At 34.7% G+C, this 120855-nt stretch overlaps 4 protein-coding genes across 5 annotated transcripts in view; 3 read left to right on the top strand and 1 right to left on the bottom strand.

Annotated features, from left to right (window-relative positions):
• The first annotated feature begins 9315 nt into the window (after positions 1 to 9315).
• LOC123534016 (ester hydrolase C11orf54 homolog) lies at positions 9316 to 18708 on the top strand. The gene is made up of 9 exons (XM_045316047.2): positions 9316 to 9470; positions 9826 to 9924; positions 11277 to 11350; positions 12187 to 12288; positions 13250 to 13324; positions 13736 to 13822; positions 16239 to 16388; positions 16760 to 16873; positions 17898 to 18708. The coding sequence occupies exons 1-9, from the start codon at positions 9404 to 9406 to the stop codon at positions 18048 to 18050; spliced, it is 921 nt and encodes a 306-aa protein (XP_045171982.1). The 5' UTR covers positions 9316 to 9403; the 3' UTR covers positions 18051 to 18708.
• Positions 18709 to 22748: 4040 nt separating this feature from the next.
• LOC123533112 (GAS2-like protein pickled eggs) lies at positions 22749 to 102259 on the top strand. 2 transcript variants are annotated; one of them, XM_053519258.1, is made up of 5 exons: positions 22749 to 24441; positions 84786 to 84893; positions 85257 to 85353; positions 87544 to 88195; positions 96328 to 102259. In XM_053519258.1, exons 1-5 carry the CDS (start codon positions 23833 to 23835, stop codon positions 99806 to 99808), a joined length of 4947 nt encoding a protein of 1648 aa, XP_053375233.1. In that variant the 5' UTR covers positions 22749 to 23832; the 3' UTR covers positions 99809 to 102259. The 2 variants fall into 2 exon arrangements, with proteins under 2 accessions (XP_053375233.1, XP_053375234.1); XM_053519259.1 differs by lacking the exon at positions 22749 to 24441 and adding an exon at positions 83418 to 83551.
• LOC128547230 (uncharacterized) lies at positions 39672 to 41748 on the top strand. Its single transcript, XM_053519260.1, has 2 exons — positions 39672 to 40245; positions 40723 to 41748. The coding sequence occupies exons 1-2, from the start codon at positions 39765 to 39767 to the stop codon at positions 41637 to 41639; spliced, it is 1398 nt and encodes a 465-aa protein (XP_053375235.1). The 5' UTR covers positions 39672 to 39764; the 3' UTR covers positions 41640 to 41748.
• Positions 102260 to 110700: 8441 nt separating the features above from the next.
• The window catches only part of LOC128547499 (pentraxin fusion protein-like), an 18543-nt gene continuing 8388 nt past the window's right edge, over positions 110701 to 120855 (bottom strand). The window contains exons 5-7 of the mRNA XM_053520440.1: positions 113314 to 113526; positions 112462 to 112677; positions 110701 to 112060 (exon numbers count right to left, since the gene is read on the bottom strand). Of these exons, the coding sequence (XP_053376415.1) occupies positions 111852 to 112060; positions 112462 to 112677; positions 113314 to 113526 (638 nt within the window). The 3' untranslated portion in view covers positions 110701 to 111851. The remainder of the gene's footprint in view (positions 112061 to 112461; positions 112678 to 113313; positions 113527 to 120855) is intronic.

Below are 120855 nucleotides of genomic sequence, written 5' to 3'. Positions count from 1 at the left end.
GGCCCTTACGTTAATTAATGGGGTCCAAAGCGTAGAACGCCTTTGAAGAAATTTTTAACAAGTGAAGATGTTTAAATTAAAGTGGCTAGGGCCAGCAGTAAAACATGTTATGATGTAAATTAGGAAGAGGCGTAGCTGACCAGAAAATCACCATACGCACATGTGAATTCTTCCCATTTCTAGGGGGTCCTGCATGCTTCTGCAGAAAGATTTTGAATTCTGTATCACATTAGTTGCATTCTGGAGTAGATCTACTTTTTTATTTACCGTTGCTTTTGTGAAACAATTAAGATTAGCTCTGTAGAGCTTTTGAGTGACTATTTTAAGAACAGTTAAAACCAATTATACCTTAGATATACCCCCAGCAATTTGCTGGTACCCATCTACAGCTGGGTCAGCTGAGGCAATCGTGATTAAACTTGTGCCTTGCCGAAGGACACATCGCAATGGGAGTAGCCAGGTTACGAACCAGGGGCCTTCACCTCCATAGAAAGGCGTCTTAACCCTCTCGACCAGTGCATCCACATAATTTTTAAGTACATAATTTGGCAGTGGCTAGGTAGCTGCTTCCGGCTACCTAGACCTTTAGTCTATGTAGCCGATCCTGGCTACCTAGATTAAAGGTCTAGGTAGCTGGCTTTATATATACATATCGTGTATGAACATGTAAGTCAAGTTAGCCGGCTTTAATAAACATTCTGACATGGCTCGATTTGATTTCCAGTAAAACAAAGAAGAAAATCAAGCTCTGTATATTCTGCTGTAAACAATGGTTCTTGTGATTAATTATTTCTGTTTAACCTATTTATATCGCTGTATTTATGCACTCATATCATATTGGCCAATATATTTTGTTATGTTAAACGCTTAAATTGATAATTTTAAGTGATCATCACTTTCGCATCTCTATTTCGAGGGCTGAGCGCGAAACTATTGTATCTTGTTCTTTATTTATATACAGTTACAATAGTTCCGCGCTCAGCCCACGATTTGTGTCTTTGAATAAATTTTATTACCAATTCTCTACCAATTTGGTCAATTCTCTACCAAATTGTTTATTATTCAATAATTACATTGGTTCTGATCATTTGTTTGAACATAATCTTATAGTTGTGTGTTCTCAGGTTTGTTTTTTGGTTGTTTTTATAGACGTTATTCTGCTATATTCCCAGTGCCAAAAAGTATGTAATTTTCCCAAAATGAGTGCAAAAATTCCCAATCTACAGTCTGAAAAAAATTTCCTCAAAATTGCACAAACTTTGACCAATTTATGGACAGTTTTGTAACGGAAGTATGTTAAAGAGGATGCACAATGTGAAACAAGTCTATGAGAAAGTGCTTGAACACATCCTTACTATATCCTGTGGGACTAAATATTTCCCAATTTGGAACATTTACGCATCAAAATTCCCAATTTTGGGGGTAAAGGATATGTTCCCAAATTAGCTAGAAAAAACCCTGGTTCTAAGGCAGTGTATACTGAATGTGATTAAAAAAACCAATTCTGCAGGATCGCCGATAGTTAACATCATCTATCAAAAATGTTTTTTAATTTATAACAAACTACAAAAAATCATTAACTGTGTTTAACCAATTTTACATGCATTATGCCCCATTTTACTGATATTTTAATTTAATTTTGATGCATTTTCACTATATCTCAGTTATTACTTGTCAGTCAGGGGTGTAACTGTTTTAAGTTATGTAACCTATTTCAGTTACTTTTTCAAATATTTTATAACCTGTATTAGTTATAAAATATAGATAACCCAGGTAAGTTATTCAGAAAAAGCCTTTTTGCTGTTCTCACAAAGTGACCTTTAAAGTGTAATTAGTAGCAAACTGTAGTTAATCAAATTCTCTTTTAGTCTAATCATGACCTGATGAGCATAATGGGATGTTAAGAGTTTTATAGCTTAAAAACCATTTGCGTAAGACTTTATCAGCCTTGCATAAAAAAATTTACTGCACAGCTGGAAAGATAAAAGTCCAAGGATTCAGGAAATGATTGCATTAGTCACATTCAAAATGAGGAATTGACACAGGAGGGCTTTGTAATATCTTATGATAACTGAAACAAGTTATGAAAGTAAACGCAGTAACTCAAATGGGTTATAAAATGTGATAACTTGAAACAGTTACACCCCTGACTGCTTGTAGGACATGGAAATTGGTTAAGTTTTCAGACAAGTCAAGGTTTTGTCAAAGCTATTCGGCATGTGGCTTTGAAACTTTTAACAATTGTTTATCATCATGATTCCATTCAGTAGGCAAGAGTACATAACTCTGTCAACTATTTTGGCTAAATTATGGCCCTATATGGACTTTGAAATCAGTTAAGTTTTTGTACCAATCTGTTTGTAATATTGCTTTGAAACTTTGACCACCATAGTCTACTTACCTAGGACAAGGACTTAACCTCAGTTATGGCCTTGTATGGACTTAGAAATTAATAAGGTTTCACACACCATTCAATAGTTTGTCCATTAAATGTTTGAGATATGGCTTTGAAACTTTGAACACTTGCTTACCAACATGGTCACACATTGCCATATAGTGCCCGACTTATCCAAATCCACAAAAGTTAATGCAAGTACATTGTTTGTCTTATCTGTTTGTTTTCTTTTTTGTCTGAAAATCTCTGGTAATATATTGACCTTATACTTCTATAAATGCTCTGAATAGTTCTGCATGTTGTCATCAGACAGCTCTTGTTTACTTTCACAGTGAAAAATGGTTTGGTGTACGTCATGTGGCGTGGAATTGAGGGTTGGTCAGAAGTACTGTGCAGAATGTGGCACGAAAGTGTTATCAGGTTTGTTTGTTTTTTGTAGCTTTCTTTGTACATGTAACAAATGAAAAATGGTCATTGGAGGTTAAACAGACTAGGTTTTCAGGGATAATGCAAGATACAGAAACATCCCATTTCCAGATGTTCGTGTTCTCTTATGTTCCAAAATGTATAGCATCCATGTATGGAACCTTGGTTGTATTTCACTTCTGAAAGACTGTTAGTTCAGGTAGTCAGTCCCAGGAGTCGAACCCACAACCTGGAGATTACAAGTCTTGTGCTCTAACTATTGAGCTAACTGAGCTTACAGGTGTTTTTTTTTTTTCTAATTCTATAAATAGGTGCATTTTTCCAAATACATGAGATACATGTATGAATATCTTCTACTCTTGCTGTAAAGTGGAATAGTCACAGATATTATTATAGCTGAAGAGAGAGAGTAATATCTTTGATTAAACTTTTGGAAAAATTGGAAAGGCTGCTGTTAATGAGAATTATTATAGAAACAATATGGAGAGGGATATATATTGCTGCCTCAGTGCAAAACTAGGCTAAGTCCATTTCTCCAAAATCTTTCAAGATAACTAAATAACTTAATATTTTTCCTTATTGATGATTAAAAATATTTTTTAGCAGGTGAGTTTTTGTGATCACTCTATGTCCGGCGTCTGTATGTCGACATTTAACTTTTGTATGCAATAGAGGCTGTCATAAAACTTTACAGGAATGTTGGTCAGCATGTGTAGTTGTGCACATGGGGTTTAGCGTCCGGATTCATTTAGTCTTGTAGGAGTTATGGCCCCTGACCTAGGAAAAAATTGTCATTTTAATGTTTTGTCGCGCGTAGCTCCGAAAATATTCTACCTACAGTAAAGCATATATGTTTATATGTACATTACTTATGGTTATGTTTTGCTTTTTGTTTAATTAGCAACATACTGTTTTCCCAAAGTTGATCTGTGTCCTTTTTCATGTAGTGGGGGCATCTGTGTCCCATGGATACATTTCTAGTGTATGTTATTTTGCCTTATTTGCTGCTCTTTAGCAAGTCTTTTATCTGACTGCAATAAGACTGCCCCAGCGCAACATGCAAAAACCATATGAAATATAGTCTAAAATAGTGCATGAATAAATTTGAAAACAGTATAATGCTTTACAAGACTAGTAATTAGTGTACATAGTTAAATTTCCATTGAGAAGGAAAAGTCATATTTGCCACATACATGTACACATCCCTGAAACATAACATATTTTATTTCAGATTGTTTTCAATATTGGAGTATGAAGTTTTCAAAATTATTTAAAATCTTCAAAGAAGACAGTACAGATAACAACTATGCTTGTATAGAAGATGTGCACAGTGTTTTATCACAAAGAGAAAAGCTAATTAAATATGATCTAAAACGGTCATTACAACATTTTCAAGGAGGTGCAAAAATAATAGAAGGAAATTAAGGAATGTGCAACCGCAAAATCGCTTCTTAAATATTTGTTCCACCATTCCGGTACCTCTGCAACATGCAACTCGTTTCTAACATAGAAAAAGAGTTGTTGTACAAGGAGGAAAGGAAAATATGTGTACAGTCATCTTTGGAGTTATACAAAACTATTGCAAAGACACAAATAGAAAGACCACAGAGTTTGTTTCACAAGTTTGAAATTACGGACACTATAATTGATCTGACTCTTAAAGATACATTTTTGTGCACTGGATTTTTCGTAAATTGTTCAATTGTCTATTATAAACATATGCTCTACAGACAATATTCTATCCTTCATTAATTTTATCAAGTATTATTATATGTTTTATTATATGACGTTTAATAGTAGATAGTAAATATTTAATTTAAATCTTTTTTTCTTTTTTTCATTTTCCTGATTCATTTTAAAATCTTAAAGCAATTACTGCCCAATATTTTTTATTTCAAGTTACAAATGTTTATTAATTCCCAGAGTAATCCACAGGCAACATCTGGCCTAACATCATAAATAACAAACCGTGAAGGAACTAGGGGTCAAGTCCTGATAAAATGAGATATCATGCGGAGGTGCTAACAGGCTGTACCGTTACCTTCTCCAGCAGAATTTTGGGAAAATCTGTCATAAAAGCAGAGACTGAATACAATACAATACAAATTTTATTTAAAGTTGGTGCATATATACAAACTGGAAAACATTACCTATGATAATGTATATATAGCTATTTATCGACACTTATATCACTTACTTAACAGCAATTTTATGACAAGTAATCATAACATTTAATATCAATTACCTTATACACTGGTAATCAGGGCCATAGGGACAATCTCAGCACTGGGGCGGCAGCGGGGTATGGGTTCTGGAGGAGGTATCCGTCTCGCATCAACGGGGTCCGGGTTGGCCCCAGGAAAATTTTCATAATGTTAGAGTAAATGGTGCAATTTGGTGACTTCTTGGACTGAACATATTTTATTTTCGAGCTTTCATTAATGTGTTTAAACACTGTAATGGCAGTACGATGTTATATACGGGCAATGTCACAAGGCTTGCCAAGGTAGAACCGGTAATATCAGATTAATATCAATATAGTGGATCGAGCACAAGACCCTGACTTTGAGGTGTTATCCAATCCTTAGGGCATTTTAGTCATTAAATATGACATTATAAAGGCATTTTCCTTTTTATGTCACGTGAGAAGCTACCTTTTTCGAGACACAACATTAATTGCAAGTGTCTAGACTATAATCTGTTTGGCAGTAACGTAAGCTACCATTAATTAATGTATTGCCTGTATTCAAAGTCTGGCGGGGTTGGGGGAGGGGTTGGGGGCGTTAATATACAGTGACGTTTGTGGTTGCGATTTATCGATATTGTACAATACCCTGTCACCAAGGTGATCTAGCAAGGTGTCACTGTCAGCGACATGACAAGATTCTGTGTATATATCAGTCGCCGATGCACTTCATGATAAATTGACAATTGGCAAGGGAAGATCACTGAATATGTTCTCAATTATATTTTCTAGCCTTTTCAAAAATTTACCTATTAGGCATTTCGCCGCTCCTCGAAATATTGGGGGCGGGGGTGGCACTTGCCGCCCCAGCTCCTATGCCCTACTGACTGTGGTAATAGAGTAGTTGGGAATTTATACATAACAGTTCATGTGTATTGATTACTGGGCCTCTAGCATAGCACTGTCAGATTATTTTCTGAAACTGAAACTAAAAGTGCACCTTTTCAAGGATTTTGATTTCAATTGTAAATGACAACAGAACAGTTTTTCCTACTGCGGTAATACAACATCTTCTTTACCTGTGTATTCTAAATTTGCACGTGTAATTAATCCCTGATTCACGCAAAATCTCTGAAGGAACAGTTAAATAGTGAACAGCAGTGAGCGTCTGTAAACGTATGCACCGCAAGGACACCTAAATATTCCCGTGTAATTAGTCCCTTCAAATAGTCCCCGTAGTATCGTGAAATCTCCCGACGTATCGTTTATGGTGTTACTTCAGTATAGAAAAAAAGGACGAAGTAGGAGTTGTGATTTACTCCTAAGCTGTACTACTACTCCGAACAAGTAGTACAGTTGTTCTTCGTCTTTTTTACAATCGGTATCGGTAGAGAAGAACACGATATAGTCTTATAGAAAAAATGAATAGTACTCCGGGGGTGAACTACGGCTTTCCTAAATTTTTAATTTAACAACCGACGGAGAAGAATAGTTCGGAGTATCGAGAAAAAACGAGGGAATTGTATAACATGCGGCTGGTTATTCTTCGTTTCCTTACAAAAACTGACAGAGAACATGCTTCGTCGAAAAATCATGGGGAGATGTACAGTACCCGTGTTGGTTGTTCTTCGTCCTTTTTTACAATCGGCGGAGAAGAACACGATTATAGTCTGGATACTCCTTCTCCGGCAATGAATAAGGGAAGTAGAAGAACAGCCATATATGGTTATATAGAAAAAAATGAATAGTACTCCGGGGGTGAACTACGGCTTTCCATACACTTCACAACAAGCTATACGTTATTTATATCGCCTGGTACTACTGTGCCACGTCCTACACATTATTTGTCCCGCCGTACGACGTTTTATACGCTATTTCTATCGCCGTACTACGCTCATCTACACACTAATTGTGCCACCGTACTACACCCTATACACTATAATATCTGAACAGCCATACTACGCCCGACATGCTATTTGTCCCGCTGTAATACGTTCGTCTACACGCACGTTGTGCAAGTGTACTATGTCCTATACGCTATTTGTGTCGCCGTACCATGCCCTTCACACTGTTTGTACAACTGGAATACGCTCCTCTACATGTTATTTGTGCCGCCGCACTACGCCCTACACGCTGTTTGTAGTGCCGTTCCACTCGCTCTACTACGCCCAATACGCTATTTAAACATCTACACATTTAATACCGCGGTACCAAACCCTGTATGCTATTTGTATCACTGTACTACTTGTACCGATGTACCATGCCCTATATTATAATTGTATCGCTTTACTTTGCCCTATGCGCTATCTATAACGTCGTACTATGGCTTAAGGTATTAGAGCACTAATAGTAATGTTTACAAAATGGCCTTTGCTTGGTATATTCTGAAAGGTAACCGTATTTGGCACTATTTTGCAATTTTTAAACAACTTTTACCGTGCCGTTTTTTATAAATTTTGTATAACTTATAGTATCTCCTCAAGCTCAAGTAGAGACAAATTTCAAAGTGATAGCCACTATCCAAAACGTTTGCAGAGAACTCATTTTACCATTAATTTTAATGAAAGAAACATCAAACTATTGGTAAACAATTATAAAACACAAAATAAAAATGTCAATATCATTTTTTCTATGGTGCCTCAAGTAAACGGATTTAATGAGACAGAATTCATACTTCAACATTGAAAAAATAAGGTCGGATGCTGTGTTTCTGTTTTGAATTCTGCTTACTCCATTTAAAAATAACCTTAGGGCAGACGTAAAACCTACCTAAATTTCTTCCACAATATATAATCTAAGAGTGAAAGCAAAATAGAGAACTTTCACCGCGTGTAACTCAATATTTTTAAAGATGTGTAACTCTACCCCTTCTGTTTAATTAGTAAATTCACTTTGAACACCAAGAAATCGCTTATAAGATTCATCTTTTTCCATTTTTGTACAAGAAATCAATAATAACTCTCGAAAGAAGTAAAAACTTACTAGAAAAAAAGGAAAATAAGGAGAAAAAAATTTGGTCCCAGTAGGGCTTGAACCTACACCCCCCTAAGAATTGCAGTAAAAGTAGGATTATGGTAGGAATTGAATACTCTTCAAAAAGGAGGTTCTTTATTAGTGATCTAATACCTTAAACGTTATTCTAGCATAAAACTGCTGTTCTTGTCACTTTTCGGGGGTGTTTTAACAGGAGAGAAAACGTGTGTTAACAGAGAGATTCTCGCGCTCACGTGCTGTTATAACACCTTTTTATACATGCACGTTCCGTGGCAACGCGTAAACGCATTACGGCCCCAAAACGGATAATTCAAAATGAAATTACGTCAACGGGACAAAACAACGTAGACTTTACCGCGCATTTCATGGAAATTCAATGACGTTGAGGGACAATATATTCATTTACCTGTTTTTTACGCGTTTTATGCTAGAATAGCGTTAGCGTATGTTCTTTTCGTGTTATAACATCTTCAGAATCCCTCGGGAATCGTTGGTACCCTCGCCCTAACGAGCTCGGGTACCAACCAATCCCTCGGGATTCTGCAGATATTATAACACGAAAAAACATGCGTTATCCCTACATTTGTACTGTACTACTCCCCTTACGTAGGCCACTTGTGCGTTGAATTCTTGATGTGAAGGCGTACGGAAGGTCGGTGGTTCTATCCAGGTGCCGCCCGTTATGAAATAAAGCATTGAGGGGCAGCTAGGGTCTTCCTCCGCCACCAAAGCCGGAAAGTCGCCATATGACCTATAATTGTGTCGGTGCGACGTTAAACCAACAAAAACAAACAAACTCCCTATACGTTATTATTACATTTACATTTACATTTACATTTACAGTTTTGATGGGAGTTTAAGGTTTAGGCAAAGCCTCTTGTGTCCTATGTCTCTTAGTTACATTCCAGTGGTGGTCTAATCTCTTTTTGAATGTTTCAACTGTCTGAGCACTTACAACCCTTTCCGGCAATCCATTCCATGCATTTACTATTCTGATGGAGAAAAAAAATTTTCGAAGAAGGAGTCCTTTCTTAAGAGTTGGTTTATAAAGCTTGAGTGAATGTCCTCTGGTAGATATATTACCCCCGTATGTTAGCAGATATTAGGCCTAAAGCGTGTAATTGCAATAAATTAAGCATTCGCACATTTTTGACGGTCTGTTAAATATATCTGACTTACGCTTCACTTTAAATAATAATGCAATAGCTTAACAATATAAATTTGAATAAAATGTAGTGCATGTATATATGCTTCCAATGTTTATATATAAGGGCCTCATAAAAATAAGGGAAGCTACTGTTACAAATTGTATTGGTCCCCCGCTCAATATAATGCTGCGATGTAAAGCGTGTAGACATCACGAGTTCAAGCGTATGTAAACAGATTCGCCCTATATTTCCACGATGACAGAAAAAGTTAAGGTTGACAAGATTCCAACGCATGTGCCAAGTTTAGAAGACGTTACAAAAGGTATTTTTACCTATTTGAAAGTAATCACCATGACTGATAAATCTGCACGGTGACCTAACGATTCGATAAAGGAAAATTACATGTATAACTGCATTGGACTTTTCGTACCAATTTGAGGACTTGGCAGGGGTGTATTAATTGTTAGAACTTTTTGTCACTCAGACCTTAATTGTTAGAGCTTTTTGTCGACACAACGTTGAACTAAAACCTTTTTAAAATTGTATTGTGTATGAATGCGTCTAAAACGTAATATTGCATAAAACAGCCTTTAAAAATGCCTGTGATAGTAGGCATGGAGTCATTAGATGAACAGACAATCTGCAGTCGATCTGAAATATCAAATTGTTCATTTCAGTTCTGAAAGAAGGACTTGCGAAGAACTTTACAAATTTAGAGGTGTCAGTTGTTGATTGTCCAAATCTCACAGAACCACCGTTTTATCTGTCGTCAGAAGGTAAAGCTGTTAAAATACTATCTTTAAAGATTTGTCTGACAGAATTTTGAGTTGATCATACACTAAACAAGTCCGAAATTAGTAAATTACTATAGAGCTAATAAACGCATATATCAGTTATTCTGATTTTATTTTACGTGAGTTTTGTGGTTTGGGGTTTGGAGTAGTTCTTAAAAGTTTAATCTCTATAAATACTAAGCAATAAACTAGAGCTTTTATTACAGCTAAGGAAATAAAGAAATTCGACTTAATGAAAGTGACATTATTTTGTATTTATAAGAATCAGCTGTCTCTTCTGATTCCAGTGAAATTTAGGTGTCTAATACAGTGAAATCATTAATATTCGTGGGAATTTATTTTCGTGGATTTCTTGGCTGTGGCAATCCATTGTAAATCACAACGAATCGAACAAATGATATTCCCATTCAATTTATCTTGAAAATTTGCAATCCATGAATTCTTATCCACACGAAATAGTGATTTTATCCAAAATCACGAAATTTCATGCCCACGAAATCAATTAATTTCACAGTAGACCGCATTACTACTACTTATTAATCTGTGTTTGCAACTCAGATTACGGAGCATAGAGGGACAAGGACAATGTACATATCTGTTAGATATAGATAATAGTTTGCAAATTTATCATGTATGCGCATACTTTAATCATATATATCACTTGAGTGTAACTGACTGAATGATGACTAACGCGAATTTTTTATTCACCAGGGACTGCTCTGACAACCCGATACGTTAATAATAAGAGTATTGCACTTTAAATCAACATTCTTAAATCTCGTCTTATTGATCATTAAAGTTATTAAATATAGCCTTAATCATTAGAGGGTCTTATATTTAAAACGTACCAATAGTTTAAAGGAATGGAATTTATATATAAGCTACTAGCTTGTTTTCCAATCCATGTATTTGAACTGTGAAAATTTGTTGTATATGTTATGTGTATGTTGTTTCAAAATAAATATCGTTTACTTAAACTAATATCTTAAAGGACAGTTACCTTATTTGACTATAATTACAGATCAGACTTTAAATATCGTCACAATAAACCGTACTGACCTTGCGGACGGTATAATTCTATGAACCTCTATCGAGATATTGTCGTACGTAGACTCGTAAATGGCAAATGCCAGTGAAACACATCGAATATTGTCCACTTCAAAGATCAAACTTAGAATTAGGTTGTTCAAATATTATTATTTGCTTCTTGTAAATATTTTGTTTAGACAGGGGTTCTAGGGACGATGTTTGAATTTGAAATTTATTTTCCTTGTAGTGTACATGTGTATTATATTTAAAATGTAACTCAGATGTTTATTTTTTTGAAATTACAGGTCTATGTGGCAATGCTAGACTAGCAGATATTGGGGGACCACCATATCTCCTACCCCTGGTACAGAGAGACAAGGTATTTCAACGCGTTTATACATTTCTTTCATGAAGTTTGTTAAAATGTTTTCAAACCTAACAATCACGTTGATTATTGTATTATATAATTAGGTTCAGATATGTCAATAAGTTTTGTATTTGGTAACAGAAGCATACAGTGAAACCTGTGTACATGAACCACATTTGGGAGAACCGAAAATGGTTTTTATTGACAGGTGATCTTTACAAACTGGTTAATATATGATGCTAATGTTTAAAAGGGGAAACATGGCGGTATTTAAAGTCAGTTGGTCTCCGTACAGAGGTGGTCTTTAGAGTCAGTTAGTCTCTGTACAGAGGTGGTCTTTAGAGTCAGTTGGTCTCTGTACAGAGGTGGTCTTTAGAGTCAGTTGGTCTCTGTACAGAGGTGGTCTTAAAGCACAGGTTTGACTGTAGTTTGAATACCTTAAGTTTTACATCGTTTTAGAGGCGAAGGACGTATGATTGTTGTTCGGCAGATTCATTGATTGATCGTAACTTTCCATGCTTGGTTTCCGTGAATCTGATCTACCGCAAGTGTAGTGTACTTTTTCAGTTTTTCTCATAGTGTTAAATAGGATCAGGATACAACTTCTTATGCATACTTGTTAGAATCATTTTTCCTAAATCTGAAGATAAATTAACCTTGAACCTGCTGCCAGCAAGTGATTCTGCCTTTGCGACCAGTACGGACCAAGATCAGCCTGCTGTTCAGTCAGTAAATTTTCAGCGAATGCCCCTTCAAATAACAAATGGTACTGCCCAAATTGAATGATAGACCAGTCCATTTTAAAGATTTAGCAGGGTCAAGATTAATAACATTCCACTTATTTGTAGATATTCAAGTTCAAGGACATTGCTGAATTGTGTGAGCTTCCGAATGCGTTCATGATCGGAGCAGGGGCCGGGCCGGCACATATTGTAGGGATCAACTCGGAGGTAACTGATTTATGATATCCAAAAAATGTTAATTTTCTATGTTGCTTTAGACCAAATTACTTTAAAGGATATTCAACACCTGTAAAGCGGCGCCCGTGGTCGAGTTGTGTAGTAGAATTCTTTCATGTGAGACAGACATTCAGCTGGCTTACGGCAGGCCGGTGATTCTACTCAGGTGCCCGACCGTGATGAATATACGCCTGGAGAGGCATCTTGGGGGCTGCTTCCAACATCAAAAGCTTGAAAGCCGCCATATGACCTGTAGATATTTCCATGTGAAGTAAATACCAAACAAAGCCTCGAAATTTACCTTTAAACAGTAGTTAGGCCTAAAAAAATTCTTTGTTTCCGGTAACATGCTAAAAAATTTAGGGTAGGTAGGTCGGATTGTTTTTTTTTTTTGGATTTTTTTTAAGTGAGACTTTTCGGAATTTTTTTTTTTTGTGTAAAAAAATGAATACAAATAAGAGGGCTATGCCTTAAGAGCATCAGTAAGTTGATTTCTAACATGACTGACCATGTTTAAAGCGTAAAAAGTGCAGTTTTGCAACTTTTTGTTAAAAAGTTGAAAAAATATTCTCCAAGGCCATAAAAAACATTAAGGGTCGGGCCAAAAATTTAGGGTTGGTCGGGATACCGGAAACAAACAATTTTTAAGCCTTATATTGTATGCTGTTTTGTTGTCTAATGTTCGTCAATAACAGAGGTATTTCTTCAAGGAAATTTGTTAAAAAGCTTTAAAAGACCTATTTGTGCCTTTGAAGGTGCGTTTCTTTTGTCATATAAACAAAGGTTTCTAAGATGCACAATTTAATTTTACACAGATAATAACTTAAGTTCAGTAGCGTAATATACAATATACTTCTCAGACCCTGGTAATAAAATAAAACTGTATAATGCAATATATTTCACAATTTACAAACCAATCACTAAGCATACATATCTTTAATCTTAATCCTAGCTGATGAACAACATTAAGTATGCAGCTGACGGCAAAGTAACAAACAACGCCTGGATTTCCAAGTTAAACATGAAGGTACAATACACAACTGCAATATTTAAATAAAAAAGATCATTTTGAATAAAAACATGTACGTATATCACACATGAGTGGATAATGTAATCTTGCGCCTCACTAGAATAGAAAGTGAAAAAGAAAGTAAAGTTGTAGGATGTGAACTACGGTTTAGGATGTTTCATTTGGGTTAAAACCACATATGGAGTTTCACCACATGTTGTTGTTGTTTTTTTTTGCGCAAAGGAATGAATGTTTTTATGCAATCGTTTCTCTACACTTTAAGTACTCCTGATGAGAGTCATTGAAACAATAACTTTCCCTTTCCCTATGAACATATGTGTTATAAGTACTACTTTAATCTTTGTAGAAAAATGTGTATATGAAATGAAAATTTTAGCCTTATTATTTTTTCATATATTTTTCTATTAGACAGGGGAGTGTATTTTGGAGAAACTGAATGCAGAGGAATTTTGTTTGATGGGAAATTTCCTGATATGTGACGGAAAACCTGGAAAAGTAGGTCTTGTAGATTGACATTCTGTTAAAAAAATCGAATTTAAAGGCAATAAAAGTTATCTGACTTCATATGTTTGTAAGCACTTGCGTTATATTCTATAAGAAATATACAACTTCTATACATGAAGCCATACATTATTGATGCACCGAAAATGATAGCCTACTAGAGAAATGTTTTTCGAAATCTAAACCCTAATAGCACCAGTTTTCAAGTAATGGAATTGTCTAACAACATCTTTTATACATTCTCTGAAGTGTTAGTAAGCATTCTTGAGCAGGATATGTTTCAATTGGACTAGGTTATATAGCAGTAATTCGGTCAAAAATGTGCTTCCGTGGCGAAGAAAGTCCCCAATGAATAGATCCTAATTTTTTTCCATTTTTCGCTCAATTTGCGCGTAAACCGGGGGCCAAGTGGGCATTATTTCACTTGTGAAATGTATTTTACATAAGATAAGACACTTTTCATGCTTATATTCGCATGTTTACTAGTTGTTTACTTGAAAACAAAAGTAGGGTGTTTACTCTGCGGACCGCTTTATGAAATTCAGACTTAAGATGACTTGCTATTCAACACCCCTTTTTCTTTTCGTTTTCTTGAAGCAAATGCATGGATATCTTGTTTAAAATAGGTCTACAACGGAGTGAAATCTAGAAAGTGTATCAAAATTGATCTGAAGTAGCTGAATTTTATAAATATGAAACAAAGAACAATTTCCTTCATTGGTATGTAGCCTCTACAAACCTGCCAACTCTGACAGATAGCTTCTGAGAATACATTAAAACGATTTAAATCTCTGCTTCTCAGGCATTAATATATCTGCATTGGCTGATGCGGCCGTGTATTTTTTTTTTAAAGATTCTTCTTGTTACCTGTAGTTTCTAGCTCGACTATACGTAGTATGGAGAGCTGTCCTACTCGACCCGGCGTCGGCGTCTTTCCGCGTCCGCACCTTGGTTAAAGTTTTGATGCACTTTCCCTTTATCTCTGTAATTACTTGATGGATTTGTTTCAAACTTAAAATAATTACTCCTTATCATCACCCACATCATATGGCACGAGGGCCATAACTCTCACACCAGTATATCATGAATTACCTCCCCCCTTTTTACTTAGAATTTCATGTTAAATTTTTGATGCACTTTCACTCTATCTCAGTTATTACTAAATGGATTTGATTCAAACTTAAAATAATTGTTCGACATTATCAACCACATCATTTGACACAAGGCCCATAACTCTGACACCAGTATTTTATGAATTATCCACCCCCCCCCCCTTTTTAATTAGAATTTCAGGTTAAAGTTTTGATGCACTTTCACTCTCTTAGTTATTACTAAACGGATTTGATTCAGACTTAAAAAACATTATCAGCCACATCATATGACACAAGGTCCATAAATCTGGCACCAGTATTTCATGAATTATATCCCCTTTTTACTTAGACGTTAGAATATCAGGTCAAAGTTTTGATGCACTTTCGCTCTGTCTCAGTTATTACTAAATGGATTTGATTCAAACTTAAAATAGTTGTTTCACATTATCAGCCACATCATGTGACACAATGTGCATAACTCTGGCACCAATTTTTCATGAATTATGCACCCACTTTTACTTAGAATGTAAGGTTAAATTTGATGCACTTTCACTCTATCTCTGCTGTTACAAAGAGGATTTGATTCAGACTTAAAATAGTTGTTCCACAACATCACTCACATCATATGACACAAGGACAATAACTCTTGCACCAATATTTCACAAAATATCCACCCCCCCTTTTTACTTAGCATTTCAGGTTAAAGTTTTAGTGCACTTTCACTCTATCTCAGTTATTACTAAATGGATTTGATTCAAACTTGAAATAGTTGTTCCACATTATCAGCCACATCATATGACACAAGGTGCATAACTCTGGCACCAATGTTTCATGAATTATGTCCCCTCTTTTACTTAGAATGTAAGGTTAAATTTGATGCACTTTCACTCTATCTCTGCTGTTACAAAGAGGATTTTAATCAAACTTAAAATAGTTGTTCCACAACGTCACTCACATCATATGACACAAGGACCATCACTCTTGCACCAATATTTCATAAATTATGCCCCCTTTTTGCTACGAATTTATATCTCTTTTATAACTTAATACTTTTGACACAGACTCAAACTATTGTCCAATATCTTCATCCACATTAAACACTCCAGTGACAGCTTCAGCTTCCTCAGATGTGCCCAGTTTCACTATCCAGCATCGAAATAGTCGAGCGCGCTGTTTCCTGTGACAGCTTTTGTTAACTTTGTTTTTGCAAAGTGGAAATTACTAATCTAGGAACTAGTTTATGAAACAATTAAAAGCATCAAATACATTTCAAAAAGTCTTAAAATGACGGAATGTTCACAGCGGCAATTTTCATTCAGGTTATAGAAGTGAAGGCAAGCAAGAGACACGGTCCTGATGACTTTAGTAAGAGTATCAAGATGAGTTTGCGTAATCACTATGGTGACAAGCCTATAGCACTGGGTGGGGTATTCCTTGTAGAAAAAGGAAAGACATACACACATATAATGGTAGGTATTGAAATCATAACTGTATTTTATCCTGACAATGTTTCAATAAAAACACATATTGCAGTTGTATTGGTTTTACAAAAAGCAGACTTTTAAGCATCAGAAGACATTTAAAAATGATCTTAGTAGAAGTCAGAAAAATGTACCTAAGCCGGCAACTAAAAGTTGATGATCTGACCATGTTGTGCAGTGTTGGCTGTTTTAAAATATCAGATCTTTTGTCACAAGTATATGAAATAAAATTAACAAAAAAGCTGTTTTCGATGACATTATCTCAGAATTCAGATAACTAGTTGTAATACCATTTAGGTTTCTGTGGCAACTGTGATGTACCAAATGTAGCAGGGTAACATTATTTTTTTCGTTTTCAGGATGATTTTTCAACCACGCCTTTAACATCCCAGGAAATGGTTGATAACTGGTTGAAATTTTTCACCATGGATCCCACCCTCGTCTGTGTAGGGGAGTTGGTGTCACATGATCCCGTAAGATTTTGCCTTGTACGAAACATAATTTTGATGCGTCTGCAGTATATATTTGAAGTTATATTGTGTAGATATTTCCATGAAAGTGCAGGCAATTATATGTTGCTTTGATTTCCATTACTGTGGTATAATAGACAATCCTCTGTTGAATAGTTATTTCTTATCGAAGTCATGTATTAAAAATATATTTCAAATCGTAATGCATGCCTTAGACTAGCCGCTAGACTGATAATAAAGGTATTTCAACATTTTTCATTTTTTGTTCAAGTCCATTTCATAGTGACAAAAGCCGGTCTATTCTAGAGATTTTCTTACAGGAATGCTGTTAAAATATTATTTTGGACAAAGGATATAGACTGGCTTAGTTCACTACATTGAATCATAAAAAATGTGAAAAAGATATAACATAGTCTAGCATAGTCTAGCAGCTAGTCTATGCATGCCTGTCTAGCATAATTTAGTTTAGACTAGCCACAAGACTGATAATAACTATATTTCTATATTTTTCCCTTTTTTGACAAATTCAATTTCATAGAGACAAAAGCCAGTCTATTTTAGAGATTTTCACACAGGATTGATGTTGAAATTATCATGATATTGGACATGGGATATAGACTGGCTCAGTTCACTACATTCAATCATAAAAATGTAAAAAGATATATCATAGTCTAGGAGCTAGTCTAAATTTAGTTAATCTGACAGATATATAGGAAAAGGGAAGTTACTCCTTGTTCTTTACTGTCACGGTTTTAGTCATGTATGTTATATACCTGTACTATGATTGGGGATTAATAGCATTATGTCTCTCAACTCGACAAAAAATTGTCCTACGAGTCACGTTTTCAATCATGGTGGATGGTATTCCTGCAACATGTTTAATCGATCTTAAATTTTTAAAACAATGAATGAAAATTGATGAAAATTATGAAAATAGTCATGAAACATATGATATTGATTGTACCGAATGTAATCAATGTTAGATGGTAAAAACGCAATGTACATTGTATTTGTTCATCTATTTCAGGGCTATGATTTACGGGACGAACATTTTCACTGCTTTAGTATGCATGGACAAGGCGGCCACTACCACTACGATACAACGCCGGATGAAGTGGAGTACAGGGGTTATTTTATTGTGGCCGATAGTATTTACAGGGTCGATCAACCGCCAAAATAACTATCTGTCTAAATTTAGATTTGTCTCCCTTTAGTCAATGCTCAGCTCTTTGAACAAAGTGAAACTTATCCCTAGTCAGTCGGAGTAAATACTGTTTAGTTTATTCTAATTTTATGATAATATATTTTTGTATTTTTTTAATTCTGTGGGTAATTTGAGCAAATATTTTGTTTTAGAGAGGTTTTGCACGAGATGAAGTTACGTATGGTGTCTTGATTTTATGTCTTCAACTCTTTTTACGTTCTTGGACATTTTATAAAAAGAATTTGTTAATATGTAGCATGGTTTTATAAGCATGGTAATTTTAAATCGGAAAAAGTATAAAAAAAACAAAAAAAACTTTATATATGATAAATTTAGCTAGAAGAACAGGGTGTTTTGTATATTAGGTATTGCACATTTTTGAAATATTTTATTTGTACGATGATATACAGTGTTAAGAGATCATTTTATTGATTTTTAAATATATCATTTTTCTTCGTTTTGTTCATGTTTTAGTTTTACAGCTGTTATGTGATGTAAATATTTTTCAGTGCATTGATGATATTTCATAGCCTTGCGAACAAATATCACAGTATTTTATTGTTTTGTTTAATATCATGCATTGAGGCAATAGACAGATAAATCACAATAAAATAAAAGTATTACTGTCAGTAAACGTACTGTTTTATAATATCTAGAACGAGTGTATAATTTCAATATCTGTCATTGAAACACAGTGCAAAATAGGTTCGCCCGTTTAAACATCCCGAGTGCGTTTAAAACGCACAAAAAAATTTCATGGACCAGATATACCACTATAGTTCCAGATGTGCAGCCAATACCCAAAATAAAAATTCTACTTTGCAGTAAAATAACGCTAAAGAAAAACATATTTCACGTCAAAGCTAAAGCGGAGCGTTTTTAGTGTAATGAGTGAAAGAGAAAGGTTTATATAGCCGAAAATTTATGATCCTTATGCAAAACTATTCTAGTGTTTGAACTGAGAAAGTTGCATATCCACGGTGCCTGTGTCTGTTGCTCTCGTGCTGCATACCTCTCTTGACTGTGTCTTTGTGAACAAAACAAAACAAAAAACGACGACAGCTGGTGTGTACAGAATCAGTCTCAGATCGAATCTCTAGAAAAAAAAAAACCTCCCTTGAGGGTTGAAAATTGCATTTGTTTCCAGTTTTCTCACACAAAGTATAATCTGTACTTAATAACAGCATTTAAATATAAAACACGCAGCTTTTGTTCGCATGTGCATGGCATTTAATTCTCATTTGAAGAATGTCAATTCTTTCAACATTATTTCATTTAGAATGATATGAATCTTGTGTTGGGTGTCTGTATGTCCTATTAAATGTCACAGCGTTCGAATAACTTAGTCTGTATCTAAACTAACATACTGTCGCCGCCGGTTATTGATATGGTCGACTCCTTTATAAGAATTTTGGAGAATAATGCAAAACTACAAGTCACTTTGGTTATCAAGGGTAAAACGGTATTCACGTTACTGGTATCCAAAGAATGTTAAGTCATTTCAGTTGGAAGAGTGGGACTCAAACTCACGGTCCCTGGTTTTCGAAGTCCAGCTTGACTTAACTTCAAAGTATGTCTTATTCATATCAAGCCAACGTTTATGAGTGTAGTAATGCAACTAAGAATGTTTCACCATTCGAGTCTGAAACGCTTTACAAACGTGGTTTCCCGCATTCGTTGTAGCAATCTTATTCCATCCATAAGTGTGAAGTAAGATCATTTTTTTTGTAGTACCGCCAACCAAAATCATAAAATATATCAGTCCCGATAAGGCCATTTCAGACAGTAGACTAATCTTCATACTTTACATAGCAGCGTGTCGATCTTAAAAACATTCTGCCATGGCGTAACTTTTATTGCGGGTTGACAAAAGGCTTCTGGTCGTAAAATACCGACATGTTACCTCAATAAAATGGTATCAGGGCAATAAACCAGGAATTAAAAGCCCTGCTTGTGTTTTCTTCACACTCTATAGTCATACTTGTGCCGATTTGTTGTCTTTGATTTAATGTGAATTTCCCCGTCTACATTTTTACTGATGTAAAATCATATAATTTCGTGGGCACGGAATTCCGTAGTTTTAGCCCGGGATGTTGAATTTACCTTTTCAAGATAACATGTACTGTAGTTTTACTTTTCTTTGGGATTTATTTTCATGGATTGACGCGACCACAAAATCTACGAAAATTTGTCCCAACGGATATTAATGACTTCACAGTATGGTAAAAATGTGATCTTACCATTTACTGTCTACATGTGATACTCATTTCTTAACTTGAGATGTTTGTAAAGCCTGAAAATCAACAGAATGGAATACTTTGGCATCTGCAATTGACATTCCATAATAATTGCCGTTTTTCTAAAATCCAACAACGTTGAACCACGTGATTTTCATGCATTACATAAGGAAATGGCAAAAACATGAAAATCTGAACAGCTCAGGTCATACATTGTGCACGTGTAGGTTAATTCTACCTCTGCATAATTAATTCCCCGTTCCATATTTTTGTTGTAACACCATGTTAACTCAAACATTTAATGCTGCATTTATTAGGTAATCATGAATTTTTGATTATGCGAAAAACGTCAAGTGTCAAATCTCTGTAGAATCAATACATAAATAGTACTTTAGGAAATGCATTGCATGTATGTGAATTCTACCGCTGCATAATTAATTCCCTGCCCCATATTATTTCGTTATAACCCATTTACTAGGTTGTCATGAAGTTTGATATGCAAAAAAGGCCCAAGTGTCAAAATTGAACTCCCTGCAGAATCAATACATAAATAGTAGGCTTACTCAGGACATACATTACACTTATGTTAATTCTACCTTTACATAATTAATTTCTTGCTCCAGTTATTTATTATAACACTATGTTATATGAACCTTTTAATGCTGCATTTACTGGGTTATCATGAATTTTTGATATGTGATGAACGCCAAGTGTCAAATCGTTATAGAATCAAAACATAAATATTGAAAAAAGTACTGTACCATTTACTTGAGGCTTACTGTTAGATCCAGGAAACCTCGTTTACATTGTACGGGTTTGTTTATTTTTGACCTTTTAACTTCAACATAGTCTTAATTTACCCAATTCACTTTCAGTTTGGATTTCTAATTAGAGAGATAGTGCCATTTCCTATACAAATAACACACTTGGAACACAATTATAACGTTATCGGTAGTAAATACAAAAATGTAGTACTAAATGTTAATTGATCAAAAACATGAATTATACAACACATTTCGTTACTTTTATATCTGTGGGTGGAAAACCTTGCATGTACCATGTCAGAGTGCACGTTTTTCTGTTCAAGGGCATATAACTCAGCAATTCTTGGATCCAAACTGAAGAAGATATGTTGTGCACATCTTCATAATTATTGTGATAATGCGTATAAAGTTTCATTTGAATGTGTTTTAAAGTTTGTGTGTGTGTGTGTGTGTGTTCGGGTTTAACGTCTTTTTCAACAATTTTTCAGTCATATAAACGACGGTGTCTACTTGTAGCAGTGAGCACAATGCCCAACTTTATAGTGCTGCAATACCCCACTCATCACATTATACTTAAACGGTGAACCAGTACTAGCACTATCTCTTAATGCTGAGCGCCAGAGCGAGGATATACTGGGTACCATTTTTTAACGTTCTTTTTTACGGTTATGACCGAGCGGATTGAACACCAACACTACTCACCTGGATCAAACGGACTGCTCTACTACTATGCTACGAGGCGGTGTTTTAAAGTTTGTAAACAATGTAGATCGCGTCATGAAGATGTGCAACGAACAGACCAACAAACCGGCTGGCCAAACGACCATCCGATTACTCCAATACACCCCCTCCGCCCAACCCAGCCCCTCTCAACTTCGTATTAGTGGTATAAAAAAACACTACTTTTTGAACGGTAGTGATTACAATGTATAATTATGTAAAAAAAATAATATACATTTTAAAGAAATTATAATCCCACATCAAATGCAGTCATTCGGTACATTTTATTATCCAAATAATACCGCAGTTGGTAAACCGCAGTTACTTTTTGAGCACTTGAAACAACATACTATCTCCCTTATCATGTTGCCATTTTTTTTAATGACATACAAAAATTTAATCATTTTTCACTTTCAAATTGGATAACTGAAAATTGAAATGTATTTTGAAAGTTTCGGATAAAAGTACGAATTTGAAGTGCTTAATTTTTGTGTTGATTAAAACTTATATCAAGTACTTCACTGATAGAAAGTTTAAACTGGCAGTTTATTTGTATACAAAAGTCTTCAGTGACATTGGAAAGTACGCCTCTATGGATAGACTGTCCCAAGTGTTTCAACCTTGGCGTGTACTTGTGTGTTGTCTCCTGGACGTTGCTCGGAGCTTAAGTAGGTAACAAGGAAAGTTAGCTTAATTCGCTGCAATATCGCTGAACAAAAAGCTTGAATACTTAAACAACATCCGCAGTTGGCTCTATGAACTGTAAAGTGCTATCAGCCCATTATAGCAGTTAACAACATAAATATGGGTGGTACTATACTTTAACAACCATTTATTACTTTGAAGTTTTGTAATCAAAAAGTCGCAAAATTGCAGGAATGAATTGTAAGGAAGTTGAGTATATTTATCTATTAAACTGATATTTCAAATGTTCTACGCACACATATATAGTGTAAAAATGCATTTACATAAAATGAAAATACTTAAAATTAAATCGAGATTACGAGTAAATAAAACATGTTTCACGTAAAATCGGTATGTTTATTTTCGATTTTGCATTGGAATGACATGTTTTCATTATATCACCGAGTGTAATTATTCTATACACCGTATTTTGTAGTGTCTGCTTGTGATCCTATAGGAATATCGATTGAAGCATGTACAGCTTGTCTATGAGAATTCGCGAGTTTCACAATTTCTGTTTTCGAAAGTACATGCTTTCTGGAATATATACTGTGCGTGTTTCTCCGATAATGGAATTATTAAACCTTGATATAAGGAGAGGGCGACAATAACAACAATGTGAAGGTCGTGTTTCAGGGGATTTCTTGTTAAATCCCTTTTTGAGAGGATAGCGGAGAAAGTCGTTAAGCTGTCATATATGTCCAATAAAATACATAAAATATATGAAAACTACAGTACACTAAAAACACGACAGATTGAATAAGTTTGTCGCATTTGTCGTTTTATCAATGGACTAATCGGAATTTTCGCTGTTTATGGTTGACGTATTAAGCGTTGAACTGTGGAACTACCTTAACATTTACTTAAAGCCTATAACTACAAAAGGTATATAGTTAAACTACTAGTTTAAAGTAATCACCTTTAATATAAACAGAGAACGCGAGAGTTAAATATGTATAGATCTTTAAGATCAATTTTATCTACATAGAAGTGTTGTGTTTAATTCAGGTCGCTATTTAACACTCGGATCTTAATATGAAGTATTTCAAATAAGAAAGGTAGATTTTTCTGTTCGATTAAAGACATCATTAGCCTCTGTTCTGATTGAAGATTCGAATTTTTTTCTGAAGTCTGGAATTTACATTTCGATTTGTTAAAAGATAAGTAGCACGGTGTTGTGGGTTCGAAATATATATGAAATGCAGGGAATAAAGTTAATTGGAAACATGTGTGTCTTTTGAAATGTTAGTTCGTTTGAGGTGAACAGGGGTGAAGATGCAGCCATGTAGGAATTAGTGGATTTATTGTTTCCAAGGAAACCCCTTCTAAGGGGAAAGAAGAAACGAGGGGGGCATGGAGGGCCAGGAGAATGGGGATAATGTGGGGATGTTGGTTCTCGAAGCCAAATCCCTTCGCCCCTTTAGAACGAAGGATGAGTATCTATACGCCATGAAGGAGGACCTGGCTGAATGGTTCAATTGTCTGTACAAGGAGATTTGTCTAAATGCCGACAACTTCCTCGAAATTCTTGAAACAGGGGTCCTTTTATGTCAGCACGCGAATGAAGTTCGAAAATTCGCGGAGGAGCAAAAACTTAAGGGTACCTTTGAGATTCAATCAAATTTTGTGCGTGATATTCAAATTCCTCAATATGACGTGCAGTTTAGAATAGATGTTAAACCTGGCACGTTTCTTGCACGAGATAATATATCAAATTTTATCACGTGGACCTCGAAAATGGGAATTCCAGAAGTGCTCAGATTCGAAACGGATGATTTAGTGATGAGAAAAAATGAAAGAAGTGTTGTATTGTGTTTGTTAGAGGTAGCACGTGTAGGGGCTAAGTTTGGAATGTTAGCCCCTACTATTGTTCAGATGGAAGAGGAAATTGACAACGAAATACAAACAGGGGAACCTCCACCTCAAATCAAAACATGTGATGTCAAGTCCTTAGATGAAATGGTAAGTCAAATATCACTATATTTCTCTTTAGACGGTACAAGAACACCAAATTATTTCACCCCCTGTGTACCACTTTAAAACCCCCAGACGAAACAGTAGCATTTCTTATCTTGAAGTTTCTACTGTTCTACAAAATTAATGAGCTGTGAGTTTTTAACATGACATATTTCGTTTCTGCAGTCATTCATTTGTTAACCTTGCTGCGTACTGTACATATATTCACCTTTTTTCTGACATACTTCCTTCCTACATGTACTCGTACATTCATTCAATCACTCATTCACTCATTCCTTCCTTCATTTGTTTCTTCATTCAGTCATTCCTTAGGTGTGTACATTCGTAAATCACTCCATGATATGTGTTCTCAGTAAGACATTTAATGAGTGACTATATATAAGAAAAAAGAAGTTTTTGCTTTTTGATTCGTTTTCTTTGTTTAACACATCGTTTTCTTTATTTAAAACTACATGTAGGTCAGACTAAGCCAGATGATACGGCTGTATAAGATATGAAAAGCTTGACAAGCGAAGAAAATTTTAACAGTGATGTTGCAACATTAAGATATATACGTGAGAGTTCTAAATAGCTTAAAGGCAATACATGTCAATTTACATTATCATCTGAATCCCTTAACGTCAACATCTCTGTACGTCTTGATTTAAAGGTCTGATTATACATATAATTATCAGATCGAGTGATTAATAATAAATCATTTCTGATACATACGACTTCGCATTAATTATATAGCAACGTGTTCTTATCCAATTTACTTCCATTTTCTTTTTTATGTAAGTGTTCAGTACTGTATAATCTCTAATTATCAACATTTTAAGTACATGTATGAGCAAGAACGGGTAAGTTATAATACATAACGTCTAGAACACTTATATTACTTAACTTATGTTTATCAGATGATGAGGAATCAACACAATTTTTTATATATTTCATTTAATACCAACCATAAATATCTTAAAGAAACATCCGTATAATAGATTATTTAGTATTGACGTATAATATTGTTCATGATATCGTTTGACAAAAGCTGGTAGATATGAAGAATTATTGAGGCATAATTTTGCCCATGTCAATATTTGTTTTATCGGGAAGGTAGGGTTCCGTATCAGAATATTGGCTTGTTTGCAAACATGAAGTTGTGTATGAATACATGAACTATATGACTCAATGTCTTTATCATTTGCATGTCTGGTGATATTAATACAGTCAATACCGAACGGTAGTAGTGCATTGGCGTATCTGGAAGGGTAGCCCGCTTGAGTATCGTGTATTGTTTGTATAGGTTGTTAAAATAATTAGATATTTTCCGTTATGGACCTATAAATGTCGGGAGATGTGTTTGAGGCGGATGATGTGGGTGGTAGCTAGTTGGTGACATTTTTTTGGGACTGTCTGCTATTTATATTGTATTCAAAACGTTTATCCGTGTAATTATTTCATTTACGTGCTTGTTTTGTACAGCCGCTCAGTTAATGAAAAGCTAGAATACAAAAAATCCGTATGTATGTAATTTCAGTGTATGTATTCGTACGACAAATTTGAATCGTAAGGAGATATATAAAATATACGTGTCATACGGGGGTTATCTAATTTAATGTTTTCAGTCATGCAAACAGACCAAAAGGTTATTGAACCGTAAAACACTGAATTACACCATCTGCATACGCTTGCAGCCTCCGAATTATAATTCAGTAGTGTTATACATTACTTCCTGATTCACGAGTACCATTATTCCAACACTCATTTGTGATAGGCGTTATGACCTCTGACACATCTTAAACTTCCAAGTGGCCATAAGAAGAACAAAAAAATGACATAACCTTACAGAATATGTGACAAAAGGGAACTTGCCTTTAAGTTTGATTAAATTTGTTAATTTTCAAACCAGTGTACGGTATAACCCCATAACTTTTGAATAATTATAAAGCCCTATTTACTTTAATGATATAAATGATATGCATAAACATGAAAAAAACTCTTGTCGAAAAAGTTAGCGCAGAAATTGTGCCAAACATTTCTTTAAAAGTAATCCCCGATTTAATTCCTTTTACAAATTAATAAATACGTACTCGGCAAATATTAAGAAAGCATAAAATCGTTCTTTATACATTCAAACATGTATTTTAAACGCCTTAAACTTTTGACACAAGTTCAAATTTTGCGATATGTTATGAAATCAGTGTAGTGTTATATATTCAATGTGACGGATTAAAGAATAATCTTCAATTTGTATCGTTTGTTATTTCTGTACAGTAATTGTCCAGTTTAGATAGCTTATTTGAATTTAATGTCATTATGTTACATATTTTTAACAAATCACAAGACGTATTTGGAAAAGCGTACTGAATGTAGCTTGTAATTACACATAACTAGCGTATAAACACCATACAATATGACAAATAAAATGAAATTATGTCTAAAAAATGCGATTAAATGCAATTCGTCATTTTTTTCAGGCGTTTCGATTCATTTGGATTATTGGTATGAAATTTCTTTGATATAACTAGACAGTGAGAATATCTGTTGTCCGTGATTACCGCTGTCCGTAATTACTGCTGTACGTAATTACGGCTGTCCGTAATTACTGCTGTCCGTATTTACCGCTGTCCGTATTCACTGGTGTCCTTCATTACTGCTGCTCACATCTAAACATTTTATCTACCACATTTAAAGTCTAATTAATGAACATTAAATGACACTACCGTCAGTTCAGTCGGTGAAATGTTGAAATAATTTTATTTCTGAATTTTTGATTTGTTTGAGGAAACACTTGAATATGCCCTGAATTGAGTAGCCTGAATGTCATTTTAAAAAAATTACTACATGATATTTACATTAATGTTAACTCCGTGTCTGTACATATATTTCGCCTCCTAATTCAACATTTACGTTATTACTGTTTTCTCTGTTAATTGATTGACGTGATCAACAGAAAGCAGACCCAAGTGTGTCATGATCTTACACAGAAAAACTTTTTTCCACTTATTTTTTTCAGTGTGTTAAATGCTCATTTTAGTCAGTAAAGTTATCAAAAAAAGCAAAAAAAAAAAACTATTCCTCTAGAGTCAAGACTTACTTTTGCAGATATCATAAGTAAAAATCAATAAATCGAAGTCTTTTTAATCAAATTAGTGACGGCTTTTCGTTGTATCCATGCAATATTTTAGTGTAATTTATATGTGAATGATTTATTTATGTACCAATGTCCTAATTGTACGTTGTTGCTTCAAATGCGCTATCTGCTTTTGAAATTTGATCTTCCATCTTAATTTGTTACAAGTAGATATTTGCAAACTTAACATTCCACCAATCAATTAGACGTAAAATGACAAAATTACAATGACGTGTATCGATTATATGAGCCGCGCCATGAGAAAACCAACATAGTGCGACCAGCATAGATCCAGACCAGCCGCGCAGTGTAGTCAGGATCCATGCTGTTCGCTAACGGCAATAGTCTTTGAAAGCGACCAGTATGGATCCTGACCAGACTGCGCGGATGCTGGTCTGCATCCATGCTTGTCGCAAAAATGCATTATGTTGGTTTTCTCATGGCGCGGCTCATGTTATTTCTGTTTTCATTTTACTAAACATTTTCAAAGAAAGCAAGATACATACAAAATGTATGACATTTTGTGAGGTCGATTTGCAGAATGCTAAAGTTAGGTGCATTTTCTGTATGAATATAGGTTGACCTCGTTCTGAACTTCTGTACCCCTTTTTACACTGAATAATTATCATTATCGCCCAGTATGAGAAGAAAAATGTGTTTTGGGAGCAAAGTGGTTACTGGTACACCGTTCAGCATTTCACTAACAGCTCTGTTTCTCGCGTTATGGTAAGATCTTGATCGTTGATTGATACAGACACGGGAATCCAACGGGTCATCAGCTACTGGCCAGCATGCATGCTCTCCTATGGTATCTCCGCATATATCATAATTACCGCGATACACTCAATTATTTTCAATTAATTTCGAACGTCTCTAAAGGTCATACGAAGACAATGCCAAATCATTTATTAGGGTTATTGCACGGGTGAAGCGGGATGAGGGCACGAGTTGATATGAACGATGTATAATTATAATAATATTCATATAGCTAGTTTGTACATAATAGATGTTAAACGGAATTATCCGGCGCTTTGACATGCAAGACAATGGACTACATTTTTGTTTTCTAATTATGTGTACGAAAACGATTTACATTAATCGGCATTTTCGTATATATTTGAAAACATCATACACCTATAGGATGTTGCAATCTTCATTCATTATATTACCAATGTGCATGTCACCATGATCCAGTCCCTTGCAAGTCAGTGTCATATTTCTATATATGATACTTGAAACTTTTTGACACGCTTTACATTTCGAAATTCTATAACAGGCTCTATTGTACCAGATTGAAATATTGCTTTGAATTTGAATATTTATTAGGTAATAGTATACTTTATGTTTTGAAGATGTAAGATGTTATCTTATTCCATTTCCGACACATTTTCAAGGTTGGTTATGGGGAGCATTAGACTGGTCCCAGTCCTTACATTTGCCAGTCATAGTCTCTTCTCATATTTTATGTCAGATTACTTCCCTTCATAGTTATAACATGGTTACCTTTTCTTGCTGCCGAAGCCAGATATTCAAAAGGGAGCAGTCTATAAACAGGGAGCTATCTATAAATGAAAGATATCTGACAAGGAAATACATTAGTATATAAAAAAACTTATTATCAGACTAGTAGCTAGTCTACAACCAGATATTCAAAAGGGAGCAGTCTATAAACAGGGAGCTATCTATAAATGAAAGATATCTGACAAGGAAATATATTAGTATATAAAAAAAAACTTATTATCAGACTAGTAGCTAGTCTAGGGGAGCATCAGTAAGATTTTATTATTATAATGCATGTGTGCATGTTTGTGTCACAAGTAATAAATCACTGATGCAGATAACAAACAAACTTTATTTAAACATGCAATCAAAATACAAAAAGCATGTTTATTGTAAGTATAACACACATTAAACCTCAACCGATATGAATAATAGGATGAAACCACAAAGCGCTTTTCTACGAATTTTGTCTGAAATTTAGTTGTTTGCTTTTCCGGTATGTTCGCCCATATTGCCTGCATTGGCCATATGGCAGAACTTGGGCTCATAATTGTATTAGATAATTCTCTTAATGAAATCTTCCCACTTAATTGATTCGAATTGAAAATGTTAGGGTTCTAGAGGGGGGAAATAATAGCCGAAATAATTAACCATTATTAAGAAGATTGCATTTTGATGGATTGATGTATTTTAAGACAAACATCTGCTGAATATTAATAGGAGTTTCTGTTTTGAGTAGGGCACCCTCGTTTGCTATGAACCTTCACTGAAGATTGCCATATCTAATATCCTTTCAGCCCGGTCTTCTCGTGTTTCTGTTGTTCTTGGGCATGTTTGTTTCCTTTTTCCATGCATTACAGTAGCCCTTACTGCTTATCCTCGCATATGGTACCTCTCAAGTTGCCAAGTACTTTTATGAGCTATTTGGCGGGCTGTTGATAAAAATTTACTTGCGCTTTCTAACGATTAGTGTCATTTAAATTCATATCATTTTTCTTATTTCATATAAATATAAAATGGTTATAGCAATTTTACTCTATTTGATTGCCTTTACAATTTAATATAGTCGTTAAAAGACACGCTTCACCATTCACATAAGGTGATGTATGAAATTCGATTTGATTTGCTCCGTAGGATACATGATTCATATAAAATTTATGAAATTGAAATATCTTTTATATACGGTAATAAACGGTATACGACTCAGCATGGTTAACATCTAATAGTCGTTAAAAATGATCCTGTCGCCCATAATATTGAAATGGCACGCTTGAAAAATACCCCAATCAGATATGGTACATTATAATCATTGGCGAAAAATATTGAGGAGAAGCCATAGCTAACAAAGATCTGACAAGCGATAAACCCTTAAATATTTTGCTTACAGATTCAAACCCACGGACACTTATGCTTCTCTAAAATTGAGGGACAGCTATATTTAAAGTACAACTTTAATTGAAGTACATCTATAATAAAATGACAGCTAAAACTATAGACAAGCTATAATAAAAGTACATGCAGCTACAACAAATAAAGTACAGCTATAACTAAAGTACAGCTGTAATTTAAGTACAGGTATAGCTAAACGATAGCTGTAACTAAAGTACGGCTGAATTGAAATATAGCTATAACTAAAGGACAGCTGTAATTGAAGTACAGCTTTAACTAAAGGACAGCTGTAATTGAAGTACAGCTATAACTAAAGGACAGCTGTAATTGAAATACAACTGTAACTAAAGAATAGCTGTACTTGAAGTACAGCTGTAACTAAAGGACAGCTATTACTAAAATACAGCTGTAATTAACAAAGGACAGCTGTAATTGAAGTACAGCTGTAACTAATGCATAGCTGTAATTAAAGTACAGCTGTAACTAAAGGACAGCTATAACTAAAATACAGCTGTAATTGAAGTACAGCTATTAACAAAGGACAGCTGTAATTGAAGTACAGCTATGACTAAAGGACAGTTGTAATTGAAGTTCAGTTATAACTAAAGAACAGCTGTAACTATAGGTCAGTTGTAAACAAAGCACAGCTTTAACTAATATACAGCTATAAATTAAGGACAGCTGTAATTGAAGTACAATAATAACTATAGGACAACTGTAAATAAGATACACCTACATTTGTATATTTCGAGAAAATTATAAGTAAGAGAGACAAAAACATACACCTTATCGAAAATCTATAATGAAAAGAATATGAGTAATCTTACTGATGCATTGCAAATCATAAACATTTATTTGAGCTACTTAGGCAGGAATCTGTATGTAGTATCATAGATTTTTATGACTTGGCAGACGTTGAACGATCTTTCTCTCATTCATCGCTACAATAAAACCTGGCAGACTCATAATACAAACCTCTTACAAACTGCAAGTTATGTAATACTATTATTCATCTCATAGAGTTCTACTGATTCACAGCCTCTGGAGATAATGCCAAGTGCTAGAGAGCAAGGAAAACAGTTATTCATTGATTAAATGATAATACTAATTTCTTTGTTCTTTAATGCCAGAGTCATTAAATCGCTAGCATTGCAGACAAAGGGACATATGACCAAGGCACACTTTGTCGTATTTTCTCTTAGAAACATTTCAAAACGAGTCGAGATCATTTAAGGTACATAAACTTTGAAAGCCTCCAACCATGTAAAATTTTGACCTTACATGGGCCATGGTCATTCTATTTTAATTTGTCTTAGTACCCGCTCCCGTCATCGTATAAAATGTGGCAAACTGGTGTCGTTTTTTTCTTCATCTAATTCACTTTCTGTATATCTCTTCTTCTTTCCATCAAGTCTTTGTTAATCATCGCTGTGCTCATCAGCTGATCTTATAGTAAACAAAGCCTGTTTTTCTCATTATTAATTTATCTGTATCGTACACATGTCAAAATCTTTACAGTTGCAAGAAAACACATCATTTATTTATGATTGCGGGTAGATATGCTTCAAGGTTACACAGACATAGATATACTTCTCGTTCATCTTAAGTATAGATTGAGTCATAGATAGAAATATACTGAAGAATTTTAAATATCCTAGGATTGGAACTGTCTGCAATTTCGCCGAAAACTTTCCGAGAAATCGATGATTGGAGTAAGTACTATAATCGAGTTCATTTATATCGATCACAGGAAGGTCAGAATCAAAAGATAACTTAAAGAGTTGATGAGATCTAAACATTGTTTAAGGGAGCCATTGTCACTGCCTGGCTGTGATTTAGTCAGCAGACAAACATTTTTCTTTGTTCTTGTATTGTATTGTCTGTGTCGTTCAACTCGTAAATTATAATTACTACAAATTATTGCACAATTACTCTTAATTGCATAGTTCGTTTCCTAGTCAGGTTTCCATTTCATTCATGTCTGAAATCCTTGAAAAAGTTGTTTTTCTCTGTATATAAAAAAGCTTAAAAATTATGTTTGTTGTACAAAGAAGGAAATATTTGAATACTACCTAATTTGGATGTATACAAACCATCAAATCTGATTATATTTTAAAAGCAAAAGTACACTCACTGTTTGAACCTATTTGCTACCAGGAGGATTATGTAATAAATCGATCAAGAATTCCCGTCAAGATTTGCGACTCTTTGACAACGACATAGATTAAGATTGAAGAAGGCTTGCCGTTAATCCCAGAGCAAATAGCACAGTATTTCATAAATTCAAACATAGCACAAATGTAAACATAAACCCTGTGTCAGTAAGCCCGATGTATAATCAAGTTAAGACTTAGGTTTTGCTGGTACATACATGAATTTATTACATACTTACAAATTTTCGGTCTGAAAGACAGCCCTGTATTTCACTTATGAAGCCAGTCCCATCAAATATGTAAAATATTCAATGGTAGGACTACTTGCGCTATGCGTCAAAACATCATCTTCAGTCAAGTTTGTCTAAAATTTCAGTCCATTTTGGTTGATATAACAGCATAAGTAGGTATACGTATGTAACAGAAGGGTACCAGCGCCTTGATGTATAATGAGATGCAATCGTCTCTCGTGGATTTTGCCAGACCGGATCATACTTGTGCCTGGTGAAATCCGGGCCTCGAGCCAAATACTGCATTGCATATAATGATCCTGTTATATACAACATATATTATATGAGACATGGTTCTGACACAAATTTCAGCTTTTTTGTATATAATCTTTTGCGTATGATTTATCGACCATTCCCTGATCTGCATCAGTATGAATATATTAGTAGTAAGTGACTGTGCTAGACGGTTGTGAGACATTTCATTGATTTCGTCTCCAGCCATCAATCCAGTGGCGAAGACATGCCTTTATCGTGTTACTGAATTATGTCATTAAATAAATGAACGTAAAATGAATTGAACTGTTTTCATTTATATTTAAATTGCACGATAAAAATGAAATACCTTTTGTTGTTATCAAATATTATTTATATTTAGTTCAATGAAAATGTTCACGAGTACCACCAGATGTATGCGCGATAAACGTTTTTATTAGCTGATTTACAAAAACATATATGTTTTATGTGCTCTTGATTGATTTTTATAAGTTTTAAGTAAATTATGCCTTAAAAGCGGTATTTGGGCACACTTTCTTTGGATCATTTTATTGCTGAAACGTATTGAAGAAGATTTAATTTATAGAAAAAAAAAAACATACATAATTATGTATCCGGCTTTTTGCAAGTGAGATCGAAAGGTTATTTGGTCAATTCAACATGTTCAATGTTGTCTGTTTGTGATTTTCTGAATAATATTCACGGTCACAACTGTGGAATGTAAAATATTAATTTCTAATCATTTTGCTGTGTAAAATTTGTAATAAAATTACAACTGACAAAGAGTGTTAATTCTGTAATATATTTATAAATTTCACAAAACGCTACACACGAATGCATCACAAAAGAAACCTATTTTTCTCTCACATTCGTCGTTTAAATCAATTGTGTATTTTCAATTTCCTTTAACCTCTGTGACACGAAATACATTTGTATTTTACAATGAATGTATAGCGTGAATTGCAAGTATGTGTTATCGTGGTATTATTAAAATTATTATTTTTCGCCAGTTTCATAGATATTTAAAAACAAAACAGAAAAATGCAAATATATTAGCATTATTACAAATCTCATGTCACTTTCACTACAGAACAGAACAGAATAAAACAGAACAGAACAGAACATACCTTTATTAACTCGAAACTTGTACATGATAGTTGTTTGAGTATACAATGCAAGAGATACATTCAATTCAAATCAACATGACATGGTGATATAAGCATGTACGAAGTCTAATAACAATAGTATTATCATGGTTGTTGTTTTGCATATCATACAAATTCACTTTTAAACTTAGAACGCCCTATAAATGCACTTTTAACTTACGCGCCCACTTAAATGAAGTACAACTTACGCTTTTCCAGCAAGATATAAACATTTGTATATATGGAACTTTAAAAGCGCTCTGACGGACTCTTGCAGAGTATCAAAGAAAAAAAAATATGCAAATGTGATGTCGCCCTTGTTTACTAATACAAATATGTACTTGTTTGATCATAATTCACAAACACGTGTAATATTTGGCATGAGTGTTTAAGGTAAATGTTCAGTAAATGTCATACAAGTGTAATATTGATATGCAAGTTTGGGATACATGTTTGGTAAATTGAAATTATAAGGCAAAAGGTTATTTTCAGGTCACAAAACCAAATCTCTTTGTTTAATGCAAATCGTGTTTGACTTTATACGTTGGTCAAATTAAAGGACAGTTGTGCTTTCCGTGTTCAAGATAGATTCATACTTTTTGATATAGCAGGAATTCGAGCTGCACAAAATAGATTAAAGTCCGGTGCAACTCGACGATGCTAACTTTGATTGATCGAAAATATGAATTATTTTACTTTACATAAAACGTTAAAAAGTACCACCATGAAGCATTTACATACATTGTATTTGGGTTTTTTTTATAATTATAATATGGATTTAAGGTATCCGATCCACAAATAGGTAAAATGCGATGCATGGTGACCCTGTGTTTTTCAGTATCTTTTGAAAAAGTTGTGTCTGCTGAACAAGAATAAGTAAATAAGATAACCGTACTAATATGCACGAATCACAACAGTCATGTTTTTTGACTGCGAAATGATCACTCTTACACTGTAATAACTGGATTTCGGTTGAAGAATCATTCAAGAGATAAAAAATCTGTAACATATTTTTATCATGTAATTTTTTTTCACTTTTCAAATGATACCGAAATTATATGAGCTTACCAGGCATCAATATTTGATATATTTTAATAACATTGTTTTATAGAACTTGCTTATTTGTGGATCGGATCCCTTAAGACGCTTTTTTCAAAGAACTGGTAAAAGTGTTTAAGTGTGTATTCAAACAGTAAAGGTTATATGGATCTAAAAGAAATCAGAAATAACCAGATTTTCTATTTTAACATAAGGCCTCACATTTCTTTGTTTGCTAGATTCTATCCATTGCCGAAAACCTTTGCGCCTGTGTTGAAGATATATATCAGTACAGGGGCAAGGTGAATTCCCGTATTGTTTAGACATCATCAGTATGCAGAAATTTCCCTTTTTTACTGAATCAAAGGCAACACAGAGATTATCTTGGATCATTAACACATTCCATTCTTCTATCGAACAGCAGGACAAAAATCCGAAACTGAAACGTGTATTTTACTAAGTCCTGTTCCACGTAACTAATTGGCTAAAGATTAAGTACCGAATTTATGTTTATTCATTAATTAGTGATATCTATAGAAGGAACATGCGCTTTAATTAAAGGTAGGTTTAGGCCTATATATGACAGTCATTCTGAAAAGTCGCTACGTACAAGCACTGGGCACGTGCAATATCAATTAATAGTCATAATTTATGTTCACCTTGCGATATAAATGATAAATATTATGTGCAGTGGATAATCAGTCAATTTGCACCTGTTTGCTCAAAGCATTCCGATGGAAAGAACCTGCTATACAGATCGATCAGAGCGGTACATCTGTGTAATTACGACGTGATTGATTTTTGTATAATTGATCACCGTGATACAAGACAATAAATAGGTCTTTCCAAGAACATTCCTTGACATGGACAGAACAAAACAGAATAAAACAAAACTTATAATAACTTTACATAAAGACATTGCACAATGGCTCGTCGACATAGATTAATTTCACTGCTGCTAGCGACGATAGTCTGAGTTTGAAATGGCATGCATGTAAAAAAAAGGACGAAATATTCTAATATAACATTCTTTGTTCATTGAAATGGCACCCTTAGTGTTACTAGTCTTATGTAAAATCTGCATACTATTCAGTATTGCATTGGACATACCCTAGAAATGTTTATACTTCAATATCTGTTGCAAAGCATGTATCAAACCAAGCAACATGCGAATCTAACAAGCGGTGTCTTTGATCAGTGATGAATAGGAACGTTTCTGTTTGACGCTTCATTTAATATCAAACGAAAACATAACCGTGATTACATTCGGCAATACATCATTTAATTCAATACCTGAGTGCACACAATTGTACAAAATGAGAAAAAAATAATCAAATAAATTTCAATAGTTTTTTTTTTCATTAGTTTTAATTCTTTACCGTGATACAGTAAGGCGGGATAAATAACAAGAACGTATTTAATAGTTGAAACCACGATATATTCTTTACCCTACTAATTATCTAAAATGGACTGGTCCATCAATCAATTTGGGCAGTACCACTTGTTTATCAAAGGGGTGTTCACTGAAAATTTACTGACTGAATAGCGAACAGTGCAGACCATGATCAGCCTACACAGACGTGAGGCTGATCTTGGTCTGCACTGAATCACTTGCCACCAACAGGCTATAATAAAGGTTAAGACACACTTTTCTTTGAGAAGTTTCTTTTCAACAAGTGTTATTACGTTTCTCAGATTTACACGAAATTGTGTTACCAAAACGACCAAATAAGTGTAAGCGCAGCTTTCGCTAAATCACCCGTTTATATCAACATGGGTATAAACAATGATTCCCCAGGCAGATTCCGTAAGTATTTCTAGTCACCATATTTACAGATAACACCATGCCCCACAAGTTGAAAGTGAATTATTGACCTTGTAAGCATTTTGATTGACATCAGAAAATTGATGAGGTATGACAATGTAAAAAGGGGAAATCAATAAATAAAACAGAAAATTCAAATAAGTATACACAATAAAACAATTTATTACAAGTTTATCTAACCCTTACCAAGCTAAACACGAATGGTTCTCCCTTTGCGACCAGTGTAGATCATGATCAGCCTGCACATCCGTGCAGTCTGATCATAATCTACACTGTTCGCTATTCAGTCAGTATATTTTTGATAAGCACCCCTTTTAACAGTTAATGGTACTGTCCAAATTGAATGATGGACCAGTTCATTATAGAAATTTAGCAGGGTAAGGGCTAATATAATGCTTATGAACGAAAATATTCTTACGAGATAATTTTTTTTTCGATGAAAATGACTTCATGCGGTCTGAATGTTGTAACTAATAGGTACAGTAAATAATAAAATCTGTAAAAAAGATCCTTTGGAAGCATAGAATGCAACCAAGCAAAATAATAGCAGACTCGGTTTGATTGAGTCTGTTAATGAGAGGTAATGGAAAGTGCAACGCCTCTCACGCCCCCTAACACCGGCTTAAGCGGAATTCTGTTACCAAGATATTGAATGGACTAGAAAATATAACAAACTCTATGAGGGACATGAGCTATGTTAGACATTTTTGTAGTGTACAAATAAACACCTGTGTGAGTAGTTATAGACTAATTTATCATATACCATTCCCTATTACTGCTAATTAACTGAAATAACTAATTTGTTCGTTTGCGTGTATTTGTTTAGATGATAAAGTATATAATAACAAGTCTCAATGTATCATATATTTGCTTTAAATTAGTTAATTAGTGAAGCCCCCGCACAGTATGCTCACTGGAATGTTAATAGTCCTGGTTTCAGCAAAATATGTAGCAAAAATGAATGTATCAGTACCAAAACATGTATTTATAATACATGTATTTTATGTCAATTCTGACCGCCTGGGTCTGAAAGTCATGGTGAAGTGAAAATTATGAGTTACATACATTTAAAATCATAATATTATATTTTCAAAGTCTGTGACAATCCACGAAATTTCGCAGAATTTAAATTGACAATCAGCAAATTTCGTGTGATTTCACATTCTCTTGTGTCATTTCGACCATTAATGTAAGCACGTATCAGCAATGTTTCCGTAACAACCGAAGAATTCCGCAATTACATTCGGAGAAAACGTTACCGAACGGAAGTTACCGATTGTCGTTACGGATTCAATACATAATCGGTAGGTTGTTTTAAGCTAATCATGTTAATTTGGTTCTGTCCAAAAATGTTGTCTATAGCAGTTTCGCTATCGCATTATTTTGCCTCACTATTCCCACCACCCCACGTGCAAAAATGCGGTTGGAAGAGGAGGAGATGAATTTGAAAATTATATAGACCTGATCTATAAAAAGTTAAAGATGTAACAGATTTAGAATCTAATCATGATGTAGCTGCTGCTGTATGTGCGAACCTGTTTATATCAGGTAATAAATATGAGATGTTGATTAAATCGGTTTTTAATAGTTTGAAATCTAGTTTTTAGACAGTGAGCCATTCAGTAAACAGCTGAAGATCTCTTTTCCATCGATAAAAACCAAATCTCAGTTTCAAGTAGACTATTATCTTTTATAGGTTTAATCTAAAGTTTTAATGGCGAAACTTAATATATTCGCCATGTCATATTTATTGCGTTATTTGTTTATATTTTGTACCGATTTTATCATTGAATAGTAGCTGTTTAGAGGTAACGTCTTGTGTCATATTTCATGTTGATTATACATTTGAACGAATTGACTTCACGACATAAAATGCAGTGTCATAAATCAAACATTGTTGGCCTTTCGTAAGTGTTCACTCGTTCTTGTAATGAGAAAAGTTTGACTTTCATTAAATGTTAACTTATAACCTCATGTCATCTTAAGGCAAATATACTTAAACTGACTCTGCATGTTGTAAAATAGAACCGCAATTGCTCTTGTAATCTGAATTCTGACCCCAACTATAACTCCTGAGGCTGTTCAAATTTTGTATAATCATGCCATTTTCTTCTCAAACATAGGTAACCAGAGTCAAGAGAGAATTGGCTGGGATAGTTAAAGCGAAAAAATAGAAATGTAGGGAATAAAAGAAAATTATAAAAAAATTTATCTAGCCGGTAATAATACTTTTGCTCTTTCATAGAAAAAAAGCCAAACGGTTTTTTTTCCCGTTCTCTCTCAATCCCACAACAAAAACCGTTAAATTAACAATGCAATCTCTGACAACTGGTAATTACAAAATAACATTGCCATTTTCAATTTTGCTGATTCATTGTCTGAGAGGAGTCTGCCGGATGCTTTGTTAATCTGATCGGGGTCATTGAAAAGCTTGTAAACGACTCCGAAATCCTCTGTGAGTCGGCTCTTTCTGATAATTTACGCAGATGCTTTGCCTTTTATGTTTAGCATGTTTACAAGTTCAATAATTCATAATCATATCTTGATTTTCAGAAAGCTTTTGATAGTATATATCATAATGGATTGTGGTTCAAATTATATAAACTAGGAATTGCTGGTAAAACTCTGCGTATTATTCGAGACATGTATTCTAAAGTTAAGTCCTGTATACGGGGGTGTAAGACGTATTCGGATTTTTTTGAATGTTCATTGGGCTTAAAACAAGGGGAAGTAATTTCGCCCGTTCTTTTTTCTCTTTTCCTAGAAGACATAGAGTTATCTTTGATTGACGGTGTCGACAACGGCTTCAATTTAGATGAGTTTACTTTTATTTTATTGTTGTTCGCCGATGACATGGTCATTATTGGTAAGAATCCTGAGGATTTACAAAATCGTTTAAATTTGTTAAAAGAATATTGTGTAAACTGGGGTTTACAAGTTAACCCAGATAAAAGTAAAATAGTTGTTTTTAGAAAGCGTGGGCCAGTTAGACGTAATGAAGTTTGGTATTATGACAATAAGACCCTCGGAGTCGTTGACAGTTATAACTACTTAGGAACAGTGTTTAATTATACTGGTACATTTCTATCAAATCAAGAAACAATTGCTGGAAAGGGTCTTAAAGGTTATAACACACTAAATAGTTGTTGTTCTTTATTCTATATAAAACTGACCTATTTCCAATGACCGCAGCACACATCAGGACCCATTTTAAATTTCTGTAACTTACATTTTCTTGAAGAATATTGTCAGTGCTAACTAAAAATCAAAAGAAAAGTGGGGGTCATGTTTGATGCAAGAAAAATAATTTCAGTCAAACACACAAACTGCAAAATCAGCTAAAAAATGAGACCCCAAATTATACTGGTGGTGTATGATCTAAGTTTCCATGAAAAATTTTGTCATGTTGTTATTTCATTATGAAAATGCTACCTACATGTCAAGCATAGATCTGTCATGTGATTTTAGCAAAAAAAATGCAAAGAAAATAAGGAAAATAGCTCTACAGAGCAAAAAAACTAAGGACTATTTGTGTCCGCCATTATGCGACTACCATATTTTTTCGCGCCATTTTTCTATTTAGTGTCTGTATGCCTATAAGCTATGAACGTTCTGCTAAATAATATTAGTAAATTATCTCTTAAACCTAGTACTATTTTGCAATTATTTGACTCATTTGTTACGTCAACATTATGCTATGCCAGTGAGATATGGGGTTTTGGTAAATCAAAACCAATTGAAAGAATTCATATGAAATTTTGTAAATTGCTTCTTCATGTAAAGACATCTACTTGTAATTATGGTATTTATAGCGAACTAGGCAGATACCCATTATATGTAAACAGATATGTACGTATTATAAAATACTGGTTGAAGGTTGTTAAGTCTGATAATATTTTTATACAAAGTTTATATTATTCTTTAGTAAGTGATATTGAAATGGGTAGAACGAATTGGGCATCTAACGTTAAACATTTATTGGATAGTTACGGGTTTTCGTATGTATGGATTAATCCAGATATTGTGGATCTTAATACGTTCCATATTGTATTCAAGAATAGAGTGATTGAAAACTTTGTACAAAATTGTTACAATGGTATTAACAATAGCAGATGCTTATGTTCATATAAGTTGTTTAAAACTACATTTGGATTTGAAAACTATTTAGATTTCTTATCACCTAAACTTAGAATTGCATTTTCTCGTCTTCGCCGTTCATCGCATCAATTAAGAATCGAATCTGGCCGTTATGGCGCTAACAGGGTTGAACATAACCAAAGATATTGTTTATTGTGTAATAGCGGCGATATAGAAGATGAGTACCATTTTATTATTAAATGTCCAGTATATGACACTATTAGGAAATTGTATATCAAGCCATATTATTATCGTCGACCTAGTGTATACAAGTTTACTCAACTAATGCATAATACTCAACGTTCAGCTTTATTGAAGCTTAGTAAATTTATTTATAACGCTTTCATATTACGAAAAGGTCTTTCTGTAGCTATACAGTAGGAGTTTAATATAATATGCTATTGACATTACCTTCATGTTTACAAACATCATGATCTGCTGATGTATATAGTTTTATTTATATCTGTAGCCGGAGCTATGGTTACTTTGTCATGCAGTCGTACCAGTACTGCATATATCCACTTAAGGTACCTCTCTTTTGTCACTGCGGCATATATTAGCACTTTCTAGTTATTTACACTCTTCGTAACTATTCATGCCTTGTTGTTGTTTTTTTTCTACAAGGCATGTTTAGGCATTATGTATCCGTGCTTGTTCTCCGTTTGTCGCACGCGCCTGGTTATCCTTACATTTTCGTTTCGGTAAGGCCTATCGCATTTCTATATTTTCTTAGTTATTTTATATGTGAGTACCTATTAGTATCGTTAATCATTATTACTCGACATACTACTGCATTTGTATTCTGACACAGTATTATACTCGGCAACTTTATCAGCATAGCACCGCAAATGATAGTCACTTGTTTTGTCTTAATTATTTCACTGGTTACTTATCTAGGTGTATATCAATGCTAGTACTGTACCCATAGCTCCGACGACAACAATGTTCCATTTGCTTTGCATTCATATATTGTATACTGTAAGTAAATATCACATGTTACGGTTGCTATTTTAGTTCACCCTCTATAAGCACATGTATTTATTTCACTATCTGATTTTGTTCACCGTCCTTAGTGACACATAAATATACTCTATACTGATGCTATGTAACGAGAAACATTATATTTGTTTAAGTTACTGGAAATAAAGAATATGTTCTGTTCTGTTCTTAACTCGAGCAAATATATGAGAGGCGAAAATAACTTGCCAGTTGACCCTATATAATGGACGCGTGTTTGCTATGGGGATGACCATCTGATTGGAAATTATAAACAGCCCTAAAAGTCAGTGTCATAAATAGTTAGACTTAGTGAGGTTCGACACCAAACTTCTTACTGCTACAACTGAAAACCTAGTATGAACGATTGTGTCATTCATTATTATTGACCAGACTTGTGCCTATTTTTCTATTATGCTTAAAACATAATTATGCGTGTCACTTTGAACTAAGAAAGAAAGTTGATGCACAGTAACAAAATATTATCTTCTACGAAAAACATTTACAGAAAACGTTACATAATCTCCCACAAAACCATATAATCTTCATAGATCAGAAATAGATTATTAAAACTGAGCATAAAGCTTTATTTAATGGTATTTAAAGATAAGTAACTCAGTAGCTCCAAAGGGAACAGGAAATGTTGTAACGATTGTTATACCTGGCACCACTGATCACATTATTTCCATCAAAGAAACTTCCTGCTTGATTATATTATTTACGGAACAAACTTCATAGATTCAATATTCTACTTGAACAAAGTTCATATTTTCCTTAAATCAAATAATTTCCTGGTTTTTGTCAACGAAATATTTCCTGTATTGTTTTGACTTTTGCTTGAAGCACTTTGAATTTTAAAAGACTGAAATATGCTTTATGGTTCCGTTTGTTGTTATGCTGATCTTTGGAACATCTTACAGAGTTTAGACAGAGTATTACAAACTTACGAAATATGCCGATTTTTCACGATATTGACCGATGTTTCCCCACAACTGCGATATTAGTAGACGAAGAGTAAGTAAATGAAAAAACTTAGAGGCTATTTACGTGTAATATAGTAGTGACTCTCTTTTTTTTTTAATAATTAAGTTCATTGATAAAACGATAGTTACAATAAAGCTACTCTCACACCTTGTGTACGTATGTAATAGTTAATGGCAACCTTCTAAGAAGGTGATTTTTATGTCACAATGTTGTTGGAATGAGAAGTCTGTTAGGCAAACACATTCAAGTTCTGCATTAACAATATGAAACATATGGTAGCTGATTTTTGCCATTTCGGTCTGGCGTGTTGGCATGTTTGAAGGCCGCAAAGCACCTTATTTATGCGCAAGCACCTTATTTATCGTATCGGCGCTCTTATTTGTCGTTCTCTTCAAAGGCGACAACACGCCAGAATGAAATGGCAGAGATCAGCCACCAGATTCTTTTACTTACATATCCGCATATATACTACCATTTTTTTTCTTTCTCTGTCATATGTGTTCATTTAATACGCTAACGTCATTTCCTTCAGTTTAATATTTTCATTTTCTTATAACACAATCTTGGTCCGATTTCAATTCTGAATTAGATTCATTTACTTAATGTTTACTTCTTTGTTAATACCAAAATGTATCAGATGAGCTATTCCGTTCCTGAATAAGCCAAATAACATTGGAGCGTCGGAGATATGAACATTGTCAATGATTTCCGTCGAAAATGATATATACGCAGTCTTTGTTATCAAAGAATATAGATTTTACTTAGTGATCGATACTTTAACGAGTTCAATAATAAAAGGCTAGGAGTTATAAATCAGTTTATTTACAAAAAAAACATACATTTCAATATTCACTTGAACAGTTCATAAAAGAAAATATTTACTCGCATTCTTATATAGCAAACAATACAAGGGAATGACAGTAAAGAGCAGTATTTATACGCTTTTGTATAAAAGGCTTGCTTCTTTTATTCATGGGTTATAAGCTACCAAAATTACGATGAATGAAGCCTTTCTTGTGTCTTTATGAGCTTTTAAACAATCTTAGCCTAGTTTGTTTCAATGGAGTTACTCTTTAACCTGTTGGCTGTGGTGGCAATACGATATAATCAAATAAGAAACGAAATAGTATCAATGTTAAAAGAAAAAAAAGGGAATATTTCGCAAATTAATATCGTTTACCTATAGTATACTCGTTGCTTCTACTCTCTCAGTTCTGTTTCTAAGTTGTTTGTTTAACTGCGAAGGCAAGTTTGATTTCATAGGTTCACAACTGAAACTGCGAACGGCGTTTCTTCTTTGCCTCAGACCGCATTTACAAATTATTTAAGTTATTTATTTATGTATCTCGGTCGCAATGTTCATATTTCTTTTGTAATGTTCGGTTGAACTGTTATTGGTTTATCACGATGAACACTGACTATGTATTTTACATGTTTCAGGCTTTTATGACATTACACTTGACATAATCATAATAGCAAGACTATCTGATAATTTTGATCATCAGTTTGATCTCGGAGGTCAGACCTATCCTGTTACCCCTAGATTGTTTAAAGTAACATGTCGCGTGGCCCTTGACACTGCCGCGATAATGTTATTATTCTTCAAGTATCATTGACTCTTTTCTCAATGAATGACCATATTTTGGGTATCTCAAATATGGCCCATTAGTAAAATGTTTCGAGAAACGAATTTATCTAAATCAAAACGGCTTATCAAACAAATACTTTTAAGCATTTTTGGATATTATAAGTACCTTTCATTAGTGTTGGATTTGGCCACAGTGCCGGACTATGCCAGTCGAAGGTTTCAGTATGCAAATTTAGATATGTTTTCAACCAATTGTGTCCAATGTTTTAATGAAAAATGCAAAATGTTTTAAATATTCGGTCATTGCCATTTGGCGAAATAGCAATCCGGGATTAACGATTTAAACTTAAGCATTTCAAACATTTCTTTTGTCCTTTGAAACAATATACCACATACCTTAATGCGCGCTTTTGCATCGAAATACTGTATGTACGTTACATCAAAATAAAAATAAAAACTACTAATATTAAATGTCAGCATTTAATCTATAGAAAATATGAAAGAATACAATCTACAAACAGAAGGCATTTGATAAGTTCCCTTTCATGTTTGCTTTGGCGTTGTTGCAAGAATTTATAATCAAGAATTTCATTAAAGTAATCCTTAACTTCAGTTTTTGGCACACAAGTGGGTCTTGCGTGGTGAGAGGTCCTATTGACGCTGCCATAAATTATTTTAAAAACTTGATTTCAGTTTTTATATGCCAGGCTATATCGGCTGAAACTTCCAACACATCGTGTTTGTAAGTTTTAAAGAAATAAGAGTACAAATTTATTAGAGCCGTAACCTTGAGAATATTTTAAAAGATTTCTTTGATCGCAGAGAGACCGGCAGAATACAATGCAAATACCCATTGTTATCACATAAAAAGCACCAGAAATTGACAGAAACAACCAAGTATCAGTAGTAGTTCATAACCCTAATGGCGATTCTAGATTGGACGAGTAGTTTCTAGATAGATTAAATATATGCCGAGTTAATGGTAAAGACAAATTTAGGAATCTTTGTTTGCTATTTAAGTCTTTCGCTGACAGGCCAAACATTGTCTACCTGGAGAATCAGATCTTTCAAGTACTTTGATAAGTTTATCAGTGTTTTTGGTAGAACAGATCCATATCTCCAACAATTTGAATCTTAGTTAATACAAGTCCAACGTGATGGGTGCGTATTCAATGGCTGTACGGCCACATGAACACGTCAAATAACATAATAATGACAATTGACATAACGCGAAAAATAAACATGAAACATCACTTTTTCTTTCTCTCTGATACTCAGCTAAACAAATGAAGGCATTATGTGCAGAATTTATACAAAAGTAGTTATTTACTAGAATATAACAAACTCATTTGCAATTGTCTTATTAATGAACTTTAACCCTTTTGAACAAGTAAAGAGAGGAAAAAAAAACGCTTTTGTTGATAGAACAAAGCAGTCACGACTGGAATGCGAATATGGTCACAAGATAAACATGAAAATGTTTCTGGTAATTACCCTACATATAATACTGGAATAATGAGTTATTAATACGAAATTAAGCTATTACCAACACTCCCACATTATGAACTTGTTACTGATGTCGGTGCATTGCACAATATAGAATATTACTAAACGCAAACCACAGTCATTAATAAGTGAACTGGACAGGAAGTTGGCATTATCGTGTCTGAGCCAAGACAACTAGGACTGCACTCCTGAGATTTTTTTATAGAAGACATTTTGGGAACTAGGGACTCGCGTTTCTCAAATTGTTCAATTCTTGAATGTATGTTAAATCCACGTAATAAGTTTAATAACCATTCCATTTTGGTGTTATTTGTTTTGTTCAATTTGTACGGTCATGTGTTTGTAATTTAATTATGCCAGTCATATAATAAAAGGTGATATCTTAATAGATTCACAATTGAAATCTCAAGACACAAAGATACAGTTTAACAACTGAAAAAATAATGTGTGAACCTAGTTTAAGTTTTAAGACTATCTTAAAACATTAAATTCTCATAACATATTTTATATGTTAAGTTTAATATTTTATCGTATTTGTACATTGAGATCTGTCACCTATACCGTACAAAGCTAATAAATAATAGATGTATAATAATTTTATTTAAATTTTCAGTTCAGCTGCTGTCAAGTTTGTTAAAATAACCATGCATATAAATGACGATTTTGTGTACATTGCACTTTATCTAACCGAATAAAACTAAATATTTGTTATATTAGTTCAGCACAATAGCAGTTTTTCAGTACTTGATAACTTATTCTATATATGTATAACTACGGCACAGGCAGCGATACAAATAGAAGTAAACAACATTTACGATAAACCACGATAAACCCGTGCTAGTATTGTTACGACGATTCAGATTCCGGCACAATCTCCCTACTAACAGCTCATGATATATTGGTCAATTTTATTCTGACCGACGGCAGCTCTGGTGACAAACACTCGCCAAGGAATGCTAGAGCATTTTCTGTTGGTAGAAGGATCGGCCTATTTCAGCTGTCGTGTATTCTTGTGCCTGCCTTATTTTTCAATTTGATTTACTACAAGCGACGTATATTTTACGTGACCGCATTCATAAATGAGCCTCGTATATTGTCCAATTTATTTTAGAAGTACTAGAGCAATTCATTAAAGTGTTGTTTTCTTGATTTATTTAATTTGTTGCAGTGTTGCCAAAACGTACGTTAACCATTATGTTCATTCATCAAAATTATTCCAGTAGATCAGGTGATTCGTCACAATTCGTTCCAAAGGTATAATTTACTTGAAGTTTCGTTGTACACTCTGTCTTCACTTGAAAGCGTATATATATAGCGTGGACAGTTTGTATCATGCATTGATACATTAGCTGGTATATCATATTTAATGTTCCCTGGGGTCTGCTCCTTATTTGTAAAAAGGGGACACTTGACATGCATTGTGGCATTGAAAAAAGCACAGACCACACAATGTGAACATCTATCTTGCCATGGAGACATGTAAGAGAGACGGGTTGCGGTATTCTATTTCATAAAGATGTTAATCTTTCGTAGTACAACGCTGTCATCACCAACATAATTGAGCCGTGCCATGGGAAAATCAACATAGTGGCTTTGCGACCAGCATGGATCCAGACCAGCCTGCGCATCCGCGCAGTCTGGTCAGGATCCATGCTGTTCGCTAACAGTTTCACCAATTCCAATAGGCTTTAAAAGCGAACAGCATGGAGCCTGACCAGACTGCGCGGATGCGCAGGCTGGTCTGGATCCATGCTGGTCGCAAACCCACTATGTTGGTTTTCCCATGGCACGGCTCATATTCATCTTCTTAGACGTTTCACAAGTAACCTACACATTTAGTTTGGTTTCGTTCTTAAATATTTTATTACATGTTATAAGGTTCTCATCTCTTTCATCACTCCATATAGATATAACTTGCATTTCATGTTGTTTCAAGTCTTCTTCTACCATCCATTGCATTTAAGGCGACGTAAAAGACTCAGAGAGCTTTTTTCAAGGTGGAACATAATGCAATACGTCTCTCGCTGTTTTGTATCATTTATTCATTTGTTATTGACGTCAAACTGAAAGAAATACTTTATAGAAGTTTCTTAAATAAAGTTGGTTTAAACATTCATGAGCGCATGGGTCATCTTGTTGATGTCGAATCGTTCCAGATAAAAAATGTCAGTTCGTCCAAGTCAAATGCTGCTGAAGAAGGGCACGAATTGATATTGAGCTCGTAAGTGCTTACTTCTTGGTCTTTGGTGCGATTGCTGGGCAGTGTTCGGAAAATTGGAATTTCACTGAAGAGATAACGATTTTATTCTGTGACCACAATGCGAATATAGATAATTTTTAGTTCAAGTTTATCATTAGTATTGCCACCAGACGTTTATTTGTTGAATATTTCATCTTCTGTAGAACAGCAGTTGGAATCTAGAATTTCATTCGTTTACCTCATTTATTGCTGACGAGGTGATACTGGATTTTATCTGATTTCCTCATTACAGAGCTGTGGCGGGATGAAACATATGTCAAAACGTTTTCAGATCTAAGACAAGATAGACCCCATGCATCATAATGATATTTTATGCGAGATACGTATAATGCACTCGAATGCAAACATAACTACCTATCCTCTTTCTCTAACATTCCGTTTATACAATTTTATTAAAAAGGTTTACATTGTCTTTTACATTCTTCATTTGCGTACGCTTAAATATGTCAGAAAAACTTAAAATTTCATACAACTACAAAAGTAGCTGCCCTATGCAGTTAGTGTAAATCTACTTATGAAGTTATGTTACAGTAAGTTATGTCATTAGATCTTCTTAGGGGAGTAAATATTTTAATAATCTACTAATCTAATCTAGTATTAGTACCTTTAAAAATTTCGATACACATGTATTAAAATATACCATTTTACCCTATTGCTTTATGGTTCCATTCAGTTTTCATTCTGAAACATATTGAAATATGAAGTACGTATTCGCTAGGAACCAGTTCTGCTTACATCATTTAGCTTTTTTAATATTGGCCATTTTGATATTTATTTTTGTAAACTCATATACACTGTCGGACCCGAGCAACGAGATATTTCTTCCCAGCTTGACCAGATATCGCCTGGTTAGTTATCGTGTCAAATATCACATTCTACACTCGCCATCTGCCCCACCCCGTTATATTTATGGTGTATTTAGAAAATATATCATCATTATTGCGGTCAGTATGCATATTTGCAACATACCTCAAAATTAGCTGCCGATGGATTCCAGGATATATATGTCTAAGTGCGTGCGGAGATGGTCATGAAAAACAGCTTGATACTAGTAAATAGTTATTTTCTCACTTTGACCTCGCAGTTCACACCAATATTTATATTCAAGTATCGGCATCGCCAAGCATACGTCAAGCAGGGTGCAGTAAATTGGTACATGAAACACTGCAATTCTAAATTGTTATATGTTATCTATGAATACTTTACCGATTTATGCTGTTGGAAAAACTGACAGTTTACTTACAAACTGAAATAAGGGCATTATATTAGACTTCATTTTCCAAGCTAAATGGTGTCAGCTCCACCTGGGGAGGAAACTGGTGACTTGATTTGCGTAGTTTATTTTCATTTTTGTAACTGTGTCTACGTTATGTAAGTAGTAGATTATGGGTTGGTTGTTTCTATGGTACTTTGGTTTCTATTAAAGATAGTTAAACTTATATATATACCGTTTAAATTCGTATAATTGGATGTTTCACGGACTGGATTGTATAGCAACATACTAGGATAATTATATGTTTGGAGCTAAGCCATCACCCATTAAACAGCGAAAGTAGAAATTGAATGCATATAATTTTCACTTTCAAATGATTGTATGTAAGATTAAGTTTTATCGTTTTGTCACCTACGAGTCATTACCTACATAGCTATGCTCAAGGATGACCCAAGTATCAAAACTTAATTCCACAGGCCTCTTAAGTCGCATGCGTCGTTGGTCGTGCACTACTCTGCTTAACTAAGACAAGTTGAATTCTTCATGTGAGGAAGCCATCCAGCTAGCTTACGGAAGGTCGATGATTCTACCCAGGTTTCCGCCTGTGATGAAATAACACACGGAGGGGCACTCGGGGTCTTCCTCCATCATCAAAGCTGGAAAGTCGCCATATGACCTATAATTGCGTCGGTGCGACGTTAAACTCAACAAAAACAAAGAAAATAACTAAGATAAGGAAACACCTCAGGATTGGAACGACTGTTATTAAGCGGAGACGCCTTGCACGCTAGATCAATGAGAAAGTATATAAAGTTGTGCTTTGCCTGTTGAAAACTTAAATGAAATTTCAATTTCTAAAGTAAAAAGTGATAATTCAAGCCTTTTAATTCAAATTAGCATTTCTGTTTAGGTATTTGAATACGGATTTGAAATTAAGATTTGAAAAATTGGCTTAATAAAAATGGTAATCTGTTTCGAATATTTTTCTCTGCAACAAGCATTTGTTCTGTTCGCCTGTCCTTTAAACGTTTATTAAAATGTCAAAATGTATAACTGACCCTTAAATTTTGTACGCAGTAACGTATTACTAACTAGTTCACTTCATAAAACCAGACTCACAAAACATACTTTTTCCTCAAAATCGGTAGAAGGTAATTACTAATTAGAATTGAAAGCTGTTTCCTTCAAACAATGTAGGTTTCTTTTTTGTTTTTGACTGATGTTACATGCAGTGTTAAAATACTAGTAATGAGAAAGCGACATTTTGAAGCCTTCAGTCGCACGTTGTACTGTTTATGATGTTGCACACGGTTTTAGAACAATGAGAAAGCGAACACGAAATGGAAATATATGAACAGCTGTTGTTACTTGTTCTAATTATACTGACAATGGAGAATTACAGAGATGTTTTAAAGCAGAAATGTGATGTATATATTGCTTGATTCTGCATTTTTTTTTGTTGGGTTTAACGTCGCACCGACACAATTATAGGTCATATAGTGACTTTCTAGCTTTGATGGTGGAGAAAAACCTAAGGTGCCAGTCCGTGCATTATTTCATCACGGATGGGTACCTGGGTAGAACCAACGACCTTCATGGCTTCCTCACATGGAGAATTCAACGCCCCGAGTGAGGCTCGAACCCACATCGGTGAGGGACAAGTGATTCGAAGTCAGGGACCTTAACCACTTGAATGGATGCCCCCTCTGTCATTTTAGAATACCGATAAAAAACACGCCCACTTCAGTATGACGTTAAAGTTACTTTCAAATCTTATCTGCAAGAGTCTAAATCTGTAAATTGATTGCATACAGGAAACTCGCGCAAAAATCTTAAAACGAATTTTCGTAATAATCTACATGACATTATACATGACCTGATTCTTTACAAGAACGGGCAGTCGTAGTTTTTTTTATTAATGGTTATTTACGTAGAAGTGAATATTCTGACAGACTTTACACAAAAGGAAATGATCTATTGAATGTCAAGGCTAAAATGAACTCTTATCAAGATCAAAGTCCGAATCACTTTTCAATATAATCAATCACGTTTCTGTGACTTAAGACATTCATTTATTCGTAGAGACACTTTAAGTACAATTTAAATTCCATTAACACATTCCAGGTATCTGCAACAGAATATAATCGAACAGCGGTATCTGTCGAAATCCATATGAATGATGTATGACTAAAGGGATCAAAGGTTTGGGTGTTTACCTGTAAACAAATAACTTAAAACAGCATGTGAATGCTGCATACTGTGAAGTAAGGTGCGCATGTTTATAAAGCAACATAAAATATTATGTTTAAGGTGAATCCTTTATATTGATCTCTATACTTTAATTTCACATATCGTGTCGAATATTACTTTTGAACCATTTTGCCACCTTTCCGGGTTTGCATGAATCCAAGGTGCTATTGATGCCTAGATATGTTTATCTGCGTCGTTAAAAAAAAATAAAAATCACGGTGAGCGCGGATGTCATGCAGATATACCTCAATGCTTCTTACGTTACCAGCAACATCTGCATCTTGATTTGTTAAAACATGCAATATTACTTGTTTTAATGTTCAGATTTAGTGTAAATGAAGGTTCCTGGTTTAAGAACTTCTTAAAACCAGAGCTGTAAGTAAGAGCCGAAACAAGGTCCTTACTATTTACATGAATTAAGTGAACCATTGCTCAGCAGGAAGATTTAGATATTCTACCAGAACTGTAAGACAATGCAGGACACCCGCATCTAAAATGACGATGCCCCAGACTAGAGTCAACTGTTCTATATCATCATTGAAACATATGTTAGAAATCTAGAACTGGCACGAAGCATTGATATAAAGTTGCAACAAGACTTCTCTCTTTTCTCAAAAATATTATAGAAAAGAAATCGTTGATAAAACCTGTAATCTTCGGAGATAAGAAAGAAGTAACAACTAAGCACAACACATCCTTTAATAACGATATTAATAGGTGGATGAAAGAATACAAAGGCGATGGAAGTATCTTTCAGTGAATGTCTGCGGAGTATTTCCTATCCTGGTTTATAATTTTTCTTCGTTGAATAAAATCGACCTGTTTAATGAATTTAATATGAATGGACATTCATGTAATACAGTGTAACTTCCGAAAACCGAACGACCTCCGGACCAGCCTAAAAGTTCGGTTTTGGGAAGTTTCCGGAATTCAGAAGTTTAAAAGTTTGTAAGCAATGTAGACTTGGTGCACAGGAGTTATGTTTTCTTACACATAGGGTGTTGGAGATTATTATCCTTTTCAATTTTACAATTTCATTAAAAGTAAATAATCAGTCAATTAATTAATTAATTAATTAATCAATTTACAAACATTAAGGATAATAAATACATAAATAACAGATGTAAAAAGAAACAACATATCTTATATAATAGCATTTACGCAAATATTTTCCACTTACATTTTACTATCTTTGGAGTTCGGAGTTAGTCAACATTTCATTAATGTTGACACTGCATAGTTTAATCGATGTAACTAAATGAACTAAAACACCTACTTTACTTTCGTTCAAACATTAAAAAAGTTTTTCACACTAAGATATTTAATTTATCACGTTTTCATAAATTGAATACAAATGAAAGTAATCACTGATTACTTCCTTACTTTTGCATCAAATGATCATTGTGATTATCTAGCGTGTCAAAATAAACGTGGGCCGCTGATAGGTAAACAAAAGAACATGTTGACAGCGTTTTCGGATTAACAGGTGACACTTTTAAACCAGCAAAAATTTTATTGCTCGGTTTTCAGAAGTCAATTTTAGTGTTGAAATATATAAATGTCCTTCAAAAAACGTCCGGTTTTCAGAATTCAGAAGTTCCAGTTTTCAGAAGTTAAAAATATATAGAAATAAGAACAGAAAAAATCGGGACCTTGAGGTTCGTGCGGTTTTCAAAGGTATTCGGTATTCAGAAGGTCCGGTTTTCGGAAGTTACACTGTATTGTCAATATATCTCAGTCTTTCTTTTGTTGAATTACTTGTTTTCATGAAGAACACTGTAATTCACATGTTTCAATCTTAAATGAATGACACACTTGACGTTATTCTGTTGGCGAGACAATCTGATAATTTTGATTATAAGTTTGATGTCAGGCCTATCATGTTACCCTTAAATTGTTTAATTTGACATGTCGCGTGTGTGACCCGTCACCCTACTGCGATAACTACCTCATCAAGTAAGGTTTTGGGCGTAAGGGGTGTTGCACTTTCTATTACCTTTCATAAGTCAAACCGAGTTTGCTATTATTTTGCTTGGTTACAATCTGTGCTCCCAAAGGAGCTTCTTATAGATTTTATTGGAGACATTTTGAGTATCTCATATGCTTCCAATATTCCTAGCATAGCCTGAACGTAATCTGTATTATAAATTTTCAAGAGATACATCAGTGAAAAGCCCAACAAAAAGGAACCATTGTGTATAGTAAAGGATTGGAGTATTTATTTCAGTGCTTTGTGACTGTTCTTACCACACTAGCCAAAGGTTTGAATAGGCAAATTCAGTAAAGGTTTTTGTCAGTTATGCCAAGTGTGTTTACGAAAATGCAGAATGATTTACTAGTAGCTATACGGCAATTGCAATACGACAAAATATTGATCATAATTTGTTATTTTAAACAAGGTATATTATGTATAGATGAGGGCTATTAATGCTAAAAACTACACATTCGTCTCATCTTAAACAACTGCTGATGTTAAATGTAATTTTAAGTAAGTCAGTACTTAATAAAATCTGGAAAGTAGATTAATCTAAGTCAATAGAAAAGATTAGAACCTACAATCAGAAATATTTTGATAATTTCTCAACTGTTTGCTTTGGCATTGAGACTTTCGTTTAAATAAACCTTAATTTCAGTTTTGGCACACAAATGGGTCTTGTGTAAGAACATGTGTTGCCGCAGCCATAGAATATTCTCAAAACCTTTATTTCAGTTTCGAGGGCAGTGTGTAATTCTACATCGGGTTATATAGTTTGAAATTTCATACCACGAAGTTAGTATGTTTTGAAAATCAGACAAAGGTGTATTATGAACACAATTGGGTGCGGTGGTCTAATAGTGATTGTGTTGGCCGCTCAACCCTTGGGTCGTGGGTTAGAGCCCCACTGGGGCCACGACCACGTCTTCTCATTAAACACTAGTACTGTTTTTTCCAGGAAGCGGACACGAGAATGGTTTAAATAAGTATGAAGCTTTCATCTCAGTCGTGCTGAAATAAGTTAGTATAAACTGAACTAAGTAGACACTTTTATAGCACACATAAAGAACGCTAGGGCAGTCTTGTTTGAAGAATACTGTTATCGCAGATATACTCATAGAAAACAACAGGAACAATTATAATCCGGAAACAAAAACAACGCCAAAAATCGGTACAAACAACCGTCAAAATACAATCTACTGTACGAAACATTTCATGCCATTGATACTGACAAATAAAATAATCAAGATTCTAGATTTGATGATTCGTTTCCTGATAAATTACCCGATAGATTAAATATGTGTAAACTCAATGCACAAAGATTGCCGGCATCCTGGACCTACTGCGTTAATTGTAAAATCGACCCTTTCGAACCTTGGTGCAATATACCTTAAATAGATAGTCATAAATATATAATTAGGAATTGCCATTGAGAAAATAGGTCTGCTATTCAAGTATTTCGCTGACTGGCCCAATGGGACATTTCAACATTCCTAAACATAGTTTATAGGCTGTGTTGACGTACGTTCAGGGATTTGACCAGAAGCTTTAGAGTACGATAGTTAAATATTCCTTGATAATTAAAAATCACCAGAAAAGAACATCGGTATGTTGCAACCAATATTGGTTTACAATCATCTAATCATCAACGTCATTAGTGTGTATTTTCAAGGACTGTACGACCGCATTACCTGTTTAACCATACCAGATTAACATCGATTAGCTGCCTCATTGATTTAACAACAAAATCAAAGCTATATTACTATCAAATGCATCATTTCTGATACTTAAATAACTATGATGGCGTCATGTGCTGAATTAATCCAGAAATTGATACATGACGAAACAGAATATATATCGTTTGCATTTGTCTTGCTTATGGCATTAACCCTTTTTGCAAAGAAATGAAAGAAAAAAGCTTTTGTCTATAGAACAAAGTAGTCATGACAAATGTAATTTCGATCACGTTTTTTCTGGAATAATACTTATTAGTAAGTTAATTATGTTATTACCAATCCCATAGTAATGTTATAAGTAGCACGAACTTGATCGTATCTTGATGTCACAGTACCATAATTTTCGTACCATAGTGTACAAGTATTAGTTTGCCTCGCCTAGACTGATTTCTAGACTTGTTTATTTGACTGATATATTTGATATATTTGATATATAAAATATTAATATTAAGCAATTTCATATTGTGTAAGTTAAGCCTCGTTTTTGAGCGAAGAAAGTGTTTTGACTTAATACTATTAAATGTGTTTTTATATAGCCACTCATTTCTGAAATGAATAAAGTAAATGTCCCGTACTGTTCGTAATGTAATGTTTATCACATTATGCTAATGAAATCGACATTATGTATATGAGGACTGTACAATATGAGAGTTGACTTGGCAATTTCTAAATTTATAAAATGGACTTCTAACCGTATTTGACACTCATATGGTATTTATATGATATCTCTGTAAGATTCAGAAGGTATTTGGGAATAAAACTGATATTTTTGTATTTCTAACAGTGCGTCACACCGGAGAGGCGTCCTTACTGCACTGCTACGGCGTCGGAAAATTGGCCCAGAGTGTGTTAAAGCCCCGTAAAAAACATAAGCGTGGTGGGAGCGCCGCGAGATCTCCGGTGAACGCCGTTACCAAGCCCATAGATCTCAATAGAAACGCAATAAGCTCGTATTAATCGTGGCGGGTGCGCCGTGAGAACGCGGTATGATCGCATAGGTCGCGGTAAGAGCGCGGCTGTTTTAGAGTTTGTATTTTAGGGGACTTTTTCTCGCCTTTTTCTTCACGTTTGCCTGCGAACTTGTACATTTTCTGGTTGCCGTAAGATCGCGGATTGTCGCAGTCCAGCGTGACGGTACTATAAAGTTGGTCATAAATCTAAGAGTTCAATAAAAAAAAACGTGTTGGTTTTCTTTGTTCTCATCAGTGCACCATTTTAATTTCGTGCTGTTAATTGAATAATGCTATCCATTTAATGAAATTTTATCTTTAGAAAGGGTCATATCAGAAATCTGAAACCTAACAGTATAACAATAGAAATTTTACGATTTGTATATGTATACAACTGGTTTAGTTTCAAAACTGTCTTCTTATCACATTTGCAACATGAGTTATTCATATTTGTAATTTGATCATTTTCGTGCAAGTTTTATAACTAATACATTTTAAATTCCAGTTTGCAATACAAAACGGACGAGGCGACTGTTATCATACCGGCTTAAATTACCATGAATTTCAATTTCCATTATGTAAATCCTAAAATGTATGATAACCTGATAATAAAATAACACATATGATAGATCAGTTAGGTGTTTCACACTAAGGTGGCTGATTTCTGCCATTTCTTGTTGTCGTGTTGGCAGGGCGAAAACACGCAAACACGGCAAATTTTTACGCGGAAACGAGACGTTTAGAGGGCGCAGACACGACAAATTTATCTCAGTGTCGAGTTTTATTGTTGGCGGGTATGAAAAGCCGCCAACACGAAAACTCGACAAATAAATATGTAGTGTCGGCGCCCTCTAGTCGTCGTGTTTTCGTGTAAAATTTTTCGGGTTTTCGTGTTGTAGTGTTTTCGCCTCGTCAGCACGCCAACACGACATGGTAAAAATCAGCCACCGTACGACACAGAAGGAAATATATAACTGTTACCTCAGCATTGTCAGTATTAACATTACTCTTGTAAAAAACATTTTAAAGCGACTGACGAGTGTTTTTCTGGTAGAAAAAACTGCCTATCTATCGACACACAATTCTATCTTTTAATAAGATTAACTACAAATGATCTACATTTTACGTGACCTCATCCATTAATTAGCATGCCATATATCTTGTTTGATTAACTTGAGAGGTTCTCGGTCAATTCACCAATGCTGTTTTCTTGATTTGTATTTGTGTCGTTTCTTTCAATAGTGATGAAACGAACGTAAACAATATGTGTTTATCATAATTATTCCAGTAAGTCAAGTGACTCGCAACGACTCATTTCAAAGACAGTATTTATCAATCCATTTTACTCCTATGCATTAGGTAGCTGAAAATTGACTTACATTGGTACATAAGCTGGTATATACCCTTTAAAGTTTCATAAAGAATACTGCGAAAAGGGACCACTATCACGCCTTGTGTCACAGAATAAAGTGCCGACCACACAAGAAGAACATCTAACTTGTCAAGCAGACGTGTAGGAAAGTCAGGTGTTCAGGTCTGGATGTATTGCTTCTAGAATATGTTTAAAGCAATCTTACAACATCGCTGCAACCATCATACATTCCTTGTCTTCTACACCAGGGGCTTCGGGGTTCATTTCGTAAAGAACTCTCTGTATATCTATATATCAACCTGCATTCAAATTTAGATTTAAGGCGTTTTATGTCGGTTATTGTAGATCTGGCAGCGTTAGATCATAATCTATCTTTTTCACTCATTCTGTCAAGAAGGAACATATGTTAATCGTCTCACGCTGTTTTTGTGTAATTTATTTACTTGTCGTTATCAAAATTGTAGGAAAAGTAGTAAAAGCAAATGGTCTCAACAAGGGTGGGATTGTATTTGAAAGCGCATGCGTCCGTGTGAGTAAAAAAATATTGTCTAAGCAGAAGACGGACACGCACAAATTAAAAATAATAGAGATGATAAGTTTTGCACATTTAACCATACTACGTGTTGGCATCAGCTTAAGAAAAGTTAAAACACAGTTCAATATCGCCGTTTTATTTGACACAGACATGATATAAACTTAGTCAGATGAAATGAAAACTTGAAGTTTAGGTTATTAAAGTTCACATAGACTGAATAATATTTCTTTCTGGCATATGTATACATATATATTTGTTTTTGTTGGGTTTAACATCGCAACCACACAATTATAGGTCATATGGCGACTTTCCAGCTTTGGCGGTGGAGGAAGACCCCAGGTGCATCTTCGTGCATTATGTCATCACAAGCGGGCTATTAGGTAGAATCACCGACCTTACTTAAGCCAGCTGGATGGCTTCCTCGCATAAAGAATCCAACGTCCCGAGTGAGGCTCGAACCCAGCTGCCCGACGAGAGGCAAGTGATTCAATGTCAGCGACCTTAACCACTCGACCATAAATGGATCTTGAGGATACAGTGAATTGATAGAGATAGTGTACATATTTGTGTTCCAGTTTATCAGTTTATTTTTCGTTGCAAGAAATCTTCATCATTTTTTTGTGTGCAATATTGGTCTTTTCTAGAACAGCGGTTGGAAACTACATTTCATTGCTTACGTCATTTATTACTGACTAGGTGATACTGGATTTTATCTTTTCTCATTAGAGAGCTGTCAAAATAAAACATATGTCAAAACAGTCTCAGATATTAGACAAGATAGACCCTCTCTCCATAAGCATCAGGATAATTATTATTTAATGCAAGATGCTACACTACACCTGAGGCAAATTTGAAGAGCTTCAAAATGAAAAGCATAATTCTGCTCCCTCTCTTTCTCTGTCTCATTTACTACTTTTATAATTTAACATTTACGTTTTTGTATCTGTTTTTTATTCTTTAATTGTGCATACTTAAATATGTTACGGGTACGTTTGAAGGCCGTAAGTATCTCCCAATTCTTGAGAGGCTGAATGTATTAATTTAAAATATAAGTATGTTTTATTGTAATTGTTCCTACGTATGTTCCATCTGTATTTTATGAGTATGTGATAATATTAATAGTTCTTTTTCCTTCCTCTTAAGATACGTTAAAACGACCAGTAACTAGAGCATTATGAAAACACCAAGAACAAGTTATGGTGCACTGCATATCTTTCTCTTTTACTTTCTTTAGAGATCATTTATTTTGCCTTATTTCGTCTCATTTCGCTATCTATTTTTTGTACAAATTGGAATGCTCTACAGAATCCAAGAAAATTGGTAACAAAATATTCCCAGCAGACATTGGCTGGCTGAGCTATGGTGCCAACTATCATATTCAATACTCGCTACATGCCCTAGCCAATACATTTATGATATGTTTTGAAAAGTATATCACCACTGGTGCGGGCAGTGTGCATATTTACAACATATCTCAAAATTAGCTGCCGATAGATTCCAGGAAAGATATGTCTGTGTACGTGCTGAGCTGGTTATTAAACAACTATGGGGTGCTAGATAATGGTTTGCTATTCTACATTTTGACCTCATAGTTCTCACCAATATTCCAGTATTCTTACTGTTACACGTTTTATACTCTGGTCTAATGGTGTGCACGAAACTGCTACTGAAATTTGTTAAAGATACACAGCATGCAAATAGATGAACTTGCATTTCATATGAGCACGTGAAATGAGAATGTAAAACGAAAAGCGTTTTGTGGCAGATGTTATGATACAAGAGTAGCAAATCATACCGCATGTTTGAAACTGATTATTTCCCAATAATCATTAGGATTTATTTTTTGTATCTATTTCAGTCATTACGTATTGATGTCATATCTTTATCCGTTTGTCATAGCAAATATAAAACCCGCTCATAGATATACGGGACCACAAAGACAGGGCTCGTGTCATCGTAAAGAACTGGGATAAGTCACATTTTTACAGGAACAACTCAGAATTTTAATTACTATATTTATGCATATACATCTTGCGCGTTTGTCATCGGGAAAAAAATATACAAAGTAGTGTTTTGTATCTTTTTTTATTCTTTAATTTAATTTCGACATATAAAAAGTAACAATTTGAATAGACTTAAAATGAAGTTTTAATCTCGAACGTAAAAAGTGGTAATTCAAAACGTTTTAATTTACTTCTGAATGATTAAATCAACGATTTAAGTGTCACCGACTCGAATACGAACTTTAAATTAAGTTTTCAATTATTTAATCATATCGGAACATCTGTTTCGAATATTTTTCTCACCCTGTATGAAAAACGTAGGGTTTTTGTCCTGTTTATCTAAATTTCTTCAAACTTTCATTAAAAGGTGAGACTGCATAAATGACATTATTTTTATATAGTCACGTACATTACATGGTTTACGTCATAAAAGTTTGTACTCTTTAAATATTAGTCGTTTAGACTGTATACTTCCAACTTCTGCAAAGTTCTTTTACCGATCTTTATTATCTATAACTGATAATAAAACGGTGACAAAAGTTCATCAAGAAACAAGCGTATTTGATTAATGCATCCACCCATATAACACTCCACTTGGAAACAGAGGTACGTGTAAAAAAGTAATAAGCGCTACGACGTAGAAGCCTCGGAGGTCTTTACTTCAACCGCTTATTGCCGCGCCATGTTGCCGCTCTACCGATTAAAAAAAAACACATATTGTTCTCTGTTTCTGTCTTACTCTGTTTTTCTTTTTGTTTTCCTTTGAATGATGTCAAATAATAATAAGCCATCACCTCTATTACGCTGCACACGGTTTAAACGAAAACGTGTTTTATGGAAGTATAATGATGAAAGTTGTTTTCATCTACACAATTATGAAAATGTAACATAGTTTGTAAAAGCCTGTATCTGTAAAATGGTTTTCAGATCGTAATAATATTTTTTACATGATTATCAACATAATTATGTCTCCCACCACACAGAGGTGTGGGAGACATATTGATTTACTCCAGTCTGTCTGTGTGTGTGTCTGTCACAAAGCTTGCCCGCACTCTAAGACGAACATTTCTCATCTGATTTTCACCAAACTTTAACAAAATGTATTTGACCATAAGACCTCGACCAAGTTCGATAAGTAGCCAAATCGGTCCAGGCGTATTGGAGTTATGGCCCTTGAATTGCCAGAAATATGCCTTTTACTCTTTTCCGCACTCTAAGTCGCACATTTCTAATCCCATCTTCACCAAACTTGAACAAAATCATGAGACCTTGGCCAAGTTCGATAAAAAAATATGTTTGACCATGCGACCTTGTCCAAGTTCGATAACTAGCCAAATCGGTACAGGCATTCTGGAGTTACGGTCCTTGAATCACCAAAAATCAGCCTTTTTACTCTTGTCCGCTCTCTAAGTCGAACATTTCTCATTCGATCTTCACCAAACTTGAACAAAATGTGTTTGACTATAAGACCTCAGCCAAGTTCGATAACTAGCCAAATCCGCCCAGGCACTTTTGAAGAATGGCCCTTGAATTTCTGATAGGATCCACTCGTCCAGACCATCTAATTGGATCTACTCATCTAAACCATCTTGAGACACTAGACATTTTTCATAGGGGCAGTTGTGGGAGACATGCGCTTTTCTCAAAAGCATCTTCTAGTTATAGTTGATTTGCTTTTTTCCAAGAACGAGTAATGGCACTTTTTATGGCATGTACGGTAAAAATTCTAACATATAGAGTTCTAATGATTTGCACTGATTAGAAGAAAGTAAGATATTTTACACAAATTAAACGATTTATTGATAAACAAAGTTTGATCAAGGTCAAAGTCCAAATTAGTTTTCAATATTATCGATGTTCAGTTGACAAATAGAGAGTTTTCATTTATCTAACACAACTTAAAAGGATAAGTTCGAACTGCAGCGTGTACTCTCGAAATCCATTTGACTGCAGTAAGTGATTAATTTCTAACTGAATATATCAAAGGCTTCAGGATACACCTGTTATCAAATCATTTAAATCAGCATGTAAATTAGGCATACTAAGAAGTAAACAACGTCTTTAACCCTTAGCCTGCTAAATTTCTAGAATGGACTGGTCCATCATTTAATTTGGGCAATACCATTTATTATTCAAAGGGGTGTTCACTGAAAATTTACTGACTGAATAGCGAACAGTGCAGACCATGATCAGCCTGCACAGACGTGCAGGCTGATCTTGGTCTGCACTGGTCGCAAAGACAGAATCAATTGCCGCCAGCAGGCTAAAGGTTAAAACGGGAGACTTATCTCCGTTCAAATGGTGTTCCTGTATTTATTTACATTAATACCAATTTAATTTTAACACCAATAATTTATGTTTTAAACATTTATTTGCTTACCATACTTATCGCGAGTTTGTGAAAAACAAATGTATAAGCATAACTGGACTATTTCAGCTGGACATATGTTGAACTTAAAAGATGTATCGATTATCATTGATTCATTCATCACTATTTTTTTACCATTGAATGATCATATTTTTAGTATCTCGAATATTTCTCAGAAGTCTAGCGTAATTTACAGAAAGTACAATTTTCCCGATAGGAACGGCCTACAATGTATCAAACTAACGCTTTTGAAAAATAAAAGTACTCTGGAATTTAAGTACATTTTTTGGCGGTTGGGTTTGGTCAAATGCCATATTAACAAAAGATTGGACTATGCAAATTCAGTAATGCGTTTAGCCAATTGTGTCCATTGTCTTTACGAAAATTCAGAATGTTTTGAATACTCGGCTACTGCCATTTGGCTAAATGTCAATACTTGTTCGGTATTTTAAGCTTTAACATTTTAGAGTTTGAATTTAAACCCTATACTGTTGTTATTGTCAACAACATGCATGACATAACCAAGTGCAACAGCACGTCCGTTGCATCCAAATTCAACAACTATTGATATTTGATAAGTCAATTATAAATACGTATCTTTTGTAGATATGAAAGAATAAGTCTCCAAACAGAATTGTTTGCTTTGGCGTTGTTGCAAGAATTTATAATCCAGAACTTTTTTTAAGTAATCCTTTACTTCGGATTTTGGCACACAAAATTAATTTATCTTACTTTGATTTCAGTTTTGAAGACGGTGAATTATTATTATGCGTCGGCTTGCAGCATTCGCAGCTTCGTACTGATCATGTTACTATATATATATGAGCCGTGCCATGAGAAAACCAACATAGTGGGTATGCGACCAGCAAGGATCCAGACCAGCCTGCGCATCCGCGCAGTCTGGTCAGGATCCATGCTGTTCGCTTTCAAAGCCTATTACAATTAGAGAAACCGTTAGCGAACAGCATGGATCCTGACCAGACTGCGCGGATGCGCAGGCTGGTCTGGATCCTTGCTGGTCGCATACCCACTATATTAGTTTTCTCATGGCGCGGCTCATATATAGTATTTTTGAAGTAAGATAAAGTTGTATTTAGTGAAGATTCACCTAGCCTTGAAAATAACCGAAAACAATATTTATCGCAGATATACTCACAGAACACACTGTAAAAGACAAAAATAGTCTCAGAAATCAGCTGAAGCGTCCGTCCAGTGCTAAAAATACTGTATACCCTCTGTTAGTAATGACAAATAAAATATAGCCGATTCTAGATTTAGATGATTAGTTTCCAGATATAGATTTAAGCTGTGTAAAATCGATTCACAAAGACTGCCAGCATCCTAGGCCTGTCGCGTTGATATTTGGTACCAGTTGTGAAATCTGCTTGAAATAGAGAGTAATAAATATTTGATTAGAAAAATATTCCTATTATTCAAGCATTTCGCTGACTGTCCAACACAGTTACCATATATCATGTCCAGAGAGAATAGTATGTAAAATAGCTGGATATGAAAGTGAAAACAGCAAATGGGACAAAGAAGTGACTAGTTACACTCAACTCAAGAAAAACTGTCCAAAGTCTTCGAATCTTATCTTTTAAGTTCTTAGAACATCAGCTCGGTCTTAGTGAAAGAATTACATGGTAAACAAATTCCAAAATAAAGTTTGAGCTATCAGAAAACCCGCTCTCTCTCTCTCTCTCTCTCTCTCTCTCCTTAAATTATTTAATCTCTAACTAAATATGTATCAGTTGCAGTTGTCTTGTATATGAAAGCAGTAACCCTTTTTGAACAAGTAATGTAAAACAAAAAAGTTTTATTTGTTGAACAGAGCAGTAAAGACTGGAACGAACAAAATATGACAGTGTTGCTAATAATTACTTCACATTTCCTTCACATTTCCTGGAATAACAAGTTATAAATACAACCATTAAGCTATTAACTCTCACACAGTAAAGCTGTGTGTAGCAAGACCTTGCTACTGACGTAGGTGCATTATTTTTGCATGTCAACAGTACTGACGTCATTATTCACTTATTGAATGGCTTGGCGGTCAGTATGAAAATAACTAATTGCCCCAGGTCCGAAAACCGAGCGCTAAAAGTCTGTATTACATAACTTCAGGATTTTTTCTCAAAAAGTTTTGAGTAATATACCCCTGAAAATTTCGTTTGAACCATTAAGCAATCTATGGACCGTCGATTTAAGTAAAGACTCTTATTTCATTATCTATACTGTTCAGGGACATTCTGTATTAAAGGCACTGTTAACCGTGTATGAGCCAACAGTAAAATACTAGCAACTAGGACTGCAAATGAATGATGTTACATAATATCCCTGTGAGAATTCAAAAGGCATTTGGGAATAAATAATCAAACTGATTTGTTCCCGTCTCTTAAATTGGGCAATTACTGAATGTTACACCGACATAACAACTTCAAGTTCATATTTAATAACCATTCTGGGTTGGTTTTCTTTGTCTTATTCAGTGCATTTTGGACGATCTCGTATCAAACAATTAAATTATGCCAGTCATTTAATGAAATTTTATCTCATAATAGATTTACATTAGAAATATGAAACTTAAATGTTACATTATAATAACAGAAAGGATATAAATCTGCACACCTGGTTAAGTTTTAAGGCTATCATAAAACATCAAATTATCATAACATATTTTATACTAATATTATTCATTACAGTCGTTCTATCATACAATTCTAAATACATAACACCATTGCAATTAAATTTGCAGTACAAAGTTAACTGTGCAAATGCTGTCATGTTGGGAAAAATTGCCGTGAAATTTCAATGCAGATGTTATGCAAATCGCATTATGTCTAAAATATTTAATAAGCTAATGTGGCAGAACTGCGCAGAAGCCTACTTTACCTTTTTTAATGTACTTTAACACAAATAATAGAACTAGATCACATTTACGGTAAACCTGCAGTATACATTGACCGTTCACTGAGACGGGAACGACAAAAAGCGTAACTTGTTACAAACGGTGGTACAATTTCTCGTGAACGCTCATGTAACGAACACACTTAACTGTATTGCTTGAGAAGAAGTATCTGCATATCATTGTTTGTGAGAACCGAAGTACGTGTTACGTGACCACACTCATTTAATCAACAATTTGTCCCATTTATTTATGAAAAACTGGAGCAATTCAGTAAGTGCTGTTTCCTTGATTTATCTATTTCTCGCAGTGTTGCCAAAACATACGTTAACCATATGTTCATTCAGCAAAATTATTCCAGGATATCGGGTGACTCGTAACAACTTTATTCAAAGTCATAGTTACGTTGTACCTTAAAATGTTTTAACAACTTACTAATCCTCTAATCTTTTTCACGTGGAAGCCGAAACTATAAATGACATGAAGACATTATATTCTACGTTGATATTTCAAATTAATATTACCTAGTATATATTGCCTAAGGGAACTCTTGACATGCCTTGTGTGGCATTCCTTGTGACATGCCAGAAGAATGCATATAATATAACATTTAACTTGCCAAGCATTTACTTGACAAGTAGGTGTTTGATGGAGTCTATATGCATTTGTTAAATGTACTAGTAAATGTTTACAAATCATTCCACGAATAACGATATTGCAATCAACAGTCTTGGCAGTATTGGCATTTGCAGGGTAAAAGCATTAATACATGTAGTTTGTCGGTGACTTTTTAGTATTTTAATTCATAACTATTTTACTGAATATATTTAGGGGTTCATCTCGCAAAGCACATGCACAACTGGCTTTCAAATGCAGATTTCAATCACTTGTGCTGTTTGCTGCAGGCAAGACTTCATGAGATCATTATCAATATTCTTTATTAGAAATAAATTCAGGATGAAACATATGAGCCGCGCCATGAGAAAACCAACATAGTGGCTTTGCGACCAGCATGGATCTAGACCAGCCTGCGCATCCGCGCAGTCTGGTTAGGATCCATGCTGTTCGCTAACAGTTTCTCTAATTCCAATAGGCTTTAAAAGCGAACAGCATGGAGCCTGACCAGACTGCGCGGATGCGCAGGCTGGTCTGGATCCATGCTGGTCGCAAACCCACTATGTTGTTTTTCTCATGGCACGGCTCATATGTTCTTCTTCTCACACTGCTTCGTTTCATTTAATTTTTGTTATCATCATGGTAGAATAAATAGAAATAGGATTATTATCTATGAGCAAGGTTTTGAACAAGGATGGATTGTGTACTAACAGGGTAATATATGTATGTGTGAATGTATATAAATGCCAGTTCGTCCTAGTTGTGCACAGCCGAAGACAGAATAGAATTATTAACAAGTTCCCCATTTGTAATACATTTCATGTGATTAAAATGTACATGTTGATGGATTGCCAAATGAGCTTGTCTGCTATACCTTTGCTCTACAGTTTCTATTTGTGTTTGACCTAGTTGGCAATGTGTAGCTCTGGCTGTTTTTGCTTTCAATGACCTTTTAATTTCAACTAACTACACCCCTTTCCCTGAGTTGACCATCTTAAATATAGTCTGTAAGATCTATATAAGCCTTAGGCTTTCGATCCTATCCTAAGCGTTTTTGTGAATTTTTTTTTTTTTTTTTTTTTGTAAACTATCTCGCTAATAAAATATGTTTAAACCAAATATAATCTATTCGATAACGTATTCGAACCATAAATGAAATTGTTTTCCTTTGAAATATCTTGAATTTTAAGTTCTCCATCAGACATGAATCAATCGTACTCTACCTTCAGTATCTGCTCTTCTTCGGAGAAGCAGCTGGAGTCTACATTCCATTTGTTGGATGTCATTTATTACTGACGAGATGATGCTAGATTTTATCTGTTATACTCATTCGAGAGCTGACTCGGGATGAAATATATGTCAAAGCATTCTCAGATCTAAGACAAGATAGACCTCATGCATCATAATGATATCTCGTGCTAGATATATGCAGTAAATATTTATTACGCCAGACTGGCTGGTATATATGTATTGAAGCACATCATTTTCATATCATTGTTTCTATGTTTCCAGTCCTATACAAAAAAAAAATGTATTATATAAAAATAAGACACAAGTTCAGTTTTCTGTAGATATCAGTAGGCACATGGAAATATGAATCAACTTATGAACCAATTAAGTTTTACTGCATTTTTCTCTCTTTCTCATTAAGATCATTGAGTTTGTTTCATTTTCATATTCATGTTTGTATAGACTGGTTTTCACTGCTGGACCTGGAGTAATTGGCAGCGAGATATTCCCAGTAGATATTGACTGGTCAGTTACGGTGTCTTATATCACATTCAGTACTCGCAGTGTGCCCCAGCCCCTTATATTTATGGTGTATTTTGAAATGTATATCATCATTATCGCGGCCAATAAGCATATTTGCAACATACCTCAAAATTAGCTGCCAGTGGATTCCAGGATATATATGTCTAAGTGTGTGCTGTTTCACATTTTGGCCTCTAAGTTCACACCGATATACATTCTAGTATCATACATCAAGTAGGGGTGTAAATGAACTATAATGTAGTTCCCTGTCTCCATTGTCTTTGAATATGCTGCTGAAATAACAAAGATGCTCAGCTTGCTTTTCTTATGTCGTTGAATGATCTGGTAATTCGTTTATATATGTTAAGTGAAAATGTAAAATATATTGCATTTCTTTGGAGAAAAAGTGGTACAAACTTCGTGTACCCGTCCTTCGACTTTCGTGATAAATTGTCAGAGGAAACTGGTGCTATATTTAGTTCCTTAACAACTTTAGTTATAATTTTTCTGCGGTTAAACCTGAACCAGTGTCACATAGGGGCATTACGTAATCAATAGACTACAGGACAATTTCTACGGCACTTCTGGTTTTCTGCAAAACCACAATTAACCTTTCTACTCATTACCCTCTAGAAATTGATATTATTGCATGTTTCAAGTTGAACGCGGTATAAGTTATGTTTGGTTATGGCCAATCTCCCATTAAACTGCGAAAGTAGAAATTTGAAACATATAATTTTTACTATCAGAAGACTTATCTAAGCTAAAGTTTATCGTTTTGTCAACTTTATATATCTTGTTTAAATATTAAACCTACGTACCGGTGATACATGATATTTTTCGGGCTCAAAGGATTGACTCAAAATCTTTTGACTATTAATAGATGGTACTGTTTTGAAGGGTCTCTTGTCTAACTTTTAACATCATTCTTGGTCACTACAAAAGAGAAAACATTTCCAGGGTCCTTGCCCTCCTTTGGTCACTTGAAAGCAGAATTTTCCAGGGCCCAGTTTTGTAAATGTTTCCCAAGAAACACAGAAATGAACTTGGACACTACCAATTTTAAATTATTAACTCATATGGAATTTCTGCAGATCTATACACTGGATGCATGGGTTTGTTTATTTTGAGATAGCTATGAAGCAGTTAAGAAACTACCTTGTTAAAATCTGGCAAACTTGAGCTTTTCTAAATTTATCTAAATTCAACGACAACCTAGAGAAATGTATCTTCATGCACACTAAATTCAAGGAAGTAAAATCGTTGACGACTTGTCGTTTTGAATACATAAGAATTTATCAATCTCATGTTTACGTTTTAATGTGCCTTTTCATGACATATCGTAACATATATTTCGTATACTTTATTCGTTAAATGATTGCACGACACGCACACACAATTTTGCTTTCTTGTGTTATGTTTCTTTAAACATTTATCAAACACTGAAAACTTCTATGTTAAAAGATGTTAGCATTCACGGGCAAGAAAATATTTTCAATATTGTCAATCATCAACCAGCAAGGTCCTGAGACTTTAGACTCGACTCGAATGTTTTCATCAATTTATGAAGTAAGGACACTTTTATATTCAGTTTTATTTCTGTTGGGACCTTACTGTCATTTTCATTTAAAGATATGTTCGAACAGCAGCTCGTCCTAGCAATATCTATTTGACTGCGAATAAGTGGTTAATTTGTCAAAGAACCTTAGGGTTATAAGTGTAATAAAAATATCCAAAAACATCATGCAAATATGGCGTCATGTGAAGTAAAGTATGCTGCTGACCTGCCTTAACAAACGAACATTCTACCAAATCGACGTCTCATCATCATTGAAAAAGCCTATATTGTATATAATAATAACCTCAAATCCTTAAATATGGATATATAATTAATGTGTGTAATAAAACACCATAGAGCACACATAAGAAAGTTATCCAGTTAATACAGTGATACGTAAAATGCGCTTTTGTTTTCTGTTACTACATGATAATGGCTGCAAAGTAACATTTTAAAAGTTAGCTGCCAAAATATGTTTTAAAATGAGCCGTGCCATGAGAAAACTAACATAGTGGGTTTGCGGCCAGCATGGATCCAGACCAGCCTGCGCATCCGCGCAGTCTGGTCAGGCTCCATGCTGTTCGCTTTTAAAGCCTATTGGAATTAGAGAAACTGTTAGCGAACAGCATGGAGCCTGACCAGACTGCGCGGATGCGCAGGCTGGTCTGGATCCATGCTGGTCGCATACCCATTATGTTGGTTTTCCCATGGCATGGCTCAAATGTCTATTTATTGTAAGATTTGCATAAATATTGCACTGAGTTATTTAAAATCGTACTATTAACTGCTGTTATTGTGCTATGTTTGTCCTAGTCAAAGGAAACTGTCTGGTAAATTATTAATTTTTCAATATTTTAATCCAAAGATATCATACATGGAAGACAAAACGAATTACATACTATATTAAATCAGATGTGCTGTCATTGTATAACATTTTGTCTTTAAATGGACATGAAACAAATCATTGAACAAAATATCGAAATCTTTGAAGAGATGTATAAGAACAGATGGAAGATATCGGCAGTATGTAGATTATAAAGTAGCGTATGAGTCAGATCTTCCTACTACAAGAGACATTAACTGATTATATAAGATAGATAAGATGTAAGACAAGATAATACCTGAGAAATATTATACTTCGTTGTGCTTAAATCAAATAAACATTCTATAGGGAAAAATATTTAATGCATGTACGTTATTGACTTCATGCTTGCAATGCTCTTTTTCTCACACTGTATCACACTTTAGTATAAAGCTATAAAGTCTTGCATATCTCTCTCCTTTACACTTGGTTGGAATGGACTGTTAGCAAAATCTGTTATTAGGCACATTTTTCTGCTCCCCCTCTTCATTATTACTATCATCACCACTATCAGCATGATTATCAACATTGTTACCACAACCATCATCATTGTCGTCACTACCATGGTAATCAGACGGACTTAAAACCTGTAGAAATTATTGAAACGATTAATACTTATATAGTTCATTTTGCACGACGGACTATCATATTGATTTTGTTGCTTGTTCTAATTATAATTATGTTCCAGATTAATAATGTTTTACCTTATAATTTATTAACTAGAATCACGTCGATACGTGATAAATTAGGTCTAGAAATTAATTTGTTGATTGAGTCCTTGATGGTATTTGTAATATATCAGTTATCATTTACAAGACAAAGTGAAAGAATATAGAAACAGCAATATCGGGCCAGTCCAGAGTCCAAGGGCGCTTTCAGCTCGTATTTTAAGATCAGTTTTTAACATGACGTCCAATTCTCCAACGTTAAAACATATTGTACTCTTACAATTATCTTGTTGAGATAATAAGGATTTTTAATGTAACGTTTTAATTTCATTTCTAGTAATTATGCAAATGGAAACAAATTGAAACTAGAGCTTCTTGTCCGCTGGAATTATATAGTGATACGGTTTTCTTTTAAAAGACTAATAATTCCATAAGAATCTAAATGTCTTGATATACCGGATATTCGTTGGTGTCCATTGATTGAGGAAGAATTCTTCATGTCTGGCTCAAATTCTGACGTCTTTCGGCATATGTTTAGATGTTGAGTCATAGCGGTTTGAAAATATTAGTTTTATAAACCATGAATTATTTTCCAATCGATACATTATCTGTTATTGATTTTGAAGTCGATAAGTAAGCCAGAGTACAGAAACAGATAATAAGATATCAAATAGGGGTATGCCATTTAAAAATGATTTTGCATTCATAACCCGGCAATTAGTTAAATAACGTAAACAATTTATACTCATTCATTAGAATTACTGTTTCTTTCCCTAACGGTATTATGGTTCTCACATGATTTAGATTATAAAGTTTGATTTAGATAATAATGATTTAATTTGTTCAAATCGATTGAAAATGTTCTCTTGGTACAAATGAATATTAGTTTTTGAGTTTCAACAATATCCCAAAATTTATTTCATTAATTTGCATTAAAATGTTAAGAAACTCTCTAGTTGTACATATGTATTTAAGTTTGCGTCTCGACTGCTGGAGCGGACGCCGTTCAGAACCAACCTCTTGCATCAAGCAGTTTTAGTCAGGATTTCGTTTTGACAGGCGATTTGCGATTATTGAGCCTATGTTTTTATAAATAAATCTCCTGTATTTTGTAACCTTAAGGCATTAGCTACATTGAAATGAGCCATGCCATGAGAAAACCAGCATAGTGGGTTTGCGACCAGCAAGGATCCAGACCAGCCTGCGCATCCGCGCAGTCTGGTCACGATCCATGCTGTTCGCTTTTAAAGTCTACTGCAATTAGAAAAACCGTTAGCGAACAGCATGGATCCTGACCAGACTGCGCGGATGCGCAGGCTGGTCTGGATCCATGCTGGTCGCAAACCCACTATGTTGGTTTTCCCATGGCACGGCTCAAATATTATGATCTTTATAAAGAAAAATGACTATCCAGAACTTATTACTGGTGTGACAACACCGGTGAAGGTGAATAAGTACAACTTTCCATATAGCATGGCCAGAAAAGTATCCACAATTTTATATCTTCTTGGTATACTGACATGCTCTTGGTATCACCTGATTTGGAATGGTATCTTTGACATTTATTTTTGTTGTTGCTGGTCGGTTAAAAGTTGCAGACTTTAAGTTTCCAAAGGACAAAAGTTCTGGCTCGGTCGGAACCTGGATATAATATCTTAACCCTACCTTCGATAAGGCAGTACATGAAACAAACTCTACGACAGAAAACAGGGTCACATCTTTCTGTATAGGATACACTTTAGTAAGAAGTGACAACTGAAAATATTTTCTGGTTATTATTTGCTTTCGTATTCAGTTAAAATCAATTAAAGAGGACCATGGAAAATAACTGTGTTTGGTAACGACCCAAGTTTTACCAAGGAAAGAAATTGTTTTTTTTTTTATTTTGTTTTTGCCTATTTTCTTCCTCAAAGGAGGGTAAATCAGGGGCCATTGACAGTCCTTTCGTTTCCGAGGACTGTTTCTGACAGGTGTTAATTTCTTTATTTGTAACAGTTAAGGAACGATTCATCTTCTATAAGGAAGGATAGAATAATCGTTTACGAATAAGAATCATGATATTTTGGTAGATTTTAGACGAAATTTATATTAATTGCTGTATTTCCGTTTTAGGTGCCGAGGACTTTGAACTTTGAAAATCTTTAAACTAAATGTATATTACATGTCAAAAATGTCAAAGGCATAGGACCATTTACGTCATCGTTATTGGTATGACAATTACAATCCATGTTTGCTAGCAGAAATATTATGTGAATTTGCTGATCTTCATGTAAATGCAACAGCAGATTATCTTGGAGTATCGTTCAATAAGCATTTGGGACAGGGGCAGGGTATTAGACCTAATTAAATAGGAAATATTTATATTTCCGTTAACACAGGTTTAAGCCAATGACTTATTTGGTACCAACGTGTTTAAGAATGTCTATTAACTAGCCGATGGTTGCTATTGTTGTGGTAATGTCTGCTAATGTGTATCCGTTTGTTGAAAAACTACATAATTGATATAGCTGTTTCTGCTGCCAGGATTAAACCATCTCCCTTTATTGCCTAGATTAAATAGTACGTACCAGGATAATTATATGTTCGGTTCTGACCCATCACCCATTAACCCGCGGAAGTGGAAATTTGACACATATAATTTTCACTATCAAACGATTTCATCTAAGATAAAGTTTATCGTTTTGTCACCTTTCTGTGTCGTACTTGAATCTTACGTAGATTTTTAAGATACTTACTTATTGCGTCGTAACAAACACATACAGCGATCAAGGTTGTTGTATAAATCTACCTTAAGACTCGCTTCAGCTCTTAAGTCTATTTTAATACCAGCTTTTGAGTAAATATACTCTCACTACTTAAAGATGGATATATTTTCTTAGGTCATGCGCCGTAGTATAGACTTTAGTTTCGCGCACTAATACATTGAAACTTTTTCAATTGCCTGCCTTTTTTTAGCTCTGGAGGTCAGGGAGCTTAACATAGAAAGGAGAACCTTTAGACGACGTCTTCTCACGAACCACTTGATGGATCTTTCCCAAACTAAGTATTTAGCATCGTTTGATAGATCTATCTCAAGCTTCGTTTTTTCAGATGGTTGCGCTAGGATTGCAAGAGCTAAATATAGAAAATAACCTTCTCCTCATGACCACGTCAATCATTTTTCTTTAAACTTAATAGGTAACTTCTTGTTTTATGTTCAAATATCCCTGTTGACGTAATAGAAGAATCTTTAAGCGACTTCTTCTCTTGTCTCAATTGATGAATTTTCACCACACCTGGTCTGTAACATCCTAGGATAGCCCGAGCTAAAAGTTATTAAACTAGTTCCTGTTGGCTATTTTTAAGGGAACTAGTGCAAATAATGGATTTGAACTTGGCCTGAAGCATCATTTTGCGGATCTTAATTTTGTTCAAATGGTTGCACTGGTTCCCTTTTATAAGCTACCAGGGTTTCTTCTGATGAAGCAGTTAATTGATCCTCATTAAACAACCATTTTTTTTTTGCATTTAACGTACAGTTAGTTATGACACATATTTCATGTTAATTCAGTTGAACGCCGGTAGGGTCAATATGGCCGTCTTGTGTCTATACTTAAATCTAACAGATGAACTTGCCAAAGCTCAAAGAACCACCTCGATTCTTTTTTGAAACTGAACAGTTTGAGTTTTGCTAAATGCAGCGGCTACTATATAATAAAGCAAGGAAATACATTTTGAAAAATAAAAAGCTAGAGCGATGGTTTATATAGCCGTCTTAACTTTTACTCATTAATGATATCTTGTTCACTACTTGTCAATAAATGCTAGGTAGGGTGAAGTCTTATCCAAATGTTATTAATTCGAATCTTTATGTTTAGGCAATTTCTGTTTTGCCGATTTGAAAAGCAGAAAGCAACATCCGATGCCACTGATTTAAGAATTGGTACGGAAAACAGTTCACTGCACAAACTGTATGTATTTTTTGCTGGAGGCTGCACCTTTTGTTGCTGATGTTACATACAGTTTTAGAACAACATCTTGAAGTATTTCATAGAAGTATATGAACAGCTGTTGTTACGATTTTTTTCTGAAAACTAATTGAAGCATGCAATGTAGAATGTATGCAGTTTAGAATTACAGACATTTATTGAAGCAGATATGTGGTGTTGATACCGCAACACTGGAATATCAGCTGCTGTATATAACACGCTTAGGAAATGTTTTACATTCATATGAGCCGTGCCATGAGAAAACCAACATAGTGGGTTTGCGACCAGCATGGATCCAGACCAGCCTGCGCATCCGCGCAGTCTGGTCAGGCTCCATGCTGTTCGCTTTTAAAGCCTATTTGAATTGGAAAAACTGTTAGCGAACAGCATGGATCCTGACCAGACTGCGCGGATGCGCAGGCTGGTCTGGATCCATGCTGGTCGCAAACCCACTATGTTGGTTTTCTCATGGCACGGCTCAATTATTTTTACAAATGAGGGTAAACTGCTAGCAAACCTCAACTATTTTGTCCCCATCCAAAGTTACAGAAAGTGTAAATAAAAGTAATCCATGCCAGTAGTCAAGTTCTAACACCGGCGTATGCTTTCGACATCTATTTGTCTGCAATAGGGGATTAATTTATGTGTATACCTGTAATCAAACCATCGAAACTCAGCAAGTAAAGCAAATATGGCGTCCTGCGAAGCAAGGTATGCTGCTGGCATTTTCAACAATATGTACATACTAGTAAACCGCCGCCCTAACACCTTTGAAAAAAATAACATAGTTTGAGATAATACCCTTGAATATGATCGTATAAGTTTCTGTGTTTAAAATTAGCGCAGGGCTCACAGACGAAAGTTTCGTCACTATAGCTTCAAGCTGATAAACAAAAACAAATCAAGTGTACAGTGTTAAATGTCCAGAATTCATTGTAACTACTGCGTAAGTTGTTCATACGGTAATCAACGCTCTGTTTTAGTTATTTACGCTATTCTTTTTCTATATTACTAACGTTGGTGCCAGTCAAAAGAACTGTATCAATTCAACAGCAAGACTTTCCTATACAATCAATCACAAACTTTATCTGACAGAAACGTGTTTTATCATTATATCTTTCCTGTAACATTGATATGAAGAATATTATTAGATATTTTAAAATTGTGTTGTAATCTTTGAATTTAACAATATAAAAGATAAAACAGAACATATGGAAGATTTCAGCTGTATGTAGACGATAAAATAGTTTACTAGTCAGAACTTCCCTATTTTGGAGACATTAATTGATTGTGTAAGATAAATTCAATGTTAGATTAAGATCATACCTGGGGAAAACAGTGAGCTTTAAAGCTGGGCTGTTTTTATTAAATTAATATTTATGGTACTTCAGGAAAAAGCCTCGTTCTCTCGTACCCTCGGTTCGAGTGTGTTTATCAGTTGATACCAGTTGAAAAAAGAAATATGTGAATTTGTTTCTCCTCATGCATTATTATAACCGTCACCGTCACAGCCATTATGGACATCGTCATTAATATTGAAGGTCTGTATTCATGCAACATTATGATGTTTCCCAGAAATGTGAATTATGTAAATAACTCCAGTTTATAGCTCGTTTTTCCACGACAGACTAGCATATTGATTTTGCTGCCTGTTTTGATAATTTTCTATTTATGCTTGAACAGATTAATGATGTTTTATCTCGTAATTTATAATCAGCAGTCTCGTTATTACGTGATTAATTATATGTGAAATCAATTAGTTGATTGATTCCTTGATAATACATATACAAAAGTCAAGGTAAACATTTCATAAGACAGGTTGTACACGGCGAGCAGTTGATTCCTGTATAGAAAAAGTAGCCATTAACTGTTAATGGTATGCCGAATTCTTCGATGCATTGGTTCCACGAGCTGACATTTTAAAATTGTAGATTTTTTTCATGTTGTCATATGGTCCATCGCTAAAGCTGGAAAGTCACGGCTAGTATATGCATATAGATATTGACATTTTCCTTACATATATCTTGTTATGTTAAGGATTTATGGCGTAACATGCTGTTTTATTTCTAGCAGTTATGCACACAAAACGAAAAAACAAATTGATATGAAATCGTCTTGTGGTTCGCTAGAAATTCGCTAAAGACTTTTAGAAAATTGAATCTTGGGAACGTCTTTTTACAAGGAATCATCAAAAAATGAAACCTAAAGACGCTTTATATTAGGTACCTGAATAAATCTTGTTGTTTTTAAATATCATATTTCTAATTGTCGGGATTAATTGCATTTCTGTGTGATCCCATAAGACTCATGTTGATATTTTGTTTCATAAGGGTTATCACCTCTGATATAGAGGTGGCGACTACTTTGATGAAATATTCTGTGATAACACCACATATTGTCAGTTACTCGAGGGGCGACTTCCAAAAAGATCTTTAAAATGGAGGAGGCAGCTAATGAATTCCCAAGATTCGTTTAAGACATTGACGAAACTTGGGTATAGCAAATAATGTTTTGCTAAATGGTAATCTTACATGAAACAATTTTATCTCTGCGTGCTCAGGGCGCGGCTGCATGATTGAGGGACGGGTAAATGTCACACGAGTAACATGTTTTAGAAATCATCTGATTAATAATACGTTATTCGAAGTAAAATTTACAATAAATGTAGAATGCTTATAACTCTTATTTGTCACTTCTGCGTCTCCACTATTCATAGGAATAAAGAACTGTAAAGACGTAATTTAGTAATATTTCTGAGCCCCAAAGTTGAAATGAACACAGTGTTATCGGTCACGAAGTTCAAATCAATTTTCAATATAATCAATCATCAACTGGCGAATAACGAGTTTCTGTGACTTAGGACATATAATTATTCAACTATTTCTGAAGTAGTCACACTTCAAATCTAATATTTGATTCCGTCCGATTACCTACAACTGAAGATCTGTTCGAACAGCGGCGTATCCTAGCAAGATCCATTTGACTTCAATAAGTGATTGATTCGGGTGTATACCTGTAATCAAAAACAATCAACACGGAATGTCATTGCGACGTACTGCGAAGAAAGGTATGCTGCCGACCTTTTTGAATCTTGTTTCAACATGACGTACAATTTGCTAAACCAACGGTCTTACGTCATTGAAAACGCTGATATGGTTTTTGGAATAATAGGCACTAATATGGTCATATGCAACAGCACAGAGCACATGTAGAAAAGCCATGCAATTGGTAGGCTGAAATGTAAAATGGCTTCTCCTTATTGTTTCTGCATTTTGATACTGTAAATGTCGGCTGTCAAACTAAATAAAATGTTAATCAAAGGAAATTATAATTTTTGAATTTTTAATTATTGACTTGATCTTCAACTAAATTTTGTTTTCATTCACAGGACATGCTATATCTCAGTCAACTTTGTTTGCCTCTTAATGTTAAATAAAATGAAAGAAAATACAAAAAATAGTTAATTAGTTAGGACTTCCTTCTACAAACAGTTAAACATTAATTTGCATTATGTGGTGATTGACTTTGTAAAAATCATGATTTTCCCTTAAAGTTCAAAGTTCATATCAATCGCAAAAACTAGTTTGAATGTGTCGTGAAGTTATTGGCCTGAGCTGATTGCCGTCTTTTACAATTCCATACAAATCTTGAAGTAAAAAGAAATTGATCAGTATTGTCATACAAAACGGGATAAAGTTGGGTTAATGGTAACAATGGAGTTTGTATTGTTTTTAGTCAGCTTGACAAGAGGTCAGTATTTACGAATATTTTCTCCTCTACCTCAACATTTTGTTTTACTAGCATCATTATCACAACGGTTGGCTTCACTAATGTTGATAGCCTACACAAACGCAACATGTTGTTTTCCAGAAATGATAATTATTTAAATGGCTTCAGTTTATAGCCCGTTTTATGCGACAGACCAGCATATTGATTTCCATCCCGTTCTAATGAAGTTTCAATAATCCCTGAACAGATTCCTGATGTTTTATTTCGTAATTTATTAACTGGAACCACGTCATTACGTGATGAATTTAATGCAGAAATCAATTAGTTGATCGATTCCTTGATAATACATATAACAATGCCAAAGAAAATGCTTCATAAGAGATTTTTTCCTGTATGACATTGGTCGAGAGTTTTTATGCCGTTTGCAGAAATACCGCCAGTGAATATATACAGTTGATGGTTTGAATCCACACCAGCCCAGAGTCAAATTCTTCCACGTCAGGGATCGGAAAGTCCGTAGTTTAACGGTCAATGTTTTATTTCACGACATTAAGACGGGAAAGTCACAGGCTGTTAATTTAAAACTGAAATGAAATTTATATGTATTGGCATTTTTACATGTTTTCTGTTACTACGCATCAATTTTATTTCATTTCTAGTAATCACACAGATATTTACAATTTTAAAACAAAGTTTACGAGGGATTCTGTTTTGTTGGGAAAAACGCTGTAGTTTTTTTTTTATAATATAGTTTTTCTTTATAAGACAAGTCATGTGGATAAAGATCAAACTATCTTAATATTCCAGGTATTTGTTCAAGTATCTATTGATTATGGAAGCATTATTCATGGATGTCTCAATTTGTGGCTATTTGTTTTCAAATGTTGAGTAAGACTGGTTTTATAAACCATGAACTATTTTGCGGTGATACGCAATCAGTTATTGATTATTGATTTTGAATTAGATGATTAAGTTTAAAGTACACAACTAGATAATAAGATATCAACATGTGTATTTTAATCACATTTTGTCATTATAAAATATTTACTTACTCATTCTTTCTCCGGCAGTCTGTTACAACTTACTGTTTTAAGCTGAGTCTTTCGCGAACTTTGGTTCATTATAAGCCCGGCCTTGTAGCTCCTGCTCAAGTATGTTCAAGTCAAATACTTTTATCTCGAAGTGTTTTGTTAGTACAAATGTTAAGTAGTTTTCAAGTTCCAATTATAATTTTAAATGTTTGTCATTTTATAAATCTACTTTTCATATCAATCAAAAATGAAAACAAAAACGCTTATTTTAGGGATTGATTATTTTATGAAAAGACTCCATGTCATTACGGACAAATTGTGTATCTTTCAAAGGTCATCAAAAGTCTGATCTGGTCATTCTTAAATTACAATTTCTCGTGATAGGCGTCGTATGATTATTGACTTTACGTCTGTAATCTTCTGTGATAACTCACTGACTGTTAACCTTTAGGCATTCCTGCCAGACTATTAGCTACACTGAAATATTAGATAGAACAAACATTGATCTTATTGAAGAATAATAACTATCTAGAACTTAATATTGGTGTGACAACGAGAAGAAATTTGAAAGACTTCGTTTATGATGTAGAGCCAACGTTATGCGTGTTGGAATACGAAGTATTTGCATCACTAGAAGACTTAGTAAGCGAAATCTAGAGAATGGTAAAAAGAAAACTGGTTTTAGACGGAACGTTTGATTAGGACTGTGTAGTTTTCTTGTATATTTACTGTAGATCGTTTCTTGTATGGTACCATATCACGGAACTACAACCGCAGTGGACCGTCAAGTATGACAGAAATTATGTTCCTCGCAAAAGAGATTAGTTTTGTTCTACATCCAAATAGGCGACCCGAGTTTAGGACGTCATAACGGGCTTTATTTCCGCCCCGGAAGTTAGCCCTTATCATGCTGGACACGGTTGATTCTGCCTTTGCGACCAGTGTAGATATTGATCAACCTGCACATCCGTGCAGTCTGATCATGATCTGCACTGTTCGCCATTCAGTCAGTATCTTTTTGGTATTCTCCCCTTTTAACAGTTAATGGTACTGTCCAAATTGAAAGATGGACAAGTTCATTATAGAAATTTAGCAGGATAAGGGTTAGTACCAACAGATAGGCTCAGCAATCTGCATCAAAGTCAAAACTTGATTGAATCATGTTAAATTGTTAATTTCTTTCTCTTGTAAAGGAACTACATATCACCCAGAGTTTTAGATAAGACAGACATTTCATGAACATTATTCGTTATATTTTGGCAGATTTACACGAACATTATCTAAAGTGCTATCTTTACGTTTTATGTGCTTAAGATTGATCTACAAAAATTCAAGATAAGCACAACTTCTGATAATCAGTAAAACATCGTATAAATAATAATGATGCTTGAAACAAGAAATTAGAATTTAAGAAAGAGCGTAACTTCTATATTCATGTTAAGAATATATTTAATGTATTCGTGCAGTTGATTGTCACTGGAAATTTTGATTTAGACAAGCATACTCGCTGATAGATATGAATTTAAAACATTTGCTAGTTACTGTAACTAGCCACAGCTTATGTAAGTTGGATGTCCTAGAAGCTAATAGATAGCTAGCCAGGTGAAGCCTTCAATATCATTGTCCTGTACAAAAATAAGAAACCAGAGAATCGGAATGTGCCATTTTTGTGTGTGTGAAAGTTTGTATGTCCAGGCTTATTTGAATAAATTCAAGCTTTTTTATCAATTTATTTAGTTCCGCAATTTATGCATTTCTTTTTCCTTTCAACAGTACATCAAACGCCCAGATGCTTATTAACTGAAATCAAAAGAAAGCGTTTTCAATGTTAAACGAAATCTCGTTTGGTGCCACGATATTTAAGGAAATCTCACAATATGTTTTTATCAGAATTTCATATCTTTTTATTTTATATTATCTTTATGTTGTGTAATCTTGCAATAGTAGTTAGAAAAAGTGAAAACGCTGGTGGTATGTGGCTATGTGGCTATTCTGTTCCTGTCATCAGGCGTTTGTAGGCGTGTGATTTAGTCCCTATACCAGAGTAGGTCAACTGTTAAACATATTTTAATCATTATACTGCCCACAGACTTATGATGTGAATTAACTGACCTTGTGGTAAAATGCTACAGCAGATAATCTCGGATTATCATTCCTTGAAATAATCTTTTAATCCCCTCAGTGACCTGCATGTCGATTCAGTTAAACAAGAGAGATTGATTACATATACACAGTTCGAATTTAGTTCAATGATCTAATCAACTGTTGAAAGAATAGACATGCCACTGAATAAACCGGTCTCATTAAAGGATCTTTTATTTAAAATAGATATGAATTTTATGATACCTTTTAAACCCAGTAACAAATTTCCAGTCTGTTGGGAGATAAACACACTGACGTAGAATTGAAGCTAATTTTTGGATAAAACTGTGCCTTCGGGTTTATATCTGCTCCCAAATAAAATTTAATGTGTTTTAGTTTAAATACACAAGACAGACGAGGTGTCAATTCAAACGATACCATGCAAGCAACCACTAAAACATACAAAAAGTCCACTTCACCTCCCATTGCGAAATTGGTTTAAGTAGCAAAGGTAAAACGAACTTCAGTTATTGATATAAATATATCTATGTATTCAAGGCGACAATTTTTGGGGAAAGTCAAGAGTTTGGGCAAATAAAGGAATGTCTGTATTTTTGGCACTATAACTTTGATATCGTTTTATATGGGACATGTTGATTTAAAGGGAAAGAGGTTATTCAGTGCAGTTTCTTCATTAGCTGAAAGCCAACAGATATTAATCTTTGAAACAGTAAATATTTTAGGGGGTTTCATGAAAATTCATTTAATGTTGCTAAATGGTAGAAGATACAGACAATATTCATTATTTTTGCAATTCTGCATCTATTTTAACTGATTTTGCTTTGATCTGTACTTTGAAGTGTTGCGTGTTCAACCATTTACCACCTCTCATAGTTAAAGTACAAAAAGCCGCCTATTATACCTGTAAATGTAAAATGATAATGATCATTTTTTTGGTTTGTAAACTTTGATCAGATAAACAAAAGAACTGCATGTTTTCATTTTCAAAATAACCACTTATTGATTATAATGTTCTTTTTCAAAATAAACTTTCCTGCAAAGAAAAGAATATATTGGTGATTAGAGACGATTATACAGGCTTTAACAATGTTATCTCGGTGTCCCATCTGTAGGGCCCTAAAGAAACATGTTTGGGCTATGCCCTAAACCCGGAGTATCTTACTGCAGTCATAACTTAAAAGCTGTAATATTGATACACAGGCAAAATTAACATGTTATAACTTTATAGAACTTTTCGAGATATCACAAGGGTTATATCTACTGGAAATATTTGTAAAAAAATCATTGTTATGGGATGTATTAAATAGATATTGAAAATAATGAAGAACAACTATGGTACTTTGAGGACGAAAATGTGGAAATTCAGGTAACTATTCGATAATCAATTTTGCTAATTTTGCAGTTTATGTCACTAACTGACAAATTATCGCGCGGATAACTAATACAATTTAGCCCAAAAATAAAAAGAGAAAGAAAAATGAGGCAGGAAACAGAATCCACATTTTTTGCATTTTATCTTGCTTTATTGAACAGGAAACTGCGGATGAAAGACGTAAAAGAACAATCGTTCGATTGAAATATGTTTTCAGTAACACAAATGCACGCAGCATGACAGCGCCTCGACATGTTAACATTGACTTTTATGAAGAATTTATCCACGTTTTGCAAACTTCGACCTATTAATTAAACGATCAGATTTGTTGTACAAATAATGCACAAAGGCAACCAGAAACATGACTAAAAAGGTTGTGCCGTACACTGCAGATAAAGAGAGATAATTCACTTTCACCGCTATCACAACTATTACAAGTATGAAAGATTTACTTCCCTTCTCTCAATTTATGTAAAATGTTGAAGTGTGTTTGCTTTACTTTGTTTGAAGTTCATATTCCCAGGTAAATAGAAGTTTTCATTAGAAATCAATGCATTCAATTGTTGTACATTTATGAACAATATTTTGTTGACATTTCCTTTGAAGTTTCTGTGAATGACAGAGATAATATTATATTGTTCAGACCATCACGATAAAACAACCTATAATAAAGAATTTATTCAGTATACGAAGCATTTTGATGAGTATGTAAGGCTGTATAGGTGTACCCCAAGGAAATTACACATTATAGTTTTTACTGGAAAATGCACTTGAACAAAATACACATGGACTACGTAAAAACGAAAGTAAATAATTGTGCCTTATTTATTATTTTAGTTATCAGCATTATCTGCAAATCATTCTTCCTTCTTTTTCTCATCATCATCATCATCAATAATCATCATTTTTCATCATTCGTATCTGCATCGCTTGTTCATCATCGCTTTCTCGCTAACATCCATCATCATCATCATCATCACAATCATAATATTCATCATAATCATATTCCTATTCATCATTATCATATTGATAATTATCATCATCATCTTCTTTTTCGTCGTCGCCGTCTTCATCATCACAGTTACCGTTTGTTTCAGTGACTTCTAGATTTCGCTTAACAATATAATTGTTTTAAAAAATTTTTTATAGTTCAGCATTAACATGAAAAATAATAGATTGTAACATATCTAAATAACAGCAATAATGAATCCAACATTTTCTCGTGCAGGTTCGAGAGCTGGTAGGAAGATGCACGTGTCCAGTACAATTTCCAATCATCAAAGTGGGCGAGGGAAAATACAAGATTGGTGACAATCAAACTCTAGTCTTTGTTAGGGTAAGTAGCGTGTTATATTATGTTGACTGTCTCAAACATGTCTCAGTAGCAAAAAAGAAATAGAAGAACTTTCATAAAGTAAAATAAATGGAAGGGAGAAAATGTGCTATTTTCTTTATTCATTTTTAAAGAACAAAGCTTTCATCTTTTCAACAAAAGCAATAAATATTTCTTTATTGATTTATACTGAATATAACATTTGTCTGCTATAGAGGCATCATTTTGGCCAGAATATTCATAATTCATCTTTTATGTACCTCTAGAGAACAATTAAGTTACTCCAATAGAGTTTTTAAAAACAGAACTAATATCATTTTTATATAACAAATTATAAATGAAATTGTGAAACCCCTTTGCTTGCAGATATTGCGTAAACATGTGATGATACGAGTGGGTGGAGGATGGGACACCCTGGAACATTATCTAGACAGGCATGATCCCTGCCGCTGCGGTTTTCAAGGTCAGTTTTAGTCTGGCTACTGGCTAGATAAACCTTTTCAATTATTTAAAATCATTTCTCAATATATACTGACCGACCGATCGTTTTTGCTTTTGAAAAAAAAATGGACACTATCATACAACATTTGAATAGGCTCTGGAGTTAAATCTGTGAACAAAACATAGGGTCTGAACACATGAACACAGACTAGGTAATCTTTAACATTTCTTCTCAAAATTGTAAACAAAACCCCGAACATTAAAGGTGTATAAATTACGACCTTACGATTTCTCTAAATAAGTGTTAACGAGGTCAGGTTGGTTTAAACTCGTCATTTTAAATAAAATGACCACCAGGAGGTGGGGGAATTTTATAACTTTAATAATGGGTTTCGTTCCGTAAAGTTTCGCATCGTCATTTAAATCTCTAACGTTGTAAAGTTTTCATGACACATTAAATGTGCCTTAAAGGTCCATTGTGTCAGCTGTTTAGTGGGAAACCGTTGCAGTTTGGTCTCTACGTGATATATAGTGCAGCAATTATCGCCCAGTTTACGTATATTAGAATAATTGAGCCACGTTGCAAGTTTAGGTACTTTATTTTATATTCTAGAAAAGATGCAGAAACAGCTTCGAAGCTGACGTCAGTTATAAGTGGGATCTTTTACCGTGAAACATTCAAAAGAATGACACAGCATTTTATTTTTTTAGTTATTGTAACATTTTAAGGCTTTGTCATTAAACGTGAAACCTTTCTGTACGATACCGGTAAAATGATATCTAAAAGCCATAAAAAATGTTTGTGCTAAAGAGTTTTGAAAAAAAAAAAATTCAATCAACCGGCGTATAGTTTAACCTGTGGAAATGACTTTCACCTCCACCGGCCACACTGACTGTACCCGTATCCTTGTCCGAAAGCAAACATTTATGCCGTCGACTGGTCTAGTTCAATACAAGTAGACAAAACTTGAAGAAATAAAATCTGTAGAAATGTATTTATGACGTCATGCAATAAAGCATAAAATGAACAAAATGCGGGTTAATAGTCAAAAATGTTTGCCCTTGCTGTTGTGGGCAATAGTTTTGACTATCAATCGGAAAGTCAGTCAGATAAATGTATAACATTGCACGATTTATCTCAATTTCTCGAGATCTATTGAGATAAACGGACATACTTGACTCGAAGTGAAGTCAAACATTCCGATCTCAGCAAGATAGTTTCAAGTTTTCAAGTTTCATTCATTCAATTCCAATAGGCTAAAAACCCAGGAGTAAATTAACATGCAGAATTTATGACGAACGTGCATATAAACATCAATGCAAATAATTTACAATTGGAGTAGGTTACATACCAATAATGGATTGACGCACGCACTTACGCACGCATGCACTTACGCATTTACACACGCACGCAAGCACACACCTAAACAGGAAAATATTCCAGGCTTATGTGTTTAGACATAGTTATAAAGATATATTGTCTTTAAATTTAAATAATTATGTTCATTCTCTGTTTTTACACTAACATTTGCAAAAATATCTTTCTTCAGGATTGAATGCATTGTTTACGTTATTTTATTTGTTGTTACATGTATGAAATACTTTTTATGAGGGTTTTGTGATGTATAATTGAAAAGTTTCATATAATATAATAACCTGATCAGTATTTATTTTACATTAATCATAATCATTGGTCAGTTTAAGTGGTGATGATGGCTATGTTTACCAGTTAAGTAAGCCTTTGTTATAATATCATACAGGGGTTTTGATAAGATTCCATAAATATGAATAAATGGCTAGAATTAGAGGTGTCACACAGATAAAAATTGAATTAATTTTGATAATAAATGTGGCATGTATAGCATATTTTTAATTTCCATATCTTAAGTATATAAATAGTCAAAGATATCTCTTTGAGCTCACATCGATTACCCGGGTATTCAAATCGAAAAGAGATTATCCTGTTCAGTTCAGTTGAATGAGTATGAAAATAATATGTATATAATTTGCAAAGAACGTATGCAGGTATGCATGGGACGGCGTGACCTAAATCATTCATAAAATAAATCAGCGAAATTTCAGTTGCAATTTTATATAAAACTTTGTGAAGTTGTGATGTCATAATTTGATCTCAAGTATACAAAAAATAGTAAATAAAAGCACAGCTAACTGCAGTAGTAGCAAGCTTACTTAGAATGTTTTGATTTTACAGGTCACCGCGGGGGAAGGGGCGCTTCAACTCCTAGAAGAGCGAGTACAACAACTGTCTCAAAATCCTTGCCAGGCACTCCAAAAACCTCGAGAAAGTTATCATTGACAGCTCAAGTTAGTTCAACACATTCCGGAAGCACTCCTCGTCCGGCTTCTCCGAGCATGCGCAGTGCATCACCTGGTCCAACCTCTAGAAAACTTAGTTTAACTGGGAAAGGAACTGTACCTCAGCCCGCACAAAGTGTGACGTCCCCAAATATTGTACAAAAGAAACCAAACTTCTCTAATTCCGGCCAGAATGTCTCTGGAAAAATTCAAACTGTAAATCAAACTGGAACTAGTAGTTCCGGAAGTTTCCCAGTAGGGAGTTTTGTGAAACAGTCTCAAATTAGTCTTTCGCGGCAGTTGTCTTCAGGCTCAACAGGAAGTCAGCCGCCGGCAACACCACGCCGAAGTGCAAGTCCGTCGCCGAGGCCACAGTCGCCGTCACAGAGGAGGAGTGAATCTCCCGCGCCAGTAATTGCCAATCGTCTCAGAAGTCCGTCCCCAGCACCGATGACTCAAAAAGGCTCGAACCAAGTTCGACCACAGTCAGTTCCGGCAACGCAGAGATGTGCTTCGCCGGTAAAACAGATCACCTTGTCAGAACTTAGGTTGGTAAAGTATTTCGATGCTTCTTACATTACCAAATAGGCCTAGTTTATTACTCGTTTATCTAACGTACACTGTCGCAGAATTATATTCATACATTTTCAAATTCGTTAAGCCATATTTGAAAAAGATCGATTGTAATTAAGCAAACTCCCAGGAGCAATTACCTCCCTTGGCGCTACTCTCGGAGTGACCATGAAAATCACATGATTTCTTACTTTCCATTTCATTTTTAGCTCACCTGAGCAATGCTCAGGAGAATTTTTGTGATCGCTCGATGTCCGGCGTCTGTCTGTCTGTCGTCCGTTGTCTGTCGACTGTCAACATTTAGCTTGTGTATGCGGTAGAGGCTGTATTTTTCAACTGATCTTCATGAAATTTGGTCAGAAAGCTAGGCCGAGTTCGAAAATGGGTCATCTTGGATCAAAAGCTAGGTCACTAGGTCAAATCGAACAAAAACCTTGTGTATGCGATAGAGGCTGTATTTTTCAACCGGTCTTCATAAAATTTTGTCAGAAATATAACCCTGATAAAATCTAGGCCAAATTTGAAAATGGGTATTCTGGGGTCAAAAACTAGGTCACTAGGTCAAATCAAACAAAAACCTTGTGTATGCGATAGAGGCTGTAGTTTTCAATTAATCTTTATGAATTTTATTCAGAAAGATTACCTTGATGAAATCTAGAAAGAGTTTGAAAATGGGTCAGCTGGGATCAAAAACTAGGTCACTATGTCAAATCAAAGAAAAACCTTATGTATGCGATAGAGGCTTTATTTTTCAATTAATCTTCATGAATTTTTGTCAGAATGATTACCTTGATAAAACCTAGGCCGAGTTTGAAAAATAGGTCATCTAAGGTGAAAAACTAGGTCACTAGGTCAAATCAAGAAAAACCTCGTGTATGCGATAGAGGCTGTATTTTTCAATCAATCTTCATGAATTTTAGTCAAAATGATAACATTGATAAAATCTAGGCCCAGTTTGAAAATGGGTCATCTGGGGTCAAAAGCTAGGTCACTAGGTCAAATCAAACAAACACTTTGTGTATGCGATAGAGGTTCAGCTGATCTTCATAAAGTTTTGTCAGAATTATAACCCTGATAAAATCTAGGCCAAGTTTGAAAATGGGTCATCTGGGGTCAAAAACTAGGTCACTACGTCAAATCAAAGAAAAATTTTGTGTATGCGATAGAGGCTTTATTTTCATTAATCTTCATGAATTTTGGTCAGAATGATTACCTTGATAAAACCTAGGCCGAGTTTGAAAATAGGTCATCTAAGGTGAAAAACTAGGTCACTAGGTCAAATCAAAGAAAAACCTCGTGTATGCGATAGAGGCTGAATTTTTCAATCAATCTTCATGAATTTTATTCAGAATGATAACATTGATAAAATCTAGGCCCAGTTTGAAAATGGATCATCTGGGGTCAAAAACTAGGTCACTAGGTCAAACCAAGGAAAAACCTTGTGTATGCAACAGGGGCTGCATTTTACAATGGATTTTCATTAAATTTGGTCAGAATGGTTGCCTTGATCAAATCTAGGTCAGTTGCGAATATGAATAGTCTGGGGTCAAAAACTAGGTCACTAGGTCAAATCAAAGAAACACCTTGTGTATGCGATAGACGCTGTATTTTTCAATTGATCTTCATGAAATTTGGTCAGAATGATAGCCTTGATGAAATCTAGGTCAAGTTCGAATTTGGGTCATCTGGGATAAAAAAACCAGGGCACTAGGTCAAATAAAAAAATATACTTGTTTATACTTAAGATTTTTGCTCCAATTTTAATGATAATTGGTCAGAATATTTTTTTCCATGAAATCACTAGGTCAAACATGTTTACACTGTTATGGTGTGTTATGGAGTGTTTCTCAGGTGAGCGACCTAGGGCCATCAAGGCCCTCTCGTTGTTTCATTATGTCGCTGAGATTAGCATTAAATCTCTTAAAATACTACAAAAAAAAAGCAGTTTCAATAATTTCAATCTAATATAAAATGTTGCAATAAACAATTTATCGCTGTGAGGGGAGACCACTGTGTAGGTGAACTGAAAATAATCTCTTAACACCGTGCATCTATGCATGTACTAAGGAAAGTATAGTAACAATACAATTTCTTACATCATTTGTTTATTTAATATTATTATCCAAATATGGAGCAATATTTAATTTGTTTAATCTTAAGTAGATTAATTAGTAAGTGAATTTTTTCCTAATACACAAGACAAATATATCGCTTTTAAAACGGCTTAGATAGCTTTGATATCACAGTGCCATTTATCCGTTTCAGTGTGAGGTATTTAATGTTTGTTCTGATTAATGCCAAAGTTATGAATAACTCCTTAAATCTATGTCTTACACGACTTTCCCACAATATGATTTAAAAATACTGATCTATGTTTGTAGACAGTCATTTAAAACTTGTAATCGACGAGTGTTTCATTTTATGTTAATTTAATTTGGAATATCAAAATAAATGCTGGAAGAAATTTCATGAAGTAGGTAAAGGGATATTATTATTTGATCAGCAACTGTTGTTAAATATTAAATATAATAACAAAGGTTGACCCGAACCAGAATAAGAGAAAGGTAAACTTTTAAATAAATATCCAATTTCAAAATAAATTGTAAACAGGTTAATCGGAACAACTCTATTGTTAATGTAGGTTTGTTTTGAAAAGTTGTCTGAATACCTAAGTATACAATTCATTAAGTCACATTTATATATAACGTATCATTCAGCATTTCTTACTTTCTTTCTTTAAGAATATTCTTTGAAATAACATTAGTTTTAGATAGAGATCTTTCTTTTTAAATACGATTTACTTATGAACTATGACATAGAATTAAATTGAATTTTTACATTTTATATAATGACACATTTCTTGTCATGTCATCTTTTTACGCTGTTATTTATTTAGGTTTACATGCATTTTTATAAACAATACTTTCTATATTTTTTTACTGTTTCACGGCCTGTATGATAATTATAAGCTGTACAGATTGAAAAAAAGTATAGGTTTAAAGTGCTACCGTAAATGCGTTCATTTCATGTATGACTGTCATTTTTTTCTGTAAGAGACGTTTCAGTCCATCCAGAATAAAGATTTCATAAATTCAATGAGAAACATTTATTCCCATGGGAAAATATGTTTATTGGAATCTCGAACTATATGAAAATGAACTTCGAAATTTAAACTTAACGTGAGCATGCTGTAACATTTTTAAGGAAATGCCCTCCAGTTCAAGTTGGCGTTTCTTGCCCACCTTTTGGACTGATTCGCATAATATTGTTTCTTATTAACAGTACTAAAAGCAGCGCTTAAATTCTAAAATGTCATTTCAGAATTAATATTTCATTATCGTTATGCCAATTTTACAATTGTACCTTATGAAAAGAGCCAGCACTGAGATTCCACCGTCCAACAATCGATTTTACCGGTATTCAATAAAAGCAATTTCTGTTTTCAGGAAATAGAATAAATATGGGATAATTTGTTTAGCAATAAACAATTAGACATATTCAGAAATCTCGACTGTTAAAATCACGCCTGAAATTTTGTCAATAAAAATAGCGGTTATTGATTGTATTAAAACCTTCTTTCTTAAGGATAAAAGAACTGGCTACAACAAGACAAATTCAGTATTTTGTCTGTTTAAAATAACTGTTGAAATTTGTAAATAAAAATAGGTTATTTCAATTTAATCATAACAGATCACTTATACTTTCTAAAAGCTGAAAGCTGAAAGAGCCGGCACCGGATTTTAATTACACGGAGACATGTTAAAAAATCTCGTCTAGTATAGTGAAATCGATGGATTTAAATTAGCATATATTCTACAAGAAAGGCCGACAAACATCCAACCCAAACGACCTTCTTCTTGGTATTTACATTTTGATTGTACGCAGACAAATATCTAGTTTTGTTAAAAACTGACAGACAAGTTTAGACAAATAATTCTTCGATTTTCCTATATAACCCCGTCTCAACAGGACAGATAAGGTATACTCTTAACAAACCCAATATAATGTGAAATATTTGAAGCGGTTGAATATAAACTGTGTAAAGGTTGTACGTTTATGGTCTTATCAACTTAAAATGGAATATTAGATCATAGACTATAGCACAAATATTGCTATGTTACAGCATTCTAGATGGACAGAATATCCCTTAATGAGTGACTGTTATTATTTAAAGATAGTGCACATAAGAAAGATTAAAGAGAAAAGATAATATTGTTAAATGAGTAAGGTTGTGATATTCGCGTATATAATTTTTCGTAATGTATACAACCAGTCTGACACTCGAGAATAACAGTGAAACTACCAAAAGAGTTAAAAATGGATTGCATTTTTTCTGCGAAAAGTGAAATAAATGTAGGTATAAATTATTTATTTATTACTTTACTTATGCAGAGATATAACTAAAAGTGTAATAGTTTGTGTAAATGGTTAAAAGATATATAGAACTTCTTTTCTATACATATTTGCTAAATATACGTATCACACAGATATTTAGTAACGCAGATATGTAGATACATAATTGTGCAGATACACAAAAATGTAGATACACAAAAATGTAGATACACAGATATGCAGATTCAAAAATATGTAGAAACACAATTTTATATGTAGATACACAAATATGCAGACGCAACTGAACTGTGAGCTAGTATACACTGACTGAAATGGGTTGTCGGTCAGTAGCAACATCTATTGCTCTAGGTTCGATGGACATGACTGTTGGCCGGTAAATCATTCAGTAAGTGTTTTATTACACGATTCAGAAATAAATTTTCAGACATTGTTATTTGAAGTTTTAACCCGAGCAAAATTATGTGAGCAAAAATGCACAAACTACGAACCGGCTATTTAAAATATTACGAGTAATGTAAATAGTTCTATATATTTACAATATACTGTGCGAATATTAATCTCTTAACACTGTTCGTCTCAGAACTGTGCCTTGGGAAATAAAACTGAACTCATATGCGTTCTTTATACCCTCGGAGTATAACGTTGCATCTCTGAGAAAAAATCCTTCTATAATTGCTGGAAGAGATATATTATTATACTTTGCTTAAGAAGAGATGTTAATTGAACACAACTGATATCGAAAATAAAATGAGCCGTGCCATGAGAAAACCAACATAGAGGGTTTGCGACCAGCATAGATCCGCGCAGTCTGGTCAGGTTCCATGCTGTTCGCTTTCAAAGCCTATTGCAATTAGAGAAACCGTTAGCGAACAGCATGGATCCTGACCAGACTGCGCGGATGCGCAAGCTGGTCTGGATCCATGCTGGTCGCAAAGCCACTATGTTGGTTTTCTCATGGCGCGGCTCAAATAAAGTTTCAAAAATAAAGTGTGTATTAGGAAACTGTGCTAGTGAACTGTTTCAGTAGTCAAGTGGCAGAGCACTCGGCGGCGTGAGGTCGTGAGTTCGCTCCCTGGCCGCGACGTACCGAAGGCGTTAAAATGAGGCCAGTAGCTCCCTTGCGTGACACTTTCATGTCTCCTCTCCTTCCCTACCATTAGGAATGGGTTTAATATCAAACATCCCCCAAAAGAAATGTTAACTGAGCTAAGGAACTAGACTAGTCCTCTTTTTCGAGAATATTCTTTTAAAACCATGTATTCCCACATAACAGATACCGGAAATAACGGCTAAATCAACGCAATAATACGATTCTGTCATAACTGGTAGTCCTCTGTAAGTTTATTTAGAATATCAAAAATATTACAGTATGATGACTCATATTCCGTTTAAGAAAGCAAAACATTTAAATAAATTGCCTCATTTGATCATTTCATGAGCTGAATAGGTAGATATTAAAATGCTATCGTTTTCAAAAGACCTTTGTTGAAGACTGACAAAAATACCACAAAATGACGTATTACGACCATGCCAGATGTCTTTGAATACAGATCTAAATCTGGCATTAATTTGGGGTTATACTATACAAATTAGATGCCAGTTAAATGCCATTCAATTCTAATGACAAGTTTACCCATCTACCGTTATAGGTTCAAATCAATCATATTTAAGGCAAATTAGAAATATAAAAATAGAAATAACCTGTGTAAAATGTTATAAAGGTATATGAGCCGCACCACGAAAAAACCAATATAGTGCATTTGCGACCAGCATGGATCCAAACCAACCTGCGCATCCGCGCAGTCTGGTCAGGATCCTTGCTGTTCGCTAACGGTTTCTCTAATTGCAATAGGCTTTGAAAGCGAACAGCATGGATCCTGACCAGACCGCGCGGATGCGCAGGCTGGTCTGGAGCCATGCTGGTCGCAAATGCACTATGTTGGTTTTCTCATGGTGCGGCTCAATTATGATGTTAAATGCTTAATTAGACAATTTATTGTGACTATATTTCTCCAAGAAACTGAAGGTTTATAACAATAATTTTGTGCTTAATATGAAGTCCGTCTACACGGGAATGTTTTTATTTTCCCTTAACTAAAAACAACGATATCTTTTATATTACCTAATCAATTACTGATATCGGTTTTGGCTACTCGGGTATTTAAATTTTAAATTGAAAATGCACTTCAGTCAGTACATAATAAATTTGGGGAAATTTCAAACCACTTAAATATTCGTGCGAAACAGCAATTTGCTTTATTTGTAAACAAAATGAAATATTGTATAGCAAGTAGGAGGCCTAATTTAAAACGGTATAATCCTTTGTGTGCGTCTTATTTGTATGTATTGAACTTTTTTGTTCAATATTTTCATCAATTTTTTAAACCAGTATAATATATCATCACTTAAGCCAGCGGTCACGGTGACGAACTATGGAACTTTAAAACTATTTCTGACAGAAGTAAACATAATGTAAGTGTTTGTTCACGCGTGCAACATCAGTTTTAGAGTTAACTTAATGAACGAAGTCTATTTTAAGGTTTTGTTTCAATATAGTTTTACTGAATATCTCGGGTTTCTTTCACATGCAGATAGAGTTAACTTTAATTACTTTTGATAACAATCCGATATGTGTGCACATTTTCGCATATATTGTAGATACAGTAAACCCTCAGTAAAACGGTCGTCATGCATGCAATTTGTCATTTTCCTATAAAAAGTATATCCATTTCTACTGACCCACTTTATGAAGACAAAGGCACTCTTCTACATTTTTTTTTCAAAATCTAGACAAAAGTTACACTATAATGACAAAATCCTACGGTACGATGCCGTTTCAGACAATTGTATTTATATATATGCATGTGCATTCATCGCCATAGTTTGTTTTCAGTTACATATAATTTCGGGTATTTGAATAAACCATGTACATTGCAAGCGATTAATAAATACATTATAAATAAATAAGACAAAAGAAGTAATACAAGGGAGACAATGTCATCATGTACGACGAGGTTTCTCATTAAAAGCATTGATAAAAAGAAGAGGAAACAACTTAAAATTTAAAAAAAAGGAAGTCAACAGAAAAATTAGAAATTTAAGGTAGTCGTTGTCATATAAATTGACGTAACATTTGACTGATTCGTTAGCATAGAAAAGCCTTGTTATAAAGGTCTCACTGTATTGATATTGTAAGATCAATGCACAGTTTATAGATTTTTAACATGTATACATGTTGATTATTTGAGCAATCTGATAGCTCTTTTCGGGTGTTCGCCTTATAAAAACTCAATTGAAGGTTTCAGATAGCTACACGATAAATTTTGTGCCTATGGATTGATAATGCAAAATTAATTTAGCTTTGTCCCTTGAAGTTTATTTATTTTGTGGATATAGAAGTCAATAATCAATCTAATTTTGATCAGGCATTGTTAACTCAGGCGGTCAAAATAAACTAAAAGTTTACAAATTCAGGAGTACACAGTGGTCAAAGTTTGTACACCAAATATGTATTTATCTAGACTTAACTTGCATTCAGTCAGTGGCAATGGAATAAATAGGTAAATGAAATGGGATAATAAAAGTAATTTTAGTTTTGCAATAAGTTTGAATATTTTAAAAATACAATTTCATTAAAATCTAGTTATGGTATTTTTAAATATTCGCGGATAGAGGGTATCTGTAAAAGATTTTAAAGGTTTATTATTTGTTATCAAAGGTTGAACATGAATTGATGGATTGTTTCTATTTTCAGATCCTCGCGTGAAGGCAAAGTAAACAGTCAGACGCCTTCACAAACAACACCTAGATCATCACGTGACGGGAAGTTAACGTCACAGGCAACGTCAAGAACGCTGCGACGTCAAGCGTCAACAGATTCAAACAAAAGTCGTGGATCTGAAACCGAAATGATGGCTGAGCCGGGAAGTTCAAATTTCGCGATCGACAAGATCAGTACGATGTCCCTGGGTGAATTCAGGAGCCTTTTGAACAGTGCTTTATCAGTACCGAACGGTAATACTGAATCACAGTGTAGTTCCGACTCCCCAAGGTCACAGGGGAGTGTGGATAGTGGCAGAAATATTTCTAGTAAACCTAAATCCACACCGGCCAAGAGTGCGTACAGTTACAGATCTGTCAGTGCAAGCAGAACTCAATCTGGAAAACCGTCCGTACCTTCAAAATCGGGAATACAATCGACCACAAAGACTAATTTAAGTACACAGAGAACTGCTCAGAATTTACAAAGCAATATATCAAGTTCCGGTAGACCAACTAGTGCTAAGACTAACTACCGTTCAGTGCCGTCTAGTGGATACGGACAGGAGAGACCAAAAACTCCAAATAGTATGCCAAGATCGCGTTCAAATGCCTCATCTGTCAGTGATAATTCATATACATTACAACCAAACAATCGGTCTACGTTTGCAAGCAGATCTAGTTCTCACAGTTCTATTCAGTCCTGTGAGTCAACGGACGATGGCCGTAACAGTTATGGAACGGATTATGGTGATCAAACTTCTAAAGTGTTAAGTCCCTCTAGTGTCGATTCTGATTATTCATTCAGAGGATCTAGTTGTACAAGTTCAGAATATACTCGTTCAAACTCTTATACTCCGTGTTCAGCCGCGGAAGAGAAAATAAGACTTGAAAAATTACAAGCAAGTGCACGTGCTAGTAGTGAACCACGAGAAAACATATCCAGTATTTCAAAGGACATTCAAAATGCCTATGGTGTTCCGGAGTCTAAACCTATAAATGTAGGATATGCCACATTTTCTTATGACAAAGATGATGATTCCAAAGATTTTAATGAACTAGATGAGATTGAAGATGAAATTATTAAATCTAGAGACAAAAGTGAAGATGTGTCTCCAGAGATCACAGAATTGTCAAAAACTGATAATGAAATAAGCTCACAGAGCAATGTCAGGCCTCAAACTCCATCTGGGAGACAGACGCCGTCTTTCATTCCGCGTCCCATAACCCCTAAAGTGTCCCGTAAATTGAGCCTCCCGCAGAATGGTGAAACCGAAGCACTTCAATCGTATGATGAAAAGAAGGCAGCGGCAAGACCTCCAACTCCTAAAAAGTCTACTGTAATTGCTCGTGCGCATGGATCTTCAGGTGTGCGTTCTGCAGACAAAAGTAAAGAGCAGACGTACAGGGAACTGTTTCAAAAACGTTCAGCAACGCCGGGTCCAGGATCGTCGTCTTCAAGCAGCTCTGTGGCTTCTGCCAGAAGGTCTATGACTCCGGGGCCTTATTTAAATAAAACTTCAACATTACGACCTACTTCAGCAACAACAAATCGTGCACGCCTTAATGAAGCAATGGAAGGAAACAAAGGAACATCTTTGTCAGTATTTAGTGATAACAAAGAGAATTCAAACATATCATCTACAAAACGGACACAAATAATTGACAAGAAAATGTTGACTAAACAAAACTCAACTGACCAATCAGAAGCTGTGATAGTGGTAAATGTAGACCGGTCAGAAGGCCGGCATTCTTTATCGGTGCAAGGTGAAAATGAGCCAAGACAAAATGTTAATAAGCCTAAAGTTCTTGCTAGAGCTAGAACGGAAGACAATCGTGCTAGAACTCCTACCAGGTCAACACCTGGTATAACGCGGCAGAGGCCGCAGAGTGTAGAACCGCGACAACTTATTCCGCGGAAACAATCTGGAAAGAACGCGGAAACAGTCTTAACAGTAAAACGTAATGAGAACGGAACACATGGAGTTTATGATAGAACTCAGGAATGGGTACAGACCGCGGTTGAACAGACTAAGGTTGTGCAGAAAACAAAAGTGAATAGAACATTTACGCCTAGAGCTCGTAGGGCAATGACTCCAAATTCGTTTGATATGAGAATAGATCAAGAGAAAGAGGAACCGAGATCGCTCGAAGAAATAAAAGCAGCACTGACTTTACCAATTAATGGATTAAATGATATAAATCCTGATAAAATTGATGCCCCGCCCGAAGATCCGGAAATGTATGCAACAATGGAAAAATTGTTTCATGAACTCAGACAACAAGAGCTGAAGAACTCAGTAAATGAAACACCAGGAAGTAATGTGGCAGGTTCAAAGGTTGCAAAATCAAAATCTTCGAAATCAAACAGTAGTAACAATGACGAAGAAATGTCATTAGATAGCAACAGAAATATAAAAACAAAGACATTGTCCGTTTCCACAAAAAGTTCGTCAAATGTAACATCACCCACAGTGCAGAGGTCGAGCAGAATGAATCAGACCCCGCGCGGACAGTCCATGTCCCGCACGAGCTCAACATCCAGTGCAAGCGCTTCTCAGTTTTCAAATTCACAGGCTGGGAAAGGCGACCAGTACACAAAGAAAGCAAGCACAAGTTCGTCCGCTCAGTCAGGACCCGTATCTACACCAAGAGCATCAAGGCCAAGCTCACCGGGTCCGTCCGCTAGACGACCGCCATCCCCTCGCACCACTACTCATAACACGCCAAGACCAGAATCTCCGAGGATTACTTCACAACCGCCGCGTCCTGCCTCGCCAAGGGTTAATTCGCATCCTCCGAGACCCGCTTCGCCGCGAGTATCTCCACAGACTTCTCGACCAGCCTCTCCATCGTTAAGAACGAATTCAGATTCATCACGTGGTTCAACCCCGAGTCGAACACAACCTCCACGACCAGCGTCCACTCCTCCGCGAGCTTATTCACCTGTCGCTAGACAGAGTTCAAAATCAAGCGAGGATAATGACAACGTTTTTGAAAAAGATAAAAAATCAGATTCAGGTAGTATTATGAAAAAAATTAAAGAAATTATTAAAGTGAACCCTAGAAAAGACAAAACTGAAAGTGGGAAGGGTAAATCTAGAATTCCCGCTCCAAAATCACTGGCAAGCGCTGGTAAATCACGTTCATTCTCAAATTTATCAAACCTCTCACATTCGTTGTCAATGGGTAGTGAGGAGAGCAATGGACACTCATTTGAGGAACATAACATGAACGGTTACGGTGAATATATAAATGGTGGACTTAATGTTACCTTGTCTGGGAGATCCGAAACACCTAAACCAAAACTAAACACTCCATTGACTACCGGAAGATCTTCCTTAATACGGAAGGAGAGTATGGAGAAAAATAAAAGTAACGTTACAAATAGACTAGTGAGGGCCATGTCTGTTGAGAGAAATATGTCGGGGCTGAATAACACTTATCATTTTTGTGACGAAGGGGAGTATGTTTAGCGACAGTGATATAGAATTTTGATGACAAATGTAAAAACATATGTGAATGAGGGAGAAAACATAGACTAAAGATATTTTTAGAACAGATATAAGTACAAATGAGAATATGTGATACTCGAATTAAGTACAGCTGAATACATGGTGTATGACTTTAATGTGTTGTACAGAATTATGGAAACATATGAAATATGGGAAATAATATCATAGATTCCCGTAATATTCTGCCAAATGTTACGAACACAGTCAGAATGTAGTACTTACTTTAAATTCTATGGTTTAAAGAAATGTATTAAATTTACATACTGTTCTAAACATAGTAAGATACAGGTTTGCAGAAGAGTTTTGCGTAAAGCCTATGAAAAAAAAGTCTTTTTTTATAAACTGACAACTATTTTGTCACTGCGGAACGTGATAGTAAAAATGTACTAATCATCTGCTAAAATTGACATTTGTATTCAAAATGTAAACAACAGTTTTTACTGTTTTGCATATGTTTAACATAAACACAGTGGTTCATTTATAAAGAAAGATTAACAAGGTATTGTGGTAATTGGAATCTTTGATCATTAATAATTGAGGAAATCGCGTTTCATGCAAGATTTGAATTTCATAAAAAAATGGAAGTAAAATTCGGAGTTGTTGAAAAGTACTTATGGTGGATATGAATTGAATAAACATTTTCTCCCGCTTATCCTTGCTATTTTAACCTTGAGTGTGAACTTTCGGCTCAATTGTTTAATGATAGCCTTACATTCGTTGATGATTTTGTTGTTATTTTAAAGAAGCATTTTTCTTCAATAAGAAAAAAATCTCCTTTTCAAAATGATCTTGGTCGGCAGCAGAATTCTGCCTTATTTGTATGTATGCGTGTGTATGTTAGCTGGTTGAAAATAAGAGAGAATGGTTGTAAATGTTTTTATTTTATTCACTTGATGATCTTCTATAGCTTTGGTTGTAGGAAAAGCCAGTCTGTGATAGTTTCAGTTTTAGAACACAATTATTGTATAAATATTTTGTTTTCCATATTTATTTTGTTTATTTTCACCTTGACCATTCAGCTTTTAGTCATTCTTGGCTTTATAAATCCATTTCCATAATTTATAATTTCATATTGATATGATATATTTCTTTGTTGTTTTTTTTTTTTAATCTGACTTCATTTTGGTATATGACTCCTTGATATTCTTTTTCATTATACTGTCAACTATCAAACGTTTTCATTTTCCGGTAATGTAAAATGCAATATGGCCTGTAAATTTTTTTAACCTATATTATAATGTGAAATTTACCTGAAAAATATACAGTACAAATTTTGAGGTTGTTAACATATTTAATTTGAAAAATGTCTTTTCATTAAAGTTCATTACGTTATTTACTTTTATCACTTACAAATGAACTGTCAGAAAGGAAAAAAATGATTAAATAAATCAAGAGTGATGTTATTCATACGATTATACTTAATAATATCATAGATTATTACTGAAAAATGATGTCTATAGTATGTACGTAAAATTTCTTTGAAAATAGAAATTGCTGTGATATTAGAACTGAGATAGAACACATAGAGTTATATGAATACAGATATATCTCTCTTTACATCTAATTTTATATTTAAAAATAACATAATTTTTATTGAAAGTTTTAAAAAGAATCTTGTGTAATATATTATTCTACTGAAATAATAGTGACTCTTAGACACTCGTCTAAAATCAAGATGTAAAGACATTTAGAGGGAACTATTTTGGGAGTTTATATACCAGGTCAGGGTGCTCAACGGGTCGGATGATAAATTAGTATGCATATACATTAAAAGAGACTTCACAGGAAGATTTAAGAACGCTATAATTTTTTATTTGCAAAATTAACCATCACTGTCTTTTTAATTTCTGACTTCACATTAAGGTTGTACACATTAAGGTTGAACACATTAAGGTTGTGGACACAAAATGACGATTGTCAATGTCTGTTTGATTACGTAATCTCAAAATACGATTTCAGCACAGAAATCTGCCGAAGAATGCCGAAGTAGGACCGGTGGAATACGTAATCACACGAAACTTTCCGAATGTCTTTACGGGTCCACTAACTTATATCGATTTATATCTTTATCGGATGGCAGTAGCGTTGTTGGTTATAAAGTGCAGATTTTTTTCTTATTTTGCTTGTTCGTACATTCATATATTATTCTTAACAATTTTATCCTTTTTCACACCCGACCACCTCGACCTGGCTTACACATATCGGTAATTGGAATTCGCAATAATGTTATGTAGACATGCGTGTCTTAGATATTATACTAGATGGGAAGATGGATATTATATCAATACAATGTATGAATGTAAAGTAATGTCATCAAATTATTTATTATTTTTAATATTCATTCAGATGTGAAATATCTGAATGTCTTTCTACATTGACCATTAACTTGCAATAAACATGATGAATATCCTTTGTTCTCGTGTGTGTTTCTTTAATTTAACCCTAACCCTGCTAAATTTCTAAAATGGACTGGTCCATCATTCAGTTTGGGCAATACCATTTATTATTCAAAGGGGAGTTCACTGAAAATTTACTGACAGAAAAGCGAACGGTGCAGACCATGATCAGCCTGCACGGATGTACAGGCTGATCTTGGTCTGCACTGGTCGCAAAGGCAGAATCACTTGCCACCAGCAGGCGAAAGGTTAAGAATGGTTAGTTGTCAACTATATTATGATCTTTGTATTCGCGATAAGGAGCAAATTTTATTACCTCCCCTTGTCTTTTTTGTGTCGTATGGCGGCCATAAAGTTCCCTTAACCCCCGCACTTGGATTCATTGTTGTTATATTTATCAACCTTTCGGATCATGGTAGCCATTCAATCTCCCATGAACCGATTCCGCCATTGTTTTGCTTGGTTGTGTTCTTTGCTTCCAAAGTTAACTATTACAACAGAAGTCTTTCAGACAGTCATAAGATCTGTTTTTAATCATGGTGACCAGTATTTCCGAAAAATAGCGTTCTGGCCAGAGGGGTGTTGCACAAGTCCATTCCTTACCCCTCGTGAACAGACATAGTTGAACCGAATCTGCTATTGTTTTACTTTGTAGGTCAATGCGTTTAAAATAATTTCGCCCAGATTGTCTTAATAGATAAAACGTATACCAGAAAAGAAAATCTTTCTGTTAGATCGACTGCCTTGTGTAAATGGAAAGGGGTATAACCGCTCAAGTCATTACTACTTGACTACTACTATGTAGTTTCCCTTGTATTGGGTTTAAGCCATGCAATCTGTGTATAAGTCTTCCTCAGATATAGCCAAACACAGGAAATTTGTAAATACGATAGACACATTAAGAAATGGTTAGGACTTCAGACAGTTTTAATTGTATATTGATGTAGAGGGAGACGGACGAGACCATCTCGTCATTTAACTTGTCAATGCTTTGCACATTTGATGTTTATAGATAACAACCTTACACAAAAAAGGATGATAATCATTTCAGCAGCTTTGACGTTTCTCCCTTGACAACAGTTGTTTGTGTTTGCTTACACGGTTGAATCTGCCCGTATTTTAAAAAAAAAAGAATTCAAAACAAGGGAAGAAACCCAGTAGTAGTCAAGTAGTAATGAATTGAACGATTATATCCCTTCCCATTTTCACGGACTAGTTTTAAGATTCTAAAGGAATTATATTAACCCTAAATATGAAGTCGTACAACCTTACAACACACACACACACGCACGCACGCGCGCACACACACACACACACACACGAAGAATTATTTGTATATTTGGTTGATTGTTTGCACAAGATACTTAACTTGATATGAAAGTCAATGATACATTCGGGTAATGTTTTATAATTCACTATCCTTACCAGGAAGAAATCATGGTTGGAGACTTGGAGTGCAATTGAACTACAGAACTTAAAAGCAGTCTAGAATATTTTTCTTTTAGACGGACTTTGAATTACAACAATCAAATTTACGGTGTCTGCATAAAAATGGGGGTTTTAAAATAGGATTGGAACCCAAACTATTAATCAGACAGGCCATTGTGCGATAGGCAACTGCATTTCCTAAAGTTGCATGACAATGCATGAGTACAAGCAACGTAATTGTTAATATATTCGGAATATCTCTACTTCTGATAAAAGTGAGCATTACATTTGAAGTACATTGCATCCCATTACATATGTGAACAAAAGAAGATATAACACACGTGTTCGAAGTATTTTACTGGAACATTTTAAATTATACTAATTTATGTTAGATCGATATAGATGAAAAACAAATACAAATATCAAACAGGGAATGTCACGTACCAAAAACGCAGTCTCCCCAAAATGAAACCCATAGCACGCAGACATGCACACCACAAACACGCACGCATGCACGACAGAACACAAAGTCATTATCAATCATGGTTAATCATCCGTAGAGATCCCAGTTATTAGTTTATCCCTCAAAGACATGTCTTGCTCCTTGTTTTTATCAACGACCTTGTTGAGGAATTACTTTTAAAGAACCGCCTCTTCGCAGACGAATGCCTCGCTGTCGCCACGACAGACCTGACTGGTTGTGCACCCCCCCCCCCCACCCCCCACATGAGTGGTGGGGGCATATAGATTTGGTCTTGTCCGTGCGTCTGTCCGTGCCCGCGAAATGATGATTAAGTGACTGCATAACGGTACTTTCTCTTTGATGTCATTCATTCCGTTCTGTTTATGTGACTATTTTTCTTTTTATGTGACTGATAGAACAATAGAGAGATCAATGGGGGTGTCACATAAAGACTGTTTCGTGAGAACTTCCGCCCGTCCGTCCGTCCGTCCGAAGTTCGTGACGCGCCTAGCTCAAAAAGTATTTGATATAAATTGATGAAACCTTGCATGAATCTTTATCATGATATGAACTTGGACACCTCCTGTTTTTCGTCTGGCACCGCCCCCTATTTTCAGAGTTATGGCCCCTGAAATAGTCAAAAATGCACATTTTCACCTTGTGACACGCCTAGCTCAAAAAGTATTTGACATAAATTGATGAAACCTTGCATGAGTCTTTATCATGATATGAACTTGCGCACCTCCTATTTTTCGTTTGGCCCCGCCCCCTATTTTCAGAGTTATGGCCCCTGAAATAGTCAAAAATGCACATTTTCACCTTGTGACGCGCCTAGCTCAAAAAGTATTTGATATAAATTGATGAAACCTTGCATGAGTCTTTATCATGATATGAACTTGCGCACCTCCTATTTTTTGTCTGGCTCCGCCCCCTATTTTCAGAGTTATGGCCCCTGAAATAGTCAAAAATGAACATTTTCACCTTGTGTCACGCCTAGCTCAAAAAGTATTTGATATAGATTCATGAAACCTTGCATGAGTCTTAATCATGACATGAACTTGCGCACCTCCTATTTTTTTATTTTGGTCTGCCCCCTATTTTCAGAGTTATGGCCCCTGAAATAGTCAAAAATGCACATTTTCACCTTGTGATGCACCTAGCTCAAAAAGTATTTAATATAAATGGTTGAAAACTTGCATAAGTCTTTATCATGATATAAACTTGCACACCTCTTATTTTTTGGCTGGCTCCACCCCCTATTTTTAAAGTTATGGCCCCTGAAATAGTATAAAAATGCACATTTTAACCTAATTATGTGTATTTGATGTAAATTCATGAAACCTTGCTTGAGTCTTTATCATGATGTGTCCTTGCACACTTGGCATTCTTCCTGAGAATCTTCGCATTTATTACAGAGTTATGGCCCTTGAAATAGCCAAAATAGTGGATTTTTTGTTTGTGATGCTCATAGCTCAAAAAGTATATGGCCTAGAATAATGAATCCTTTTCATAAAATGTTTGTTGAGGCTATACCCCATTAAGACTGCAAACATTTGAATTATTCCCCCTTATTTTTGACAGATGTACCAGTGGGGGGCAAACCATGTGTCCTACAGACACATTCTAGATTAAACATATTTATTGAATGAATAATAACCATCTTGCATGCAATGGATATTGACGAAAGCACATTGTACTTATAAAGTCAGTCTTCTATTATTAAATATACACCAAAAACATGGCTTGAATTTCCAAAAAAAAAAAAATCTTGTGCAATATATCCAATTTTAGAAGAAAATATATGAGAAGAAATGTTTCTGAAAATCGTAGGCACTTAAATTATTATCTTTATTCCTAAAATTTCCAAGAACAAAACAAAATATTAGCAGCCTGTTCGTATATATTTCAGAAGTCACAAATAAGTCAAGTACTAGTAAGAGAAGTAAAGAATTTCAAACAGTGATATAAGAAAATAATATGTAGAGTAGGAAAGGATTCAAGTAATAAATGAAAATAATCCACCTGTTGATGAACTAGTTAAAACGTAGAGGGGTATCAGATGTGATCAAGATATAACAGCACGTGTCACAATGAAAATCAATGTTAATTATTAGTGAACCTTCCGCTGTCAAAAGTATACTTTTGGACAGCTGCAAATATTTCTATGTTATCGTCATCAGATAATGAGTCGTCATCAAAGAGCAGGGTAGTTTCAAAATATTTCTAGTGATAGGGACAAAACTGGCCAGAAGTGAGGTACGGCAGTTGTCATAAGCTCTACATACAAATAAGAATAGACGAGTTTTCTGTGACTGTTTTCTACTTCACCGCACTAATAGAGAGGGGATTCAACAATATTACGTATAAAAAAGTGATAGTTCAAGCTACTGCGCTTCATCCGAAGTCTTGCGTGAAGGACCTGTGCTCTTCTATTGCCAGTGTAATAGAATTTTGGAGTTTTATTGTCACTTTTCATAATGTTCTTGAAGCTAGTCAAAGTTGGCGCGTTTCAGGTTTCAGTGGACAAATTGTTCCAGTCACGTTTGGTAGCAGGTAAGAATGCGCTGAAGTACTGTGAAGTGCGCAGGTATACCGGTCGTATAAAATCGGGATTACGAAGATTGTATTGAGTTGAAGCTCCTGCTGACGGACGAATTAGCTGTTGTAGATACTCCAGGGTCAGTCCATTTTTCATTTTATAAAATAAGATCAATCTGTGGTGTCTTCTCCTGTTTTCAAGTGATTTCCAATAGGTTTCGCGTCTAGTTGCTCCTGTCACAATTCGCGCACATTCATTCTGAAACTTGTCCAACTGATCCTTTTCAATGCTGTGCAGTTATCCCAGATAACGTCGGTATACTCTAAGATAGGGCGCACAAAAGAAGTATATATTGTTTCCAGGGATTTCCTGTCGAGAGTCATTTTCAGATTACGCATGATGTGCACTCGTTTCAAGGCTTTTTCAGTGATGTAGTTGATATGTTCATGCCAAGAACAGTCATTAGTGAGTGTAAGTCCAAGATATTTATGATGTGACACTTCCGGAATCACCTGGCCATACATAGTCAGAGCAGAATGAAGCAGCTGAGTTGTTTTTCTGGATATAAGCAGTGATTCCAACTTTGAAGGATTGAAGTCAACAAGCCATTGATCAGCCCATGACATGATTTTCAGAATGTCCGATTGCAGAAGCTCCGCAGCTGGGACCGGAAAGTCAACAATGATATAAAGTAGGCTAGGGATGGGAACGAATACTGAAATCAATATTCGAATATTCGGTTTGCCATATTCGAATATGTTCGAATATTCGGTTTGTTTTTATGGAAGCTTTAAATTCTTATTAGATGCATGTCAAAAGATGTCCAATTAACAAGAAAATTGCAGTGCATAATTACCTGGGGTCATCGCTACGGATTAACAGTTTGTATTAGGCGTAAATGTGATATCTTTTTATCTTTTGTTCATTTTTATTGGCGCCTGTTTTATGTAACAAATTGTAGATTGTTTTTTTTTTTCGAAAACAATACCAAACTTGTAGATATTGTCGATCTTTTCACAAAATTTTGTACGACGTTTCAGACCATCCGCAGAATCGGTTTTCATCCACCATCGGCCGTATTCGAATTAAATTTTGAAGTACTTTATTTAATAATAAAATCAAGAAATAACATATGATTGATACGTAAGTTCATGTTGAAGGAGGTTTAAGTCTGCCTTACTTGCTTTTTACACGACGATTTTTACACGCCGATTGAAAATTTTCAAAATGGCGGCGGTAATACAACAGCGCGTCACGTGTTTAAATGGGACGACCTGCTATTTTTAGATAAAATTGCGACGGTCTAAATTATAATCGTTTTGATTTTTTGTATCATTTTGAAGCTAAAACACTGAATTAGTTAAATCTGTTCATGATTATACTGATAGAATCGTGAAATAAAACGCTAGGATCGGCGGGTTTTGCTAGGTAGGATCGGGTTACCCGAAACAAACATTTTTTGGCCTTATTACGTACGATGATCCACGCTTTAAACAAACGAATACGTTGACGTATATGCCAAACACTTAATAAGAATTTTCAATACAACAAAGAAGCGAGATAGGGCGGTGATTATTAACGAGGGCTGGATCAATTTTCTTGAAGACAGCACATACATGAGCTTCCTTCCAAGAATCTGGGACTACACATTGCTGGAGAAAGTGGTTAAAGAGAGAATAAAGTGGAAATGAAAGTTCGTGAGACCCTTCACGGAGAATACAATAGCCTACACCGTCGGGACCAGTCGCTTTTGAAACTGCAAAATTTCTAAGAACGTCTTCAACTTCTTTTGGTTGAATAACAATAGATGATAGTTGAACATCTTCAGGCAGAACATTAGGCGCTGGGACAGTTTTGCCATAATCGTTCAGATGAGTCTGTCCCGCAAAGAAATTGTTCAGGAGCTCAGCTTTCTCGAGGGAAGCAAACGTTAAAGTGTTGGTATCGGAATTTTTAAGAGGAGTCAGTGCATTTTGGGAGTCTTTTGAAATGAAAACTTTTAGTGTAGTCCACCAGTCTTTTAGAGATAGCAATCTTGAGTTAAGTTTCCCTGACATGTGTTCATAGACCTGATTCGTAGATGACAGCTACTAAAACAATCTAACCTGATCTTTCTAACCAAATTGGAACAGAAATAGGGAATTGACTTTCACCCTCAAAAAGCAGTGTTCTGTGTGAGACAAGGTTTAGGTCGTCTCTATCAGCAAAAAACATACTGAAATGTAACTAACCGAGGAACAAACATCTAAATACCTGGGAGTGGACCTTCAATCCGACCTAGCTTGGAAATCACACATAAAGAGACGAACAACGTCAATGACATGTGACGCTTTAAACGGCGTAACCTTCAAAATAACAGCAGAGACACGAAGACCAGAGCCTACATCTCCCTGGTTCCTCCACATCTGGTATACTTTCGTACCATCTGAAATTTCCCTCAGATAAATCTCTTGAAGCTCGCCATCAGAAACTTCAAATCATAATGTTATACAAAATCGTCCAACGCTCAGTAAACCTAGTCATAAGCCTACATCAAACTAACATCACACAGTTGCAGATTCTTGCATCTACAGACATGCACAAGTACAGCTTTTTCCCAGTTAGTAAAAGCATTTTGGTAGCATTAAGGTTAAATAGGCTAACTAACTGTTTTGACATAGTCATCTGATGCAATATACGTTCAAGACCAATTTATGTTAGAAAAGGTTTTGTTGTAATACGATTTAGTCCAAAACTCGTAGGACATGTTATGCCCCCCCCCCCCCCACCACCACCCCGATGCATTCAGTAACTGCACAGGAACAGAACTTATTTGGTCACTGTGCACTAGACCAAAGCATTCTCTAGTTATTTAGCCAAAAATGTTCTACTGTTCTGGGTCAATGTGACTTACCGACCTCAAAACCGATAGCGGTCATCTGCTGTTAATGTCCAAACACCATTTCAAGTTTAAGAATCCATGAACAAAGCATTTTTAGTTATCACCTGGAATCTGTTGATATTGCGCAGCGCCAAATGTTGTTTTGGCACCCTGCTGAACGTCTACTTGCCAGACGTCGTTTTGGCACCCTGTCGAACGTCGTCCTTTCGACTTCCAGAATTGTTGCTGACTCACATCACTTGCACCTGACCGATATGGATTCGAGCCTCACTCGGAGCTTTCAGATATTCATGCAAGGAAGCCAGCTGACGTACGGAAAGTCGGTGGTTCTACCCAGGTGCCCGCCCCTGATAAAATAATCCACGGAGGACACCTGGAGTCTTCCTTCACCATCAAAGCTGGAATGTTGCCATATGTCCCCTTTAAGTGTATCGGTGCGACGTTAAACCCTTCAAAACAAACTTCCAGAAAGTTGATTGTACATCAGTAATTTGATAGTACTGGTGTGTCACCACATGGGACTTTTGGTCCTTCCGGCTCTCAATCAATCAATCAATCATGTACAGAGAAAGGCTATGGCGTGAAATGTCAAACCGGTTAGATGCTTGCATCGTTCTTACATCATGAAGTTAATTTAGAAATTAAGGCTTAAATTAACGCCGGGTTGTGTTACATGTACCGTAAAAATAGATTTTATAATGAAAATTGTGTCATATAAATGGTAGTTTTACATGGCATTTTCACTGAGATAAGATATAGAAAGAGGATAACGTTAGTTTGCAGTAAGGCAGCCATTCTTACAGTGGCTGTAGTAAAAAGGGCAAGCATACATGCTGATATGGTAACAGCAAACCAAGATATGCGTTACACTATTTTCAATGTAGCATATAGTTTAGCATCTAACAAGGCAATGTTCATTATTTTCTGACGGACTGCTTAAGACTTAAAGATGCTTTACTAGATCTGTTCATCATTTTCTAACAACTGATCACATGGCCAAATATTTAAAATGTGCAAGATATCTATTGTAAAAAAATATAACGCAAAACTTTGTAGGCTGCATAGATTAAGACTGTCAAACGTTTTTTCTAACACACAGGTTTATTTACAAACATGAAATATACGAAGAATTGATCCATGTATATACACCAGCTTCTTAAACGAATTTTTGACATGCCAAACTTTTAAATTATTTATTATCCTAACCCGATGTTACAATAACCTAAGCACTCAAACCCCTTTCAAAGCTTTCATTCTCCTTAACATTCTAACACCTTTTCTCTAACTAGATCTAGCGTATTCCGTTTCTGTAAAAAATTTCCTTTCCTCATATTTAATCTTCTTGATTCAATTCTTTCTTCTTAGCATTTTTTCTAAGTATGTATACCCTTTTAAAAGACTCGAATCGCAATAACATGTTTACAAGTATTTCAATATATTCACAGCAATTTCTAAAAACGTGTCAATCTAAAAATTCACTATGTAAGCATAGAACCTTTATAAATAAATACAGAAGCAATCACTACTTTTCGCAAATAAATGGCTAGTACTAAGAAAACAAATTGATTAAAGTCCAATATAAAAGAAAAAAACATTCGACTGTAATTCAGTTTGCTAAATGTGTATAAATAACATCAATTTGCTAACCATGTAAACAAGGTAATTAACATTTATATTCAGTTAATGAAAGTTCCATGGAAAGTAAGGTCAACCAAATCCATTTCTGTTGAGAACTAGCAATATCTGACCAGGTATAATAGTAAACAAAGTCATTTAGGCCAAAACTAAATAGATGAAGCATTCCGGGGTTACGAAATTTGCTAGAGTAGTTAATAACAACTATAGTCTAAACATGAAAACACAAATGATTAGTATCTCTAAGAATTTTTTGAATTTTCTACCCAAAACAACAGATAAAAAAACACAATGCTTAATTAGTTGAAAGCTGATCTGTGCGCTATTATTCTGTTACATCAATATGAAAATTGCAACCAAACAAAACATTAACGATATGTTTCGAATATCAAACATAAGTTACACCAGCGCCAGCGTAAAGATTAAGCGATTTCATGATAACACCTCGCAAACACGGACAAGAGGAGCACAAAAGGAAACATGTATCAATGTTCAACAAGCGTGAGTAACGGTTTCTGGTGGGATATATGAATGGGGTTGTATAAGTATAGAATACATTGCTTTAGTTTTTAGCATCAAACATTAAAGAAAACTAGAAGTGACATGACGATATAAATTGGTACAACAAAAAAAGCATATCAGTCAGTTAACGGCGTAACCGTTTATAATGGAATCAACAATGATTGTCCGTCTGCTTCTTCAGCAGAGTTTGACGTCAACAGATCACACATGTGAGTACCGTCATCGTAATTTGCTGCCTCGCATCCGCATGTTTTGTAACATGTGTAGCCACAGTGTTGGATAGTTGTTGTCCTTAGTGAAGCTTGAATGGATATTCCGGCACCCTTCTTGTCTTCATTTATTCTGAAGTCTGCAAAATATGGCAAAAATATTAACCATGTGATGCGAAATTCAAAATGTTTTAGTTTTATAACAAAGCTCGGTGCATCTTATCCTCTACCTGTTAAAAACTTACTTTGCAAGCACCTGACAACTTAGTTAATTAAAGATGAGTTACTGTTAGTTTAAAGCGGACACAAATGTGACATACCAAGCATCTGTTACAAGTGTAACACACCAGTTAACATGTAACATAAAATGAATTATTCAGCAAGCAAGCAATTTGTACGTTTCAAATTAATAAGAGGTGGTACTATACAGGAGATTAGACTTAAAAGACCTTAGAACTTCGGCTCCTTTAATTGGTAGGTTTGAAAGAAAATTTTGATCAGGAGTATTATGATAATCTTTATATACACAGGTTTAACATACACGAGTCAGCTGCATTCCATCCAAAAACTTGCACTTCGCAAAGCGACAAGAAGTCAGCCACAGAAGGGATCCTTGTTATGCGAACCCACTGCCCAACGGCCGGCTGTGTGAGGTTGAACGTATGCCTTGAACCAACGACTCCTCCATAATAACCGTACCGTTTGTAGTTACTTGTTCCACAACCAATGTATAGCTCAACATGTCTCAGTCTGTTAGCTGTAAATTTTATTCAGTATATATGTATATAATTCTTTCTTCTTTACATGTACATATTTATCAAATCAAGTCATGATTTCTTTTACAAAATACAGTTGAACTTCGATATCTTGAACTCGCTGATCTCAAAATTCCGGCTATCTCGAAGATATTTTCGAGTCCTTCCCTAAAACAGAGTCACAAAATATGAGCCGCGCCATGAGAAAATCAACATAGTGGGTTAGCGACCAGCATGGATCCAGACCAGCCTGTGCATCCGCTGGTCACAAAAGCCACTATGTTGGTTTTCTCATGGCGCGGCTCAATTATCATGTTTAGTCGAAATTCGGTTATATCAAAGTAAAACGCTCGATCCCTTGGAAATGGAAATATTGAGTTTCAACTGTTTTTTTTTTAATTAAAGACGACATAACGTTTTGCTGCCATCTTGTATATAGAAGATAATTTAAAAAACAATACATATACATATGTGCTGCCTACCAGTAGTAATGAATTATGACTAAGGGGGACATTTCTCTTGTAATTAAGTGCATACAAGTACCCATCGCTAAAAGTGTAAGAGCCTTGATTATAAAGTATTTAAAAATAGTTGTGAAGCCTAGAACAGACACATAATTATATTATAGCTATATTTACGATCCGGAACATCTCGTCGATTGTATATGGTCACGTGATCAATGAAGAAGTGTTTGCCCAAGTCAACTTCCCAGTAAGAATTTGCGTCATCATTTGTGTGTGTACAGGAACCATCGCTGAACGTTTGTGAAAGTCCTCCATCCACGGCTTTGTCCGCAAATCCTTTATGCAAATCTGACGACTGATATGCCTTCTTGCCAAGTGCAAGATTCTCTGTTTTAATATTAAAATACATTAATCACACGAACTGCAGAGTGTTTTGAGGTTTCTTTGTACTTTGAAAGCAGAAACATTCGTAAACATTTTAACAATAACTCATTTGAATGTACATTAATAACAAGTATAAAACAGCTGATTTTTTTGAAAATACAAATGACGTAGAAAACAAATTTAGCCGTATGATATGGACTGTGACAAAAAACACATCTGGTGCGTCTGTGATATATTACAGACTCCTGTATATACCGGATACTGGCGATTCGAATGTCTAGGATCTTTTAATGTATATATTTTATAATCATAGTAATCCTTACCCTAACTATTTAATGCCTGCGGACATAAAAAATTTGCGTATTTTGACTCAGATGATAATGTTTTTGTGACATGCGCAGTACGATGGTACCAGATCTCTGATGAGAAACATCGTATGATGTGAATCTTGGAAATTATTCACTTGTGTATGATCTTCTTTAGGTTTGATAGTTTTTTCTGTTTTCAATATTTTTGTGAGCCTTTATAGTTACAAAGGGTTAACATTGGTGTTATGGCGGTTTTATAGGTAAATATTACAATTTTTTTATGTCAGTAATATTGATATTTTTTATAATAGTACATGTTTAAGTCTCTTGTAATTATGAAAATTTTGGATATATGTTTTATATTGATGCTGGTAGATGTCTAATATTATAATAAACTATGAAATATATGAATGAATTAATGCATTATTTTATAAAGTCATAGCGTGAGGTCATTTATCTGGATAACATCTGATAATGGCTGGATTTGGCGTACGAAAGAAGGTTATAAAACCACAAATATAACTGGCTTACCATTAGTTATTAATAAATTCGAAATATTCCATATAATAACAAAATACTGATAATTGAATAAAATGTTATAAAATCAACTTTAGATTTTATCCTTGAATATCTTTATTTATTTACAAAATATCTAAAACAGAATTAGCAAACAGACTGTTGCATCTTATCTGACCGTATATGGAAGTTACAACTGTGAAAAATTCGAAAATATTCTGATGTCAATTTTCAAATTGGTCTAGCAAAAACATAGCAAACACACATATCTTTTCATTGAGTTTCTTCGAAAAATCCAGGTAAATCAAATTTTACAACATAAAAGAAAAAATCTGAACATTTAACTTTTCATTAGAACATTCAATTTGAAATATATTTCACCAAAGTACGGAATTAATATTCTTTGACATTTGAGCCGCGCCACGTGAAAACCAACATTGTGTTTGCGACCAGTAAGGATCCAGACCAGCCTGTGCGTCCGCGCAGTCTGGTCAGGATCCATGCTGTTCGCTAACGGTTTCTCTAATTGCAATAGGCTTGCGAACAGCATGGATCCTGACCAGACTGCGTGGATCATGCTGGTCGCAAATGCACTATGTTGGTTTTCTCATGGCGCGGCTCATATAATGACTCCTTTTTTAAGTTACTGCCTCAACAATGATAGTTATTCCCCTCTACAAATGTGGTTTAATTCAAATAAAATGGCAAAACCGTTTGTTGTCCACGTATTTTATGTAACTGGTAGCCGCTGAATAAAGCTGCTAATTAAAATATTAAATTTTCCAAATTTAGATCCATGCTCTGAAATACCTTTGACCGAGGATTACATAAATTATCGACAGTTCAAAAAGGATTCACCTGCCCATAAGATGATGTCAAATTATGTGTCATATATCAGACCATTTTTTTGTCTATAGAAATTATTCACACACATTTAAAATATATTATTATTATCAGGTCTTTTCTCTTTCGGTAAAGTGGCCTTTATGAAGGCGTTGTTATGAAAAAAATTGAAACGCCTAGCCAAACGTCAATGGTGACTTGGCAACTTAAACATCTTGAATCAGTTTTCTTTGAAGTAGTTCTTACATTTGAAGATAAATGAAAATATTCGGCAGACCTTCCCGCGAACTGACGAAAAACTACCTCTGTATGATTTAACTGACTTTTTATTACGAAGTTCGATACATTTAAAATTGTGTAATACTTTCTTTTATTGGGAAAAATTTTACGAAAATGGTTGATTATTCTGTAAACTCAAACATTATTTTTCTACAAAACATACTTACACAGACATATTGTATGAATAAACACTTAAACTAGATACAAGACTAATTTCCAGCAACGTAATATGAGCCGCGCCATCAGAAAACCAGAAAACCAACATAGTGCGTTTGCGACCAGCATGGATACAGACCAGCCTGCGCATCCGCGCAGTCTGGTCAGAATCCATGCTGTTCGCTTTCAAAGCCTATTGCAATTGGAGAAACCGTTAGCAAACAGCATGGATCCTGACCAGACTGCGAGGATGCGCGGACTGGGCTGTATCCATGCTGGTCGCAAACGCACTATGTTGGTTTTTTTCTCATGGTGCGACTCAGTTATCTATTTCAAAACAGTACTCTCATTATGTAGTGTACGATATAAATAATGGCAACTTTGTAAACAATTAAAACATACATTCGATAAAAAAAATGAAGGTGCAGATTTACATAGCTGGCCCCAGACAGAAAAGAGGCTCTGCAAATCAACCGCTAAACAGTTGCCCGAGTTGCCCTTTTCCGTCCGTCTGCCCATGCGTCTGCCCGAGCCCACATTTGCATACTTAAGTGGTTATAGGCACAATAGGTAACTGTACTATTTCTTTGATGTCATTTATTCCGTAAGGCTTTCATGTGGCTATTTTTCTGTTAAGTTGCTAAAAGAACAATAGAGAGAACAAAAGTGTAGCCACATAAATACCCATATGTCGGAACGTCAGTCCGTCCGTCCGCCCGTCTGAATTTATGTCGTACACATCTAAAACGTATTTGACCCAGTGTCATCAAGCCTTACAGCATTGTTATTCAGGCAAGGAAATTGTTCACCTTATGTTTTAATTCGGATCTCTTATAGCGAGACCAGAGTTGTGACCCTGCATAAAATGGCCTTAACTTGTGTCGCATGCATCTCAAAAAGTATTCGACCAAGGAGTATGAAACATTACAAGAGTATTATTCAGCATGTAATGTTGTACACTTGGGATTGTACAAGTCAGAACAGAGTTACGGCCGTTGATTGTCAAAAATATGCCGCGAAGGGCATACAAGTTTCTGTTTCATATATCTCAAGAAGTATTTTATTTAGAGCCATAAAACAATAAGGGATTGTTGTATACGAGGGTTTTCCCAGAAAATCGCGAACTTTTTCATTATTTCAATATATACTCGACAGGACTATAGAGTTTAGAATTAAATATCTGCCATATTATTATTTGATGCGTCACTTATTTTCGAAATAATTAAAAAAAATCACATAAAATTCTTAAAATGTTTTGTAGCGTACATCGTATGAGTCATGAAACCATGTAGGAATATCATCCAGCATGTGAATTTGTAGACCTGTTTCAATTAAATTTCACATTGCAAGACCAGAGTTATGACTCCTGAATTAATAAAAAAAAATGCTCGTGTCCCATGTATATCGAAATGTACTTGGCATTGGGTCATAAAACATCAGAGGATTAATGTATATCATGTCAAATTGTGCACCTGGTATTCTCTTCGGAATATCACTCAGCTAGGAGAGAGTTATGGTCCTTCACTTATAAAGTGCTTAAAGTTTTGTGTTGCATATGTCTTAACCTTTAGCATGCTAGATAAATTGTCGTCTGCTGGAAATGTCGTCTGCTAAAATTGTAAAGTTCATTCAATTTGCTCCAAAATTGGAAGAAATATTGTCAGAGTAGCAAACAGCTTGGAACCTGATCAGACGCCGATTTAATCGGCGTCTGATCTGGTTCCAAGCTGTTTGCAAAGGCTGTTAAATTCGCCTGCAGCAGGCTAAGGGTTAAAAATATTTCACCTAGTGTCATTAAACCATGTACAATCACCGGAATGATGGCATCTTTGTCGCATGGACACAGATCATAGTTTATTTTATTATTGAAATAGATTCGAAATTTTGGAAAATGGCAAATAATCTGCAGACCTTTGAAATAAAGTAAAATATTTTATTCCAGAATAAATGTTGCATTAGCATCTTACCTAATTTATGTAGCTCGGTAGAACCAAACATAAAAAAGAAAATTACAAAAGCCAATTCATTATAACGAAAATTAATGTCCATCATTGCAAATTAATCACTTTAAAATGTTGGCAGATGAACTTGTAATTATAATCCGTTGTCTTGAACAGTCTAGAACGTTCTCTGAAAAGTAGCAGTATTAATTTACGCAGATCAATTAGTGCAAAGCTTAGTAGTAAATCAATATAACAACAACAGCTCTACGAGCAGCGGAACATTTATTACGTCCTGGGGACGGATTCGATCAAAGAGCGTCAGAAGGCCACCGATGTGGAATAATGCGGAATAATAGCATACCGATAGATGTATTTAAGGAATATTTTGCAAATATCAGTAATGATATTTTTAATTGTACAAATGATGATGCTGAAACTTTTTGTAATGAACACAGAATTTTACCCTGAGATATGAACAGAGGGAGTCATTATACCTCTTCACAAAAGGCAGTACAGTACTGGTGACGTCAGTAATTATAGAGGAATGATATTAGTCAGTTGTCTGTCAAAATTATTTACGACTATACTTAATATTCGAATTGAATCATTTTGTGAAAGTAACAATATTGTCTCAGATGCTCAGTTTGGTTTTCGGAAAAGGTGGTCTACAGTAGATGCTATATTTGTGCTTATGTCTTTAATACAAAAGTATCTCAATGAAAATAAACGGTTGTATGTTGTTTTTGTCGATATGATGAAGTGTTTTGATGGCATATATAGAAATGCCTTGTGGTTGAAACTGTACAAAATTGGTATACAAGGAAAATTACTTAGAATTATACGGGATATGTATCAAAAAGTTAAATCATGTGTGAAATCTTGTTCTAGTTATTCTGATTATTTTCACTATGCTGTTGGATTAAGACAAGGGGAGGTAATCTCCCCAATTTTATTCTCTCTCTTCGTAGAGGACTTAGAACTTTATTTACAAAGTAATATGGACTCTGGTCTTTCATTCGATGATATTGTTTTAATTCTGTTGCTTTTTGCTGATGATGTGGCCATTTTAGGCAAGTCTCCTTCTGAACTACATCATCATTTGGATCTTTTACATATATACTGCAACACTTGGGGATTAAAGGTTAATACAACGAAAACAAAAGTAATGGTTTTTCGTAAGCGTGGGCGATTATTACCCGCAGAACACTGGACCTATGATGGCCAGAACCTAGATGTTGTGGACGATTTTAACTACCTTGGTACTGTTTTTAATTATACAGGCAATTTTGCATTAAATCAAGAGTATTTGAAAGGTAAAGCGTTAAAACCAAAGACTTTATGCCAGTTATTCGGTGCTTTTGTCGGCTCTATTTTAGGATACGGATCTGAAATATGGGGTCATACTAAGTCTAAGGAATTGGAAAGAATACATCTGAAATGTTGTAAAAAATTATTAAATGTTAGAATAAATACATGCTCAGCAGCTGTTTACGGTGAGCTTGGTCGATACCCGTTGTATGTATCTCGTTATGTTAGAATTATCAAATATTGGTGTAAAGTGAGAAATTCCAAAAACATTATTTTAGCAACTTTGTATAAAGAATGTTTAAATGATTGTAACAGAGGAAGTAATTACCGGGTATCAAACATCAAAAAGTTGTTAAGTGACTATGGTTTCTCAGATGTTTTAATGAAGATTACTTTGTGGGCCCCAAATTGTTTCCTAATGTTTTAAATGTAGAGTTGTAGATACTTCCAAGCAAGAATGGGCTGGTACATTGGATCGAATTACAGTACTTAGTAACTATAATCATTGTAAATCTGTTGTTTTTTTTTTTGCTATCTTGATATATTACCACGAAATTATAGAGTTTATTTTTGTCGATTGAGAGTCTCTGCGCATCCCCTTAGAATACAAACTGGAAGATATGCAAGTAATAACATTCCACACGAACAGAACAGAGATATTGTCAATGTTGTAACCTTTTAGATTAAGAGGATGAATATCATTTTGTATGAGTATGTCCATGTTTTCAAGATATACCTAAAAATACTTGAAAAAAAATTATTATGTTAAACCGTCTATGTATAAATTTATCGAATTACTTAAGAGTCAAAACAGAACGATCTTGGTAAATATATCCAAATATATTAAAGAAGCTATGTTATTAAGAAACGCAGTTTTAAATTCCCAATAGAGTATTCATAAATAATTGTTCAGTAACAGTTCAATGTGTGTGTTCTTTGTGTTTTGTTGTATATATTCATTTGCCCTGTACATATTCACGTGATTATGATTGCTATTTATATTGTATGTAGACAAGACGATGTACTTATGTATAAGTCTGGAATAAAACATTCTGTTCTGTTCTGTTCTGTTCTGTGGAATGACAGAATAAAGGCAAAAATATATACATACATATATATTGATTAACTTCTAATGCTTATCTTTTTTTCCTAACTGTTACAGCTTTTTATTATCAGATTATATTCAAGTAGCTTTGTATTATCGAGATTGTTGTGAGACGTAGCGGTACCGATATTGTTCATTGCTTTTGAAAATGTTCATGTTTATACATAATGTCAACTTACCAATTTCAGTAAAAATCTTTCTGTATCAAAGTCATTTACCTATCAGCTAAGTGATTTTACCCAACTCTTCCTAAACTATCCATGTTTTGAGATTTATTTAACTGTCCCTGCTTTTGCCTTCTGCAATTGCCATGTTGTATTTTTTTCAAACGAGGCTCGGTTACGGAAGTTCTCGAAGTTTAAGAACCGTTATTCTTTGATTTTTTCCCAATTCTTTTAGCGGAGTAACATTATTATAAAAACAGTGAGTGATTATTGTATTAGTTAAACATTGTAATAGCTTAGATAAATAATGGCCGCCAATTTTAATTTGCCACGGACAATAATTGGCAAAAACGTCAAGTTCTTCTACAAAGGCTTTGAACTTTAAAATGGTACTGAATGATAGCCCATATCTACCATATAGCAACCAACAACTTTCATCATTCTAGTCTTATTATTTGGATAGATATTGCTATTATAATATTCTGTTTCCCATGGGAAATGGCCGATTTCCTATGGGAGACGGTCATTTCCCATGGGAAAATGGTTTTCCTATGGGAACGGTGTTTTCCCATGGGAAACATTTGGGAAATCTTATTTTTTAATTTTTATATAAACTATTAGAAAAACATCATAGCTGTTTTATAAAAATACTTTTATGGCACTGGCTAGTTTATTTGTTAAAAAAAAGAAGATAATTTAGTTTTCCCATG

This window comes from Mercenaria mercenaria, chromosome 12, assembly GCF_021730395.1.
Source record: "Mercenaria mercenaria strain notata chromosome 12, MADL_Memer_1, whole genome shotgun sequence".
Classification (NCBI taxonomy): Eukaryota; Metazoa; Mollusca; class Bivalvia; order Venerida; family Veneridae; genus Mercenaria; species Mercenaria mercenaria.
This window is presented reverse-complemented; position numbering and strand designations above follow the sequence as displayed.

Coding starts and splice junctions, on each gene's coding strand:
- LOC123534016 (XM_045316047.2), top strand. CDS start 9,404: ATGACAGAAAAAGTTAAGGTTGACAAGATTCCAACGCATGTGCCAAGT. Junction 11,351..12,186: donor CCCTGGTACAGAGAGACAAG/GTATTTCAACGC, acceptor ACTTATTTGTAG/ATATTCAAGTTCAAGGACAT. Junction 16,389..16,759: donor AGACATACACACATATAATG/GTAGGTATTGAA, acceptor TTTCGTTTTCAG/GATGATTTTTCAACCACGCC.
- LOC123533112 (XM_053519258.1), top strand. CDS start 23,833: ATGGAGGGCCAGGAGAATGGGGATAATGTGGGGATGTTGGTTCTCGAA. Junction 24,442..84,785: donor TCAAGTCCTTAGATGAAATG/GTAAGTCAAATA, acceptor TTTCTCGTGCAG/GTTCGAGAGCTGGTAGGAAG. Junction 85,354..87,543: donor CTGCCGCTGCGGTTTTCAAG/GTCAGTTTTAGT, acceptor TTGATTTTACAG/GTCACCGCGGGGGAAGGGGC.
- LOC128547230 (XM_053519260.1), top strand. CDS start 39,765: ATGTATTCTAAAGTTAAGTCCTGTATACGGGGGTGTAAGACGTATTCG. Junction 40,246..40,722: donor TGCTGGAAAGGGTCTTAAAG/GTTATAACACAC, acceptor TATGCCTATAAG/CTATGAACGTTCTGCTAAAT.